This window comes from Mytilus californianus, unplaced genomic scaffold (assembly GCF_021869535.1).
Source record: "Mytilus californianus isolate M0D057914Y unplaced genomic scaffold, xbMytCali1.0.p SCAF_5, whole genome shotgun sequence".
Lineage (NCBI taxonomy): Eukaryota > Metazoa > Mollusca > Bivalvia > Mytilida > Mytilidae > Mytilus > Mytilus californianus.
Window position 1 is genome coordinate 81,998,191 of NW_026262701.1, and position 144,179 is coordinate 82,142,369.

General features: G+C 32.5%; 3 protein-coding genes across 3 annotated transcripts; 2 read left to right on the forward strand and 1 right to left on the reverse strand.

Annotated features, from left to right (window-relative positions):
* Positions 1 to 4,122: 4,122 nt before the first annotated feature.
* On the forward strand, positions 4,123 to 44,610 carry LOC127703168 (sacsin-like). Its single transcript, XM_052207694.1, has 8 exons — positions 4,123 to 4,167; positions 5,833 to 5,873; positions 29,262 to 29,417; positions 30,915 to 31,019; positions 32,785 to 32,932; positions 33,917 to 35,401; positions 36,074 to 41,901; positions 42,733 to 44,610. The coding sequence occupies exons 3-8, from the start codon at positions 29,283 to 29,285 to the stop codon at positions 43,009 to 43,011; spliced, it is 7,980 nt and encodes a 2,659-aa protein (XP_052063654.1). The 5' UTR covers positions 4,123 to 4,167; positions 5,833 to 5,873; positions 29,262 to 29,282; the 3' UTR covers positions 43,012 to 44,610.
* A 2,626-nt stretch (positions 44,611 to 47,236) lies between these two features.
* On the forward strand, positions 47,237 to 48,541 carry LOC127702784 (leucine-rich repeat protein soc-2 homolog; the record flags this gene model as incomplete). Its single annotated transcript, XM_052207087.1, has 1 exon — positions 47,237 to 48,541. A coding segment is annotated over one exon (1,305 nt), but the record flags the coding sequence as incomplete, so codon positions are not given.
* A 9,480-nt stretch (positions 48,542 to 58,021) lies between these two features.
* LOC127702785 (scavenger receptor cysteine-rich domain superfamily protein-like) lies at positions 58,022 to 84,533 on the reverse strand. Its single transcript, XM_052207088.1, has 7 exons — positions 84,524 to 84,533; positions 81,258 to 81,396; positions 74,783 to 74,949; positions 72,503 to 72,529; positions 71,542 to 71,680; positions 60,133 to 60,188; positions 58,022 to 58,173 (listed from the first exon to the last, which is right to left on the reverse strand). The coding sequence occupies exons 1-7, from the start codon at positions 84,531 to 84,533 to the stop codon at positions 58,022 to 58,024; spliced, it is 690 nt and encodes a 229-aa protein (XP_052063048.1).
* Positions 84,534 to 144,179: the final 59,646 nt, after the last annotated feature.

Here is a 144,179-nt window from a genome sequence, read left to right on the forward strand (position 1 = left end):
GGCATCTAGTATACTATCAACCAGCATGACCCCTGTGGGTAAAAATAGAAGATAAGGTTCAAATGCATTTATTGTCTTAAATAGTTAAAATAATTAATAAAAAAAGAAAATCGGACATTGGCTGAAATGCTCAGAATGTCAAGATTTACATACTTTCTATTTCCATCTAATTTATCAGGACACACTTAATATAAGTTATTGCCCTTAAATGACGATTTTTTTCTAGTTTTCGTGCATGTGTTTATAAAATAAGAAAATCTGTATGATGAGACAAAAGAGAGGCGAAAGATACCGAAGAGATATTCAAAGTAACATAAGTCGATAACAAACTGAAATTGCCATGGTCAAAAAAGGAAAACTCTCCATCAGATACCAAATGATGTAGAAGGAAGCAGCTATAGGTCACCGTGCGGCCTTCAACAATGAGCAAAAACCATATCAAATAGCAAGCTTTGAAAGGCATCGAGTTGTAAAACCTATGTTTGCCTATTAGAATGTATCTTCAACAGTTAAAAAGAAACCGAGATCACAAACATCATCAGCAAATATGGATCTACAAAAATTCTTATATGACTGATACCATCGAATGACTCTTTTTAGGAGTTGTTCTCTTTAGATAACGATTTTTAAATAATTTTTCAGTTTTTGTCTATTGACTTGAAAACTATATAAGTTTGGTAGAAATTGTAAACTGTTAAAGTGATCAACAATTCAAGAGCTACATCGGGCCAGTTAGATTTTATTACATGTGGTATACAATGAAGGCTTATAATTGTCAAAAGGTGTATGATGACCTGAAGATGTCGTGTCTGGTATCATTTAGTTTCTTTGACACTCTTTTATTTACATAATGTAACTGTTAGTTCGATCAAGAACGTTAAGTTAAATTTGATTCCAAAGGCAAATTAAACGTAATGCATAGATTTACAAAATCTGAAATTTCATTGGGTCAAGAAAGTATCACATATATACAATAGTTGCATGTACTTCCCTCAAAAGAGAGAGAGAGAGAGAGAGAGAGAGAGAGAGCTTTCCAGGACAAGACAAGAGATTTGTTTTTGAATGATATCATTTGTTACCTTTGACTTCCTTTTTGCATTTCCATGTAAAGCTAACACTCATTCAATCAGAGAAATAATGCAAATAGTTTTCGGTACTAAAAAATAAGGTCCTTACGTATTATTTTTTGGTATGCCAATTGTGCATTTCTTTATGCTGGCTTTAATTATTTGTTAGCTTGTCTAAAGTAAATAGGAACTATATAGTTAAAGTAAACCATAGGAACTCTTTGCTGATTTTAATGTTCAAATTACACAACTATCATAGTTACAATGCATTTCAATTTTATTGAAAGTGTTATTCAAAACATATCAAATTCTGTATGTATCGTATGTTTTTAATTTGTTTCCTTTTATATCTGATCACGAAAAAAAAATCCATCAGCCCTCGAGCCTGAGACTCCTTCCAGAACTTCAAGAAGAAAAAAAACCATTTTAATTGATTGTGCAGGAACTACATATGACATATAGGGAAAGACGCAATGTTCGGAGAATGCCATTACTGTTTATGAGGGCATGTTGTCAAAAGTGTTCAATTGTTTTTTCTTTTCTTTTCTGAATGATACTAATAGGGTATTCTAGGGAGGTATATATCCATATGCAAGTAACATTTTGCTTCGAAGGACAACACAATTTGATTTCATAAATTAACTTTTATACATTTAGCAAACTATAGATTTTGCTTTACTTTGACAAGCGAAAGCTCTCACTTCAATGTTTTCTTTATACATGACTCTCGATCGATTTTTGTTTTTGGTAAGTAATGTCCAAATTATTAATTTCTTGGTAAACTTTTCAAATTTTTTCAAAATCTTTAAAAACATTCTATTCTTGCACTATAAACCAAATATCTGTTCAATATTAGATTAATTTGTACATTTGTTTGAATGTTTGAGTCATTTGTGTTGTATGTCTTTGAGGTATATTTACACGCTTTTGGCTGCTGGATCCCAATTATTGTCAGACTAACCTATTATGTCTGTTTGGGTTGCTCAATATAACGGAACTATAGACAACTGTCATACATGTGGGATGTTTAGCTAGTTAAAAAAAACTAGGTTTAACACACCATTTACGTCGGAAAATGTTTGTATAAAGTCAGGAATATGGCAGTTATTTTTATCTTATTTCGTAGATTGATATTGTTTGATTTTGTCAGTTTTTATGGATTTCCGCTTTTTTGAATTTGCCTTGGAGCTATGTTTGTTATACTTTGTCGCATGGAGTTGACAATGAGAAAGGAGAATAAAAGTGAGCATGGAAATGGTGAATATGTCAAAGAGACAACAACCCGAACAAAGAGCACACAACAGCCGAAGGCCACCAATGGGTCTTCAACGAAGCGAGAAAATCCCGCACCCGGAGGTGGTCCTCAGCTGGCCCCTAAATAAAATTGTGTACTAGTTCAGTGAAAATGGACGTCACCCTAAACTCCAAAGCATATAAATGAACTAAAATTTAAAAACATACAAGACTAACAAAGGCCAGAGGCTCCTGACTTGGGACAGGCGCAAAAATGCGGCGGGGTTAAATATGTTTTGTGAGATATCAACCCTCCCCCTATACCTCTAGCCAATGTAGAATTAAAAACGTTATTTCTATGATTTTTTTTTAAATCCAGTTAGGTCAAACGAAAGTAAAGTATGGTGTACCAGATATCACCTCAATATATACAAAGAAATCCGTTCATTAAAATGAAACGGTATAAACCAAATGCATATTATCTTTTTAAGACATTTGTATAGCGATTAAAAAATCACTTCCTCTCACTTTTCGAATGACTCTTAACAATAACAGTAAGTATTTAATTTTTTTAGCAATATTTTCACAATAAAGATGAAGTGGAATCAAAGTCTTATAAGAGTGTAAGTATGCTGTATGCTTATCTTATCACATTACATTTTTTCTCTGAGATTCAATATATCAAGCACAGCATAGTGCCTAGGTAATTTGAAGGCCACTTGAAGTACATTTTTGCTTATTTGAAGTTTTGCTTTAAAACGCTGAGATCGTTTTGTATCCCATCCATGAAAAAAAGAAACTTTTATGCAGGAGTTACACATGTGATCTGAGGCATTCATTTAACATGAACACAAATAATAAAACAAACAAAATAATGCAAAACGTACAACCTAATGGTTTTTTTTTATGTTACTTCTTCTTATTGACCATTATTGAGTTTATTGCAAATTACAAAGCAGGCCCCATTAATTAGGGTTCAAAGTTTGCCAACTCCGATGAAATCAGTTTCAATATGTATTGATTATTACACAATTAAATATAATTATTTAAAAAAGGAGACCAACTAGAAAATTTTAATAGTTTCTGTTATCATTAAACAGTTATATATATATAAAATGTCAGAATAGTAGACTTGCTACATACATATATATATAAATATACCATACTGATCGAACTGTTTACAATCTGTACTTCAAAATGTTTTGCTTATTAATTGAAGCATTTGTCTTACATTAACATGATTAACTGGTGTTGCGCATAAATTTTCGTTCCTCGAATTTTTATCGTACCAAGTTGGATAATCAGTTAGGACGAAGTTTTAAATAACTGTACTTTTATTCAGAAGTTGTTAACATGCAAAACCTTATTTTATAATGTTTTAATGCTTGTTAGATACCCAAGCAACACCATTCTCGAATATAAGGAAATAAATACGTGAACAAGATCAATTTTTACAAAAATTATGGAAAATTTGCAGGGTTCTAAAGCTCTTCCTCGATCCGTTAAACGAATAAACGAATAAACAATTGTAGATTATAAGACATTCTGAGTCTACCAATAATTGAATGAAGTATTGAGAAAATCATCAAACTGTACTTATATATGCGTTCGGCAAATACTTTAAGTTAACTGACAATATTCCCAAGAATATCAGATTGACGTAAAACATATCCACACTTAGTATTTATCGTCATATAGTCATGAACATTTTAGAAAGATTGCAATCTATTGTAGTAAACGTTTTGTTTGTTTAAATACTTGTTTACAAGTTTAATGACATGCGCAATGCCTCTTCTCATATTTATATTAATAAAAGGCAAAGGAAAAGCATGGGTACGGAACAAAAGTTATTTCCGCCAGTTTCTATGTAAGTTTTATGTATTTTTAATAAACCAACTTATATATTTTAGCAATTTAAAAATGCGCTTTTGACTGATTTGATCATTCCAATCAGAAATTAATTTCGTCTTAAATTGTTCTTATGAAACCGTTTATATGGTTTAATTGGTAATTTCTTCCTGTTATATCAAATTCGTTTTATTTTTTATAACATATTGGGTTAACTGTAAATGATACTGGTTAAGGGTTTGAAAATAAGCTCAGAAATAATCTATGCGAATACTTCTCTTTTCGTATATGTTCAAATGTGTGGTAATCCTTGTGATATTTTTGACTGTCAGGGTCTTGTATCATACATATGGCTTTGTTCGTGTTTTTTTTTTTTTTTTTTGCTAGCTTTACATCAATTAAGCAATGAAAATCGATTCATGTTTTGATTGTATGCATGTTATAATTATAAAGTCCTGTGACATGCGATTAAGGATGCAATTGTAATTTCGTTATTAATTCCAATGACACTTATTAATCTTGTGCCAAAACAGAAGCATGTCGGCGTATTAAAGTTATAAGCCTGTTTTGTTTTTCCATCGATTTGTCTCCAGCTTAATTTATAAAGATTGTTTAGGATCGTACTAATTTAAATCAGTGTCCTACTTTTTATTTAGAAATTATGTTCATTTACACAAAAAAAAGCTATATTTTAATTGAAAAACTACTCCCATCAATTGTCTTTTTATTTTTAGCCATAACGTTGTCAGTTTATTTTCAATCTATGAGTTTGACTGTCCCTCTGGTATCTTTCGTCCCTCTTTTGCTAGATGTTCACAATATTTATCTAGTACCTGTTTATGTATCGTTTGCAATACCCCTCAATGTTCCTTTTCCAATAAAGGTTATATTTTATACCGGGATCACTGCATTATTGTTAGTATGGCATCAATATCATCATTTTAAGTGCATCATACTTAAAATGAAACAAAGGGATATGTGTGTTACGAATTAATTAGTGTTATTAGTGTCAAGCAACAAAGCTTTTTGGTTTAAAAACTTTTAAAAGACATTGTGTATATGCCTTTGTTATAATTATTTTAGTGATTCTAAATCCTTGGTGGTTTAATGATAGTTTGTCTTACATTTCAATATATATACATACAACTTCATGCACAATCTTTGTAAGCGCAAAGTAGATATGATCGAATTTGAATTCAAATATTCAAATGACATTTGAACAAAAACCTCGTCATTTTCACAAGGAAAATCATCTTGAATTTATTCCTTGATACAGGATTTTAAACATTGACAATTTTATTAAAATCATTATATTTGCCATGGCGTTACCTGTTTTCTTTTGACTTCTGCGTTTTACATTTATGTCCCCTTGGTATATATTGCTTTTTTTAACACTAAGGTTGATTTTTTTCAGACAACACCATGTCTGCAACAAATTATAACATGTCTATGATATGCATAATCTGCTCTTTCTTGTGTGTATTTACGGTGTTTTTTTTCTCCACCTTGCCTATCCTTTAATTTGTCCCCAATATTAACTTTTTGATAACATTTATTTCATTGCTTTTCTAAGTAATCCATGTATCATATGCTTTTTTCCACAACGACAATAAACGACAAAATACCGCATCTTATAAAGTTTGTCTTTATTAATGATTTATTGAGAATATGTTTTATATAACAGGTCAGAAGCAATGGAATTATCATGAAAAATGGCTTTTGAAGGTAAATGTATATAATTTCTCTCTACTAATACATCGTTGGCCTTTAAATGATCGCTTTTAGACTTCTGTTAAAGGCACATTAAATTTATAAAGTGTCATTTTCATTTAACAGTTAAAAATCTTGAATGAGTGAACATACCCTTTTAACCCTGTCTTTCCTACTTTTACATCATCATAGTTTTTGTATATTACCTTTTTCTATTTCATCTGAATAGTTGGTTGCAAATTAAACTTAATCTATAAAATTCCATAAGTATTATAAAGCTATTATAAATGCTTTAACTTAACCAAGGAGCATTGCTAATACTTTTAATTGATTTTTTACCAAATTGTAGTATATGTTTGGTTGGAAAACTAAACTTCCTTGTGAGTTTAAACCATGCAGTTTTTAAAACATTTATTAGATCTTTTGTTACAAACATAGTTTAAATTAGTGCGGTTACTGAGGGCAGATATTTTGGAGTTTAATCTCCCCACCGAACACACACCTATCATGCCTATATTATATATCGTTCGAAAGAAGAAACCTTGTACTTTAACAATATGCCTATCGGAAGGACCGGATATGGTCACATTTTTTTAAAATTGAGGTCAAAGGTCATCTTTACACACACTGAAAATTTTGAAGGATTTCAGTTTTGACATTTTTTTTCTATTTCTAACTTCTACTTAAATACAAACGATACTGTTTTGGCTTTAGTAATGTTTTATAAATAAACCTTAATCATAGATATTTTTCTCCAAAAATTTCCCAAAACGACGTTTTTATAAACAAAACTTAAGTTTTCAACCCATAACATGTTTATAGCACCTTACCCTTATAAATTATATTAATTTCACGTAACAATCAAGTGTCATGAAAGACAATACTTCAAAATTATTTTTTAAACTAGCATATTGGAGAGGTATCAAGACAGATGCAATAGAACACTACAGTCAAATATGACCTTATATTGAATTTGCGGATACTTTTGTTTTTTATAGACGACTCGTTGCTTCTGTTTTTTCACCGATTATTGCTGCTTCCATAGCATGATCTATGTTGTGTGTTTTACTCTGGTTTAACTCTCATAACCCCCTTTTTTTCCTTGCAACGTACCACAGACTTGAAAAGGTACTCAAGACTGATCTCCAGCATCTTCATTTCCACCAACCATCACAAGAAGCGTATTAATATTTCCACACATTTCACTTGCCCGACATGGACACAGGTCTGTACATGAAAGGTTTTGCTCAAAGCAAACATATTCTTTTGAGCACACAGACTTTCCTTTACAAGTTCAGACAAGGTCTTGTAGGAAGTCCGAAGACATTTGACCTCGAAAAATACCGGCTTCTAACCATCCTTACAAATCCATTCAAACTATAACAGAGATCTTAAAGGTAGTTTAGGAAGATGTGATGTCATCCATATACTTGTCTGCAAAGATGCTCGAATCAAATGTTGCCTAAATATTGATTTACAAGGGGGAAGCTTGGCAATAGGCGCATTTTTAGTAGTCGCAAGATTTACACGTAATTTATTGAGGTCACTGTGCACGCTTTTGAATTTACTCTTTTGATCATAAAGCAAATCCACGAGCTTTCTTGCAACTGAAAGATATTCATCAACATCACAGTTTGTCAGGTTAACTAAATCGGAAACATCACTACACACCTATTTCAGGACTTTGAAAACCGTTTTTTACCTATGCCAAACATTGCTGTTGTGGAGTCACATCCTGTAATTGCATTCATGGCAGGCAAGCATTGACTAACGATGGAATTCAAAGAATTACATAGTTTATGTATAGGTATAAAACGTCTTGCGTCTTGTGTTGTGGTTACAGTTCCTGTTTGCAGACCAAAGTACTTCTTTGTTTTTCTGGGAAGAAAAATAGTGGACAAAAAGAACTAAAACATCCGTGTCAGCGGATTCCACTATGATCCCTCATTTACAGCAACTTCCAAACTGTTTATCGGCATATATGGCGTGCAAAATCATACGCGTATCAGCTTCCTCATCCGTATTGTAAAGGTCGACGCTGTGATTGGAAGTTTTTGCACAAATGCGTTTTACGATTTCCGGATCGGAAAAAGTTCTAGCTCAAGTTAGTTCACTTTTATTTGCTAATGCATTATGGTTGTTTTTTGTGGTAACAAGCAATAAAATTTCCAAGAAACTGGAGCAATGCTTGCTTATTTTCATTGGAAGATAAACAAAACTTTTTCAAGTCTCGAAGGGAGCGACCTGCAATTACTTGAAAGACCTTTGGTGTAAAGTTTGATCTTCGGTCCCGTTCTGCTGCCTTGATAGAAAGTTTGACGTCATATCTGTCAAAGATATCAACAACAAAAGTAGCCCTTGAAAAACAGCAGAGATGAGATTGGACGATCTCTATCCCCAGGTCACCAAAAGTTTCAAATTGTTAGCATTGGTACACCGGATAAGAGACATACCATCCCTAATCAAAACGGTAAGCGATTTATCGAACTCGGGGAGGGAGTGAAAATACGATGTCTCGTTCTCGAGATTAATGCAATAGAGAGGCGAAGGATACCAAAGGGACATTCAAACTCATAATTCGAAAATAAACTGGCAACGCCATGGCTAAAAAAGAAAAAGACAAACAGACAAAAAATAGTACACAAAACACAACATAGAAAACCAAAGACTGAGCAACACGAACCTCACATAAAAAAAGTGGGGTAATCTCAGGTACTCCGGAAGGATAAGCAGATCCTGCTCCACATGTGGCACCCGTCGTGTCGCTCATGTAAGTACAAAGCCGATACAATGTGGAACTCGGTTGGTCAAATTCGGTGGAAAGGGAACGGGACTGTATTAGACGACAATTGGAACATGTCCGTCGTCATCTGTGAAACAGATATTCCATAAGGGTCAACCAACTCGTGATGGCGTTCGTAAAATTTACAAACGGATGATTTCAACTTCACCACTTGAAACTCTTGGTTTAATAGCTTCCTTGTGAGCAGCAACCCTCTATCAAGGAAATCATGATAGGGAACAAAAGCCCTGGAATATCGTATTAACTGGGAAATATATACTCCGTATGCGGACAATGCTAGAATGTTGCTACATAGAAATGGAAAGTTCACAATTGGGAAGCTGAAATTATCTCTTTTGTCGTAAAGTTTTGTTTTCAACCGACCCTCATTGTTAATTTCTAGATGTAAGTCAAGATATGAGGCAGACTTAACTGTATCTGTTGTATCCTTTATTTTAAATTATTTGGTGAGAAAACATCATCTATATAGCGGAAAGTGAAGTTAAGATAGGCTTTACATGATTTTATCATGGTTCTATCATCATGAAAAAAGAGATCAGACCCATCGGAAATGACAAAACCTCTTTCAACAGTGACGTCGCTAATACCAATGCTCGACGAAGCACGAGTTCAGGATTGATGTGAAGATTCAAAATTTCTACTGTTCTACATTTTAATTTGTTAACTTGGTTAGATCCACAAATGTTTTAATAACTTTGACCGAGGGATAAAAGCAAAAAACTACGAGTCTTGCCTTCTGCAAATGTCACGTCAATCTATGATCTAGCCATTGTGTTACCTTCACCAACAGCTGACGCCAAAGAGGTCTGTATGTTATTCGAAGCGTGCATTCTAGTTGAAATGTTTATTAGTGATGGTGGATGGAGTTCTGTGGCGAACGTGCAGTCATTCATTCAAGAACATGGTCTACAATTTCCTATACTTGTTTTTCGTCTCGGGTCAAAGCTGTTAGCTTTACTTCATCAAAAACTCACCTCGCTGAATTGTTAATTCTACATTCAGTGGTAAAGCTAGCATATCTAGCAGGTAGACAGGTAGCCATCCTGAGTAGTTAATCCTATTTGTAACATATATATAGGATATAGGGCAACATGACAGCAGTGGAGCTCAAGTAAAGAGATCAATTACCCTCTCTTTTTGATCTAATGTTCTGAAGAAGTATTTAAATGGCTTGCAAAAACATGTCCCAGAATTTAGATATGGGAGACTTTTCACAACCTCATCCCAAGAACTCTTCAGTCAAAGGCAAAATGTGTATTGAAAAAAAACAAGCGTCATCATAGCAAAATGTTTGGTATTGGCATTTTTCCCTGTTTGAAACGATGACATGAACGCGGAAAAAAGGATCCATGTATTTTCCGGAAGTTTATTTTGATTTTATACAATTAGACTTTTCTGACAAAGTGATATTTGACGGATTATAGCAAAAAAGGAAAAAAATTAAACATACACAAACAAACTTTATACATATATAAGTTCGATTAATTGAAAATATCTGTATATAATAGCGAAAAAGGTAGTCATTTCATATATTAGTTAGGTGCAAATTATTATCCGTAAAGTATAGCAATGCGCAAAATGTGATGAAAGGGAAGTGATCAAGTTCCGTGATGAATTTGCAGTTTTTTTACTTTATTTTTTTTCATTGATATCTTAAGGCTTTTTAATATTTTAGTTCTGAAATCTTTATTAGTAACAAGTTTTATGAAGTACTATATGCTTAAAACATTATTAAGTAGTAATGACTACTACTATGAAGAAGTAATTAAAGTTTGTGTCTGAATTTGCAACAAACATTACTTCACTTTTAAACAGTCAGAACTTTGCAAATTTTATAGATATTGTAAAGTATCTATCTATTGCAGAGTTTAAAAGCAAAGGCAAAAATTATGTCATTTAAGGACAAAAACTCCAGCACGAGCTCGTCTCAGACTGACAGTTTTGACGTAAATAGATGGTAGGGAGATCTCAACATTTTGAAAATTCCTGCCCCTGTCAGATTTTCTCTATCTAAAGCAGTTTTCAATATAATGAACAAAACTTGCATTTTACCCCGGAAGTTTTATTTTTAGCCGTGTCGGCCATGTTGGTTAGAAAAAAAAAGGGGGGTGGTCATCGCACACAATTTCTAAAACTCGATACCCCAATGGTGATTGAGGCCAAGTTTGATTAAATTTATCCCAATAGTTTCAGAGGAGAATATTTTTGTAAAAGTTAACGGACGATCACAACGGACGATTGACGCCAATTGATGGGAAAATCTCACACTGGCCCTTTGTTCTTAAATTGTACTTTGAAAATAATTTCAGAGACTGTATTTTTATAGTTGGGCACTCTATTCCATTAGATAAAAAGCTGGTGTTTACAAAAATAACTAGGCATGATTCTTAGACTGTCAAAATGTAGTCAAACGTAGAATTCAACTGCTAGACTTGAATGTACAGTTCATGCTGGATCCAAGGACCAATCAATCAAGAAAATCATTTTACTACCACATTGTGATGCAACAGATGCATATCATAATACATTCATAAATATTTCTGTTATATAAACACATATATTAGACTGAAGAAGAAGCAACCATTTCTCGTTATAATGTCCTTAACTGATATTGAGTTCAATGTATTCAATAGTTGACAGTAGTACTTCATTGAAGTCTGAATCATGTACTACAACTGCTTCATCAGTTGTTTCCACTTTATTAGAATTGTCCACCAATTCATTTGTTTTCTTTAAGGTAAAGTTTCCAAATAAGCTTCTGATCTAATTTGATGATAACCATTCTTTTGGAGGAAACATTTCATATGCAGTTTGTTTTTTTAAGGCGATCGCAAATGCCTTCATAACGAGGTTTTTTTCAAGTTTATTTTCTCCTTGCTCAAAAAAGCATACAATATAAAAATAAGAAGATGTGGTATAATAATAAGTTCTCTTTCAATTTTGGGGAGTTTCGAAGGACGAATGATGTTTGTTATAAAAATCAATTCAAATATCAGCTAAACATAACCATATCTAGCATATTCAGAGTAACAAAATTGTGACTTTTTTATGGAAATTTTGGAAAATTAAGCCTTTTCCAATAGATGGCGCTGCAAAATCTAAAAATAGCCTAAAATCAAATTTTAAAGTTAGAATTTTTTTTCTCTTGACTATCATAACATATGTGCAAAATTTCATTACATTTGGGTGACATGTCATGTGGGCCCACTTATAAGCCTTTTGCATGGTTTTATCAAAGACTCGGTGTTAAGAATTTTTGGTTAATTTGGTTAATTTGGCGATCCAGTGAAATCTTATAGGAGTAATCTACCTTTACCAAATACATTTGTCGGTATGTTTTTGTAACTCATAAACCGTAAGCAGTATAAACAGTATCAAACAGTCTTTTTATTTGGGTCCTAACTTAGAAAATGAGGTCAAGGTCAAAGGTCAAGGTCATGTTCCCAATTTTGACTTTTCCCTTTTTGCATTTTCTCTGACACTTTTGAAGATATCTATATAAAATTATAAGTGCAAAATGTTTACTTTATTGTGATGAAAAAATGATGGCTTTGGTCTGAAATAATCCAATGACATCTTGTAGGAGTTATTGCCCCTGAAATGTTTTAATCCAAGGTTAATTGATAACTTCTGAATCAACTTGGTTCATAATAAAGTCATAGGGTCTTTTGCAAAATGTTAGGTGACATATGACCTTGGAAAATGTCAACCGATAGTAGCCTCGAGTAAACCGGAAGTAGCCATTTTTGCACTAAGAAACCATATATTTTCTCAATAGGCATACATAAACCTATCATTTGAGACCAGAAATGACCTTCCGTGAACCGGAAGTAGCTGATTATCTCCCATATTATAGGCAAAAGTATATAGAAACCATATATTTTTGGAATCAGTGTAAATACAGCTATCATATGAGACCGGAAGTGACATTTTCTAAACTGGAACTTGCAAATCGTCTCCCTTTTCCAGACAAAAGTATATAAAAACCATATATTTTTGGAATCTGTGTGAATAAAACTATCATATGAGACCGAAATTGACATTTTCTTAACCGGAAGTAGCAAATTATCTTCCTAATTTCAAACAAAAGTATAAAGAAATCATATATTTTTTTACCCAGTATGAAGAAACCTATCATTAGACGCCAATGTTAACTTTGAGTAAACCGGAAGTAAGTTCTTATCAATTACTTCGAAAATTGATGTGGAAAGACCTTAAATTGTTCAGAGAACAATTGGTTTTTAATTACTATTGATTATTCTTAAATATTCTAATCTTTTTAAGTATTATCAATTCATTTGGATTTTAAATATATCAAGTCAAGTTATTTATTTAACCTTATCTGTCCTTAGAAAAAAGATTCCCAGCGGCCAAGGACTTAAAAATTTACTCATTATTGCTTGTCTTCATTTTCAGGGAGCGATAAACATTTTACTCACGGTATTCGCTAAATCTTGAAGATGTTTGTGTGTGAAAAAGTAGAGTCAGGCTAAGAGAAGCAGAGGTTTCTTTTTACAGCAGGGCATGATACCAGAAAAATTTTTCTCAACGTTCGACGCCAACTCATAAAAATGGGGTTTTTTTTTTCTTGTGTATTCAAATGGTTTAAGTTGAATATTTCTTTGGAAAGCATAAAAGCAAAGTATTATTTGATGTTCTACAGTCCAAATGTAAAACAATGACTGTGAAAGTGTGTTGAACTTTTGAACATCCCATTCATTGGAGGTGCAAATGAAATCTGTTCACGCGTAAGACCACTCTATCGATATTCAATGACATCCAAGATTATAACTTCAGTTACCATTCAACGTCGTCCTCCAAGGACAGTACTCTTTACTATAAAAACATCCAATCATTTTCTGATTTTTTTTAGTTCAATATTTTTTACAATATAACCTATAAAATCGTGTTCTTTTTAATATCTGATAAACTCAATTTCATGGTTTTATGTAGTATAGTCTTGAAATAATAAAATTTCGTTGTGATAATTATCCATATTATCCCCAAAAATACATGAACCACTATCCCTTTTTTACCTTGATCATTAGAACAAGCTTTCTACGCTGTACCGAAGTTGTCCCTTCTGCTTTGTAACCGTGAACTATGGTAGTTGCAAGAGTAGACTACAGAACATGAGCGACACTTTTATTTTAATCAAAAATGGCGTTCATCTAAAGGCTTCCAATCTAAATATATCATATATAAGCTTTTCGACAAATATCTCAGAGTATTGAGGGTCTGGATGGGGTTTACAGAAAAGAGAATAATGTGGGAAATGTGCAGAATAAAGAGCAAAATAATAAAGAACAGAGAAAAATAGGTCCCAACAAATATAAAGAATAGAGAACAATGGGTGCTGAATTAAAGGGAATAAAAAAAAGGTGTAAAAAATTAAAGAATTAAGAAATGAATGACCTGATAACCAAACCCTCAGGACTGTTATACCACAATCGATAAAGCCCAGTCAAAATTCAATAACTAGTACTATGACCAAACAAAATCAAATTAAAACGCTGGTATAGTATCATTAGCAACTGCATATGTTAACAATTAATCTTATCAGACACATACGATTTCAAGAAAGTGCCAATATGTTACAATAGGCAAACAATTTTTTTAAAGATATGATACAGTAAAGACAGTAGAAATTTAAATTCAATTTGAGTTTCTATGTCATTGAATAGTGTTTCATATTTGGAGTACATTGTATACGTAGTTGCACATCTTTTTCCATGGACATGTAGTTTCAGAAGAAAATTGCATTTATTTCTCTAAGGAAAGAGTTTGTAAAAAATCATAGAATTTTGGTCTGCAAACTTAAATTGACACAAAAATAGTTACTACAAAAGTGTCTTTATCGTTACATGCTGAGATAATGATATATAAAAATAAGGAGATGCGGTATAATTGCCAATGAGACAACTATCCACCAAAGTTCAAATGAAATGAATATCAGCAACTATAATAGGCAACCGTACGGCCTTCAACAATGAGAAAAACCCATGTATGTTTGAAAAGTTGAGTGATATTTCCTCCTAGGGACTCTTTTCAGTTGAAAGAGCAGTTTATGCATGGTAAATAATCCATACTTAGCCCGCTAAAATTAATGATTGCTTGTTATTTACTTAACGCCCAGTGGCAAATATTTCATGACTTGAGAGATGATATAAATATGTAAATGCCAAAACAAGTTCAAAGATCCAACATTTTGTTTGACCCAACCAGGAATTTGTATGTGTCATTATATCACAAACAGATACTATTTGACAGGACAAGGTTCAATCAATTATTCAACATTTAAAAAAAAAAAAAGATAAAACATGTCCGGGATTTTAATAGTAATCTACTGTAATCCTTATGTATATTTACATAGGTCAACGTTTTTTGAATTTTGTATTGTCAGTTCTGTCAATAGATAATGATATTGATGTTTCTACATGCGCTTACAAAATGTAGGTCAAAACAAAACAAATATCAAAGCCAACTATCAAACTGAAAAATTGGCACTTTTTTAACACTTTAATTTGATAAATAATTATATTCAACATGATTATAAAAAGAGGGGAAACAAGAGTACACGGAAAATGTTTACAGCTCGGTAGAAATAATCTTTAAAAATTGGAAGTCTGAAATGATAGTATTACATTAAAATCATGGAAGAATGAAAAAGGTTCGTGTGCGTGTCTGATAGATACCATTGTTAAATTTTAATAAACTTATATAAAATTAAAACTTTTGGCGAGAAAAGCACATATGTATTACTCGCATGAAATATATTTGGAAAATTTTAATGTGGCAGCAATAACAAGAACTGAAAGTATTTTGTAAGATTTGCATTCGGGACGAGGATTTTTACAATTATTAGAAAAAACTAGAACATGTTTCCCTTTTGCGCTGTCTTATTTGTATTTTCAGTTAACAGCGAAGTCTGATTTTAAATCCTAGTTTGCATATATTTTGAAATGTTTACATTATGTTTTGATGCATTTTATATCTATGACGTAATAATAATAAGAAGAACATTTAAAGCTAAAAGTAGTAGTAGTAGTGTTTGTGTAATAATTTATATTTTTGTACGATTTTATAGTATACTGTGTAATGTTGTTGTAATTCTACAGTTAATTGCATACGTTTATGACGGTAGATCACGACGAGTAAAGGCATCAGTCATCGGTGACCTATTAAGAAGATATACAAACAAAATACATAACAGTCTTCTTTATTACACAGTTTTTACTTTTATCGCATTTTATGTAATAAAAAAAGGACTGTTGTTTGACAAATGACAACCTGATTACATGTTATTGAATAATTTATAATTTATAGTTGATTACTGCATGCTTAACGTCTAGTGGCAGTTATTTTATGTACATTCATGACTAAAACAAATAAACAATTAATAAAATGATAGGTTCTGTAAAGTAGGCAGACCGGGTGAAGGCGGGAACTGTTAAATGCCACTGTAAAGGAGGGAATACACTATGTTAGGTAGAGACATACATTTTACTTTGCAACAGGCCATCTACAGACGCCCTCAGAGAGTTATTGCAAGAGTTCTGTAATGTGAGTTTTTCCTAAAGGAGAAGTTCGATATAACGTCCCCATTTCGATCGGACGTGGCAAAGAATTAATGATATATACCGCACGGCTATATGGACTTCCCACTTACGCAATTGTCTGTAACCGAAGGTTTAACGGCCAGAACGGAAAAACATATGGATGACTCTATTTCTTTAAATTTACATCAGTCAACCATTGAATAAAATTGAGAATGGAAATGGGGAATGTGTAAAAGAGACAACAACCCGACCAAAGAGCAGATAAACAGCCGAAGGCCACCAATGGGTCTTCAACACAGCGAGTTTGTAATTGAATAAACATTTACATTCTATTCATAAATAGAGTAGATAGTGGAAACGAAATAAACGCTACACTAAACTCCAAGCGTTCAAATGAACAAAAATCTAAAACACAAACAAGACTAACAAAGGCAAACATCCGGTGATTAAGGCGATTAAAGAGAAAGAAAATACCCCTTGGAAGTTTTTTTTTTGGACAATCAATACAAATATCCATTAAAAAAGTATATATCGGGGTTTTTTGTGGAGAAAAAGATAATAATTGTTTGATTTGATTCAGTCAATCTTAAATTTTTTTTTTCTCCAGCAAACGGCAATTGTTTTACACATATGCAGGTGTACAGATACAACAAAGTGATGTACGTATAGTATACAGTTCGTACTCACATGTAGTCTCACAGAAGCCTGCGTCCGTTGCGTGGAAACGGTTACTTTCGAATTACCATTTACGTCATTGTTTAAATTCTATGGTTGTGAATACATGCTCAAAAACAACTGTACGTTTAAGATTAAATTTTACAGACGCCATCACGAGTTGGTTGACCATTATGAAGTATCTGTTTTACAGGTGACGACGGATATGTTCAAATTGTCGTAACAATAATAGTCCTCTTTGTGACATCATTATCATTAGAACTAAACTTATCACTGATTTCGCACTTATATGGACACCATGACGGGTGCTACAGGTGCAGGATTTGTTTACCCTTCCGGACCACCAGAAATAACCTCCGATCTTAATGGGGTTCGTGTTGCTCAGTCTTTAGTTTTTTATGTTGTGTTTTGAAGACATTTATTTGTCGTTTTGTCGTTTTTCCTATTTTGCAATGGTGTTGTCAGTTTGTCAGCGACTGATGAGTTAAAGTTAGAATGTTCCGCCTCTCTGGAAATACCAGGACAAAAGCAATATCCAACGTACGAAAATTGCATATTTATACTGCAGCTAGAACACTTCCTGTTGTCTTCATTTATTGAATATAGTAACAAATTGATAATATTAAGTGCAATGTCAATTTATTTTGTGATAGCATTTGAATAAAAGTTATCACATTAAGTTATTTTAAGCTGCAGTATAATACAATATTATATAGATCAAGGTTAGGAAATATCAATATGTTTGCATTCGGCATGACACTGATATAAGGCTCGGCTAACCTCGCACCTCCTTAATTCCTAGTCTCATACTAAAAAAGTTAACACTTTCCCGAATACATAGCTCTTTGAAAAGATATTCAGTAAATATTTTGTTATGATTGCTATTTGATTAATGTACAGTGACAAATATTTTATCAGAACACATTGAGGGTGTTTGAATCGACTATAAGAAAAGTGTTTGTATTGACCGAGAAAATTTTCCGTATGGTATGTATATTCTAAGCGAATCCTGATATAACAAATTGTGTTATAACCCTGTGATACATTTTGTACCCTATCTTGTCAAAAATGTTTAAAAAGTCAATATTCAATAAATATGAACTCTGCATACTTTTAAATTGATAACATTCACTGGGTATAGAGTGTGCATTGTCATATGTCATTATATCTTGGGTTTAAAGAGCAGGGGAGATTTTCTGAAAACAGAAAACGTAGATCGTAGCTAAGATAAAAAGATCAGCTAGGAGTGTGCATTGTCATATGTCATTATATCTTGGGTTTAAAGAGCAGGGGAGATTTTCTGAAAACAGAAAACGTAGATCGTAGCTAAGATAAAAAGATCAGCTAGGATATAAAAGTTGAAAAATTCCCAACAAACCAAAATCTTTGCAAGAATATACCAAGGTAAGATAATGAATTTTATAAAAAATATTTCTATAGGTACAGGAGATATTTTATATTCGATTTGTTTTTCTTTTATGAAAGTTTACTTACAGTTTTAAAAAAGATGCTATCTTTTCAATTTACTTTCCTTTTTGAAAAAAATAATAAACATAATTTGCATCACACAAATAACTAATAAAATATACTTATATGTTACGAGGATTTTGGATTGTATTGAATTCCTATAAGAATCCAACATATTTCTAAACATTAACATAGTTAGTATACTAATTTCGGATTCCACTGGATGATTCATTTTTTTAAACTTGCTTTTACTGGTGCACTTTATGAGTCGGAAATCAAGATGAATGATCATAATAACATACCCTTATCGATATTTATTACAAACGAAATATCGTAAAATACATAAATTTTCGTGAATTTCTATTAAAATGGTATATTTCTATGCATTGTGCAACTCCTATTTTGTTTGTTTTGATTTTGTTTTTTTTTTAAGGGGCGACACAGGTAGTTGTCTCTGAATAGTTTTTACTTATATATTTTGATATGACACTTATTAAAGTATAAAGGTAACAAAAATCAGAGACAACTGCCTGTGGGGCGGGGGATGTTTCCATAACAAGTCATGGAGTTTTATTTTGTGAGATTTACTCGCAATCCCGCTTGATTAGTACGCATACATCGTCTCTAAAATAGATGTAAATGGAATTTTTGAATTATAAGTTCAATTTCATAGCAAAAGAAAAAAAGGGTTGAATAAGATCTTATTGCAGCTTATCATTCGGTCATTCTTCCGTGTTTCACTCACGTTGTAAGACCAGAAAGTTATTTAAGGAATGACTGTAATATTTTTTCTGTCTATGAAGAAATAACATCAAAAATGTGGTGCACACTGAATAACCCGCGTAGCGGGTTATTTTAAAGTGTGCACCACATTTTTTATGTTATTTCGAATAGACAGAAAAAATAGTACAGTCATTTCTTATAATTTAATTCTTAATTCCATTTTAAACCGGAGTAAATCATGAAAAAACGTTGATGACGTCAAGGTCACATGACAAAATTATGTCTATGAGCTGATAAACAAAACAACGTCAACCAATCGGAAGACGCGTTACATCCAAAATTAAATCATTAAAAATTAAAGGAATTTAATAATAAAAAGTATTAGCCTATAGGTATAGAACCACCAATTCGGGCCCGGTAAGAAAGAACATACAAGAAAGTTACGTAAAGACGGAGACTGTGACCATATAATTTTACATTATTTTTTAAAGAAAAATCTATGGATTTGACATTGGAGATTTGAGGATTGTAAGACAAATTTTAGAACGTTTTTTTTTTGCCGATTGTTTGTGTTTTCTTTAGATTTTATACAAACATGTCTCTGTGTCAACTATTTATTAAATATCAAATGATCTCTTTTGTATATTGTACAACAGCTTCTACATATCATTTGAAATTTTGACTGCATTTAAATAAAAAGTTAAATGATATGCTATTTATTAAGAAACTGTCATATTTAAATAACTCGCACACGTCTTTCTGTTCATTGTATTCAAACATATAATATGGCTACTTTAATTAAAAAAAAACATATTTAATTAAAAAAAATATTTGACAAGTTAAACCGTCACGAAATAACTCAGACATATCTATTGACAATACACAATAATAGTTTTTTTCTCATTACACACAGTCAACAGAATAATTTACCATTCAATTAACGACTAGTGAGGACAAGCAAATTATTTAAGCATGTCTATGAGGATCTGAATTGGGAGTCCTTCATTTCTTCTTTTTATGCCATTTTTCTCTATACTTTATTTATTTGGCCCATTATACTCTATCCTTTATGTCAGCACCCCATTATCTTCTATTCTTCATTTTATGGATCTATTTTTGTCTATTATTTGAGTTTGTTTTTTTTTGCCATTGATTCTACACTATTTGCCCATTGTTCTCTAATCTGTAAACCCCATCCAGACCCCCTTGCCATTAGTTAATTCTGGTTTGATTTGTTAATACTGTCTGGGTTAATTGAAGGGAACCAGGTATACATGTAGATGTACCTACGAAACGAAAGCTAATTTTATCTAAAATAGCTAGAAGGGGGATTAAGGAGTCTGCGCAATGCTAGGCTGTGTTGCCGTAGAAGTGAGAAGATAACATAACAGGTTACAGCCCCGCCGGGAAGGTAGAATCAGATCTACTCTTACATTGTTAGATTAATTTTCTAGCTACTTTATACGTCTAAATATGTGACAACTTTACGACAGGCGTTCTCCATCGTATAAGCTGTCACGTGGTTATACAGGGCTAATACCATAATCTATATATAGTTCGTCTCAAATTTAGCCCAACAATATTGAATGACTTTATAAAATACCTGTTGTTGCAGCAGTGACCTTGAACTTTGACCAATTGACCCAAAATCATTTTTCTGCCTGAAGGACGAACAGACAAAGCGACGACTATATGCCCCTGAATTTGTTTTTCGGAGAGCAATATAAAGATATCAATTTACTTGAAGTATGTCCAGTGCACGATGTTTTGTCGATATTGTCAACATCGCAATGTCTACTTTATCGTGTCATTATTGTGTTTACATTGTATCCTATCTATATATATGTTCTGTACCTTTGTGTTTACATCGTTCACATCGTATACCTCGTGATGTTGACAATTAGTCAACATCGTGTTTATGTTGTATATATAGTCGATACCTTTATGTTTACATCGTTCACATCGTATACATCGCAATGTTTACAATACCGTGTCAATATCGTGTTTATATTGTATACAAAGTCTATACCTGTGTGTTTACATCGTTCACATCGTATACATCGTGATGATGACAATATCGTGTCAACATTGTGTTTATGTTGTATATAACGTCTATACCTTTCTGTTTACATCGTTCACAACGTATAAACCCTAACCTGGGAATGTCACATTATATACCCTGTCTGAAACAAGAATCACACATATATTACTGATTATCCCTGCCTATTTCTTTTTACCAATACCAGGTATTTGTTAAACATTCACCACGCAGTATATATATTCAGTACATGTTTATTATTTCTTAATATTTTGTGTAATTCTTTTAAATACAAGTTTTCCATCTTCTCAATTATTTTTTTTTCTTCATTAATATTTTTCTATAAAGTTTTTAGATTTCATGTATACCGTTTGTATTTTTATGATTTTTTTTCAACAACAACAAATACTGAAAAAAACAACTTGATATTTTCCGCATGTGTAAAGGATTTTATAATTTGCTGTGAAAATACTTCTATCATATATGCAATAATTTGTAATAGCACTTTAAGACATTACTTAAGTATTGAATGTGTAAATAGTGTGGTTTTAAATTAAAAACATATTATTGAAGGATACACGTCATTATTTTCCCTCTGAGAGCCTCTTACATTCTTTAAGTGTTCTAAGACTACGTCACATAGTAACGTTTGCTATGATGACGTTGTTGATGTTCCAATTGGGGTAAAAAATGTAGTATATACCCCCGCAGGTTCCTGAATATATACTGACATCTCCGTGTTGTTATCGAATTACAAAAATTGACACATTTGTAATCCATAATATATCGTTAATAAATTGTAATATATCGATGTAAACGATGAAAACATTTTATTATATTTCAAACATTGTAAATAATGTTGACACCATATCGTGCAAACTACAATGCAAACGATGTAAACACAATATTGATAATACATTATATACATCGCGATGTTAACGATGTCAACGATGTAAACAGTATATAAGAATTGTTACAATGTAAACGATGTTGACAATATATCTTGTTAACATTGTAAATATCGCAATGTAAACTATGTAAACACTACATCGTTACTACATCGTATACATCCTGATGTATACGATGTAAACGATGTAAACAGTATAAAACAGCTGTTACAATGTAAACGATGTTGACACAATATAGTGTTAACATTGTTGATATCGCGATTTAAACAATGTAAACACGATATCTTTACAACATTGTATACATCGCGATGTTAACTATGTCAACGCTGTAAACAATATTTAAGAGTTCATACAATGCAAACGATGTTGACACGATATCGATATCGTGTTAACATTGTAAATATCGCGATGTCGACAAAATTGTTTTAACATTGTGCACTGGACATGGATGTGTTTGCATTATTTGTAAATCGACCTTATTTTATTTTTTTTTAAGTTACCTCTATCACTACCGAATTATGAATGATAGGATTATTACAAGTAGTTCAAATAAAGTGTGTTATCTACATTGCATGTCAAGTTTTTCGTTATGTATAAAAATTCCAGATCACCAAAAAGTTTGATACGAATCAAAAAGTACACAATAGAATGTATCCTTCTGTCTCTGAGAACACTTATTCAAAGACCGTTATTTCATATTTCAAAACAGAATAAACTTATTAAATTTTTGAGCACAAAATACATATTTAATTTTATAAATTGTAATGATTTCGGATGAAACTTTATAGACTAATTTGTTTTTTTACTCTCTGTCTACTGGTATTTGAATCAAAGAAAGGTCACATCACATAGTGTGTTGCTTTAAAAATCAGGGCCCGTATGGATAAAGCTACTTAAGTTAAGATTTGTTCCGAACGGACGGATTTTTCTACATGTCCTACGATAAATTAGTACAATGATTGGATATCTTAACTTAAGTGGTTTTATGCATATCACCCCAGGCATGTTATCAAAATATCTGCCATTATTGGCTAGATTTTGAGCAGGGTTGTTTCCAATAATGTGAACCAGATGATTCATTAAGTATATCATTTTACAAGGAAACCACCAAAAAATTTACTCCAAACATATGGTGCTCATGGCTAATGTGTTTACAGAACAAATGGTCAAGAAAGATATTTTGTCCAGATAGATATAAGAAGATGTGGTATGAGTGCCAATGAGACAACTCTCCATCCAAGTCACAATTTGTAAAAAGTAAACCATCATAGGTCAAAGTACGGCCTTCAACACGGAGCCTTGGCTCACACCGAACAGCAAGCTATAAAGGGCCCCAAAAATGACTAGACAAGTGTAAAACCATTCAAACAGGAAAACCAACGGTCTAATCTATATAAAAAACGAGAAACACTTATGAACCACATCAACAAACGACAACCACTGAACATCAGGTTCCTGACTTGGGACAGGTGCAAACAAATGCAAATTTTCTAATTTAACTTTAAGGAATAGGTGATTGGTTACATCATACAGTACATTTATGGCAATATTATGGTAATGTTTGAGAGGGAACAGAAATTTCATTGAGCTATGCGGAAGACACAACATATACCAGTGGCAATAATTTATATTGATCGTTTGAGTAGTTCGATATTGAAAAGCTATTTCAAGATTTAGCTGTAAGATTGATTGATAAGTAAGTTAGTTGATTTGTAGATTGATTGATTGGTAGATTGATTGATTGATTGATTGAATGGTTGATTGATTGGTTGATTGATCGATTGGTTGGTTGGTTGGTTGGTTGATTGATTGATTGATTGATTGATTGATTGATTGATTGATTGATTGATTGATTGATTGATTGATTAACACGATTGCATTACAATTTTGAAATATACTTTTACAAGACAGATACACTGACATAAATAAGAAAATAGATTAATGTAAAAAAGAGGAGATGTGGTATGATTGCAAATGAGACAACTATCCACCAAAGTTCAAATGAAGTGGATGTAAGCAATTATAGGCAACCGTACGGCCTTCAACAATAAAAAAACCCATATTGTATCGTCGGCTATAAAAGGCCCCGACATGAAAAATATGAAACAATTCAATTGAGAAAACTAACGACCTGATTTATAACAAAACAATTTACGAAAAACAAATATGACAGACATGAACCAACGACAACCACTGAACTACAGGCTCCTGAATTGGGACAGGCACATAAAGAATGTGGCGGGGTTAAACATGTTTGTGAGCGCTCAACCCTCCCCTAACCTGGGACAGTGGTGTAACAGCACAACATAAGAACAAACTATAAAAATCAGTTGAAAAAGGATTAACTCATCAGATAGATACAAACAAAAACACAGACAGGACGTGGCAGGGTATATATCCATCTCTCATCCCTAACAACAAAAAAAGACACTAAGTACAGATCTGAGAGTACTCGCAGTTACTACATGTAACAGATAGTTTAAAGCCAATAACAACTAAACATGATTATGTATATTCGACTAAAATATCAATCGGTACACATCCAGTCGGAAAGCAGGTCACGGTTTGACCCCAAGTCTATCAGCAACAATAGAGTCACGTGACCGTGAAAATTTAGTAAAACTACGGATGAGACAAACCTCACTTTCACTCACTAAAATACCACTGTCATAGTAAAAACTTATTGATCAAAATAATCTTGAATATACATTGTTTTAACTCGTCAAAACTTACACATCAACTCAAAGTCCTTTACTCTTTATTTTATCTTCAAACTTGAAGTTTGTGTGAAAATTGTCAAGGCTCCTGATCGAAAAATCTAAATATTTTCGAGGAAACTAAAAATGATGGGCTGAATTTAAATTTGATAAAGCATCTCATTGAGACAAACACTCGATATGAATATCTAGGCAATACAGTTTTGGATACGCAAACGTCAAGTTATGTTCAACACGAAGCGGTGGTTTTTTTGCCGATTTGTGCAAATGGTTATCTCCCCTTGATATCACCAGTCAAAAATAAAAACCCACCAAAATGAATAAAAAGGAGTTTATTTTACAAAAATCAAGAAGGAAATAAAAGAAACTCGATTAACAACTATGTTATTATAATAATAAGAAGAGATACTTCCCTACTTTTCAGAGAAGGATTACAGGTAAAAATTAAAAGAAACAAAATTGGTAAAAATTAGATCTAGAAACCTAGCTGAATTGATATAAATTAGCCCTGGCTGATGAAATTTACTTTCAGTTTGTAATTTTTTATAATGGGATATGGAATCACCCCTAATGTAACTACTTCTAACAATGTTTAATTCAATAAAACAGACTGTATACAATTTAAATAATCTTTCTGAAAAAAAATAGTACTGACCATTTATATTTTATATTTTAATAAAGTGTGATCAAGAGTCACAATTTAGTTTCTTCAAAGTAAAAAAGCCTTTTAACTCAAGCCTATGTTTCTTAGTTGAACAGTACAGTACTGCCTAGAAAATATCATACAGAAAAAGGATAAGTTTACCAAAAAAATGACAAAAATTCTGTAAAAAAATAATGCTTAAAATTATAAGTGAAAGTGACATAATTTTGAATTTTAAAATCATTATTATGTAAAATTCAACTATTAGATTAGCTAGCACAGTAGCCCTTGTCCAATTTCTCAAGGTATTTTATAGTCCAAATAATTATGACGTCTTGGAAGGCTATTATAAACTTTTGCATTTTATAGATTATGAAAGTAAACATTTTGAAAAAAAATTGGGGCTTCTTCTCTTCAGGTTGCTGTATCTGCTGCTTTACATATTTATAAACAAAGTATTGTATATTTTACCTGAATAATTGGATATTAATCTCAGAAATGAAAGTTGGTATGACAAATCTTGTGCATTTTACTTTAATAATGATCAATGATGATTAAATATGACAGGATTTTGCCATTTGAATAAATTCAATTTTGTAAGCACACATCTCTATGAATTAATTCTTGTTAGACTTGAAAAGCTAGTGTTTGCTCTTATTAATGTAGCTTACTTAGTAAAGAGATAATTGATAAGCAAGGTTTTTAACTTATAAAACATAAATATAATTAACTGACCTTCATTTCCTTTTTTCATATGTTTTTTCCTCCAGAAATTTTCTTTGCAATGCATTTTCTATTGCTATTTTTGTGCTTTTGTTTATCCATAGGCCATCATTAATTTGTCATATTTGCTTCCAGCATAAATGAAATTTTCTTAGACCTATAGTTTCAAACGCCATAAAGAAGAACTTTGTTTGTTGTTTCACTTGTCCAATGTGTAAATTTTCACTATGCACATGACCCTGACACATATTTTGAAAACGTTATATATGACGTATGTTGAAAAAGAAAACAATGTCACCGTCAATTTGTGTAGGGGATCAAAAAGGGGTTTAATTACTTTAAAATGGAGATATCGTATGGAATTGTGAAAAACAACAATTTTTAATCACAATTTCATTCCTATCTATAATAAAATCGGTATTTTAAAGTACTTTGGAAACAGGTACAATGAAAAGAAGTTGAACTTTACTGTTTTGAAGTAGAAACGCAGCCCAAACCAGGTACAAATTGACATGACTGGTGGTCACCAAAATTGATGTATAATAGTAAAAAATGATGGCTTTATAATTGTGTAGAAATTTGAAATAGGTTACCCGGTTTCATTTAAGATTTTTAACGTTCTATTCCGTATTTGGATACGCAAACGTCAAGTTATATAAATTCGATGTTTTTGGCGAACAAAAAAGATGGCTGATCATTTTTAGAACGGACAGGATAAAGTAATAGTAAATAAAAGTTATTTTCGACAATGATTCAATGTCGTATTGAAACTATATTGTTCTCAAAATCTACAAACTTTAAAAATCAATTATAATAAAAGCATGACAAGTTGAAAAAAATAGTTTAAACGTCGATTTTTTAGCCGATTTATTTCGCGGACTTTTTGACGTCACCGACGACTGTAGCGCCACCTAATTAATTCCCCCTTCTATTGTTGCTGATAGAACTTGACGACAACGGACGTTTCCAAGGACTTGCTTTCCAACTGATCCAGCATCCAATGGACTTATTGTAAAGACGTCATTAACAGTCAGAGAAAAGCTTGACCTTGTGCAATGCCAAAATATAGGTATCGACAGATTGTAGTACCGTGAAAGTACATATGTGTAATATTTAGTATGGTTTCAATTTACTAATAACAAAATCAATATTTATGCCAATAAAAACAACAATCAATTATTTAATTACAGTGTGCTGTTTATCATATTTGTTTTTCGTTCATTATTTTGAACATAAACCAGGCCGTTAGTTTTCTCGTTTGAATTGTTTAACATTTATCATTTCTGGGCCTTTTATAGCTCACTATGCGGTATTGGTTTTACTCATTGTTGAAGGCCGTACGGTGACCTATAGTTGTTAATTTCTGTGTCATTTGGTCTCTTGTGGATAGTTGTCTCATTGGCAATCATACCACATTTTCTTATTTTTATATTGAATAGGTAACCCTTGAGAATAAGTTTGTTTAAAGGATTGATAAGTTTACCAGGATCGTATCTAAATTTCCGGGCGCATTTAACAGCATCACCGTAAAATTTAGGACGACATATTCCGTTTAAAATAAGTCATACTAGCAGACCAAATTTTTGTATCAATGGAAGAATTAAGTAAAGGTTTTACGTAATTTGTGGTAACGAAATCCCTGACTTAATAATTTACTAGTAATACATAGATTACGCTCATTGAAATCCAAAATGTCACTACAGACACGAGCATAGCGAACGAGTTGGGATATATAAACACCGTAAGACGTAGCCAAATGAACACCACCGTCCAAAAAAGGAAAGCTAACAATAGGGAAAGAAAAATCATCCCTTTTGTCTTAAATGTTTGTGTATAATTCCACCTTATGTAATAATGCAGATTCTTGGGTCAAGTGTCAAGTGTGGCTGATTTCCAAATAGCGATAAGGTCTATACAAATTTGCTACTAGGCTATTTACAGTTTAGTTTAGGAACATGATTATTGGACAGTGAGGAACAGCTGATTACCATTACACATACAAAAATTATACAGTCAAGCAGAAACTCCATAGGATACCTGATTACAATAAAAATTCTGATGTAAAGATAGATACAAAGAGCATTTGGGGGAATTAAACAATTATATCATGCTTACAAGGGGTATTTGCCAAAAATACCTGTTGAGAGGTAAAAAAATTTCCCTCGCCTAACGGCTTTGGAAATTTGTTTACTTTCAACCGGTATTTTTCGCAAATACCCCTTGTAAGCATGATATATTTTTATAGAGTTTCCGGTGTAAAACTGAAATATCTAAATCTAGGAAAGTACCGACTGAGTTTATTGCTGTTAATGTTTGATTTATTTAAAGTAGTTCTTTTGGGTAAATTTCAGCAGTAAATTTAGAGAACTAAGTATAGTTTTCAACCCGATTGCTGTCGGCAATTAAGACAGGTCACCATACCTGAACAAACTTTAAGACGACAAGTCCTTGCTTACTTCTAAAATCCACGTGCTTATAGGAAAACACCATATACACATTTAAATTCTTCCTTTTAACTAGTTCGGAGATCTTACAAACCAATCCGGCACTGCATGTGGGCATAATACCAACGACATCTGCCTATATTTTTCTTTTGTCAGCTGAAAGCAGCTGTGACATTATCATGCATAAACTTTTAAGCCATTGTTAAATATGCGTAGTCATTTCGAATAAGAAGTTTGACTGTATGTGATATGAAAAAAAAATGATATTTATCTAGTATAGATTAAATTATTTAGTAACTAGTATTTATGGATTTTTATTAGCCTAACACCTGCCATGACGGGAGGTTTTTGTGTGAAGTATGGTAAAATCAGAACAAGGAATAGTAGAGCAGGAATGTTTAGCCGTATCACTTTTTTGAAACCTGTGAGTTACTGACTTTACTGAAATTGTGGAATTTCTTAAGAGCGATGCAATATGGTTTACAACCAGGACATACACGTTTTAACTTGTAACCTCACCTCCACATACAACACCAACCCTTTGAAGCACTCTAACTAACAAATGTGTACTTATAGGGCAGATTTTGTAGCTAAGCACCTGGCTAATACAATGTAACAACAGGCAATTGTGCTATTTTTGAAGGACGTGCAAATGTATCATAATTTAATCTGTCTTTGAATTTTCAACTATTTATAATTTCAGATTGTTAGGGTAAAACCTATTATGGCTTCCATGACCAGCATGGACGACCAGGAAACAAAACTAGGAGGAAAATGGGTTGAAATGGATCAACCACCATTACTCAAACTTTTACAGAATATTCTTAGAGAGTACCCAAAAGATGCTCAAATATTTCACGTAAGCTAAATCTTTACAGAAGTTATCCAATCTTATGTCTTCATGATTCTGTGCAACAATTCATTTCCGGTAAGTTGCATTCAGCTTTCTAAATCAATTCAGAGATACAAAACCAATAGATATTAAGACAATTCATAGATATATACGTCACACACACTGACTATTAATTTAACATGTAGGTCTACCAGAACTTTCTTCGTTTAAAATGGTTCCTTTTTTGTATTAAAGTTTCGGTACAGTTTTCGGTACTAATGTAGAAGTTATAATCAGGAACCCATAGATTTGAAAATCAAGAGGTATAGACCACTTTCGAGTTATGTCCTTCACCGGAAAAGTTCGTCAATTATACGCGTCTTTATGACGTCATTTACCAGATAGAGGGAATCGCCTGTATCCCTGCACTATCAAAGTTCATCAAGCGTCTTCGCGATCGTCATTATGCAGGATAAACCAGAAATAATATTTGTTCCGTAGGTACTTAATCACAATTCCCCAATGACAGCAGTGCTGATTATTAATTGGATTCGCGAATAATTCGTTCAATATAGAATCATACTTTTTTAACCGCTCGCTCAATATTGAAAGAAAGTGAAGATGCCCCTAAATACACGAATGATGTTCACTAAAATCAAAATTTTTGACGGAATTGTAACGAACTCGAATGTGGTCTATTATAAATTTATTAAATAATAATCGTCATGTGTGCACACGAAAATAGGTCTGTCAGATATTGGTATCCTTTATAGGTTAAAGACCCTTAACTTCGCACAATAAAAAAAAAAACGTAAAAACTGCCAAACTATCTTTATTTTGAGATTCTACAATTGGTTTTTAGATATGAGTAATAGCCTTACCACAAATAAAAATGTTAATTTTGCTGCAACATGTCCAAAGCAGAACTATGTATATTTGATTTTTATGGGTAAGGCTACCGTTTATACTAAATCATCTAAACATATATGGGAGATTTTAGGTTTAACATGTTTTTAATGTCATACCTAAATAGTTTGTACTAAGTAGACCAGTCTATGTCATCCAACCAATTTCATTTTAATTCGATTTAGCCAGAGTTTATCTATAAAATGTTATTCTTCAGATTTACAACTAATTTCGGTAGATCGTGTTATTCTGAAGCATGTAAAATTTCTACAATAATTAAGTTTGATAAACAATATTTTCCTTTTCTCTCTTTTGAAATTTCTCACTTTAATCAAAACTAATTTTTGTACCGATTGAGGTTTAAACAATCACAATACTCTAGGATGTAGAGGGTGTTCATTTCTGTATTTGTTATTTTTATGCCATATTTTCTATAGTCGTTTATTTAATTCTTTTTATGTTATTTTTTTGCGATGTATTATTCTTTACATTAAAGAACCCCATTATTCTTCATTGTTTTGCCTATTTTTCTTTATTGATTATGAGTGGCACTTTATTCTCTATTCTTTTAACCCCAATCCAGACCCTCATTTTCAAACTTTTTAAAAAAATTTACAGGAACTTGTGCAGAATGCAGAAGATGCTGAAGCCTCAGTCATAAAGATTTTGTTTGTACCAGAAACATCTACTTCATCCCCGCCAGAGTTCGAAAAGTATTTTCAGGTATTTGTGTTTTTTTAGAGATATTATACATGTATTCATGTATCTTTACTTTTTGGTTGATAAGACTGATATTTGACTTCAACAGCTAGTATCGTACGAAATCACACAGTTTGATTTTCATTTGATGTACTTTAATGCAAATACAAAATATAATACGGTCCATTTATATCTGATACGACTGGTGTTTAACTGAAACAGCTAGTTTCCGATTAAATCGCGATTTTGTTTTCATAAAACATATTTCAATGTAAATACAAAATTCTAACGTTAGAGATTTTTTTAACATCAGAATTTTTTTTATCATTTGAGTGAGAAATGACCCGCTTTGATTTGTTTTGACGGACAGTGCAGTAGTTTTATTTGTTAGAATATGAAGGGGTAAACCTAATTAATTTGGTTACCGTAGTACTTTTGTTATAATGATATGATTATAATTATACTATGATTATTTAATTCATAATTAATCAGGGAACATGTGAACGAAAACATTTAAATTCAACAATGCCCAATACTACTATTGAAGCTGCTCGAGGATCATCTCCGGATGTGTATTCATTTATATTTGGAACGGGGACCCAGTTATTTGCCCCATTGAAACGCATTGAAAATCATAGTAAATAAATAGTGTGCTGTCCAATAAATAATTTTGATAGCCACCTTGGGACTTCTGTTTCATGTTGGGCATTTGTTTCGAAGTTTCTAAGTACAATCTCAGTGCCTCATGACCGGCATTCCGTTGCAAAATTTTGTTTTGATTGACAACAGGGTAGGTCTGTCTACTTCCGGGGAAGAATAAAGGCTAGAATTTAGGCAATTTACTCTATGTACCGACGCCTGATTACATTTAAATCAATCAAATTTTTTACAGAAATTCAAGCTAGAAAGCCTACCCTTTCAAATAAATCTACATTCAGTTACAGAACTTGTGTAATAATAAAACTACACCATTTTAAATAAAAGTTATATATTTTTTTAAGAACTACATTCGTGGTTACCGGAATGGTTGCCGTAACTGGGATCCTATTCCATTTAATGCGCTACATATGTTTAGCAGAGTGCTTTGCTCCTAGAATGAAACAAATGTTCCCGTATCATTTATTAAGAGTTAACTCATGTTCCCCTCTGAAAATCGAGACAATCTCTTGCGACTTTACTTTAATGGACATAAGGTTAGTACCGTCATTATTGTGTTCAAAATTATGTTAGACGTGAAAACAAAACAATAAAACACTTGTCATAAAATAAATAATTTTAACTTTTGATCGGTACTGTTTATCAATGTTTATGTCGTGTTTAGTTATAAAAGCAAGCGGATAGGAAAACTTGTATATCATGTATGTGAATTGATTTTTTATGTTCAGGAAGTAATAAAAGTATACATGTAAGCATTGGAATAAAACATTCATTTCCCCTTGGCTTAGGGAGATATGAAGATTTGTTCATCCCAAACAAATCATAATTCCTTCGGTCAATGGCCCCGGGGGATATGATTTTCTTGGGTGAACAAATCTTCATATCTCACTCAGGCAAGGGAAATAAATGTATATTGTCTACACCATGAACATTATCTCCAAAAAGCATTTCTTAAAGGTAATTTTTCAAAAAGCTGAGGCTGACTCCGACTGCTCGTATCGATACTTGGTCTTCTACATGTATCACATAATTGAAAGGATAAAGTGGTCCATGATGGTCGACCAACTTCAGAAACCATTCGGTCGCAAGGTTCTTGAAGATTGTGTATTTATGCTTTTATATTATTTTTCAGTCTCCAGGAGTATGTGTTTACAATGATGCCCTTTTCAATGAAGTGGATTGGAAAAATATTAGATCAGTGTGTATAAGTCACAAAGAGACAGAGGAAAACAAAATTGGAAAATATGGACAAGGATTCAAATCCATTTTTCATCTGACAGGTACACAAATATATGTTTCATCTGACAGGTACACAAATCCTTTTTGTACATATTATGTCTGCTTCAATTAAATTACTTTCTTCACAGATTAAGCGAAATAGAAAAAAAAATTCTATTAAGTGAGATAAGGATACTTTAGCTTAGTTATTTGAAACACAGACTAGTTGAACATTTATTTCAGTTGTACATGTGAACCTTCATGCTAATATGGAATTGTTTGAGCAATATATTTATTTCTGGACTTGGTAACTTGGTAATTTTTCTATCAAAACTTTTATTTTTAACCCGGCTATTTATCTTTAATCTATTTGTAATTTCAGTTGAACAATTTCTCCCCATGATAGACAAGGTGATCGATTTCCCGTTGCTCCCTTATTATATACCCGGTCAAAGTTGTTGACAAAACATGACAAAAATTTCATATATGATCATACCAATTAAAAGATATCATTTTTTTTTACAAACAGCAGTAGATATCGAAGATACTGTAAACATGTAACGTTGTATGACATAACCGGATGAAACATGTTGCAATATAAACAAAAGCTATGACTTTCAGTTACTGCAGCTGAAACTTTCCAAAAATAACGGACACACGGACGCACATTCCGACCGACTAGGGTTACAAGTAAACAACCTTACTAGATGCTTTTTTTTTTTTGGTTTATTTTAAGCAATGTTTATCTGTTGCACGCCTAGTTATCCACACATTTTCTTGTTAAAAAAGCAATAGCTCTTAATCGTTAGGTACGATATCTTTGTTTATTCTTATTCAAGGCGACTGATGGAAAACATAATTACTTATGTATTGCAAGGATCGCAGTGTCAAAAAAACAATTTCATGAATAAACACTTTGATACTTGTTGAAACAGATATGACTGTAACATGATTGTCATTCTTTGCTTATATTCATCCCTTAGTGTTAAAAAAATGCATGTTATTATAATAACATCTTTATTTTGATATTATGTTTTTTCTTATAGACCACCCTCTTATAGTTAGCGGAGATACAGTTCTACTCATAGATCCATTTAGACATGATTCATGCGGCTACTTCGACCTAAAGGGCATATTCTCTACGATATTGACTTCAACACAAATTAAGTCATGTTTTGATTCATTCGGTTTAACAGAACAGGCAATACAAAACAATTTTTATGATGGAACTTTGTTTTGGTTTCCATTTCGCAAGCTGGAAAGTGAATTGTCGAAAAATGTTTTTACAGAAAATAAAGTAGAACAACTGTTAAACAACTTTGCAGACGATGCGTCGATTATCTTGCTTTTCCTTAATCATCTACAGAAAATTCAAATGTACAATCACAGAGACCACACTACGCCCTACCTTCAAGTTGAACGAACATGTGTTCAGCTTTTATCAGAAACAAACTTTCAAGAAAATATGATTGATTTTGAAAATACTCCAGAGAAGTGTCTTAATATGAAAGAAATTGAAATTAAGACAGCAAGATCAGAAACTCCTGGTCAGACAGATAAGTGGGTAATTGTTAATCAGACCGATAGAACGTCTAATAATGAAAGAGACGAGTTCGATATAGGACCACCTTGTATACCAAACATTAGTTTAGCATATCATCATGCAAGCAGTGAAGATAAACCAATGGTTAGTGGTCGAATTTTTAATTACCTACCTTTGCCGGTTACATGCATCACTGGACTTCCCGTATGTGTGCAAGGACCGTTTGCCATTAGTCAGAATAGACGCGAGCTTAAACTTCCCGACAAGCGTTCAACAGATAGATTTGTTCTATGGAATGAAAAACTTTTTCAACTAATTCCGACTACATACAAATTATTAGTCAACTATTTAATATCAACCAGTGAAAGAAATGGTAATTCCGACCAGTTAGTTTCTATTGTTTACAACTGCATTCCAGACATTGATAAAGTAGAGACATTCTGGAAACCACATACAGAATCTGTCTATGGAGAGCTTCTGAACTTGCCTATTTTCTTCACAAAACTTAAAGATAACCATTGGGTTACCAAAGAGGTAGCATTAATTCAATCAATAGATAATGCAGTAGTTAGTACTCGAGTCACGACATTTTTACTTGATCACGAAATACCTGTTATCAAAATAGCAGGAAACATTCCATCAATATTAAGCCGTTCAAAAATTCAAATGATTACTCCTGGCTTCATAGTAAATTTACTAAAACATACAGTTCTACCTGAAACATATGATCATGAGATGAGACTATGCCTACTTGAATACATTTTGCAGGATCCCACATTAGACATTGAAGGTATTAAACTAATTCCTGTTGAGAATGGAGATTACATGTGTTTTTGTTCATATGAGTACGATGCTGAACCTGAGGAAGAACTGTTGTTGTTATCAGCTGATCAGCGAAGAGTATTCCAAGGGCTCGAGCACAAAATTGTCAAGACTGATGACCTTTCTGAACCAGCCTATCAAAAGTTAAAAGAAATTGCAACTAGTGGTAATTATGAAAAAAATGGTAGATAACCATGACAAATTATTGTTTTTGTTCAGTTATGCCGGTTTTATAGAGTTAATTGCTTTTTAGGATTGACTTTTATTGCAATGTTTTCAACGTTCCTTTTGTTATTTCATTGATCAAAATTGAAAGGGGGAAAGTTGATATGCTAACAAAATCTTTTTTAAATTTGACACTTGTTCAAGTGCTTGTCCAAAGTGAGGAACCTTGTAATTTTGTATTTATTATATTTCAATGTGTGTTACAACAATGTGAATTTGGTATTGTTTTTATTTTTTCTTAAAATCTCCTGTACCAAGTCAGGAATATGACAGTTGCTATCAAATAGTTCGTTTCTATGTATGTTAGCGGTTTTTTTTTGTTCACTTCAGTGTTCCTGTTGTTCGTTTGTTTTCTTCTTATAGTTGATGTGTTTCCCTCAGTTTTAGTTTGTAGCCCGGATTTGTTTTCTCTCAATCGATTTATGACCATTGAACACCAGTATACTACTGTTGCCTTTATTTATCTGTTTTTACTTTTTGTTTTTGTGACAAACCAACTTTTTATATTTTTCAGTGGTGTATAAAGTTTAATGATTGAACTCAGATAGGACAATGAACGTTTTTTTTTTAAATCTTTTTTTATATTATAATGGTATTTTATCATTTGTTTCAGAAAAATATCAACTATATTGTTTACATTTGGATGATCTGCCCATGTTGTTACAATCAGTAATAAAGCAGCATTGCTATCCTATTGATACAGACGGAGAAGCTGAGATCATTGAAGATTCTCCACTGACCATAGACTGGATAACACGAGTATGGACATTGATAAATTCGTTTGATCCGAATGATTTGGAACCCTTTGAAGATATCCACTTGATACCAAGGAAAAAACCAGCAGCGAACAACTTGTCCACTATTACACATTTACTTACTATGAAAAAGTCGTATTTGTTTTCTAGTTACGAAGGTTGTCCTCACATTTCTAGCAATATACAGACTATATTAGAGTCCGTAGGGGTAGAAGTGATACCACACCCATGCGATGTACTTCAACCATGTGAACATCTTCTTATTGGAAACTATATAAAGATTCCAACTTTTGATTCGTTGATTCAGTTGTGCAAGAACAATAAAGATCTTCAAAATAAGATTCAAAGAATTCTTGGGTTCAAACGCACTTTGGATTTACCGAATTCAGAAATTACTAGTGCTACATCATTTGGACAGAAAGAAGACCTTACTACACGGATAAAAGGGATACTTCGTGACCATCCCATTGATCATTCATTTATAAATGAACTTTTACAAAATGCAGATGACGCAGGAGCAACCGAAGTACATTTTGTGTACGACAAGCGACATCACAGCAATAGCAGAGACGGGATATTTGATGAAAGATGGAAACCACTTTTAGGACCCGCCCTTTGTGTGTTCAACAATGCTTGTTTCACAGAAACAGATATTAAAGGAATACAAGAATTGGGAATTGGTGGAAAATGTGGAGACAAATCAAAGGCTGGACAATTTGGGTTCGGTTTTAACGCCGTTTACCACATAACTGATGTTCCATCGTTTATTACAAAAGGACCAGATTCACCGGGAGGAGGGGTTTTCTGTGCTTTCGATCCTCATTGCAAATATGCTCCATATGCACATTACGACGCCCCAGGAATGAGAATGAACTTGGATGAACTCACAGAAAAGTATTCATCAGTTTACCGTTCTCATATCGGCGATGTACTTACATCCGAAACTGGTACATGGTTCCGGTTTCCTCTTAGGAACCATTTTATGATAAAATCATCAGAACTGCTAATAACCAAAAATGTAGACCCAGAAAAAGAAACGTTACGGTTGGTTGAATGTATGAAAGAGAACATAGTAGAAAGTCTAATTTTTCTTATGAATGTTAACTGCATTAAAATTTCACAAATACACGAAAATACTGATAATTTGGAATTGATCAAGAAGGCTGAAGTAGACCTAACACAGTCTGATGCTAACAAAAGAACCAGATTTAAGGATTCTGTTGGACGAAACGTCCAACTTCTCAATTCATCATCCACTTATCAGTGTACTGCGATTGAAGAATATCGATATCGCATGACAATAAACGAGGAAAATCAGCATTACAAGACATATTTAGTTGTTCAAGGTATTGGTCTTCAAAGTGTTGATCAAACAACAAGGAACGTTGTAAATGACGTAAAACGACTCCCAGTTGGAGGTGTCGCTATTCTGGCAGACTCGTCCGAAAACATCATAGAGGACAAACAACCAAAAACCAAATACAGGGTGTTTAGTACGCTACCACTTCCATCAACAACGGGTCTCACTGTTCATATCAATGGCCATTTTGAGCTTGATTCGTCTAGAAAACAGTTATTTGAATCTAGCCACTCAAGAAAACAAAACGATAACAGATATCAATGGAATAAAATTCTTTTACAACAAAATGTGTCTCATGTTTATGTGAGTTGCATAGAAGAATTGAAGTCATTTTTATTTCAAGACTGCAAAGACAATGAGTTTAACATATTGGGAACTTTTTTGGCTCACTTTCCTGTTGATAATACCCAACACACATATTGGCAAGAATTGCTATTATATTTCTATCAAAGTATAAAGACACGAAGAGCAAGTTTGTTTCCTGTAAGTCCGGAATACACTTCACTCATTATTGAAGATACGCAAGGATCGTCCAATCATATAAATAAAGGCAATCTAAATATAAACATTAAATGGGTATATGAAGAAGAGTCAAATGATGTATTCTTTGATAATTTGGATTCTCAAATTACTGGCAGTGACTGGCGAGATAGTGCAACTAATGACACAGTGCAGGAAAAAGCAGGAAGATTACGACAGTTTTTTGTCAACATGGGCATTAAACTATCATGTGGTTCCCAAGATTTAGAAAAAAGCTTTTCAAAAACCTGTAAATACCACAATGGTAGAAAGAAACACCATGTTTACCCTTCTTTATCCTCACTTGACTTTGTTTGTGTTTGTAAAGAAAACATCTTACCAAAATATGTAAGTGTGTTCATGGAAAAGAAATTTAAAACACTTTGCCGTAGTGAATGGGAAACAGCAAATAAAACCTTAGCAATTGGGGACATAAAGCTTTGCTTGGACTACCTTCTTAAGGCACTAAATTGGAGAGATATCATAGGTCTTCCACTTCTGTTGGCAGATGATGGTTTAGTTCATCCAATACAGTACAAGAATGAATTCTTTTTATCTGAATATCAAACCCTATTGGCTGGTTTGCAAGGAAGCTTTGTTCACAGAAGTTTGGTACCATCTCTTATAAAATATACAAAAGAATGTAAATCTACTGATTTATTCAAAAGATTAGATTTAGAGAATTTTGCTACAATTTTGCAAAAGTCTCAAGATAAAGTTCGACTAAAAAGCGCAAATATTATAGATTGGAATCAAAAGGAAACTCCAGTTGCAGAAAAATGGATAGACGAATTTTGGACATTCCTTAAGTCCCTACAAGAAGATGATGATAATTTGAGTATTCCATACTCGTTACACAATTGGTGCTTAATTCCAGCTCTCTTTGGAACACAAAAATATCTTGTTCCACTGGGAAAGGGACACTGTGTGGTAGATGGGAGAACATTCGAAGGTGACAAGAGTTTTGCAATGATAATAAAAAAATTGAAAATTCCAAAATCTCTAATAAAACATGATTTGAAAGGAAACTTATCTTTACTTGCTACTTACTCAGATACAAATAAGACATTTGACTGTATGAAGTACTGGATTACTCAACACAAAATTAAGTTGACCTGCCATGAATGTGCAGTTACACTTGGTTATTTCGGGCAAAATGCTGACAACATCTCCCAGGACCGCCTACGAGACATCAGAAAATTCTGTATTTTTGAAACAATAAATGGTAGAATAGAGCCCTTAGTTCATTCAAACATCGTTGCAACCGCAGTCGATTTTAGAATGCCTGTACTCGGATTACAGAACTTGTTCAACTCCATGAACATGACAGTCCTCAAATACAACCCCAATGCTGATAGACTATATAAAGCTATAAATTGCTGGGTTCCATCGGACAATGCAATGGTTCCTCCAATATCATATCTATATGCTAGTTGGATCTTACCAAATATTCACTTGCTTAATACATCTGATCGTATGGTCCATTTGGAATATATACGAGATCACTTGTTACACGACATTAGAATTAAAAAAAAACTAAAGGAAGCAAAGTTTATTCCCCAAAATAATGAAATAAAAAAGGCTTCTGAATTCTTTGACAGAAACAATAAACTGTTCCAAGAAATATGTGAAGAGTCGGAATTCCCAACAACACATTTCCATGATCCTATTTGGCACGGATTACTTAAAGAAGCAGGAATGAAAACGAAGAAATCTAAAGAAATTTTAATCGACTTTGCCAAAAGAATGACCAATATATCTTTAACCAAAATGTGTTATAAGCAAAAAACTATGAAGTCCAAAACTCTTGTTGAAGAGATATTTAATTTCATAAAAAAGGAACACAGTAACACTGATATTAGGGGTTTCATAGCAGAAATAAGAACAATATCTTTCATTTTCCCTCAGGAAATAGGCGATGAATTTACATCAATACACGCAGGAATAGCCGGAGATACCTTAATGCGATTTCAAGGGTCCCTGTCGGCCAACCGATTTCATATTGTGTGGAGCGTTGAGCCAACTTTACCAACCTATGCTATGGACGATGAACTAATGAATCGACTACATGTTGAACTAAGGCCTATCGAAGAAAGTGTTTTAAAACATACAGAAAATATATGTGCTGTTCTCAGTCTTTCTTTGAAGGAAAATCAAAATGATTTTGTAGAAAGTATAATGGAAGAAATATATGAGTATTTTAATACAACATCTCAGTCTGAGTTTGAGATCCTCAGAAAATTGTCATGTGTACATGTTAAGAAACACAATACGTTTGTTAGAGCTAAATACATCGTGAAAAATGTAACAAATGAAGAAGAAATAGTTCCTTATCTTATCCAAGCACCAGAGGAATATGCACCATACTACAAATTATTTCGTTTTCTTGGAATGACAGATACACCAACAACACAAACATATTCTAAAGTATTGTCATATTTTTATAAGGACTTTGGTAAAGAAAGATTAGATATCGAGCAAATTGAACAGGTAGAGAAAGCGATCAAAGGTCTTGTTCAGATGCTTCAAACAACAATGGTCGATGAAAGTCAGATTGATATTGATAACCTGATTTTAATGACAACAGATTATCGTTTGGTTCCATCTTCAGAAATATTTCTGGAAACTAGAGATGACGAAAGACAAAGAATAATGAAGAATGGAACTCTTAACCTGATGGCAGACTTGACTATGTTTTCTCTCAGTAAAATTCAGATAGAGGAAATATTCATGAAACTTCCAGAAAAGTTTCGACCTATTTTTGCAAGTACTTCCATTCATGAAGAAGTTCTTTCACCTGATGAATTCCTGAATAGTGATATTGCAGATAAACTTAAGGATTATTTAACCAGTGAACACTTTATAGATGGAATTTTGCGTCTTGCAAAGTACAACGCCTCGTCCAGAAATATGCAAATGGATGAAAGTTCACTTCTAGCCATTGAATCAAATTTGAAAACAATTCAAGTTTGCAGTGTTACAAATTTGCAAACTAGATTAAGTCTGAACAACAGAACGTTAAATGAAACGGACGTTTCAAAACGATGTTACCTAGATAAGCACAGGAATGTCCTATATTTTACATCTTTCGATGTAGATGCAGTTAAATGGCTCTCAGTATATGATTGGGATTTCGCCGCTGCAATACAACCGCTGTTGAATGGAAAAATTGAAAGGGATAAAGTTTTAACAATATTATCAAAAATTGACCTAAGTCCATTGGAATTTTCAAAACGCCTGGACGATATCGGAATACCACCAAAGAACGAAGATGGAAATGTTTCTTTTGTTCCACTTCCAGGTTCACTTGTTCCAAAAGATCTCGCTGAGTTTTTAGTCCCACTAGAGACTACAGTACCACGGAAGAGTTTTGTAGTTTTTAGCGATTGGAAATATGTTGATACAAAAAATCAAATCTATCAACCAAATACACATCGCTATAAATACGGAGTAGTTATAGATGTCATGTTGTCACACGAACAAAATGCAGAATATTATATTCTAAATGTTGGTGATTCGTCACCTAGAAATATGCCTATTTCAGAATTATTTATTATAAAAGAAATGTCAGAAATAAACTCTGTAACTTTCCAGATAAGTGACGATGAATACAGCCATAGACGCGATTTGACTCTAAATGCTGCTGTTAGGTTCAGAATGAATCAAAACCCAAATCCACAACCTGATGAGGGAAAACGTTGGCTTCAGCAAGCAAAATACGACTTTGAAGTAGCAAAGTTGACGAAAACAATGATTGATGCAGAGCTGTCAAAAGGCTACAACTGGATATGTATAATTTGTCAGCAGGTAATGTTTATTTATAGAATAATTATTTTAAGTACAGTAGGATTCCCCTTTACACAAACACGTGGTTTTTGAATAATCTTTTTTATGTCAAATTTTGAAAGCAAAATTTTTAAAACGTAGGAACGCACTCAAAAAGCAAAACAGCCTTAAAAAAACACCCAAACTCGTCCAAGGTGAACTTTATTATGGTAACCTAAGCTTTAGAAAAAACTTGATTTTATGAACTGAAAATTTATAGAAAAATGTATCCTTTGAATTATGCAGATACCGCAATTTATCCATACCATGAAACAGTAAATAACAAGGTTTTGATAACTGTTATATGATTTCTGTGGTTTAAGGGTTTCTCATTGGAGCATACGCCTACTTCTTTGGATTATCGAACCGCCGCTCTGGTCTCGTGGTAATGTGCTTGCGTCGAGTGCGAAAGGTCATGTGGTATGTCCCCTATCTAACCTAAGACTTGACAGTTAGTAATTACTGCTTTTCCGATAAGCACGGGCATCTATGCTCTTAATTAAATACCGATGATACATATGATGATGTGATTATTAATTTTTCTTCTATAGTCAACCGCATGGAAAACAAACAAATCGTCAGTGATGCATTTCAATTTTTGCACCATCTTTTACATACAAATTGATTCGAAATTATGGTTTCTAAATGAAGAAATTATATGAATAAATCAGTGTTATCTATCTATTTCAAATTTTGTACTTTTAGTATCATTTTCATCACTGTTTTTCTTTTGTTTTCGAAAACTGTTTTTAGTTTTAATTCGAATGAAAAGTAAAATGCTTACAACTGCTCTAAAAAATCACTATTTTACAGGCAGCAGAAAAGGCATTAAAGGGAGCGATGTATACCATTAATGCTGATGAAGTTCATCGTGTCCATAGTCTGACAGCGCATATACCGGAAGGAGATACAAAATTACTTCCCATAGCTAGACTACTTGAAAACACTATTGAAAGCATTGAGAAGATGAGATATCCTATTTATCGTGCTTTACCGGCAGATTTATACGACAAAGAAGATGCACAGAAAGCTTTAGACTTTACCGAACAATTAATCAATGAAGTACAAAAAAAATACATTAACAGTCTTTGAGCTGTAAATCAAATGTTTAGTTTCGCCTCGTCTTAGGGTAAAAATCTACTCAATTACCCAATCATTTTGAAAATGAAAACATCCTTTATGGGTGGATTTTACATAGGTAAATAAAATCGTATAATATAAGCAAAATGAGGATGTTAAATTTGGTGTATGCCTTTATGTGCTTCTTCGTTACATTATTTTGTTTTTATAGTGATTAAGATGATAACACAATGTTGACTTCTGTACCCTTATTTTTGACATTTTTACCTATTGTGTCTGTTTGTTTTGTTCACGCATCGTTGGCAATATAATGGAATTTGATGCGACTGTCATACAAGTGAGAGGTTTAGCTAGCTATAAAACCAGGTTCAATCCACCATTTTCTACATAAGAAAATGCCTGTACCAAGTCAGGAATATGACAGTTGTTATTCATTCGTTTGATGTGTTTGAACTTTTGATTTTGCCATTTGATTGGGGACTTTCCTTTTTGAAGTTTCCTTGGAGTTCAGTATTTTTGTGATTTTACTTCTTCTATATTTTCATTTCAAATGAAGTATTTATTTACATTTTATGAGTTTTGAACTAAAAAAAGCATATTTTGTACCAAACAGGTTAGAACCTTAATTACACAAAGCACTAACAATTTACATAGTTATGCAATAGTATATCCTATTAGGATATCGTTTCATAGCTGCTAAATTTATTTATTACAAACCAATATAGGCCATAGATTTAATAGTTCCATATAAATACATCCTTTTATTACAGTTCATATCATAATTTATTTTTCTGGGGAAAATTTCTATCACAAATCTAGTGGATGGTAGCCAAGATATAATTGATTAGTAGGTTACAAATAAGCTATTGTTGATTTAAAATACCACAATATAGTTTTACAAAAGTTTTTGATTGACAGCGTTTGTTTCATTTGTTTTTTGGTTTGGTTTTTTTTTTGCTGTTCTTGTACATTTATCAGGTTGTTATTTTACTCAATCGTTTGTTATTGAACAACACATCAGACGACATAAATCAATGTTTCCATTTTTGTTTAAACTCAGATAATGTATTATTTTTGTTTTTGTTTTGTTAAGACACTTTTTTATTTCTGTGTTCAATACATTTTCAAACAGATAATAAATATTTGAAAGATGTATTTTCCTAGTAATACAGAACGAAAGCAGCCAAGGTCACTGTTATCAAGGATAAATTGGGAATTTACATTAATTCAAGTGAGAAATAATTTTGGAGATTTCTCCCTCATTTTCCTTACACAAGAATAATTGTAATACTTTTAATTTATTTTTGTTTTGTTTCTTGTTACATAATGAGTTTTGCGTCCTTTTCTTTCTTTCTAGTGTGACTGCGGTTTTTTTCTCACTTTGTTATATATACATTAACACATTTGTACTTTTCTTAATATTTAAAAAAAAACATCTAACGCTGGAAACATGGATGAATTATTATGAATGGTTCACATAAAAAGCCAGATATTTTAAAGACCAAATTACATAACAGTCAGAAAAAGAATTGATTTAGATACCTACATGTGTTTACAACAGTTTTGATTAAAAATGTGGTAGAAATGAAAAATAAAAAGAATTTATCCATACATATCAGCTTATCTTTTTTTTATTTTAGTCCAAATTGCGTCTTCCTAGTGTAAACATCACGTGAAGTTAGTTGGAAATGTGTATGATGTTAACATACCAGGATATTTAGGAAGCAGAAAAATGTTTCACTAAACATACTTTGAGCTTTTATTATCTTTGACATAATCGTTTTTGCGTTGTACTATATGCATTAGTCTCGGCTATTCAATTTTATCTTTTTTGTCATTCTATAACTTGTATAGTGTGTTTTAACATGGATTTAATCATTTCAATAATTACTGTAAGTCATTTGTGTTCATTAATTATATCATAATTATACATGATTATTAGGAATGAGTCCGGTTTAGGTTTGGGGTAGTCATTGACCATAATTAATCTTATGGTGTCTAACTTATAATTATACCCCGCTTTAAAAAAGTGGGGGTAAACTGTTTTACCACTGTCTGTCCGTCCTTTCGTCCGTCCATCTGTCAGTCGTCCATCCGTCCCATGAATATTTTTCGTCGCATCTTTCTCAGGAACTACATCATAAGGATTTCTGAAATTTGGTTTCAGGGTTTATATAAGTCAGCTATTCCGTGTGATGCGTTTTCAGATTCATCACTCAACAACTTCCTGTTTACCGAACACTTACATATTTTTACACTATTAAAATTATCCAGTTGCGGCGGGGTATCATCAGTGAGCAGTAGCTCTCAGTTTCACTTGTTGTTTCTGGAAGTCTAACTAAGTTGTTGTCAATTGAATGGTAAAACACGGTAGACAAAATATAACTTTTTAAAGCTGTACATATACATTGATATTTTAGGTTATAAAGATAAACAACATGGACAGTATGTCGCAGAAATCAGGCAACAATGGACGAACAGACTGCAAACCACAACACAAAATAAAACTAGCACCACGAACCTTTATACCGATCGTCCTGGTAAAATTCGGTTCGTGTGCACTGGCATATGTTTCATCTGCTTAAAATGTTATTCTATTGAAGTTTGTATTCAACATTGTCGGAGATTGCGTGGCTTTAAGATTGTCTGAATGAGAAGGATATGCAACCGTTCCATTTGATATTTAAATGAAATACACAGTTGTTTGTTTTCTTTAACTCTAACGATCAATTTGATCTAAGTGTTTAAGTACATTTTCATAATCAATGCACTAAGAATGTTGTCTGCTCTATGGTCGGGTTGTTGTCTCTTTGACACATTCCCCATTTCCATTCTCAATTTTACTAAGACATTTACCATTAGCATTCTGGACTAGTGCACGAGTGCAAACATTGGTTTATTGTTGTTGGTATAGATTCCATTGGCAGATATTTGATAGTGATATAGCTACATGAATGTATCACCGAATGATAAAGAGAAACAGACTAACAGTACCCCTTCATGTTTAACCATGTAGTGGGTGATATATGGTTGGAAGGCTCAAATTGTATAGCTTGTACAATTTTACAATGCCTATATTACATCAATTCTCAAGTCAGTTAGTAGTATTCATTTTTTAATAATAAAAAGGGACATTGGACGGATGGACAATGATGTTATCAGTATTAAAGCAAGGAAGTATGGTATGAATGTGAATGAGACAAGTATCCGCAAAAACCTATAGGACAAAGATGGGAACAATTGCAGGTCATCTTTGTGGCTTTCAACAAAGAGTAAAATGCATACCATATTTTATGCTTTTTAAAAAGGTCTCCGGTTGAAAATGTCTGAAACAATTTAAACAAAACCAATGCAATTATGACTGACAGCAACTAATGCCCTAGATTTGGTGACTAGTCGCTTGAGAATGTGGAGGAGTTAAACAATCATATTTGTGAGCAATAGATCCTCCTAATCTGTGATGGTGGTATAATATAGGAACAAACTATCAAATTATTATTTTTGTTAGTCGTGACTTTATAAGCCCGAAACAAATAACAAAACGACTAATGACCATAATACCTATCTAAGATTAGAGTACATGTACTCGCAATTATTAAAATCTTGATAAAAGCCCAATTTCAACTACATGTATTAAACAATGTTTTCCAGTCTAAATATCAATCGGTACACCTCCAAATGATTAAATGTAAAGACGTCTGAATCAGTCTTACAAAAGCATGACCTTTTGCAATAATAAAATATAAATAATGACGGATGTAGGATCATAAGTGTCAATATCTGGGTAGCAATCATGTTTAATAATGTATCAAACTATCGACAAAATTTATATTAGTAAAAGTAAAGAAAATATTCAGACTTCGCTACAATAATAAATCGATAAATTTTAAGAATTATTTTATCCAAAGGACCAACAGTTTTATATGGGCAGTATCCTTATTAATAAGGTATAATATTTACAACATCATAATAAAACCAAGATGTGTTTTGCAGTTTGTAACAAGATTTCTAGAGCAACAGTCAACTTAAACGTCCAAGCCAATTCTGATATAATTGTAATGAATAAAAAGAGATGTGACGAAGGTTGTGTAACAAGCAAGTAAAATTCATAGCAAGATAATTCTGTTATTTAAAAAGAACTAAAAAAAACGATTAAAGACATCTACGTATAATTGTTTAAATTTACTTATTTTGTTGTTTGTTTTTCTAGCAAATGATAATCCAGATTTCATGGTAATCGTTTATATTGTGCGATGGATGTCCAGCTTCGCCACCCTGCAAATGTCAATCTATAGCCATATTCTGTGCCAACTTGAATCTTACTTCCGTTCCGGACTTTACAAATCCCATTGGCAATGATTCGGGGTGGGATCTTGAACTACACGATAATGAAATAACACAAATACGTTATGGTGACTTAAAAAATTTGAAACTACGCAGGTTATTTCTCTCAAACAACAAAATCAATGTGATCGAGAATGGAGCATTAACCGGAAGTGAAGACTTTCTACTCGTTCTTCATTTGAGCAATAACAAACTGACATCTATTCCATCAGATGTTGGCAGACTAAAACATCTAACTGATTTAGATATACATGACAATCCTATGGAGAATATGAATGAAGAAATTATTAGAAACATATCAGGTTCTTTGTTGTCCTTAAGTTTAGGTAACGATATAATGACATCTTGGCCACAATGTCTTGAACGCCTCACAAATCTAACTTCAATGTCAATCTTCAGCTTGAATATTCCCAAAATATATGATGACGTATTTGACAATTATAGCCACTTGAATATTCTTGAAATAATTTCAACGAATCTATCAAGTATTCCTACATCTATTGGAAAGCTTCTAAACCTACAAAATGTCAACTTATACAATAACCTAATTCTGGCGGAAGAGAGTTTTCCTCTACATATTTTCCGGGATTTACACAATCTTTCGAGTATAAGCATCGTAAACTGTAGTTTGAGATCACTTCCTTTAACTTTTTCCGAAATTTCTAGTTTGTCATTCTTGGTCATTGAAAATAATCCGATTTCGTATGTTGAAGACGGTGTGTTTGAAAGGAATGTTTCTTCTAAAGTTTGGTTTATGGCTCTTAAGACTACAAAGCTAACGAGCATTCCAAGGACAATATCAAATTTAACAGGTCTGCAATTTCTAAATTTGAAGAATGGTCTTATCGAAGAAATAAAGACAGAGGATTTCCAAAATTTAAAGAAGCTTGAAAGATTGTTCCTATCTGGAAATCCCATAAGGAGTATATCTGAGGAAGCGTTGATGGACCTGGAATCCCTTGAATCGTTAATACTTGATAATACCAATCTAACTACAGTACCAACAGTAGTATTGAATCTTCCGTCCATAATGGGTCTGAGTTTAGAAAATAATGGAATTATGTGTACATGCAAAACTTTAAGATGGATGAAAGACTGGCCTCGTTTGGCTAAAGTCTTAATTGTAGGAAGCTGTGTCAATATTAGAATAACAATCACAGATTATATAAAACAAGAACTTCCTAAATGTGAGTTATAGCACCTCCTGGAAACATATATTCATACAGATTGACATTGAGATTTTCCTTGTTATGATATAGAGTATGTGATGAAAAGTTGTGCTGTAATGTTGACTTATATCAAAAAATTTAACAATTGATTGAAATATTTCGTTGATCATTTGACTTGTCTCATTAATGAAACAGATATTTATCAAACATTTTCTTATACTTTTTGAAAAATGTTAGAAGTTATGTAGCCAAATTGAATGTCAAAGTGACTTACTTGCTGGAAAAAAGGTATTTTGATCTATCTAAATAAAGCGTATTCTTTGAAATTTTATTTACCTTGTAGTAATGTTATTTGTTTAACTGTGTTTCATTTTCCATTTAACCGATGCCATCTTTAAATTAAGTATATTTTCTATTATTGAATAGTCTGGGTTTTTGTTACAAAGTTTTCCAGAAAAGATCGGTAATACAACTTCAAACAAACTATAGTTTGATTCCGCAATATGCTATATACATTGTTCAGAGACTGGGATGCATTATTTTGAATGGAAATATTTCTAAAATTCTCAAATCGATTTACTAGTATACTTTTCTCGAGCGGTTGATATATTTTTTCATACTCAACGAATAGTTCGTTTGATCTCAGTCGGTCAAAATTTCCCTGCTTTCCATAGATTTTGCTATTGGGAGATCAATTTCAAGTTATATCTGTGTGCAGGAGTTAGACAAGTTGACCAGTGGTCAATCTGCATAAATGACGCGATTAAACTATCAACTGTTACTTTAACTGTTACGTTTTAACATAAGCACTGTGACATTCGAAATGTACGAGAATATACACCATTACTAAAGTCGTCTTTTGTTAAAGATAAGTAAAAGTTTCCCTACATATCGAAATAATTTAATTTTGGATGTATCACGTATTCTAACTGGATAAAAGTTTTCTGGGTATCAGCTCATACAGACATATTTTGTCATGTAACCGTGACGTTATCAACGTTTTTTCATGATTTACTTCTTAAAAATGGAATTTAGAATTAAATATAAGGAAGGCACGTCACATGTGTCAGTGTGCACCACATTTTTTAGGTTATTTCGATTAGACAGATAAATATTACAGTGATTCCTTAAATAGATACCACTACAGCATCTCATGCCATACGATATTTTTTTTAACTCTCGAGAGTTAAATTTTAAAAATTCAATTGACTGGAGAGGTGAAATATGTTATCACACTGTAATAGTAGAAACCATATTTGGAGATTAAACAATTATTTCAGATTTATGGCTGTTTCTTTAATAAAGTATGTATTTGTGTAACTCTGGGTGTAGTTTGAATGCTTCATATATACTGTCAAAACAAAACATTAGAGACCGAACACTAGTAACAACGACAGTCTGTAAATTCTACATAATCATAAATGATTATAAATATACGAGGACGTTAGTGAAAACAATTTTAACGTTACGCGCAAATGGCTAAACACCATTGTACCTTGGTATTTTCTGACGCCCTGGAAAATTATACAAACACAATTACAAGTCTAATGGTTATCAATTTATGAACTTCACTAGTAAGTGATCCTTCTGCCGTAATTTCGTCAATTTCGGAGACAGGCCCGTTTTTAACACTTCGTGGCCCTACTCCTTGTCTTTCATGTTGAAATATGTTTTATAACAATTTGTACAAACTTGTACAATTTCCGTTTGCAAAACGTCCGTTCAATATTTCCAATACATCCGAAAGCTCTCTAATTTAAAACGATTTTTTGTGATTGATTTGATTTTTTTTTTGTGATTTCTTACATTTTTAATTACAACACTAGCTTCTACAATATAAGTTATAACATACATAAAGACTAAATCACTTTTAGGCATTCACACTTTAAAATTGTTCAAATGAATAAATTATAAACTCTTTCTGGCAATAATGTTTTATCAATTTGTGTACTTATTATTAATTATTATTTTTTTTGACAATACCGGTATCAATTGCGAAAAGATATGAAGTGGGGTGTTGATTTTTTTTTTTCAATATTTAGATGATGTGCTTTTTCAACATGCAAAGGTTCAAAGATAATCTTTAAATCAACAATACTAAGCAGCTAAAAATAAATGATTATATTTATAAACAGACTGATGATCTGTGATATACCATGTCATACGCCATATACAAATCTTATGACAAACGTAACTCAATATTCATATCTGTTGCATCTAGTATTTACACATCAAAGTTGTTTGTACACTACAGCTCATTAAAGTATATTCTCTTAGTCTATAAAACTGCTCAGTTCATGGTTATTTTCTGACTACTCTGATATAAAAGTACCAAAACTTTACAATCGCTCTTCTCTTGTGGTCAATGAGACAGTTATCCACCAGAGACCAAATAACGAGAATATAAGCATTTATGTGTCACGGTACGGCCTTCAACAGTAATTGAAACCCAAAATGTACGGTAAGATGTAAAATACCCGACATGATACACAGTCATGTAAAACAATATGAACGTGTAAACCAATGGCCTGATTTATGCTGAACCAATAAAAGACAAACAAATATAACAGCTGCAACCAACAAAAATCACCTGACTTGGTTAAGGCACATACAGAGTGTGGCAGGGTGAAACACAAACGGTGATTTTGAGGTGAAGAACAGAAATAAAATCACTGTTCCTTTACTTTCGGTGTTTTGTCGATGGCGTGAGGAAATAATGATGATCTTAACTAGATTTGGACTTTTTTTTTTACATTTTTGGTTTTCATCAGACTCAGCTTCACTATAACTTTGACCGAGGCTTTCCAATTCTTTCGATTTCGGTCATGAACGCAAAACGCACGACCTATGTCATAAATTATAAGCCCAGGGCCCGTATGCATAAAACATCTTAACTTAAGTGTTCCTTAAACTTAGATTTCACTAAGAATTCTCTTAGTTAAGTAAAATTCTTAAGTCGTATGCATAAAATTACTTAAGTCTTCACTTAACTAGGGAATACTTAAATCGGAACCTTTCTCTAATTACCGTATGATATATGTTAGCTCATCGCATGTACTCATCCGTGTACAAGTGTGTTTTGATTATTTACATTGATTGAACAATACATAATTGTATAAAGCACCGGGGTTAAATTGATGTTGCTGTGTAAAACAATTAACAAATACGTAACCAAATTAAATAACCAAACAAATTGGCGCATAAGAGAAAAGGTAGACGAGCGTGGGAAGAACAAAATATTTATAATGCAAAGCTTTCTCCTACTGTTACTATAGGGGATTGGAAGGAAATTGATTGATTTATCGATGTTTGCTTAAAGTCCAGTGGCAAATATGTCATGCATGTTCAGGACGAGAACACATTCACAATAGATAAAATAAGTGGATCTTGTTATAGACGCTTTCCGGGATGAAGGTCAAGAAAATGTGTACTACCACCGGAAAATGAAGGTATATCGGATAGGAACAGAATTCTTCCCTGCAACGGCTCACCTACGGACCCCAATCAGTTGGTGTAGGTGTTCTTAACGTTCAGCGTGTGTGGCACACTCTCTCTACACACGAGGCATAGGATTTAACTCCCTATTCTGACCGGACGTGGTTGCGTACTTATACATCCAGCACAGTCAAACGAACGTCCCGTTTTGGCAAGAGTTTTACTGCTGGTCTGAAATAGACCAAATACCGTATTTCTGGTCGCCACTCACCCTTATGGTGAAAAAAATAATAAATATATAACAATATAATAAGTAGAAAAACAAATCCCTCAGGAGAGATTCTTAAGAGATACAAAAGATGTGGGACAACTTATGTATGGCGTGATAAATGTAGAATATCAAAAGATTCCGAGTTATCATCTTGCAATTTATTCTTTTTGGAAAACAAAACTTCAATTACCCGAGGAGTCGCTGAATGAAAACTCAACGTTATCTTGTATCAAACCATCCAGCCTAATTATGGTATATGCTAATTAAATCTTAATTAAAAGATAAATCCACGCCATCATATCTATAAAACAGATTTGTACCATCCCTAAGGCACCGACCATTCATCTTTCATGGGAGATGCTGGATGGAAGGGCAATATGTCTATTTTCTAGAGACAACAATATAATTTTAACTCTAACAATACATGATAAAGATTTTTTTTTTAATTTTGATTTAAAATAAACTGTTTTATCATTTCCCTTTTACAACAATAAAACAGGGGGTATGTTAATTTTCCATGAATTCATATCAAAACAGGAGCATTTTTCAAAAGTCCTTCAATCTTTTACTAAAACACACATTATTAGATTCATATGTTTACTGTAAGGTATTATCAACATCTTTGCGTATTTCCGAATATTTCGCTTGACAGTTATCACGACGAAAGATGACTCAAAACTGTATGTATTTATGGTAGGTTTTAGAAAAAATTTAACAATTATCCATTATCATATAAATAGACTTCGAATTCCACGGAGTAGGTCTTAAAACGTTTTGATTTTGTCCCAGTTAGTGAATCAAAACAAATTCAGGGGAAATTTGTCCAATATATGTTGAAAAAAACCCAATATAATTGAAAATTAAACCGATGTCCCCCCACCTCATCGCTTCCTTCCTTCATACAGTTTTGTACTTATCTAAAAGTTACAATCGATACCTGGCGGTTTATTTCATAATACATGTGTAAGCAGGCACGAACAAATCAAAAGAAATATAATTGCATGAATTCCATGCGTGTAAAAACTGTGAGTACTTTTCGGAAAACACACTAACGAGATTGAGAAATAAGGGTAGAATGAAATTATAGAACTACCCTCTGTTATCTCTTGATTTTGTAAATTATAGGTCAATTTACGAAAATTACAATGACCGTTAATATTTAGCAATAAACAAACGAAATATTACTGAATATAATTATTATTCAATTAAATGGGAGCTAATCTATCCATGTTCTGCGAAAAACGCATACATTCGACTGATTTTATGTATGTTAGAAAAGTTAAGGTAGCTCCATAGGTACCTTATACTTAAGTATAATCTTATGCCTTTTCTTAGTTTAAGGGGTTTTATGCATGCCACTTAAGATTTGTGGGCGTGACTTAAACCAACTAAGATTTTACTAAGGAAATACTTAGTTTAAGATTTTGTATGCATACCACTTAGGTAAAAAGGGCGGAGTTTCCTTAACTTAAGTCTTTACTAAGGAAAATCTTAACTGAAGTAGTTTTATGCATACGGGCCCTGACTTGGGACAGGCGCATAAATGCGGCGGGGTTAAACATGTTTTTTGAGATCTCAACCCTCCACCTATACCTCTAGCCAATGTACAGTTACTTTGTCTAAGGTAGTCTTTATGAACAAATGTAGAAGCAACGTGTACATTAACCAGACAGCAACCATACGACACATATACCACATAACATCAAGATGTCAACATAGCATTTATATCTTAGCGGGGTTTTTTTTTTCTTTTCTTTAAAGAATACATTGAATTTTGCAGATCTTAATAATAAAAAAATGAGAAACTGACTTGCTATGGTAGCTATTCAGCTAAATATCCACCAGAGACCAACGGAATAAGATTTACAGAAGTATAGCAATTTCAATACTGCATATAAAACTATAAATGGCCCCTTCGCAAAAAATAAACGAAAAACAAATTATGGCAAACAACATCCAATAATAACCATTAAATTACAGGCTCCTGACTTAGTCCATCGAAATAAAATGAATACTTTTGATTATCAATATGTTTTCATCTTTAAATTTTTATGATATGTATAAGACATAAATCAATATTCTAATATTCATAATACAACAATAAATTGAAATAATAAATTACCAGATATTTTCTGTTTATGTGTCAAAGATAATGCATCAAAATTACTTTACTCCTCGTGGTCAAAGTGCTTTATAGATAAAACTTTATTAGAATCGCCTCAACGCATGCCATAAGCTAAAAAGTTTAAGATGTATAAATACACGGAGAACTGTAAGAATAAAAGAGTCCTAATGCAACTTTATCAGAGGGACATTTCTGATAATAGTAACAAAAGTATGGGAGTTATAATTTGCAAAGTCGTCCGACCGATACAAATGTACCAAAGTCGGCCAAAAAAACCAGAATTTTCACATTACCATCTAGAAAACGGCAACTACTCAAAAAAGAGGAAAGTGTCTTTCTTCGGAAAAAGGTGGACAGTGCAGAAATGTTGATTTAAGAAACAAATTATTTAAAGTCTTTTTCGGGTACTATGTTGTTAATATTTGTTATAACACATGCTTTACATTAATTTTGTTTTGTTTAAATCAACCAAGATTTCAGTTTAAGTATTATAATATTGTATGTTAATGTCAGTTCGCTATTACTGTGACTACATATGTTACATGTATGATAGTATATGTCTAATAGGAAAGGAGCACCTTTTTGGGCATTTTTGTAAATATAAGGCAACTAATTAAAATTACTTTAATATATTTGGAAATAACTGTATGATAACTGGGTACAGGCTTTATGATTTCGAAAATAAAAAAGTAATTCAAATTCACATTTCAGAATATACATTATGTGCTGTTTTGCATCCAGTTTTTACGGTACTATTATTGATATTTGTAAATAAATCAAGTTTTGGAATAATCCTATAAATTTTGTTTTAATTTTGTTTTGTATTGTTTTTTTTATTTATATTATGATAACGCAATTTAGGTTCGCTCATTGTCATTGGTATTTTCACTTTTTTTTCTATTTTGGATTCACATTATTTCGCTTATTTTATGCATTTAAACAAGACTTGTTTCTGCAATGAAAGCCTGTACAGAGTTTCTCCGGTCATTTCACAATACTGTGCTTTCGTGTATCCTATGAATTTGCTCTCTGATATCAATTCCAACGTACAGCCGCCAAAAATGCAGTGCAGAAAGGCATAATTTCCAATCCACAGCGACTACATAATAGCATTGCTTTTATCTATTTTAATATCAGTATTGTTGTTTTGTTTGTATCTTGAATATGCATTGATTATTTAATAAACTTTTTTACCCAGCCACATACCCAGGTACCTATTCAATATGTCTCACCTTTGTCAGTTATTGTCTTCAGTAATATCTTGAGGGGGTTGTTTTTTTCCGAAAATTTTGTTTTAATTACAGATCTGTAATTGTCTCTAGTAGATTAATTCACAACTTTAAAAAAAAAAAATACTCGAGCGGCACTGTAGAGTTTTTTTTACCTCCAAGCATTAATGACTGAGTTATTAATTTGACCATCCCTCTGCTTTGAATCGAGTACCACTGATGTGTCATTTAAGACAAAGCACGCGTCTGACGGACTCCGCAATGAGTTTTGTTTCTGTCTTAAAAAGAGAAAAACAAGTTCAGTTGAAAGATTCATCATTTATTTAAGACTTAGATCAACCAATTGCAGCGACACTATCTAAAAAAGAATTGATCAAACAATTAAAATCCAAATGTTAAAAAAAAACAATTGCGGATTTTTCTTCTTTTAAATTCCTACCTGTTCATGATTGAAGTATGAATGAATAAAAAATATGAGGAAGATATGTTGAACATTGCACATTTTGCATTGAAACATCAGAGAAATATTGAGAGTTAAAATCCGATAACTATATCACAACGCTAACGCAATATACAAAGGGGCAATCAAAATGCACAAATAGTAGAAAAACATATCCTCGTCTCATGGGTTTTCCTGCTATTAAGAATGCATTGTGACGTCACAATTTCCATTGAAAAAGCATGCATAGTACGAATTCATATGACGTACGAAAACATATGATCTGACCATACATTACTATGAAAAACGACATAAAGACAAAAACAATCTACAAAACATTACATACGGTAGTCAAGATATGGCAACACGAAGGTTTTCTTTGAGGTTAAGCAGTTTCTGCTTTATTGGAGGAATCCGTCGACTTACTCATGGAAAAATATTTAAAAAAAAAAATAATAACTGATTGCATTTGTTTTATGAAGAAATTATAAAATGATAAGTTTCACAAGATTGATTTGGAAGATTTTTCGAATGGAATGATGTAGTTTTAGTGATTTTCTTTTATCATTGTCGAAGGCTATACGGTGACCTTAAATTTCCTACAGCTACTTCATTTGGTCTCTGGCAATTATACGGCATCTCCGTATTTTTATTTTGTTTTCTATTTTTTTCTAATTGTAAGTTAGCTTATTAAACTATAAACGTCATTTATGAACTGACTCACCGAGACACGAAACACCAACGTCTTCATTGTGTGCACAGTTATGATTATACCATCCTGTCGATGTACAGTTCTCTATATTGGTCTCAAACCCTTGGCATTGAAGGTTATTTAACAATATGTCCCCTTTACCATGACCAAAATGATTGTTAACAAACGCCTGTATGTGCCTAAATTTGTGTAAAGATATCATTTAGAAATGATGCTAAGATATTATAATTATTAATTCCATTCAATTAAAACAAATTAAAGGTTCAATGATTTCCGTACGCTGGAGTAAAGAGATTACTGTATTTTATTTGAAGCCTTGTGGACGTCCATCGGTAGTTTTATTGTCGAAAATTGTGGTTACCTGACGACACGTAATGCAAAATAAACAAATCATTCAATTTTAGTCATTATTTTGGTGAACAATTGTTCTAACGAAAATTCCGCGAAATAATTTTATCTTCTTTTGCACCTTAAGGTAGATAGGGTGTCTTCCTCCATCTTCGATTTTGTAATACCTGAAAACAATCGGTCTAGATCTTTAATAGAATGTGCAAATTTTGAGAGTAGTGGGTAATTCATGTGTAAGAATTTTCATTTCAATATAGAAAATGACATGTTTTATCATATTTATGGTTGTATTTTACAAAAAACAGAAAACTTTTGTTTGATTCAATTTTTTCCAACTTTGCCACATAAGGGGAGGCAACTCAAATGTAAGGGCAGATAATTCAGATAAAGGTACTTTTACAATAGAATGTGTTAGGAATTTACCTATTTTATTATGTAGCAAGAAAACGAGTCCGGTGACCCCTTTTTTTCTTTTTCTTATCTGAAAGCATAATATTAAAGCTATCTTCTCATATTTTATCTCAAAATTCTATTGTGTAGTTTTCGTTTTATGGCAGAAAATTGGGTTTTCCATGCATAATCTATACAAAATCTGTTAATTTTGAACAACCTGTAGCGTGAAAATAAGCCCCGTGACCCATTCTTTTTATCTTTTTTTTTTAAAAAGCTTGATATAAACTACATTTTGGCAAATTATCAAAAAATTCTATGGATTATAATTTAGACACCCCATCTACCTTAACAAGGTGGCGTCATAGGAATGCTTCCGGTGTCAAACGTAAATACCCGGCGATTTCTTGCTTCTCGTCCGCCTTAGAATGTTTTAAAATTAAAAAACCATATCAAAGACTTGAAAAATCTGAATATTACCTGAATCATTTATCATGGTTCTTTTGAGGTCAAATTAAATTTTCATTTTACTATTTTAATTTCAAATCGTGTAGAAATGGTTAATACCCTGTAGGTGAATATCCTGCCATAGTACAAATTACTTTAGCATCATTTACGTCGAAATTGTCATTGCATATAGTACCCCATTTTCCATTCACCAATAATTCAACACGTCCTTCCCATGGCCAGGCACCTCCGACAAATTTTACGCCTGTAAAACAGATATATGTTTGGATTACATAAAGTCATATCTTTCTTGAACATTTGTTATATTTTACACTTAAGGTAACAGGTACGTAAATGGGCAATTTCACGGATTTTTATAAAATTTTTATACCAATTTGAGTATGTGGAACTATATATGAATATCGAAAAATTGTATAAGTAACTTTTATACTTTCGGATATATAGCAAATTGAATATTCCGTAGAAAGGAGTGCAAATGTATAGGATGCACGTAAATATTGAAAAAGATATTGAAACATTTGACTTTAAAATGCCTTTTCTAAAACCGTGTTCTACGAATTTTCTTTAAAATTGATATGCTATTGCCACTAAAATTCCGTTGTATTAATATGAAAATATTGAGGGGTCAACGAATTCGTTTTTGCTGTATAAATCATTCAAGTCTCTCTGTAATATCTAAAAACGTCGAAAAATAACATTTCTAGCGACGACGTCACGATTATTTTTGCCTTTTCCTCGCCTTTTATCCATACTAAAACAACGAATTCAGTGACCCCTATAAATTCAATATCAATAGAACGGAAATTTCAGTAGCAATAACATATCATTTTTTAAGAAAATTCGTAGGACAGGACTTTGAGAAAAATTAGTTTCAAGTCAAAATTGTTGTATTCTATACATTTGCACTACTATTTTCCGCAAAAATTATTTGCTATATCTCAGAAAGTATAAATTTAAAGTAATATATATATATATATATATATATATATATATATACAATTGTTTCGATGTTCATGTGCAGTCCCTCGTGCTCTAGTTGTATGCAAAATTCCATAAATTCCGCGAGAGCACCCGGTAACGTACATACATGTATAACCTTTAATTCGTTCGAAAAAAACCAAAATATTTCTAAGAATTATACGGAGACTTAAAGTTTGTTATTTGATGGCTGTCAATGTCTTCGTCTTTGTGTTATATTCATTGTTCGTTTTAGTTTAATGTTTAGTTTTCGGTTTAGATATTTGTAGACTTTTGTTAGTTTTTTTTTTCTTTGTTCTTTGGTCATGGTTTTGTCTGTACTTCTTTCAAATATGATTTTATTGTACCCTTGGAATTTTCAATCTTATTTAAGGTGTCCCATTTAAAGTTTTTTCTTAGTTTGGTCACCGGTAGCCTAAAAGTACTGCAAACACTGGTTTAACCTTCAACATGTTGATGTCGAAGTAAGATTTGATTTTTGGTGATTTAACGCCACATTTAAGCACCGCTTTTGGGCTATTTCGTGACGGCCAGTTTTTATTGGTGGAGGAAGCCGGAGTGCCCGGAGAAAACCACCGACCTTCGATAGGAAATGTTGAAGTAAGAAGTTAATCGCCTCTGTTTGTCTGTATTTAAACATGAGTACTTGTTTTCATCTCTGAAAGAATTTAACGTTTTTTGCTGATCATTGGTAGTCTCAGGCTTTTTTTTTCTACAATGGTGTAGAGTAAATGTATGATAATCGAATTCAATGCGCATGACCTGTGTTTCTGGTACCCCTTCATATGACACGCTCTCAATACTAAAGGTTAGAGAAAATTACGGGGCGATTAAAAGTCTAATATATTATAAAGACACTTTTCTACTGTTAACAAAATGTTCCAATAGTAAAACAGGTACAGTGTAGTCTTCGGGATTCCATATGTTCACCACCGGTTTTTAGTGGGTTTCAGGTAGCTCAATCATACGTTTTCTTTGTAGTGTTTTGTTGACTCTTGTTTTGTCCAGTACCAGTACTTAGTGAATGCAAACTATAAGCAAGCTGCTTTTATAGAAAAATGAAAAATGACTACACAAATTAAAATTTTTGAGAATGTAGATGTAGGTGATACGCATTTTATACCTTACTACGTCGACATAAGATTAAAACATATTATAACGACCTTTTCTCCAGAACTTGATGATATTTTATGTTGAAAGAAAGAAAACAAATTATTACATGTACCTTCTACTATATGGCTTCTGTTACTTCCTGTAAAATACAATGTAATGCTGTATTCTCTGACCATAAAAAACAATAAAAATAGTTTTGTCCATTATGTATACTTTAGTTAGTTTTTCATTACATTTGTTCTGTATGTTTTATAAGTAAATGTTCTTTTCTCTTTGTACTACTGTTTTATCAGATTTTCTATTATCTTTTTTTTTTCCTTTTTGTGCAATTTTAACTTATAAAGAAGATATGTTCAACATAATGTTTACAGCTGAAAAAAGTGTTTGGATAACAGTTGAAAATCAGGTGAACATTTGAAGTTGATTTTTAACTACAGTTGTCAATAGGGCCGGCGATTACAGTGGCAATTAAAGCCATCCGGCATTTATGTTCATAGGCAAGCTTCTTCTAATTGCCATGAGATTAGCTGTATTCGATGAAATATCGTGTTTAATAAAAAGATGGCTTTCTTATGACCTAATTAGTATGTTGTTGGTCAGATGTGTATTTCTTTCTTTTTTTTGTGCTTTACATTAAGGAACAAAACAGATTCCTCAGAGTGATTTGATTTATAAGAATAAAACAAACCAACAGATGGGATTTAAATAACTATGATATCCGTATTTTTTTTCTCTCAAAAACATCATGTTTTGATACATGTATCTCACTTTTTATTTGTGTTTATCTTATATAACGGCATATCAGTTTTACACATTGTTTTCATTTATCATGACGTCACGATGTGAATTTTGCACTTCGACTATCATAGAAGCTCAGATTTTGCTGTGCTCTATTATGTAAATGCAAAAGTCGTTCCGTAATGAAACTATTTCCCTCAGTTCAGTCCATTCGTAAAAACTTGGAATCGGGTATGTTCCACTTACCTAATAGTACAGTCAGAAAGCTTAGGACCTATAATTACGGGTAGTCCTCAATCAAAATTAAATTAAACAGTCTGTTTATGTAATTAAGCGCAAGAGAAGTTTTCTTGAACTTATTAAGTAACAACATTGTAATTTTTTATTTGGGGAAACGGCAGTTCACATTTCCAATCTGTCGCTAATCAATATAGGTCCTGAAAGAATGATAATCTTTCTAGTTACGTTAACTGTAATTATATAAATGTTCAATCAGTTCGAAAAAGAGGCTTTAAACTCAATTCTGTGACGTATACAAAAATAGAAAAAATCAACACTGTTACAGATTGTGTATTCGCATGGCAGGTGATTCCTGCATAGCAGAAGACGCTTACGCCGTTGACACTCCTGGTCTCCCTCTTTTGGAATACGAGCGACTTCCTCAGTTTTCAGTTGTTACCATGATTTTATCTTCTTAATCGATTAATGAGATTTGAACATCGGTAAACTGCTCTTGCCTTTATTTTCCCACGTGTTGCGTATGACTAGTGTTTGCAAACTTGGGGAGACGGTTTTAATGTAATAAAGTCCTGATTAAACTGTGAATGACAACATTGTAAACAACGACATCGGATCGTTCTGTCTAACGTGTTGCGTAGTGTCGATACATAGAAAAAAATGGAGGCTGAAATTCCGATTTACTGGTTGAAACAAACACTAGGGATATCACATGCCTTCCTCAGAGTCTGTTACAGAGACGTAGATATGATCGTGGTGACCTGAATGGCATTTCAAAGCAGTACTGCTCTTCATCAGGAATCCTTCCATCTCCAGAACATGTCCATACCTGTAAATAACTTCCTTAACTGACCAAGATTGTGTCCGCCATAAGTATTTGTTAAAACAAAATAACCGCCAGTCGATGTAAATCTACACATGATAAAAATTGGAACTATGGAACAGCTAACAAAAAAATCATACCTTTATACTTTGTTATCCTTCCTAATTACTCGTAAATACCTCCATGTAATGCTGTTAACGACTTAATGTTAATCACAGGTAATTTTGTCAAATATCAAAAATTTTGAGTTTGTTTTGCAATTCCCTTTTGAACAGCCATGGACAATTCTCATAATATTGATGTAAGGACTCTGAACCGAACAGTTAATGCTTTTTAAACCTGTTTCCCTTAGAAACCCCATGCATATCATACCCGACGGATAAGGCATTGTCATCTTGAAAAGTAATCATCATTGGGAAAATGACGAACAACCACTGGCCATACATTATTGTTAATTTGGGAATTTGGGATATCTGCAGTACAGTGCATAAATATCATGCCTACTTCTACCTCAAGTATTATGGCCGAATTCATTTAAGAGATTCTCGATGAAGTCAGCCGGCAATTTTCAAAGTTAAGCTTTATACATATGCCACGGAAACTCTTTTTTATGTTACCAGAGCGGTAAGGGTTTATGGCATCGATGGTGCATTGCATATTTGATGCCATGTCTTTCTCTACCTCTGACACCATGGCACAATGGATACTCTCTTGAATAAAGCTAACCAACAATATTGAGATGAACTGTTTTTTAATTTTTTATTTAATTTTTTTTATTTAATGTAAAGCGGTAAGAGATTTGAAAAAAAATTTTTTTTTTTTAAATAAAAAGGAGATACATAGCAATCAAATCAACATAAAATTTCTTGTCGTCGTACTAAACTTCGGCATTAAAAATATTTTCACCTGGAAACTCTAAATGGAGAAAATTAATTATCTATTGCAGATGATTTGTTATTCAAGATTTAAGATTAAATGTAAATCGATCATTACCTAAGCATTCAACTCCGGCATCTTCCGAATGGTCGCAATTATTTATGTACCACCCTGCTGAATTACAACTCTCCAAACTATCTTCAAACCCACTGCAGTCTAAATTACTTAACATAATAGAATCTTTTCCTCGACCAAAGTAAGCTTGTCCAAATGTATGTATTGCTCTGAAACGTAAACAAATTATACATGTTATAGAAATAGTATGTATCGTAAAATATACAAAACGGAAAACCTTGCACCTGAAATTTCAGTTTTATTCATTGTCGATGGGTTGTGTTAAAAATAATAAAGTCATACATTTCTGACATCACCCAATTTTCCATCAAAATCTCAAAAGGTTGTAACAAAATTGATTTCAGTTTGAGTACCATAAAGGTCTACTGAGGCGACAGTAGTTTAGTCTCTAGATTATGAAGAGAAACGTCAAGGTAACAAACAAAAACTGATGGAATCGCATAAACTCGAAACGGATCAAGACCGAATGCGTCGGCAGGGTAAATGTCTCCTTCTAAAATGCATCATCTGCCATGCGAATCCACACTCAAAATGTCAAAATTGGGAATATGACACATTCTGTAAAATTACAGATCAAACGACCGCAAAACATGTTGATAGTGAGTTGAGACACTGACACATCGTATCAGCCAACTAAGTCGTGATGGTGACAGTAAATCTCATGTAGTGTCGATTTCAGTCGTTCTTCCTTATAATTCTGATGAAGCTGTTTTTTTTGTAAGATGTACACCCCTGTTGATGAAGTCCGTAAAGTGTGAATCTGCACTAGCGTAACGTATTAAATGAGATATGTAAACGCCATAAGATGGAGCAATTGGTATGTTAGAACTGATAATTTGGAAGTTGAAAATTTGAAAGTTGAAATCATCACGTTTGGCATAGACTAGTTAGAAGTCGTCCATCTGTGTCAATACAGAGAAAATAATAATGAGAATATGCAAGTTGTCGTGTTTCTAGGCATGGTGTCAATACCATGCCAACATTTTCCTATCAATATCATACACTATACTTTTTCTAATCAATATAAATGATATGAATGAAGGTATAAACAATGAAATAAAGTTGGTCGCAAATGGTACTACATTGCTTAGATCGATTGGTAATTAATACTCAAAACATGAATATTTAAATAAACATTAAACGTTGATCTGTTATTTAGCCATTTTACCTTACATTTCAACCATCTTGTTGAACTAAGCTCACCGGGCGTGTGGGAGGTCGTTGGTTCGATTCGTGACCGATTTAAAGTATAAAATACAAAAGTACTGCTTCTTCGCCGAACAATTGACATTTATTAGAAGGACTGAACGGCAGCCGCTAATGCTAATATGGCTTAGTACATGTAGTTGGGTACCATATCATGTCTTGCTGTGGACTGCTACATTATAAGCCCGAGGTATATCATTAAACTCTATACTTCAAAAGGCATAACAAACTGAGAGAATGGATTATTGAGACAGTATTGTTTGAAATATTCCATCTATATAACACTTAGAGAATTACCATTGAGCAAACTATTCACCAGATATGTAGATGTAAGCAACTACAGGATGACGCATGACCTGCAACAATGAACAAAACACAAACAGTATGATAGGCTACAAAATGGCTTGACATGACAAAATGTAAAACAATACAAACGCGAAAATCAACAGGCTAATTTAAAAAAAAACAATCAACGAAATACAACTATGACAGACACTAATCAAAGACAACCATATGGTATTACATACTCCTGACTTTGGACAGGCACACACATACTGTTGTGGGGATAAGCATGTTTGCGAGTGCTCGATCTTCCTACTAACATAGCCTGGTTATGCTCATTGTTGAAGGGCCGTATAGTGATCTTATGCAGCTTAAAGAAACGCCATTTGGACTTTGGTGCAATGTTGTCTCATTGGTCATTATACAACATCTCCGTATGCACGGCTGTCATTCGGTATATCGAGAAAAATGACTGTGAAAGAACAAACAACGGTGGTCAAGTATTGTGATTGGATCGTGAAAGATCTGGTATAGGATCGTGAATGAAATTTTATCGAGAAGACACATACAAAGTCAGTAAATAATCTAATATTTATGAATTATAATGACAAAAAATGGAAAAAATAAAACTGTCTGCCAAAATGGTTCAACAATATGATCAGTGTCCGAGAAAAATTCCAGGTTTAAGAGTACAAAAAAAAAAACAAAATGCAGATAGCTCCTCGAAATTTCAAAGAAATAAAAATGTAAACGAACATGATTTTTTCAAATTTTTAATGCATAAATTATTTTTCTCTTTGAAATATCGTTCATTTTTACTGTTTAGTTCTTAATACAACAGCGACTAGTTGCCTTATAACAATATCAGTTCGTCTGTCCGTCGTGCATAAGTTTTATGTCGTATGAAAAGTTAAGATTGTCTCATCTGATTTCTATTAACTTTTATGTACAGTCATATCTATAAAACGAAGATCCTTTTTGATTTTTATAAGATCATTGTTTAAAAATAAACGCAAGAAAACACCTGTAAAATTCCTGACTTGGCACAGACATTTTCCTAAGAAATTTGTAAGCTTAACCTGGTTTTCGAGCTAGCTGAAACGCCCATTTGTATGACAGTTGTTTTATGTTTCGTAATATTGCCAAATTGGGTGAGCAACCCAAACCGACATAATTGGTTAACGTGGCCATAACTTGGATCCAAAAGTCAAAACTGTTTAAACATACATCACAGACATACAATACAACAGAATTAAAACTTCAACCACACCTACAATTAAATCAAAGAAAGACGCCAACAACAAAAATTGTAGTTGATAATACAGTCAGTATAGTAAAGCATAATGACATATACACTTTCCGGATAAAATACAAAACAAGTAAAATATAAATACAATGGTATAAAAAATGAAAACAACACTATAAAAACTTCATGTGTCCGAATCGCATATCTGGACTCACCCGCATTATAAGGAACGCCAAAAACCTGAAAGCTGGATGCACATATACCGAACCACGTCAAGAGTCATACGACCAAATGGAACATAATAGTACAAAAACAAATAAAATGTTAAACTGTAAAGTAGATAAAATTCTACACAGATTCATCACCTAGAATCTTTAAATCAAGACCATCCTGTGTTATTTGATAAGAAGACACTAAATATTTATCAATTAAGTCTTGCTACTTTGTAATAATTTTGTTGAGACGAGACTTTCTTTCACAAAACCCTGGCTCATTATTTTTTTCTTCAAACACGGATGACGTTTTACAAACTTTGAGTAGCAGCTGCAAGAGTTGAAAAATGTATGCTCCATACGCGGATGAAGTAAGTAAATTGCTGCCAACCTGAGGAAAATTTACAATTTCAAAAATGAAATCATCTCTTTTTTTCATAGACTCTGGTATTGAGATGACCGCACTAATCAATTTTGGGATATATGTCTAAGAGTGAGGCTGATGAAGCTGTATATGTGGTGTCTATAATCTCTTGTTCAGGAATAGTAATGGGACCAAAATCAGAAAAGTTTTTATTGTTTATGGAAAGAACATTTTTAATGCACCTGTATGTAAAATTAAATGATGTAGCTTCTTTGGTCAAACCTAACATAAACGTACACATTAAGATACTTCCACGGGAAGACCACCAGACCATCTCTTGCTTCACTTGGTTAGGCATATTATAGTATACTAATGTAGCTTTACTAATATATCGAGTTGTTTTAGTATTCTGTTTTTGTGTTCTGAATTAATCATCATTCGTGGATGCATTTAGCATTTTATATATAGAAAGATATTTACTTTTCGACAATTCACGCTCCTGGAGGTCTTAATGTCTTGCCTAGTTACATGTAGCATTGCCTCTCAAATGAAAACTGGTCTAAATTACTCGTTCGTTATGCCCGTGTGTATTAATGTCATAGATTTTAATGAACGTAACCAATGCATCACTGGTAAATTATAAAGTCAGGGATTTCGTTACCATAAAATACTTAAAACATTACTTAATTCTTTCATAGATACAAAGATTTGATTAGTAAATTTGGCTGTAACTGTAGAAAACTTATTAAAAACGGTATTTCACATCCTACATTTTACGGTAATATTATACAAAAAGCGCGGAAATCACTATGTGATCCGTGTAAACTTATCGAACCTTTAAACAAACTTTTTAGTAAAGGTTATCTTATTAATGTTGTAATAAGATCTTTGAATATTCTTTACATTGGCACTAACATTGCCTTTTCATCAACAAATTAAAACATAACTAAATTTGTATTCTTTTCGAACGGTATTTTGGGATGTATTAATACACATCCACGTTTATTTTCTATTTAGAGATTGCTTAATCCATATATAACATGATACATATCTATTATAAGGTTAAATCCTAACTATCCTACTGCCTGTCGATACTTTTATTTTGGCATTGCACAAGTCATGTCTTGTGTGACTGTCCATGGCGTAAAACAATAAATCCCTGGGATGTGTTTTAATTGATTTAAGTCTCTGATGCATGATTTTTTATTAATAATTGTTTTTTGCTTTTAACTATCTTTCAATAACTGCGAGTACTCTCAAATCGTACTTCCGTGTTAATTTGACCTGTTAACACAATTTGTTATGCATTTCTGTTATTCAATGTTTACTTATTTTGTGCTATATCTCGTCTCAGTATTTTTTAATATGTACCACCTTTGATAAGTATTTAGTATAATGATAAATTTTCACTCCTATACTCGTACTGTGAGCAAGAAATTTATGAAATGGTCTCGACCAAGGCTCGACCTGTCTCGACCAGTCTTGACCAGTCTCGACCTGTCTCCACCAGTCTCGACTAAATCTACAAAATGTATACACACTGATATATAGTTCCCTATCATTTTCATGTCTATGTAGACATGCACTGTGAAAAATTTGGGTTGTATCTTTGGAGCAGTTCATTCAAGTGTGTATGTCTTTAGTTTTGTCAATTTGCAGGCTAGTTTTGACATTTTAATTAGGTAAGAGTAATGATACATTGCCAGTATGATTGACAACTGCCATAATCACCATATAATCAGAGACAAGGTGGGGCCTTCATTAGAATGTCCAATTATATTGACCAAATTGCCAATCAACCTCAGTCATACATAATTAAGCAGATCCTTAATTATACATCTCAATACACAAATACTTGACCTCATTATTGAATACTCAAATATATATATTAGATGTTTGGTATATAGAAATGATAGATTTATTCATTGCCTATTACTTTTGATCTGCACTACATAGCATTATTCAATAAATTATGTCTGAAAGATTAATAATTAAGGATTAACAAGACCTTTTTTTTAAAAGAAAAGACAAAATCTTAAATTTCAATATAAAAAAAGGTATTCAAATATTTTACTTGATAGATCTGTGCAATAATCATCTAGTGTAATGAATCAATAATTTAGGTTACACTTATCAGTGATTGGCTTAAAACAGTAAGTAAAATTTCAACTCTTTAGCTGATCAAACCAATATTATTTTTTAATTTATTCCCCATCAAATTTCTTTGAATAATATGAGTCATTTGAATACAGGAAGTGTACTTTTTCAATGAAAGTTGAATCCCCATTTCAATAGAATAAAGTTTTGGAATTTGTTTACGTTGAAAAGGTACATTTTCAATGCCTTTTTCTGGAAAATATTAAATTACAAATTGAATATAATACATCCTACAACTTTTAATCTTCAGTGTCATATAATCATAATTGTTTTCAAAATCAATAAGGAATTCTTAAGAGGAGAAAAATAGTATACCTATGTTTCAACTAACAAAAAGCCCCCAAAACAACCTTTTTAGATTATATTTTAGAGACTTTGTAATAAAGATCTTATTTTCAAGTTTATCTGTTGTTCTGTAGTAAATGCAATTGTCTGCAATAATGCTTTATCATTAATGCTTTTTTTTGTCCACACCATTCCTAGATATAATTTCAAAATACTTCAATCTTTCCATGAGTGATTTCAATCACTTTGATTTTATAACTTTTTCAAATCAGTATGGATTTTCATCAAACTTTTCAGCTATCTTTATTATATATTTATCTTACAGAATGCCAGGTTGTTTTGTATTTTAGTGTATTGCTCTCAAATTTAAGGACTTAGGTAATAGGTAAAAAAGGCTGAAATTGACTAAATTCAGACAGATACTTATAATTTAAATATTTAAATTTGACAGTAATAAACCATATTAACAAATAACCTGGTATTTTTTTAAGATAATTATATAATGGAGATAGCTGTAGATTTTGATGAAAACCCAAGTTGCTTTGAAATAGTTATAAAAAAATTTAAAGATAACTATCTGAATTTAGTCCAATCTTAAAATTCTAGCTTTTTTTACCTTGATTAATTAAATCCTTAAATTTGACAGCAATATGCCAAACAACATAACAACCTGAGAGTTAGTAAGATCAATATACAACAGATATAGCTGTATAGTTTTATGAAAATCCAAGTTAATTTGAAAAAGAAATAAACAAATTTAAAGTTAAATATCTAAAGCAGTCCGACTGAAAATTCTAGCTTTTTTTTTTACCTATTAATTAAATCCTTAAATTTGACAGCAATGCACCAAACTACATAATGACCTTGGATTCAGTAAGATCAATGTTTAATTGAGATAGCTGCAGAGTTTTGTAAAAATCCAAGTTGATTTGAAAAAGTTATAGAAATAATTAAAGATGACTAGCTGAATTTAATCAAAACTGAAAATTCTTGCTTTTTTATACCTATCAATTAATTCCTTAAATTTAACAGCAATACACCAAACTACATAACAACCTGGGATTCAGTAAGATCAATGTATAATTCAGATAGCTGTATAGTTTTATGAAAATCCAAGTTGATTTGAAAAAGTTATAGAAATAATTAAAGATGACAGCTGAATTTAATCAAAACTGAAAACTCTTGCTTTTTTTTACCTATTAATTAAATTCTTTAATTTCACAGCAATGAGCCAACTACCAAATAACCTGGAATTTTGTAAGATCAATATTTAATTTAGTTAGATGGGCTTATTCATACCAGTCAAGAATAAATTTGAAGGTCAAGAATAGTTGAAACAAGTCGAGACTGGTCGAGACTGAGTCAAGACTGGTCGAGACAGGGTAAGACTGGTCGAGACAGGTCGAGACTGGTCGAGCCTTAGCCGAGACCATTTCAGACTACACCAAGATCATCAAGTACTGAATCGGACTTATTAAGTAAAGTCGAGACCAAAGTCGAGTACAGTTAAGTACAGTTAAGTACTGTCGAGACAATGTCGAGTCTAGTCGAGTAAAATCTGTGCTCGACTTTACTAGTCGAGCACAAAAACTGGTCTTTTCAGACTCTGAGCAGTTTGTAGTGTTATTTAACGCCATTTTGTCCCAGGTTAAAGTTGTCTTTTTGACATTGTTCTACATCTTTTTGTTTATATTTTATTAATTTTATATTGTGTCATAGATCAAACGTTCAGTGTATGTTTACTTGTTATTGGTAATATGTCTTTTTGATCGAGTTAAGCCATTTCAATTGATATGTTATAGTGTGTCTTTTTATGTTGTAATATTACACTACTGTTTCAGGTTAGGGTGAAGGTTGGCGCCTGTCAAAACGTTTAAACCCGCTGCATTTGTATGCACCTGTCCTTGGTCAGGATTGTCAGTGGTTGTCGTTTGTTGGTGTGGTTCATAAGTGTTTCTCGTTTTTTATATAGATTAGACTGTTGGTTTCCCTGTTTGAATTGTTTTACACTAGTAATTTTGGGGTCCTTTATAGCTTGATGTTCGATGTGAGCAAAGGCTCCGTGTTAAAGGCCGTACTTTGACCTATAATTGTTTACTTTTTACACATTGTGACTTGGATGGAGAGTTGTCTCATTGGCACTCATACCACATCTTCTTATTTATAAATATGGGTCTATATGTATATATCATAAAAAAAAAATGAAAGCATTAATTTACGTTCTTAGTAAGTAATTACACGCTTCAACCAATTACAAGTATATCGATTGGTAGAATAAATATTTTTTTCTTATCATAAAGTCTGGTCACGCCTTGTCTTTTACGATCAAAATAATGCGTTGCCTGATCTTTCACGGTCAATTTTGATTAAAAATCAACAACATTTTATTTTTTCAAAAATAATATGAACTTTTTCAAGTAATAACATACTTTTATTGCAGGACTATCTGACACACTTAAGATCGAGTTTTGAATGTATTATGCTAATAATATTGGAATGTGACCATTATAGATACAATACGCGATTTTTTTCTTAATGATTCTCAAAGGATTTGTTTCGTCTTTTGTGTTTTCTTAATAAGTACTGAACTTTTTCTATAACTTAGTGCACAGTATTATTGAGAAGGTTAAATAATTTTGACAGGCATATTTCTTTTTTCTGATTTGTTCCACCTTTTGAAAATACAGCAGATTTGTCACATATTTTGAAGAAGAATTACACTGATTTAGATCCACGATCCGATCGCAATGCTTGACCACTGTTAGTTATTCTTTCATCATGATTTTTCTGATATACCGAATGACACCCGTGGTATTTGAATTTTATTCATCAACAAGCTATCCCTACAGGCAAAGGTGTATGAAAAAAAAATGCAAGTTAAATGGTGTCCACACTAGGGACTATATAGACAACAAAAACCAAAGGGCTACAATGTTGGTCTTGGGCCATCATGATAGTACCTTGGATATCCTGCCATACGACATATAACATTTCCATCATTTATATCAAAATCGTCGTCACACACTGTACCCCATACACCATTTATATTCAATTCTATGGTTCCTTCATATGGTCCATTGCCTCCTACAAGTCTTACATCTAAATAATGGAATGAAATGCAAATAAAAGTGACAGTGTTATACAAGTTCAGAAATAAGAAAACGAATATGAATCTACGGTCATTCCGATGAAAAAACTGTTATTATTTTATTAATTACTTATACATTGTATTTGTATGACATCTTACTTAACAATATGTTTTACATTGTACAAAAGCTACAAAAGATATATTAATGACATGAATTATACTCTTCTTGAATCAAGCATTTTCGTATCAACTAAGATTTCATCTACAAAATGTAAAGTCTACTTCACATTGTTAAAGGAACTGTTTTAGTCCGTTAAACTCCCTCAGGCAAAATTGACCTTAGATGGATTTGGCTATTATTTTAGGTCCTTTTTGGTTATATAGCTCTTCAACTGTTTCGGTTCTTATACATCCTTGGCTTTCAAATATTCGACTTTGAGCGTTCCTGATGAGGGTAAATCCAGAAAAGCGCTTCGGACGTATGAAATTTATAACGTGTTATTTTCATTGTGTAAAGTTATATTTCCAATTAATAGCAAATAAAAGTATTTACATCAAGCAAAACCTCTAATTAAAAAACGGCAAAATAACCAATCTATCATAGGAAAAAACGGTCACATTTTTTTTTTCGATCTATTTTTGCTCGAAGCATTCATTGTAAAGGTTGATCAAGAAATGCAGTTGACCCGGTATGCTTAATTTTGGTTTCATACGCATGATAATTGGCATCACGAAGAAAACCAGTAACGGATATATGTGTTAAGTTCGGATCTTCTTAAAGTAACTAGGCTATCCGTTAACTTGTTAAATACCTGCAATTTTGTAAACATTACCTTGTACTGTTCCTTCCCTTTGATTTCCTTTAAAAGAAAGGTTAAAATATGCCCTGACATGATAAACAGCTTAGTAGTCTTAATTGTCAATATCTTTGGATGTGAGGAAAACATCAGCAAGTGCAGATGAATACCAAAAGTTACCAAAGTACTGCACTTAAGAATCAACATGCGGTCTTTAATGCCAAACAAGCATCCGCGCTCTCTGCATCAACATTGGTGAGATTCTTGAATCGACACAGACACATACACATGCGGTATGGTTAAACTAAGTTTTGTGAATTCTCCACTCCTCCTGTTATCATCATCAGTAAGTACAAGTGATAAACTTAAAATTCGTCAAAGATTTCATTTACCAATTTTAGAAATTTTTCTTTATACACAACGAAGAGCAATTTTCCCTATTAAATATTTGCAAAACCCCAAACACATTGATAATGATTAAAATTTTAAATATTCAATTAATCAATATGTATCCCTAAACATACAAGTTATATATGATAGCACGCCGTTTGTAAACTAACTCATTTAATGCAGAAAACAGCAAATTTGTGTGCCTTAAATATAAAATTCAGTTAAGGTTTTGATTGAAATGTTCTTATATATTTTTTTGATAAATACTCAAAATTTTCCTAAATCAGTTGAAATTGCGGTTTTGAGTTATCTTCTGGCCTTAATAATTATGTTATCATTTTATAAATCAGCCAAAATATTGTTTAAACGTTGAAGTACAGACATAAGGCTGTGACAATGAGAATTTGAGAAAAGATTGAAAGGATTTTTTGAAAATGGCCCTGTTGGAAAGAAATTCAACACGGTTCTCTTGTTCATGACTTAAGCATAATAACAAAGGTGTGAAATACTTTGCATTATCAAACTGACAAAAGTTAAACTTGACACAACTTTACGCAATTGCTGTGGTCAATCATGACTTTAACATGAATTAAAACTCATATGGAAACATGACAATTTTTAAACTCATAATTGAGGTTAATTAAAGATGTTGGGTATGATTAGCTAATGAGACAGCAACCCAAAGAAACAACACTACAAAGGTTGCCAACAGTAAAGAAATATGGTAATTACTGGACTGTCCGGTAGTAAAACCCTTGCTTAAGTGTACTAAGTGCATGAGCAACACGACGGATGCAACATATGATAAAGGAACTGCTTACCCGGTTTTTTTTGGTGTTGTTGCTGCGCAGTTTTTAGTTTTCTAGGAACTGTTTTCCGGACTTATTCGTCTTTTGTCCATTTTCGTTTTTTGTCATGGATTTTAATCTTTGACAAACTAGTTTTGAATGTCCCCTTGTTATCTTCGGCCTGTTTTAAAGAATACTATATTTTCTAATCAAACCAGGTCTGAACACCTCATTTTTAACAGCATGTTACAATCTCCTAAGATTATAAATGAAAAAGGGTTCCAAAAATAAAACGTTTGGCTAAATTCATGAAGACTATTATCGCTCCCAGTCAATGTATTTGTTTACGTTTATATTTTGGATTAATGGGCATGAAGTGACGTCATCATCTGTCGAAACCCTAAAAAAATAACTAGAAAACCGTGGCCAACAAAAATCGATTTGAAGCAGTTATTTAAGCACTTTAACACTGAACAATTATTAGTAGTGCTCGTGGTCTTCATCGTAAATTACAAATAGCTGCAGTTGTAAATGTTTCTGACCAACCCAAAGTCTAAAATTGTCCGTTTATAATTTTTTTAAATTATAAAGAAACGAATGTTTCAACTCCCTTGACCTTAGATGGACTGGCTATTTTTTTAGGTTCTTTTTATTCATTTAGCTCTTCAACAGTTTTGGTTCTTTCATTCGTGGCTTTCAAATATTTGGCTTTTAGCGTTCCTGGAGAAGGTACATCCAGAAACGCGCTCTTCGGACGCATGCAGTTTATAAAGTGTTGTTTCCATTTTATAAAACAAATTTCAGGAAGCTCTGATTTGTAGCTACTGTGAAAAATGAGACAGAATTTCATGGCAAAGACGGACATACGGACAGACAGAGGTTAAACAGTATTCCCTCTCATTCGGAGCCAACAACAAAATTCGTTTTTCTTAAAACTTTCAAATACGATTTAAAATTTTAAAAATTTAATACTAAATTAACAGCAGAAAAATGTTTGTCCAGGTTTTTTTGTGTCATAATCAAACATTTTCAGGGGTATTTTCAGTTTTATGTATACTTCCCTTCTATCACACCTCATATTATTGAGTAGACGTCAAAATGAAATATTACTGGAATTTGATAAGATTTGTAATATTACCTAAGCAGGCTACCCCGGCATCCTCTCTATGATCACAGTTATGTTTGTACCACCCTTCTGATCCACAGTTGTCAACACTCTTCTCATGACCAGTGCAATGTAAACGACTCAACATAATAGAACCATTTCCCTGTCCGAAATGAGACTGCTGAAATACCTGCAACGCACTGAAATAAATTATAGTAAGAGGTTATTTATGTTGTTTTTAAACGAGATACAATTTCTAATCCTCATATCATCGAAAGATGATAGCCCCGAGCTTTGAATGAGATATTGTGTCTATTTGAAAAAAACTTCCCTTTGTTATTGTATTTTGTATATTTGAATGTTTAAAAAAAGAGAACTGCAAAAGGAAAAACAATATTTATCACAGTTAAAAATATTTTTATCAAAAATGGATGTTCTTAATTTTGACTATATTTTAAGCTACTCTGACGTCATAAGCTTTACCTCGGTTAAAATTTTGTTAAAAAAGAGTAGACAAGGCGTTCCCTTCAAGGTGTAGAACATTGTCAATTATTTGATTACGTTGAGGTTTTTTTTCAGCATGTTTAAAATAAAATGGAATACTAGTCCAATACTTGTAAGTCAAACTACTAGTATCGCACTGTTTTTTTTTTTTTTTACATTTCTATGCAAATAATTAGGTTCAAGCTGTAAGCTTGTGTATACCATTCCATTTCATCATCATAATTTTAAGGCCATGCATTTCATATCATGATTCCAGAAATAGAGAGCTACTGCTCACAGGAAAGCTATTAAACCAAGAGTTCCAAGTGGTTAAGTTTAAACCATCCCTTCGAAAATTTTACGGACGCCATCACGAGTTAGTTGACCGTTATGGAATATCTATTTCACAGATGACGACGGATATGTTCCAATTGTCGTAACCACAATCCCGTCCTCTTTTCACCGAACGTGACCTACCAAATTATACAGGATTTGTACTAACATGAACCACACGACGAATGCCATGTGTAGAGCAGGATCTGCTTACCCTTCCAGAGCACCTAAGATCACCCCCGGTTTATGGTGGGGTTTGTGTTGCTCAGTCTTTAGTTTTCTTTTTTGGGGTTTGTATACTTTTGTTTGTCTTTTGGTCTTTTTCGTTTTTTGCCCTGGCGTTGTCAGTGTAGTTCCGAATTAGGATTTTGCATGTCCCTTTGGTATCTTTCGCCTCTCTTTTTAAACACTTTGCTGCGTAGAATTCTTTTCTTTTAGAATCTGATCACGGATGGATGTTTTTTTAATTTTTGCACATGACACTCATGTCTTAATTAACTTTCGATTTACATTTTTTATGGCTTCCTAACCATCACAAATTAGTTGTCTAAAAACAATTCCTCAGTGTCGCAACTCACAAAAGACATGTTTTCATCGTGGTATCATCGGCTCAGTTGTCAGTGTTGGGGAAATGACATTATTTATAGCATATATTTCCTAAATTCGTCGTGGATAAATTGATGAATTATTCAGAAACTAAGGTTTCAACTCTCTCGGGCAAATTTATTAAGCTATTCTTTTAAGATTTCATTTTGTCATGAGCTCCTCAATAAATTACGTAATTGTGCATCCTTTTTTTTTAATTTTTTTGGGTTTGAGCATTCCTGTTAAATCTATAAAAAAAAAAAGGCTTGGGTCGATACCGCTGCTGATGGACTGCTAGCCCCGAGTTATTCATTTGCTCAGTAGTCAAGTTCTGAGGAACTGAGATGCTTTTCTTAATTTGTCGATGAAATCAATAATCAGGAAACTAAGAATTCTACTCCATCCTGCAAAGTTTACCTCCGTGGATTAAGCTGTACATTTGTTTAGTTTAGTTATAAGCTCCTCACGAATTCATGTTTTTAGTTTTAATGTTCCTGATGAGTGCTAATTTAAAGAAGTGCTTCGGACACACCAAAATAATAGTGTTATTTTTATTCTCTTAGATCTCAAGACACTAGAACACTCGTTTTGGGCTTTGTTTGCAATATAATGCTAATCATGATATGTATTTTATCACAGACTTTATCTTTACATAAGAAACTTCTTAGACAGTTGATCAAATCTGTTTTTAAAATGTCCGAATCAGAGGGACTGAAAATATGGCAGACAGAGACCAACGACAATTACTGAATTACAAGCTCCTGACATGGGACAGGCACATAAAGAATGTGGCGGAGTTAAACATATTTATCAGTGTACAGCCTTCCCCAATCCGGGACAGTTAGATAAAAGTCTGATCTTTGCAAAAAAGCAAAATTAGACGTATTGACAGAATGGAGAACCATAAATGGTCATAATCGTATAACAATACATGCTCACCTATGTTTTGATTTTTAATTTAATGTTAGGTAATGCATTGACTTTGTGAAAAAGAACTCCGGTTTACGACATAGCGAACTCCATCACATGTCAATATGTTTCTCTATATTATACTGACTGTCAATTTCTAACCAAACCAGTTTAAACTTCGTTGCCATGACAAAATTTCAAACAATACAAACAAGAAAACCAACTGCCTTGTATACGATAACAAATATGACAAACAACAACAAACGACAACCACGGATTTAAAGCTCATGACTTGGGAGAGGCACTCATAGAATTTGGCCGGGATAAACATGTTTGCGAGTGCCAATCTTACTACTAACCTAGGCTGGTTTTGCTCATTGTTGACGGGCCGTACAGTGACATATGATTGCTTACATCCACGTGATTTGAACTCTGTTGGATAGTTGTTTTATTCATCTATTTTATGCATAAGCAGGGTAGCACTACAGACAAAACGTTCACATCTCACAATATGTAATTAATAAAATATCACAAAGAAGAACTTGAAGACATTAGAAGGAAAAAATTAAGAGGGAGTTTACTAAGATCCACGGCAATATGGATCTCAGAAGGTGAAAAACCTAGTAAATATTTTTGTAATTTGGAATCTAGAAACTTTACGAATAAAATTATCCCTAAAGTACAAAACGATGATAGAGAAATGATTAATAATCAAAAAGATATTCTCAAAGAGGCTAAATTTTTTTATCAAGAGTTGTACTAAAAAAAAATTGTTACGGATAAGATTAAGAATTTTGATACTGTTTTTGATAAATGCAATCTTAACAAATAAACAAATGAGGAGTCGGATAAACTAGAGGGTCCAATCTGTCAACATGAGGCATCAAATGTTTTAAAAGCAATGAAAAATGATAAAAGTCTAGGATCATCAGGTTTTACAGCTGAATTTTTCAATGTTTTCTGGGGAAAAATAGGTCCATTTGTTGCAAGATACATAAATTATGGTTTTTAAAAAGGTCAACTCTCTGTTACGCAGAGACAAGTTATAATTACATGTCTACCTAAAGGTGACAAACCACGACAGTTTCTAAAAAAACTGGAGGCCAATCACTCTCCTAAATACTCCTTACAAAATTGCATGAGGGGTTATTGCTAATCGATTTAAACAAGTATTGGGAAATTTGATTGATCCTGATCAAACTGGTTTTGTTCTAGGTTGATTTATAGGAGAAAACACAAGATAGTTATATGACTTGGTGCAAATTGCAGAAGAAAAAAACCTACCAGGACTTCTCCTATTTGTCGACTTCGAAAAAGCTTTCGATTCATTATCATGGGAACTTCTACAAGAAGTATTAAAATTTTCAATTTTGGACAATCTATTCGAAATTGGGTGAGAATTTTCTACTCTAATATTAATTCAGCTGTAAACCAAGGGGGTAATTTATCAGATTTTTCAAACATTGAACGGGGTTGTAGACAAGGTGATACGCTTTCTCCTTATTTGTTTATATTGTGTGTTGAAATACTAGCTATTAAGCTTCGCAACAATAAGAAAATAAGAGGCTTAAAACCTGTTAGTATTGAAAATAAATTGTCTCAATTTGCTGATGATACTGCTATTATTTTAGATGAATCTGAAGAATCTCTAATGGAAACCATGAAAGACCTTATTTATTTTTGGGAAATCTCAGGTTTAAAAATTAACTACAGTAAAACACAGGTTGTATGGATTGGCAGTATGAAATACAGGCAGAATGAACTTTGTACTAGCTTAAACTTATCATGGGGTAAACATAATTTTTCGTACCTTGGAATAGACTTTGATGTTTGATGTACGATTAAATTATGATAAAAAAATATTGGAGATTGAATCTCTTTTAAAGCAATGGAGCAAGAGAAACTTAACTCCAAATGAGCGTATTACAGTGGTTAAAACATTGGCATTACCAAAGCTTATCCATCTGTTTTCATCATTGCTACATCCGGACAACAGAATTATTCAAAAACTTGATAACTTGTTTTATAGTTTTGTTTGGCAAAAACCAGTTGGTAAAGTTAAGAGAGAAACATTAGTGAAAGATTATTTTGAAGGGGGTCTAAAAATGATTAGTTTGAAACCTTTCATAAAATCACTGAAATCGACATGGGTTAGAAGGTTGATCAATAATAAAAAATTACAGGATATTCTTGCTTTCTATGGGATTGATTTTGATTTACTAGAAAATACAGGTGTCAAAAACATAGAAAAAAGTATGAATGTATGCACAAATCTATTTTGGAAAGATGTTTTGAGTGCCTGGAAAGAAATTATTGCTTTAAATATTGAATATACATGGGAATATTTTTTTAATATGCCTTTATAGTTTAATGAGAAAATTAAAATAGAAAATGATGTTGTTTTTTACAGAGACTGGTATGACAAAGGTGTATACATTGTAAATGATTTATTAGATGAAGTTGGAGAATATTTTTCCCTGACGAAATTCCAGGAAGTGTATCACTTACGTACAGACTTTCTGAAATATTAGTGCTTAATAAATTGTGTTAAACGGTATTCCCAACATTTTGTTAAAAATGCTGAATCTCCGAAAAAGAATTGTTACCCAAGCATTCCTAACAATATCAAGATTTTTTTTTAAACATAAAAAAGGTTCTAAAGATATGTACTTCATATTGAGAAAAAATCTTACTCAACCAACAAATAAAAAGAAAATTATGGAAAAGTTTGGTGTCACTAATGATGAAATGAAACTCATTTATACACTACCATTTGAAATTACTACAAATAGTAGAGCACAGTGGTTCCAATACAGGATAAACCATTTAGTTTTGACTACTAATTATTTCCTAGAAAAGATAAAACTTGTACAAAGCCCTCTTTGTACTTTTTGTAATATACAACCAGAAACCATTATACACTTATTGTGGGAATGTGAAGAAGTACAAATTTTGTTAGAAAATTTTGATACATGGACTTCATCTACAGCACACATAACACTTAACTATAATTGTAAGACTTTTGTTTTGGTATTTTTGATGTTAGAAACTGTATTGTACAAAATAAGATATTGCTTTGTATTAAATATTATATTTATTCAAGTCGATGTTTGAAAAAAGTTCTATCACTTCAGGCACTCAAACAAAAGTTAAATGATCCGTACTGTACTGAAAAAACTGTAGCTATTTATAAACAAAAATAAGGACAGTTTGAGAGAGAATGGAATAGCTGGCACTTTCTGTGTTTATACTGAGAACAATTACACAAATACATGAGACTTTTGTTTTTTAAATTTGCTAATGAAACCTATAAATCTGGCTCTTTACTTTCCATCTGTCTTGAATCAAATACCATATAAATGCAGTGATATATAGAGCAAACCACGGATGACCAATTCTTCTTTTTTTCCCTAAAATTTCAAATTTGTTTTTGGTTTTTTTTTTGACAAATTTTTGGGGTTTTTTTTCTTTTAATTTCCTCTCCCATTTTTTTCCTTCTTCAAAATTTTACTATAGAAATAAAACAAAACATAGACCAATTAGTTTGCAGCAGAAAACTCAAACTTAAGAATTAGTAATTGATTGTAAGAATTGTTAAAATTAACTGAATTATAATTATCTGACATTGTATTATCTGCACTGTAAAGAATAATTTATATACCTTTGTATATTATCATGATTATGCATCATGTATTTTGAAAAAATAAAATAAATATAAAAAAAAATAAATAAATAAAAAAAAAAAAAATTAATAAAATATCAATTCAATTTACCGGTGAAATACTTTTATAGAGCATAAATATACATAGCAGGCCCGAGAACACAATTAATATGTAGTGCATTTCGTTAGAACATTAAAGTTTTAAACATTAAATTTTAAAAATCCTTACTACCGTAGAAACAACTCAAATTTAAGAAACTGTCATAGTTCTAACTCAATCTATGAAATTTTTTATGTTTATTTGGTCTTCAACAACTTAATTTAACAGCCTCAGACGTACTCTTTCTTTTGCATCTGGACCAAATCACTGCTTTACCTTAAAATTCATGACCTTTACAGTGTATATTTATCCCTCATCTTGGTATCGTGTGCATAACAAATGAAGAAATCAATTGGGAAGGTGTATGAAAAAAAATCGCAAGTAATGCACTGTAATCAAAGGGCTATAATTGTGGTCTATGGCCATCATGATAGTACCTTGGATATCCTGCCATACGACATATAACATTTCCATCATTTATATCAAAATCGTCATCACACACTGTACCCCATACACCATTTATATTCAATTCTATGGTTCCTTCATATGGACCACTGCCGCCTACAAGTCTTACATCTAATGCAAAATGCAAATACAAATTACAGTGTTTTCAAGTTAAAGATTAAAAAAACAAAAAATCTACGGTCATTACGATGAAAAAATCCATAACTATTTTATTAATTGCTTGTAAATGTATAAAACCTTACATTGCACATAAGCTACAAAAAGATTGAGGAATGACATTAATTATATTGTTGTTTTTCATGTATTTTCGGTTCAATTCAGGTTACAACTACAATACTTAGAGTTTACCTAATATCGTTTAAGGAACTCTTTAATCCGTAGTTATATTTCCCATTCGTAGGAAAAGACAGTGTTTACATGAAGCAAAACCTTGTATCGCATCACTGCAAAATAACAAATATATCAAAGAAACAAACGGTAACACTTTTTTAGTTTTAGATCTATTTTTGCTCGACGCATTCGTGGTACTGGTTGATCTAGAAAAGCGTCCAAATGCAGTTGATTCGGTATGCTTAGTTTTGGTTTCATACGCATGAGAATTAGTATAATCATGATAATGAAGACATCCCGAACTTACAATGTTTTTTTATTTGCCTAACGTCACGGATATTTGTGTTCAGTTCGAATCTTCTAAAAGTTAGTTTATCTATACCTGTGATCTTGTAAACATTACCTTGTACTGTTTGCTCCCTTTGATTTCCTGTAAAAGAAAGAGTAAACACGTCCTGACATGATAAATAGCTTAGTAGTCTTTGTTGCCAATATCTTTGAATGTGGAGAAAACATCAAGTAAAGCATTGTTGAATCAACATACGGCCTTCAATGCTAAACAAGCAACCGTGCTCTCTGCATCAAACGTTGCTTTGAGTCTAATGATACTCATGATAATATTAATAAAAAATATTATAATGATAATAATAATGATAATGATAATGATAATAGTAATGATAATAATAATTATACTGGGGAGGAGAAGGAGAAGGATGCAAAGTCACAGCGAAAACACTAGAGAGGCTCTTGGCTTAACACAGACACATTAACATGAAGCATCGTTAGACAGGTTATCAACATCAATAATTAGAACAAGTGATAACTTAAATTTCGTATGAGTATAGTGCATGTGTTTTCAGAAGGAATTTCTATTTCAAATGCATGTTAATGAATTTTTGCCGTAATGTTTTCAATGCAGTTTACAAACGGCGTTTGCATGCTATTTAATAGTGCTCCCTTTACGACAACTAGTGCCAGGTAGCTTCCAGGTCTTCAATTGGCGTAAATACCAAGTAGCCTGCTTGCATAGCCAATGGAAAAGGTATAAATTTTCTTCTTCCCCAACAAAAGAGAAAAGTTTGAATATTTGACTGATTGGTGATTTCGAAACGTCAAGTTCCAAATATTTAAAACATACTCACTTAACCTCCTTGGAGATCAAAGGAAAAGTCCCCATTCATGTTAAAGCACGTTATCATTTAACATTAAACCTCAAAGTTAATGCAAAGTTTACGTAATTAAGCATTTTTAAGATTTCGGAAACAATATTTTACTTCGAACTTATGATATGAAAATATTAGAATGGAAACATTTTTAGACCTTTATCACTAATAAGTACAGCTTTATTTTTTTCACTCGCAAGGTCGAACATTTTAAGTTTTTAAATCGTACTGAAAACTAAATATTAAAGAGTCTATATCATACACTTTAAATGTTTTTTTTTCAACAATTCATATATTCCATAAATTCAAAACGATATTGAGCGCTACATGCTATTGAGGGCATTTTATTACAGAATTGCAAATTTTTCTTGTTTTTTTGTCAAAATTGCATCGAATGATCTGGCTTACCGAAATTAATTAATTTGTATCCAAATACAATACACAACTTTTTTTAAAAAAAGTTGAAAAATCTGGTTTTTGTTGACCTTATATATTTTTGGAGTTAATACTAAAATTTTCAAATCTGCTAAAATCATGAAAATTGCGGTTTTGAAATAATATGGTTAATACGGGTAACCTTAACATGCAAACATTGTATGTGAATTTACGGTAAGATTTAACAACTTTTATGAAAACGTCCCTCGGGTGAAACAAAAGGAAAAAATTGTCCTTCCTCATTTTTTAAATATATGTTAAACGTATCTCTGAAAATGTAAATGCTAAATATATCATTTTTTGTATATTCAGGTGGCATTAAACGACTTCAACATGTAAATGCATACAAAATTTCAACAAAATCCGAGATATGGCATTATCACCTATACTTGCGTTAATCTTTTAGCAAAATAAAACAATTTACGAATTAAGAGTAAAAACAAAGGTGCAAAATTTTATACATTATCAAACTGAAAAGCTAAACTTAACACAATTTCACGGAATTGCTGCCTTCATTCATGAGTAATATAAAAGGGACCAAAATATATTGGCTTAATTCATGAAAACAAGTATCGCTAATATTGTTAACAAATAATGAAATTGTGAATTGTTAAAAATTTTCAAATTGCTGCCTTTGATTGATAAACCTACTTTAGTGTTTAGAATATCAAAAATAAAAAGTGTTGCAATCAACAATATTCTATATTCTTGAAACTTTCAAACATACTCTCAAAATGTAATACTAAACTAAAAGCAAAGAATGTTTGTTCAGATTTTAGAGTCATGATCAAGTTTTTGGGGTGTATTTTCGGTTTATGTACATTTCCCCTCGATCACGCCTCATATTATTGTTTGGATTTCAAAAATTGAACGTTAAAGTGCTGGAATTTGATAAGATTTGCGTTCTCACCTAAGCAGGCTACCCCGGCATCCTCCCTGTGATCACAGGTATGTTTGTACCACCCTCCTGATCCACAATTGTCAACATTCGTCTCATAACCAGTGCAGTGTAAATTACTTAACAGAATAGAACCATTTCCCTGTCCAAAGTGAGACCCTGCAAATGCCTGTAACGCCCTGAAATTAATGTTATTAAATGATTTGAATGTGTTTTAAAGGAGAAAACATTTTCTCATCCTCATTTCATCGAAAGACAATACCCCTAAATTTTAATGAGGAACTGATTCTAGTTTTTAAAAAACATTCCATGTGTTACTGTTTTGTGTAATTGTTTATATTAAAAAAAAAGCGAACTGCAAAACATAAATTTAGTATAATAAACAATATTTTATTAGAATGCACTTTCTTACTTTGGACCATCTTTAACTACCGTATTATTTTTACATGTTTATGCATTACAATTTCTTACCTGACAGTAATATTGTAAGTTTATTTGGGATTTTTTTTTTATCGATTCTTTAACATTAAGAATTAGTTGACCACAGCAGTGGTGTTGAAATCAAAACAGTTGATTTTATTTTAGCAAGACAAAGGTAAAATTTCAACTAAATATTGTACTGCAATAATTTCGTATACAAAAACGCTTTCAGGATACAGACACCAACTTCAATTATTCCTATAACAAATATTGTGACGACTATCGAAATAGTATAGTACGTTTTTCCCGGAAAAATCTATTCTAACTCTTAACCGAAATAATTTATTTTAATTAGGCAGAAGCATTCTTTCAGAAACTTTAAAATGAGGTAAATAACAAAGAAGGCATATTTGTGTCCCTGTATATTTGAAAGTACTTTTTAAAAGCTGTCCAACCAATGTAACTAACACATTAATATCTGGCACTGCTGAAATGAAAAATTAATGCAAACATGGAAATATTTGACATCGCTTTTTATCATCAGGTTCTCTTTGGTTGTGTATATGTTTGCGTGCGTATGTGTGTGCAAGAATTAATCTTGTTTGTATGTCATCATTTTGTTGGGGCCTACTAGATTTTAAGCAACCAACAATAAGCAATATTTCTTTTAAACCATTGCTATCATATAGACATTTTGCCATACATTTCAACCATCTCGAAGGTTTCGTGAAACTAGGCTTACCTCGAGTGCTGGAGGTCATTAGTTCGATCCGTGACCGGATAAAACCATATATTTCAAAAGAGCTGCTTTTTCGCCAAACAAGCGGTATTTAAAAAAAGACTTAACGACTGCTTATTAGGATAACGTGGCTTAGTAGAGTATTGGTGTCATATTTTGCTACTACCTTGTGAGCACGGTATGTATCACTTAACGCTTTTGAGTATTATTAACTTCTAAAAGCACAGCAAACTAAGGGAAGGGATTCTTTAGAAAGTACTGTTTAAAATATTCTTGCTATATACAAATTAATAGACAAACAACGAAAACACTATTCACCAGAGACCAACCAACTAGGATGTAAGCAACTATATGACACCGTATGACCTTCAACAAGGAACAAACCCTAATCAAATAGCAAGTTATAATACGCTGACATGACAAAATTTAAAACAAAACAAACAAGAAAACTAACAACCTGATTTATGATAAAACAATAAATAAAAAATATGACAGACAGCAAGAAACGCGGAATAACAGTCTCCTGACTTCGGAGAGGCACACACAGAATGTTGTGGGAAAAAAACATGTGTGCGAGTGATCAATCATCCTACAAATCTAGGTTTTTTTTTCAACGTAATTTCATCACTTTTCTTGCTATTTTGTGCATAACACATGACGAAAATAATTGGGAAAGTGTATGAAAAATTTATGCAAGTAAAACAATGTCAATAGTAAAAACTATATAGACAATGCAAATTAAAAAGTCTGTACAGTAGTGGGTTCTCGGGCCATCATGATAGTACCTAGGATATCCTGCCATACGACACATAACATTGCCATCATTTATATCAAAATCGTCGTCACATACTGTACCCCATACACCATTTATATTTAATTCTATAGTTCCTTCATATGGACCACTTCCTCCAACAAGTCTTACATCTAAATAATGTAATGAAATGCAAATAAAAGTGATGTTGTTATTTAAGTTAAAACAGATAAAAAAAAACATATAAATCTACGGTCAATACAATGAAAAAGCCGTTTCTATTGTATTAAATACTTAAAAACAATGACTTTTTAATGAGATTAATATGTTATATATGGACCTGATTTAAAGATATGAACCGAGACGAAGTCGAGATCGATATCACTGTATCAGGTCCATATATAACATATTGAGCGAGTTAAAAGTCCTTTATTGTTATATTACATATGTCATGTATGTAGTGATTTTTCTTATTTGTTATTTGTTTTTTTTTTAGAAGTAAATGTTCGGATTTCGTTTTTTTTTTTAAGTTTTTAAGTTTGAAAATGATATTTACTCGATGTTACTATTTTTAGAACTGATATTGTCCCGATGTTACTATTTTTAGTAACATGGAGTCAATATCATTAAAAAAATAGTAAAGTCGAGTCAATATGTCAAAATAGTGAAATTAATACATACTATATATTTGGAAACACGTGACCAAAGAAACCAATGAGAAACAAGATAAATCAAAACAAATATAATATTTATAATTTCATAACACATTATTTAATGATATGTTTTACATTGTACACAAGATAGAAAAGATTGATCGATGGCATCAATTATGCTTTTCTTGCCTAAGGCATTTCCGTATAAACTAAATTACAATTACAATATTCAGTTTACCTAAAATGGTTTTATTTACGGTCCGTTTGGATCAAATATCCTATTCATTGGAAAAGACAGTATTAAAAGAAGCAAAACCTCTAATTAAAAAACTACGAAATAATTAATCTATCAAAGTATCAAACTGTCACATATTTTTGGTTTGCGATCTATTTTTGCTCGCGGCATTCATGGTAAAGGTCGATATAGAAAAGCGTTCAAATGCAATTGATTCAGTAAGCCTTATTTTAGTTTTATAAACATGGTTATTGGCATTACGAAGACAACCCGAACTGACAATGTGTTTCGTTTGACTAACGTCACGGATATTTGTGTTCAGTTCGGATCTTCATAAAATTACTAGTTCATCCTTTTCCTTGACAACTGATATCTTGTAAACATTACCTTGTACTGTTTGCTCCCTTTGATTTCCTTTAAAAGAAAGGTTATAACATGTCATGACGTGATTATTAGCGAAGTATTTTTTATTATATTTGGATATGGGGAATAATAATAATAATAATAATAATAATAATAATAATAATAATAAAAATAATAACAATAAATACAATGATAATGATGATAATAATAATAATAATGATAATAATATAATGAGAAGGAGCAGGATGTTAAAACATAAAATCATGTTGCTTTTGAAGGCAATTTGATATCCTTTCTTGTATTCATTGAATAAATACTCAAAATTTGCCAAAATCTGCTAAAATTGCGTATTGAACTATCTTGTTGCCTGAATAATTATGTGATCTGTTTATAAAAGCCATAAAATTGTTAAACCCTTTAAAAAGTACACACATAGAGCTATGATACTGTGAATTTTAGCAAAGATTTCACGACTTTTTTAAAGGTCTTTTAATTGACTGTATCTCTGAAAGTATAAATACTACATTTATCATTTTTTTTTTCATATACAAGTGGAATTCAACGACTTCTACTTGTAAATGCATACAGAATTTCAGAGATATCGCCAAGTTACGTTTACTTTGCGAATCATTTAGCCAAATAAATCAATTCAAATTTATCTTTAACATGGTTCCTTGTTTTACGATTAAAGACCAAAAAAAAAAAAAAAAACGTGTAAAATTCTATACGCTATCAAACAGAGAAAAATTAAACTTGACACAACTTTACGCAACTGCTGCCTTCAATCATGAGTGTAACTTGAACTCCATGTGAAAATCTTGTTCAACTCAAAAGAAAAAGGTATGATGAGACCACTTTTTTTACTCCTTGAATTCTAAAATCAAATAATAAAAATAAATCTACCAAATATCATCTGTCAGCATCACTGATGAGTCCTTTGTAGACGAAAGGCGCGTCTGGCGTAAAAATTATAAGCCTGTTATCTTTAATTCGGTTTTTTAGATCTTCATAAGACAGTTGGTTGACATCAATATTTATATTTTGGATTTTCTTTTTAGGATTGGCATTAGGGCTTCAAACTTCTTACATTTAGTGCAAAACAGCAAAAACAGCCAAAATCACCACATGTTGATATATTGTCATTAATATTTAGATATGAGCTCCAGTTTTGCTTAAAACGATGTGTTGCTACAAAATGATTTAACAAGGATGTTAATGTGCGTAAAAAATATTTTTGGGTAAAGCTGTTTTCCCGTATATATTTTTACCAAAAATATGTTTGAAATGACCATTTTAGGTCAAATACATAATTTTTTGCATGTTTATGACGTCAAATGACACCGCAAGTAACCTTTCTTCATTAAAATTTCCAGATTATATTAAACTGTTCATTTACCAATATAATTAAAATGAATTTTAAGGGTTGGCATAAGTTTACTTTTTTTTGCAATTTCAGGGACCAAATAGTAACTCTTTTCATACCAACTCCTTTACGGGGTTTGTGTTGCTCAGTCTTTAGTTTTCTATATCATGCTATGTGAATTGGTTTGTCTTTAAAATCGATAAAGCATTTAGAGCACTTTAACGTTACGACACATTCAAATTAGTTTCCATGTTTTCCATCGTAAATCACGAATAGCTGCAGGTGTAAATGTTATTGACTAAATTATTCGTAATCGTTTACGTGATGTAAATTTGAAATCAAGGTAACATAAGAGTCATCTAAAGTTTCGTTCGGGGAAATGCCGTCAACATATGTGGTGGAATGCACGTCAATTGGGTAACGTTTGCTTCTTAGATAAGTCAATAATATTCATTCTTAAATTTAATGATGGTCGCATCCGTATTTATCGTCTTCGTTATTTCGAAGTAAACATAGGGGAACTAAAGTTTGATCGAGGACTTGTCATGATTTAGACAGAAGAACCCATCTTTACAAACGGTAGTTTGATCTCACAGCGATACATTGATGTGATTTTGATGCTGCGTGTTTTTTCAATTTTACAACGGATTGGTCAGAGATCAATATTTCAAGTAAATAAAACAAGACGTCATCGAGCAGGGATTGTGAACGACTTTATTAGATCTTACAATATGAATAAAATAGAATGTTCGGGAATTTCTCCCGATCCTGACCCTATCGAACATTTATTTTACGAAAAAGGCCGTAGAACATATCATGATAACACACAATGACCTCTACAAGATAATACTAATCGCTTTATAGAGAAACGACAAAGCATTAAACAGGAAGATATCGATGATGTATTCGCAGTATGAGAAAAAGTCAAAAGTACTATTGCTACATGTAGGTGTGTAGATACTGAATATTGGTTGTATAAACAAATTGTTTAGCAGATGTTGTGAAACGTACATTTGGCCTAAGTGCGGTTCTGAATACAAATGTAACACAGCGAAATTTACCAAATTGAAAATGAGGAACCACACTCTTCTTCATTATTCTGTTTTGTTTACCTCGTTAAATAGTATCAGTTCGTTGTAGTCAAATTCAAAATATGTATTGCTTAACTACCTTAAGTAGTATACTAAATATACTAAGATCCTACAAATAACGACATCATGTCCACAGGGTGTCCGCTTGTAGAAATTGTTCATTGATAAACCGGCTATAGAGTTAAGAATCAGGAAGTAAAACTGTAAGCTTTAAATGATACCCCTGCTTAATAATTTTGTTAAAAGTATTATAATGAGCGATGAATCTGAACACGCATCACACGGTAAGGCATGTTCACACGAAAATATGGTACGAAGTTGAAGAGCATTGCGGACCCACAATTCCGAAACGTATGCGATTAATCTTAACACGCATCATACGGAGAAGCATGCTGACATGACACCTGATAACAAAATTCAGGAAGATCTTATTTTTAGTTCCATAGAAACATGCAAAGAAAAATTCATACATGGCAGAACAAATTATGTGTTAGAATATATAAGTATGATAAGTTGATGATCGATGAATTTCAAACTGCATTACTCGGTATATCATACTGGTCCGTGTATATTTGCGTCTATTCGTTTTTCATTTTGAAATATCAAAAACAAAAAACAATCAAAGCGCGAAAGCGCTGTAAAGGCAGTTAATTACAGGTTGTGTGTATTTTAAGTCCAGTTACATCATTATCTTGCATAGTACAGTGTACTTATCAGAGGTGGCTTTCAGTATTTAAGATTTAGAGTTCTCTAATGATATTGAACAAGTTTTATGAATGTCATATTCTGAGCACTATATGAAGGCGATTGTTCTCACTTGTTTATGAACTAGTGAAGTATGTCCAGTTTGTACCTTTTTTATCTATGTTTATAGTCAAATACTGTTTAAAATAGTTAGGCATTTTCATTTTAGTAATAAGTAAATGTTATCAACTGTATTTTATTCAACTTTGCAAATGTGGTTTGTTACTGGTAAGTATGGATGATAGTTGTTTCACTGGCAATCATAACACATCTCCTTATTTATATAATGATCTATATTCAACGACCTCAGGTACAAAAAAAATGTATGTAACTAAACTATGATGGGAAATCTTTGACTTCTTTCTTTTATATAAACTTTTGATTTGGTACCATAGAACTATGTAGAATAAATGTACATTGCAACATGTCAACTCTTTCAATGACAATACTTTTTTTAGAAACTATAACTCCAAGCAAAATTATATTTCCAAGTATAAAGTAATTTATGAATGAAAAAAGGAGTTCTTAATTAAGAAATAAACTGATTCGCTGAGCGCAGCTGGATACACCCGCAGAGGTCCGACCCTGAACAGTTGGGGCAAAAATGGACACAATATTCAAGCTTGATACAGGTCTGAATTTGGATTGTAATTAAATATTTGACATATTATAGTTTCTGAATAAATGTAGTCTAAGGACTTGAAATCGGTTATATGAATTGAATTTATATTCAATTATAGATTTCTTGCTGTTGTGCAATACACTGTGCTGTTGCGCAATACTTAATAATCTGTTGCCAGACTATAAATAAACAAAAAATGTTCAGTTTCTTCTCAATGTCATATTTGAAATTTATGAAAATCAATAGGGAGATTACATCAAAAGCGATAAATAATTCACCAAAGTTTCATGCGAACTGCTTAAAGCATTTTTGAGTTGTTGTCCAAAAACTGGAAAATCCCCCCTTTTTTAATGAATAAAACCCCATAACTCAGAAATGTAAAATCTAAAATTCATAAAATTCTAAAGGGAGCTTACGGATTGATAATTTAGTCTTAGATGCAAGATTTTTTTATCAGTTGTAAGTGGCTTTGAACTAGCTGTCAGTAACTGCGAGTACTCTCAGATCTGTACTTAGTGTCTTTTTGTTGTTTGGATGTACAACTACCCGGCCACGTCCACTTGTATTTGTATTTATCCATCTGATGAGTTAAGCCTCTTTCAACTGATTTTTATAGTTCGTTCTTATATTATACTGTTACACCACTGTCCCAGGTTAGGGGGAGGATTGGGATCCCGCTAACATGTTTAACCCCGCCACATTCTGTATGTACATGAATGTGCCTGTCCCAAGTCAGGGGCCTGTAATTCAGTGGTTGTCGTTTGTTTATGTGTTGCATATTTGTTATTCGTTCATTTTTTGTACATAAATTAGGCCGTTAGTTTTCTTGTTTGAATTGTTTTAAATTGTCATTTCGGGGCCTTTTATAGCTCACTGTGCGGTATGGGCTTTGCTCATTGTTGAAGGCCGTACTGTGACCTATAGTTGTTAATTTCTGTGTCATTTGGTCTCTTGTGGAGAGTTGTCTCATTGGCAATCATACCACATCTTCTTTTTTATATTTACATCAACAGATATAAACAATTCACCAAAGTCAAGGTGAGACAACAAAACTTAGTTGTAAGATATCTGAAATTTTTTACATGGTACGAGTTTTTCTCATTGTTGGAGATTGTACGGTGACAGTAACACCTGTAACTGCTTAAACCTATTTCTTATGCACTTTGGTTCGATAAACGCACTGAATATCATACCACATCTCCTTATTTTTATATGCATTACAATTTGCATGTAATTGTAAATATATATATATCAGAACAAAATTCATTGCGTCACTTTTATTTATGCATCCTTTGGCACAATACAAGTTCTAAAATTACACATCATAAAATAACTAAATGTTATTTCAGATGAAAGTTTTGTTTCAGTTCCATTCATAGGATTTATTAGAAGTCCAATAATTCGCTCTATGAGCACATGTTAATTGGAGACTTTTCTATCCCTTATAAGAGTTTTGGAACTAATTTTGTTTCTTTTTTTTGAAAAAAGATAGCAAACAAATCTTGCACATTTAAACCTTTGTCTGCCATCACACTGTCACCTGGATCACATAATTGAACTATTCTACATCTTTCAACTATTCCACAGTCACTGGTACAACCAACATATGCATTAGAGACATAGTTGACTAAACCACCAGGTGTCGAACATACAAGTATTTTCAGTGTTTCTGTTTTTATATGATGAAAACGTTGCCTGAGCTCTAGGAGCTTAAGTTTTATCACGGGATATTCTGTGCTGTTAATAATAATCCAAGTTGAAGGAAACTTTAATTTGAAGTTGGATGGCGAAAAATACCTGACTAAACCACTAGATGGCCAAGTGTTAGCCTCACGCCACTGTTTAGACATAAAAACAATCCATGTATACACAATATTCTTAACACTAGATTCAATCTAGAATCTATACAGTTCAAAGTTGGTTGTATAATGCCTCAATTTCATCAAAGTCAAAAAATAACTGATTTTCAACTGACACCCTATCAATTTGAAAATATATATATCTCAAACAATGTGCTGCTGGACCAAGTGTGGTCAAAACAAATAAAAATTTAGTATACAACTCTAAACCGGTATAAAAATGCATGGCTGTGTCACGTGTCTTCATTTCAAAATTCTCTGCTGAAAACATAGGCATTGATGGTGTTTGCGTAATTCCATCTGTGAAGCTCAGCATTAGCTCGGCAGTTGGTGGTGGACAGTCATAAATCCTTTCTGCAGTATTAATGACTTCTTCGGACAAACCAACTTTACAATCAAAACTTTCCTCTAGATTTCTACTACAATATTCATCAAGTTTAGTTCTTTTGATTTCACAGGAAACTGCCCTGATTTTTCTTTTTGCAGACGATTCAGTCTCTTGCTTGGTCCAGGAAAATAGGCTGGGAATGGCAGTAGACTGAAGTCTCTGTATGGAGGGTTTGAGCCCTGAAGAAGGTTATAACCATTAGTTTTTTGATAATTTAATGAACTTCCGTTAGCAATGTATACTTTGTACTACCTGGCAAAATATTAACTAGATTTATTCATTACAAAAACTGGATAAAACTATGTTTGCCTGATTCAATGTATGTTATGCAAATCCAAAGGACAAACAATGAGAGACTTATGCAACAAACGTACATTGTTTGTACCTAAATAACTATAATATTGATGAGAGCATGTCATTGTTTTGTTCCTGTTAACATTGTCATTGATATTTTTCAAGAAAGTCTATGAGGCATAGCTTTATGCATTTCTGCCATTACTACATTAGCATAATTACTGCTAAAAAAATTCTCAGTATGATATACCTCTTGTAAGAAATCATTATAATTGTAGCAATCACCAAAAAATATCAAACAGATCACATTGAATCGTATTCCAAAAAATTATGACGTCTTGAATTAACCACCCCCTTTTATTCTAAAACGATAATTGCGGTTGTAAACAGACTTTGGTTTATTCGCATGGCGATTACATATATAACTATATATTTTAAAAAGAAAATAGAGTTTTACCATGAATAGTTTCCTGCACGTAGTCTTTTTCAGTAAAATGTGCCTTGCAAACAACAGCTGATTGAGATGGACTCCACGATTTCGTCGTGTTCTCGTCCAATCTGCGTATGGGCCATGGCGTTGATCCAACTTTTCCTTCTTTTTAAGTCATTTGGAAATGCATGTCCTCCTCTTAAATGACATCCAGGTACACAACAACAAGTACTTGGCATCGTTAATTAAAAATGTAACTGTAATAGTTGGCAGTATAGTTGCACAGTGCAGAAACCGGAAGTTGAGGAACAGGATCAGCTACACCAACTCAGGAACGATAATTTGCTACTTTATATAACTGCGAAATAACAATAACGTTAGACGGGTTCACGTGCATAAACAGAAATGCGCTTTAAATTGTATAATATAATTCATATTCAGTCGACCTTTAATTATTATATCAACGACTAAAATGATTTATAAACATCTAGATTGCAGATAACACTCGAAATTAACCCGACCTCTTTCCACACGGAATTCAAATAATTCTAGTTTGTCAATCGGTTGACTGCTTATAATGCAAAATACAAATATATCAAAAGTTTTTAAAACTAACAAAACACAATGATCGTTTCTCTATTTCCCAATGTAAATGAAATGAAACAAAAAACATATATCACAATAAGAAGAGGAGAGAATTCAACATTTTCCGGAACTACTTGGAGCCTAAAGACCCCCCACGTAGATAAAATGGATATCGCGGAAGGAAAGATTAACCCGGCAACCAGAAAGGCATTAAAGCACTGCCTTTAAAAAACGAGAGTGTTTTCATTTTTCGTTTTTGATTTCTCAAAAACCAAAACGAAAAACAAACGTGCTTTCATTTTTCGTTTTTGATTTCTCTAAAACCAAAACGGAAAACGAAAGTGTTTTAATTTTTTGTTTTTGATTTCTCTTAAACCAAAATGAAAATCAAAAGTGTTTCCGTTTTTCGTTTTTGATTTCACTAAACAAGAATTTTGTATTTAATTTTAATTATTTCTCGTTTTATAATGTACAATTTTTTCCTTTCTTGTTTCACAGTCATTGATAGTAAATAATGCCAATGTAGACACCCCGGTGTTCTTTCAACATAATGTAGACAAAATAGACTTATGAATAGAACTACGGTGATAAATGAATCAAAGCCTTTCAAATTACCTTGTTTATATCTTTAATACAAAATAAATTATTATATCTAAATATTAAACGAATCATAAATTTAAATTGTACAATATAATATTATATAAAGATGGTACAAATAAATAGATTGATTACAACATCACATTAACAAGGGAGGTTACTACTTTTAAAAACTTATAAGAAAACTACCCCGGTCGTTAAAGTATACATGCACAGTCACTGTGGTTATCAGATCTTTAATCGAAGATAATGTCGACGGATGCAAAAGACTTTATCCATCTGAACAATAAGGGTGCGTGATCTTTACTTTTAAATTTAGAAAGGTTGATCTCAGACGATTAGAATTCATAATCAAAGTCCATTATACGAACATTCAGGACGATAATGTGTTTTGCTTGATCAGTTGATTGAAAAACAAATTTCCGCAATTTCACAATTCAAACCGGAATTAGCATTCAATCATTTTGCCATTCGGAGCCTACTCGGTATTAGTTTTGCTTATTTTTGAAAGCTATATGGTGACCTTAACTAGAGCCTAGGTGTGGATGGAGGTTTACGGAATAGAGAATAGTGGTTAAAAAAATATGAAAAATAGAGACAATGGACCAAGAAATAAAAAAAAATAGAATAATGAGGTGTTAACATATAAAAAGAATAGAATAATTGGCAAAAAGTATAAAGAAATAAACATGATAAAGAATAGAGAAAAATGGCCTGAAACACTGATTAAAGAATAGAGAAAAATGGAATAGAATATCAAAGAATACAGAAATGAAGAAATACGCATCCAGACCATCATACTAGTTGTCTAAACCAACGTTATTTTATCTCCGGTAGAATGTTATTGGTTTTCATAAATAAAGGCAACAGTAGTATACCGCTGTTCGAAACTCATAAATCGATAGAGATTAAAACAAATCCGGGTTACAAACAAAATCTGAGGGAAACGCATCAAATATAAGAGGAGAACAACGACACAACAAAAACACAACATTAAAATGTAACACACACAGAAACGAACTATAATATAACAATGGCCATTTTCCTGACTTGGTACAGGACATTTTAAGAAAAAAATGGTGGGTTGAACCTGGTTTTGTGGCATGCCAAACCTCCCGCTTTTATGGCAACGTCAAACACAACACCAAAACGACAACATCACATGACAGGACCACAATACAAATAAATAGGAGAACTTATAGGACAAAGAAACACACGAATAATAGCTAGCAGAAGGTACTAGGCTCATACGTTTTCTTTTTATTTCTTTTCCTATCAATTAAGACATGAGCTTTCATAATTTGCCAGCTTATTACATTATAAAAAAAGACTAAGCCGAACATCACTGGATTTTTTTCTCAAGTAGACCTCAGCTACCCACCCTACCACACCATTACCGAAAAGTTAATAAAAAAAATCTACGGCAATACTTTTGTCCGCACTAAGTGCAAAGGGAAGCTGGGTACCTGAGGTCTTCTGGAGGAAAAATCCAGGGCGTAGGATAAAGCAAAACATTGTAATCCACATAGCCAAGTGTGTGGCTGTTGTTTTCAGGGTATGAATGGTTCTTTTCCTCGTTGAAGACCCTCCAGCTACTTTCAAGATGAAAAACAGGAATAAAAGCCCTGTTCATTGATAGTTTGTATTTTTTCTATGTATTGTGTGCGATTTTGTCCCATGCACATCTCTTTATTTTCTATTTTAGGGCCTAAACACGGCTCAATGCAAGTTTAGCCCTTCAATATTAAAGGTCATATGTTTCATTATTGTTTCGGATAAGAGTGAATTTGGTACCTATTAAAACGTTTAAACCCGCTGCATTTGTTTGCACCTGTTCTAAGTCAGGAACCTGATGTTCAGTAGTTGCCGTTTGTTGATGTGGTTCATAAGTGTTTTCGTTTCTTGTTTATTATATAGATTATACCGTTGCATAGTTTTCCCGTTTGAATGGTTTTGCACTGGTCATTTTGGGGCCCTTTGTAGCTTGCTGTTCGGTGTGAGCCAAGGCTCCGTGTTGAAGATCGTACTTTGACCTACAATGGTTTTTCTTTTACAAATTGTGACTTGGATGGAGAAATGTCTCATTGGCACTCATACCACATCTTCTTATATCTATATATGGTCTATTTAAGTGAATTGGGAGATTGGGATTTCTAGCTTTAATCTCACCCTTGTCAGCTTTTTATTTGTATTTACAGAATAGAGAGCTAGTTTTGTATTTTTTAATATACTGTAACAGTTTAATTTTCCATGAAAAAAGGACAGTTTTTTTCTATGTCCGGTATCATATCTGGACATCGGCTGTTGTCTGCTTTTTGGTCGGGTTGTTGTCTCTTTGACATATTCCCCATTTCCATTGTCAATTTTATTATCGGTAGGCATGTAAAATTGCCAAACCATACACGACCGTTCATTAGTCATCGTAGATCTATTCCAAGTCTTAATAAGTCTACACAAAGCAGAAAAGGAACTTTTACAACAAGGAATATTACACAACTGAAGCCATAGTCATAAAGATCGATTGACTGATTGGTGTTCCTTTAACGTCGCCGCAGAACATAAAATTTTTTTTTATTATTAATTATTACCTGATCTTCATTCTCAACACCTTCAATCTCTATTGTTCCCAAGGAAGCAACTATTTGAATCTCTGGGGTGGGGCAGGGATTTGTACCCGAAGTCAATAATTTTTTTTTAACCCAGACTGAAAAACATGCCTTTATCCATGGCCACACACAAACACAATAATATTTTCAAGATTTATTAAAAAAAATTTTTTTTTACACTTTTATATTTTTATGTTGTTTTGAAATATTAATTTGACTTGAATTCATACGAATTTACTAAATAAACATGTTTATACCAAGCCAAGTCCGTTTATATCTTGATTCTCGCCTGACTATACAAAAGGCCAGGAGAGCTTTGGCCATCATTTGTCGTCTTTGATAGATATGGTTGACTGATAAGCTGTCTATATAAAGTAATGGGACAATGGCATGAATACATCACCAAATCATCATATACAATACACAAAAAGACACCTAGAGCTAACCATATGGTCTTCAACTACCCGCAACAGGCAGTAAGCTCTGGTTGGCTTTAAACACAAATCCAAGGGCACAGCAAAATGAGAAAATATCCAATTAAAACTGGGTGACCTGGGAGGAAAACATTGGAACTTTCCTAAGAAATACAAATTTCACCCCCTCAACATTTTAATAAGGAGATGTGGTATGAATGCCAATGTGACAACTATCCCCAAAGTTCAAATGAAGTGGATGTAAGCAATTATATATAGGCAACCGTACCACCTTCAACAATGAGAAAAAAACCAGTAGGGTATAGTCGGCTATGAAAGGCTCTGACATGAAAAATATGAAACAGTTCAGTTGAGAAAAAACGGCTTAATTTATAACACAATAAAACGAAAAACAAATATGACAGACATCAACAAACGACAACCATTGAACTACAGGCTCTTAACTTGGGACAGGCACATACAGTATGTGGCGGGGTTAAACATGCAAGTGAGCGCTCAACCCTCCCGTTAACCTGGAACGAGTTTTGTTACAGAACAACATAAGAACAAACTATAAAAAATCAGTTGAAAAGTGCTTAACATATCAGATCGATACAAAACAGAAAAAAACATCTAACAAAAGCACAGACCGGACGTGGCAGGGTATTTATACATCCTTAACAATCAAAAAAGGACACAAAGTACAGATCTGAGAGTAATCGCAGTACTGACAGCTAGTTTAAAGCCAATAACAACTAATACAAAAATCATGTATCTAAGACTAAAATATCAATCAGTAGACATCCAACATCCAATGGATTTAGTGTAAAGACGTCATTAACAGTCAGAGAAAAACATGACCTTGTACAATGCCACATCATAGGTATCAACAGATTGTAGTACCTTGATGTGTATAACAATAATATGTAGTATAATTTTAAGTTACTGGTAACAAAATTAATATTTATACCAATAAAAACAATATTCAAAGATCTATTTACAGTGTTCAATTGGTAACCTCTTAAAATAACTTTGTTTAAAGGATTGATAAGTTTACCCTGATCGTTTTTAATTTACATAAAATTAAGAATGGAAATGGGGAATGTGTCAAAGAGACAACAACCCGACCATAGAGCAGACAACAACCGAAGGCCACCAATGGGTCCTCAATGCAGCGAGAAACTCCCGCACCCGGAGGCGTCCTTCAGCTGGCCCCTTAACAAATAAGTATACTAGTTCAGTGATAATGGACGTCATACTAAACTCCAAATTATACACAAGAAACTAAAATTAAAAATGATACAAGACTAACAAAGGCCACAGGCTCCTGACTTGGGACAGGCGCAAAAATGCGGCGGGGTTAAATGCATACAATTTCTATTTATATTATTATTGATAAATACAATATTGGAGAAGTAGTGGAAATAGATCTACAAGTGAGGGAAGTTGTTTTTGACTTCAGGGAACTTTATTTGGATATGCCTGTTATGGTCTAATTGAGATTTACAAGACCTTCATTCAATTTCATCACATGTGAATGTATGTCCCATTTATAGTCATTATGTTTTTCGGTCTGTGCGTCCGTTTGTTCTTCCGTTCATTCGTCTGTTCCGCTTCAGGTTAATGTTTTTGGTCAAAGTAAATTTTGATGAAGCTGAAGTCCAATCAACTTGAAACTCAGTACACATGTTTCATATGATATGATCTTTCTAATTTTAATGCCAAATTAGAGTTCTGACCGCAATTGTCGGTTAACTGTACATAGGAAATGATAGTGCGAGTGGGGCATTCATGTACTATGGACACAGTCTTGTTCAAATCCTTTATTAAAGAAGTTAGTAAATTTACTTCAGATAAAAATACTAAATTACACGAACCAATCTAATTAAAAGATATATCTCTGATTTCGTTATACTTATATAAATTTTTTGTATGAATTTTAATAAGATTAATGGACAAACGCGTTCAATCTTCGGACTTAATTCTTAACCATTTTACCGAGCGGAGCGAGGCGAAAAAATAACGTCTTTCAAGCCAAATTTTATATGTATGCTATACACACAAATTTATTGTTTAAACTTCGTAATCAATTAATCTAAAATACAGTCCTAGACAATCAAATAAAATACACCTGTGACGTAAATCTTATGTTCAAACTCTCCAATTTTTTTCAGGAATGGAGAGTTATTTTCTATTGTTCGTCTTCATTCATATGGACGTTTTGCCCTTTGGATATTTCCATGAGCACTTTCTTAAAAAGTGTTCACCCATGGGAATAATTCTAGAGGACGTAATGCGATATTGAATGAAGATGAAATCTTACTAAAACGACTGAGAATGGATTTTTTAAATTGAGATCGTAGTAATACAATGAACACTAAATATCTCTTTATTAACAAACAGCTTTTATTTGCGAGTCGTAATTCCATCTTGTAAAATATAGTATCGTATTCACTAAAATTCAACAATATAATCCACAATTTGTTTTCCGATGCAAATCTTGGCTGAATTTTTGTCACGGATAGTATCCAAGTGGGTAAAAACGAATATTTTCCATTGAGTCCCATTCCTCTTCTGTGCATCTACAAAATACCAAATGTATTAACTGTGTGTGAGTCAGTGAATTCTATTGTAATATTGAACACATTCACATTATTCAATAATGAAAGTGAGAGAAAATATATTTCACATAAAGATTTGATTTTAATTTTACCGTTTAAGATATCATTTCCTTTAAATATTTTGATCTTGTACAGCATTTTTATATATATATATATAAATTAAAAACGCAAAAATTACTCGGATTGTTTCTACAATAAAATTGTGGTTTAATAGAATAAAAAGTCCAAGAACTGAAATAGTCAAAATGGTGTATTCGGTATTTTATTTAATTGTTCGTTGTTATAATTCAAGTATTATACTAATGAATAAAATTTGAGGGGTATGGATAACATTTGAATAAGGCTTGTGTTAAATATTGAGCGGGGTTTTTAATCAATTTTCAACAGAAACGTGTAACATAATGGAATTCATTCACTGTTTTTATATGTCCAGTGGCAAATATAACAGTTATATCGGCAGTGCAAATAAACGGCGTTAATCTTGAAATAAATGTTTAAATGAAATCAAAAGGTAAACTGTTGTCCACTTAAGTTAAATACATACAAAACGGAATCCATAAATGTTATTAATCATGCGGATTTTTGTTTCTAAAACGTTTTTGCTTCCTTTCTGATAATAGGGAAAAATGAAACATACTTTCAGTTTGCTTGTATTGCTTTTTAAAAAAATGCATACAAGTTTTGTTCGTTGTAATTAGCAAAGGGAACGACAAAATGTTGTGTTGTGCATGAAATACTGTTTTTTTGTTTCATTTTATTTCATCGAATAAAATGGTTTGAAATATAGAATCACATTTTGTTTTCGATATGACTTTAAATCGAGCACACCGTTATTAGTTAAATAACCTATACTAGAGTGTTACATACCTGGAAATTCATTCTAGTTGTACCATTTCACTTTTCTCAGACAATTCTACATCCAATATTTATCAAACGAAAAACACATATAATCCATTAACATGTATGCATACATCCTAGTTTTTTTTTACTCCCCCGAAATACCACTTAAAGACACAAATAAATATTCTTTCAATCCCACTACAAGAAAGACGTGCGTATCCAATGACTTTAAACATAAATCTGAATGAACTTTATTCAAGATATTTTTATAGTAATTATTCTACTGTTCATAAATACTTCGTTAAGTGAGTAGATGGTCAGCTTGATCTTAAATTTTGCCTGCGGATTCTTGGGTACAACACGGGAAAAATGAAAAGAAAACCATTACAAAATTAAATAAAATTCTTCAAAATGTTATCATCTGAAGATTCGTTTTTAATATTTAAGGTGTATTTTAAGTTAGCGAAAGTCCAAATAACTGTCCATTCCTGGGAAATAATGGGCGTCGGCCCTACGGGCCTCCGCTCCATTATTTCCCAGGAATGGACAGTTATTTAGACTTTCTCTATAACATAATCATGAAATATTTGGTCTAGTAATCAAATAATCACTTAAAAAACGGCCAAGTAATCACATAATCAAAAACCCCATGAGGAATCATTAAAGATGACATATTTTTGTATCAATATTGATTCACTTATAAGGTCTTTGCATCGGAAATAAACTAATTAATTCTAAAACCAGTTGTTGGCAAAATACGGGTCATTTTCTTCACATTGACATTATTTACTAAACGTTTATTGAAACCTGTAATGTGAAGACGTGAATGAAAATGCGGAGTTTGTGAGACCAGGTTCAAGCAAGCAGCCACTCGCTAGCAGCCACTTCGCTAGCAGCCAGTTTTCAGATGTTTATATAAACCCAGATGTTGCATAAGATTCAAACGTACTTCAAATGTTTTTATTAATATATAACCACTATATTATCAGTTTTTGATATATAATTAAGCAGTCAAAGACACTATTCAATGAATTTCAAAATTTCATTTCTTGTTCATTAATTATATAAATACAATAGAAATCGCTTTCAATACATTTCAAATAGTCAACACTTTTAAGTGTATATAGAATCGTAAATAATTATGAAATTATTTTAAATGTTGGCTAAATTGCACTATTGTGTGAAATAGCTTTCCATATTCTCGGCATCCTGTCAAATAGTTTATGAAAAGTAACAATTGTTCTGCATTAGAAGAAAAAAAAGTTGCACTCGTGCTTTAACTTTTTTTTTTTGCAACACAAAACTGTTTTGACAAAACATTCTACTTCTGAAACAGTGGATTTCGCTTACTTATGATTGGACGATAGGTTTATTTTTTGTACTCAAAGTATGGTGGGCAAGGAAATTATTTATTAGCTTTAAAAAATAATCCGTGCTATACCCAAATTGGGAATTTTGATCAAGTAGGCGCTAGGTCTCTCTAGCTTACGTTTGCACCTAGTACGGAAAAAAGTATTGCCATAGAATTTTTGTTTGTTAACTTTTCGGTAAGGGTTGTGTAGGGTATCTGACCTCAACTTTGGACCTACTTTAGAAAAAAAAACTAAGCCGAAAACTACCCTGTGTTTTTTCTACTGTAGACCCCAGCTACTAAGCTTCCCTTTGTCTTAGTGCGGACAAAAGTATTGCCTTAGATTTTTTTTTTTATTAAATTTTCGGTAAGGGTGGGGTTAGGTGTCCGCGGACCCCAACTTTGGACCTACTTAAAAAAACACTAAGACGAATAACACCCTGGATTTTTTTCTCCAGTAGACCTCAGCTACCCAACTTCCCTTTGCACCTAGTATTGCCGTAGATTTTTTTTTATTAACTTTTCGGTAATGGTGTAGTAGGGTAGGGAGCTGAGGTCCACTAGAGAAAAAATCCAGAGTGATGTTCGGCTTAGTCTTTTTTTATAATGTAATAAGCTGGCAAATTATGAAAGCTCATGTCTTAATTGATAGGCATAGAAATAAAAAGAAAACGTATGATAACCAATAACAATCTACCGGAGACAAAATAACGTTGGTTTAGGCAACTAGGATGATGGTCTGGATACGGGGTTCTTCATTTCTGAATTCTTTGATATTCTATGTCGATTTTCTCTATTCTTTAATCAGTGTTTCAGGCCATTTTTCTCTATTCTTTATTTCTTTATACTTTTTGCCAATTATTCTGTTCTCTTTAATTTGAACACCTCATTATTCTATTTTTTTTTTTTTTTTTTTTTTGTATTTCTTGGTCCATTGTCTCTATTATTCATATTTTTTGCCCTATATTCTCTATTCCGTAAACCCCCGTCCACACCCAGGCTCTAGTTAAGGTCACCATATAGCTTTCAAAAATAAGCAAAACTAATACCGAGTAGGCTCCGAATGGCAAAATGATTGAATGCTAATCCCGGTTTGAATTGTGAAATTGCGGAAATTTGTTTTTCAATCAATTGATCAAGCAAAGCACATTATCGTCCTGAATGTTCGTATAATGGACCTTGGTCATGAATTCTAATCATCTGAGATCAACCTTTCTAAATTTAAAAGTAAAGATCACGCACCCTTATTGTTCAGATTGATAAAGTCTTTTGCATCCGTCGACATTATCTTCGATTAAAGATCTGATAACCACAGTGACTGTGAATGTATACTTTAACGACCGGGGTAGTTTTCTTATAAGTTTTTAAAAGTAGTAACCTCCCTTGTTAATGTGATGTTGTAATCAATCTATTTATTTGTACCATCTTTATTTAATATTGTATTGTACAATTTAAATTTATGATTCGTTTAATATTTAAATATAATAATTTATTTTTTATTAAAGATATAAACAAGGTAATTTGAAAGGCTTTGATTCATTTATCACCGTAGTTCAATTCATAAGTCAGGCGGTCTATTTTGTCTACATTATGTTTAAAGAACACCGGGGTGTTTACATTGGCATTATTTACTATCAATGACTGTGAAACAAGAAAGGAAAACATTGTACATTATAAAACGAGAAATAATTAAATTAAATACAAAATTCTTGTTAAGTGAAATCAAAAACGAAAAATGAAAACACTTTCGTTTTCCGTTTTGGTTTTAGAGAAATCAAAAACGAAAAATGACAACACTTTAGTGATTTGTTTTTGATATTTCAAAATGAAAAACGAATGGACGCAAATATACATGGATCCATACTCACATGACGACTGACTACAAATTTTAGGATGCTGGAAAAGTAATTCTTGAGAAAAATTCGACGGAATTTCATGGGACGGACGAAAATACGGCTGGACGGACATTTGGACAAACAGACCTAAAAGAGTATCCACCCCTCCCTTCGGAGCGGGGATATACAATAAGAAATTTTGAAAATAACAATATTCTATTTATTGAAACTTTCAAACACGCTCTAAAAATTTAATACTAAACTAAAAGCAAATAATGTATATCCATTCCTTAATGCCAGGATCCAGCTTTTTAGGGGGTATTTTCCGTTAGTCATTTTATGTACACTTCCCTACGATCACAACTCATATTATTAATTATTCTAAGTACTTGAATTGATTAGATTTGTATTCTTACCTAAGCATGCTACCCCTGAATCCTCCCTGTGATCACAGTTATGTTTGTACCACCCTCCTGATCCACAGTAGTCAACATTCGTCTCATGACCAGTGCAGTGTAAATTACTTAACAGAATAGAACCATTTCCCTGTCCAAAGTAAGACCCTGCAAATGCCTGTAACGCCCTGAAATTAATGTTATTTAAGGATTATGTATGTATTTTTAAACGAGTTACTATTTCTCCTCCTCATCTCACCGATTCGACAGCCCTGAACTTTGAATAAGAAACCGTACTGTATTATGTGGTTTTTTTTAACTACAAAAAAAAATGCATTTAATATAATAAACAATATTTATATTTAGAATGCATATTTTTTTTTTTACTTTGAACTATTTAAGACGCGACAAATGAATGCAAATCTCACCTAACGTCGCAAGCTTTACGTCATTATAAATTTTGTTTAAGTAAAGTAAACGTGGTGTTACCCTACAAGGAGTATAAAATTGTAAACTCCTTGATTACGTTAAGTTATTTTGCACTTCATCATGCCTAAAATAAAACAAAAAATTGATAAATACCAGTAAATAAAACTGACGTAGTGTTTTTTTTTTTGTTTTTTTTTGTGCAAATAGTATAGGTCCAGGCTGTGAGCATGTGGTATATCTCAAAGCTTATATCATTCTATTTCTTCATCATCATTTAAACACTTTGTTGGTCAAAATCTATTTGGAACCTTATCACGTACTGATTTTTTATTTTCGCATTTCTTTTTTATGGATTCTTACCACTCACGAATTAGTGAACCAATACAGTGCATCTTTTTCTCAACTCACACAAGACATGTTCTCATCATGGTTTTATCAGTATCAGCTCAGTTGTCAGAGCTTCGGTACTGACATTATTTATAACATATCTTTCGTTGTTGATAAATTGATAAATTATTTTGAAGCCACATTTTCAACTCTTCAAAGCAAACTTATTACACTATTCTATGGTTTTCTTTTTTGTCATTCGCTCCTCAATAATTTACGTGATTATGCATCCTTAGTTTTCGTGTTTAGTGTTTGAGTATTCCTGCTGAATGTAAATCTATAAACAGCGCTTTAGACGCACCGCAATTATAAAAAAAAGTTAATTGCATTTGCAAGCTTTTAAACTTGGGTCAATAGCCCTAGGGTTCCATTAGCTCAGCAGGCAGTGCTTCGGATCGAACATGATTTCTGAAATACCTTTCTTATTTCGTCATTGATAAACTTATTAATTATTAAGAAACTTGGAATTCATCGTGCAAAGTTGACCGTATTCATTTTAAGTTTCTTTTTTTATCATTACCTCCTCACGAGTTCCAGTTTTAAACTGGAGTGTTCCTGATAAAGGTTTATCTAGAAAAGAACTTCGGATACACCAAAAATAAATTGTTATTTTAATTTTTTTTTAGATCTCATCTCTATACACAAGAACACTCGTTAGGGCTTTATTTGAAATAGAATGCTTTGTGCTAAAAAAGTTATTCAAAACAAATTTGCCCAAATCATTTGTTTTACAACACGGCAGCCTTCACTGGTGTTAAACTAATCACCGTAACTGCAGGGGTTTTATCTCGAGTCAGATTTTTTTTTATCATGCAAACTGAGCAAGAATATTTTTTTTCAGTCAATCTAAATTAAAGCAAGAATATTTTTTTTTTAAACATTTGTATAATGTATGTATAATGTATGTTTGATTCATAGTTAAATAAAAGGTTAAATTTCCTGGAATATGTGTTCCTTCACAATATGTATAATACATTTGGTGTGTTCTCTGAGTTTTAAAGTCTCAATGTATTGTATTAATTCTGATATGCAATGCTAATGTCCTAAAAATATCAAATTATGTGGACATCATGTAAGAGGTATACGGAGTGTTTTTCCATTTACATGGGAATAATGCAACATACCATTCATTTTAATAAGGCCAAACAAAAAAGTATGTGTGTTTACTGTCACATGCAGAAAAAAAAATAGGGTAGGTAGGTAGGGATTTTTATTATATTATTTTTTTTACATTGATTCTATGGGAGCAACATTGTAACTTTAACAGTGTTTAATAAAAAAAATGGTAAAAAAAAACTTTAGGGTAGGGTATATACAAGTTTGTAACAAAGTACGCGGTTGATTAAAGTTGTACTATTTCAAAAATCTTCTCCTCTAAAACTACTGGGCCAAATACCTTCAAACTTTGAATGAATGTTTATTAGGGTATCTAGTTTATAAATGTATTCAAAGTTTTGATCCATCAACAAACATGGCCGTCATGGCTAAAAATAGAACATAGGGGTCAAATGCAGTTTTTGGCTTATATCTCAAAAACTTAAGCATTTGAGCAAATCTGACATGGGGTTAAAATGTTAAACAGGTCAAGATCTACCAGCCCTGAAGTTTTCAGACAAATTGGTAATTTCGTCGTCTGTCGTCGCAAACTATTTAAACAATCTTCTCCTCTGAAACTACTGGCCCAAATACCTTCGAACTTTAAATGAATGTTCCTTAGGGTATCTAGATTATAAATGTATCCGAAGTTTTGATCCATTAACAAACATGGCCGTCATGCCTAAAAATAGAACACAGGGGTCAAATGCAGATATTGGCTTATATCTCAAAAACTAACACATTCAGAGCAAATCTGACACAGGGTAAACTTGTTACACAGGTCAAAATCTACAAGCCCTGAAATTTTCAGACAAATCAAACAAACCATTGTTGGGTTGCTGCCACTAAATTGGTAATTTGAAGGAAATTGGGTTGCTTCCACTAAATTGATAATTTGAAGGAAATTTTGCAGTTTTTGGTTATTATCTTGAATATTATTGAAGATAAAGATAAACTGCAAACAGCAAAATTCTTCAGCAAAGTAAGATCTACAAAAAAGTAGAAATTACCAAAATTGTCAATTGATCCCTTAAGAAGTTATTGCCTTTTAAATACAATTTAACACAATTTGTTCAACATGTTTGCTTACATTTAAAAATCTTCTCCTCTGAAACTACTAGGCCTAATACTTCTAAACTTTAACTGAATCTTCCTTAGGGTAACTGGTTTATAAATTGTATCTGAAGTTTTGATTTATCAACAACCATGGCCACTGTTGCTAAAATTAGAACATACAAAAAAATTTTAAGAAGCATTTTTAAGCAAACATTGATATACATTATAACTCAAATATATAAATCATGATTGATGAATGAATTGGGCTAAAAAAAATCAGGTGAGCGATTAAGGCTCTTGGGAGCCTCTTGTTATTTCTTTACCTGTAATTCAGTTAACAAGAGTGAGTTCCCACTCCAAAAATATCCTATCATTTCAACTAAAATCAATATTTTTCAAAATAATATTACCAAGTAACTACATGACTGATTTATATCAAATAAATACCATAATCAACATTTTGGTTTGAATAAAACCGCCGTTGTTTATTTCAAGGGCTTACGGGTTTATTATACCCCGATGTCTGAATAAGACACTGCAACTTGGTTTGAGTAAAACCGATATGCTTTATTTCTCAGGGTGATTCTTCGTTACTTTATTGTATCCTGTTTTATCTAAAGTCCCCCTCTAAATATAGAGACTAATTCCACAGCGTGCTCTAGTAATAATTGAGTTAGAGAGTTTTTGTATTTCGGGGTTTTGAATTTAATATTTAATAAGATTACGATAAAGTTAAATAGTTTAGGGTGTTTACGGTAGAATACCGTTTGTTAAGAAGCCGTAAATATTCATCTTACATTTTTGGTAAGAATTTTTACATTATTTCACAATGCAATATTTTGATAGACTTATTTGAGTGCTCTGTTTAATGTGTACGTTGTTGACTTTGGTACTTTTGTTGATATTTTGAGAGACCTTATCAAATTATAAAAAAAAACTTATCTCGATCTCTTCAGCCATGGAGACTCAGGGCCCAGTGGTTCGAACCTTTATACGAGGTTAGCAGACGGTTTACAATTAAAAGTCGGAAATATCAAGTAGATTTGAGTTTCGAATATTATTTTTTTCCGAGCCATAAGATCGATTCCGCTTGATTTAATATAATTGTCCGATTGAAGATTTTCAATTTACAGTTAATTTATAGAGATATTGAAGTCAAGGTCCGTGATCAGTATCAGAGTATACGTATTGTTCGAGTAGATAATATATTTTTACACACGATAAAAAGGAGCTCATCAGTTCAATGTAGAAAATACGTGTAGCTTTAGATACTGAGTTAACATTACGGACTTAAACAAATAAAATACACAGATATTAAAAAAAAGAATATTTGATACATAGAAAATATACTAAGGTCGAATCGTCTCCTGTTACAATATAATTGAATTTCAAACTATAATTAAGTACAGTTTTAACATACGGATGCATTATATTCCTAATATCGTTGACATGTGCTTGTCCCGAATAGTATACCAATATTTGTATAAATGATCATGAAAAATTGCAAACTTAACTTATGTTGAAAAAATATTTCGATCACGAATGTTGTTTACGCGTTTGTTGTTATCTTTACACAACATTTTTAATTATATATTCCGTTAGCAAAGGTTTCTGACTAAATCAGTTACTATGATCATAGACATATTTTATACAGTTACGATTATCTTTCAAGTTATTGGTCCACAAGTTACGACTATCTTCTTTTGGAGTTACGATGATCTTCCGTAAATTTTCAATGGCTATTATTTCGGTAACAAGGTCACATATGATATTAAGAACACACACATACAACAATATCGTACATATCAACCTAGCGGCTGAGTAATTCTTTAAAACAATGCGTGTACACGGAGAAATTACAAAAAAAAAACGAGTTTACGTGTTTTGGGCTCCGCCATGTTTGGATCACCGTAACTGCAGATACGGTGATCAGTTTAACACCAGTGAGCCTTAATCAACAGTGTACTGCTCAAGTTTATTAACACCGTAAGATGGGATCAAAGGAATATGTTGAATTTCTTTTTAATGATTTCCTGAAGGTAATTGTGATTTCGTGATCATAATTCAAGTTATTAAACGAATGTAAAAAAATGTTCATTGGCTTGATACATATATATAGGGAATCTTCTCTTGTAAAACATTGTATTCATCACGTGAAAAATCATTCGAGTTTGATATTAGTTTTAGAACGGCTACTGTGTAGTGTGTACCTACATAATAATTTCCCTAGGCAACGTCAATAATGTAGGTTTTTGACGTCATGCAAATTGTCGTCATTTTCATTTTTTTTTTCAGTAAGTTTTATTGAATATTTCAAAATATAAAATTTAGCAATTTCCTCAGCAGATAATATATTTAGTATAAAAACGTGTGGAGTAGCTACATATTTCTTTTCTTGATAATATGTAATTATAGCTTTTGTATAAGGTGGATTTAAGGGTTACTCGACCTGAAAGAAGTATATCGACAGAAGACGAAGTCTAAGGTCGATATACTTCTTTATATCGATATATAATAGTATCGACCTCATATAAAGGCTACAATTGTAATATTATTATTTTCAATACGCCTGAAATAGAAATTCACTTGATTGGTGGTATTAAATAAAATAACACAAATACCGATTTAACACGGAAAGTCTTTTATAAAATAGCAAAATCAAAAACTCAAACACATCAAACGAATGGAAAACAACTGTCATATTCCTGACTTGGTACAGGCATTTCTTAATGTAGAAAATGGTGGATTAAACCTTGGTTTTTAATAGCTAGCCAAACCTCTCACTTGTATGACAGTAACATATAATTCCATTATATTTACAACAATTTGTGAGCAAACCAAACAGATACAATAGGTAAAAATGTCAAAAATTGGGATACAGCAGTCAACATTGTAATATAATCTTAATCACTATAAAAACAAATAACTATTTCAACAAAGAAAAACAAAATGGCATATAGACAATCTATAGACAAAGTACAAAAGCAAAAATGAAAGACAAGAATACAAAATTGACCATAGCACAATAACACAATGGCGGGATGTATAAGTACCCGGCCACGCCAAAAGAATATTACCAAATTATTTTATAATAATGATTGTGTCACAAAGGTTGAGGTTTTAAGATTTCAATATATAAATATTCTAAAAAATAACTGTGCAATATCACTTCCTATTTAACGTTTTTGGTTCAATTTTAAAAATACAATTTAACTTGACACTCATTCAGAACGAATCAAATTAGTAAGAATATACAAAATGACAATATATCATTGTATCAACCTTATCGAAAGTCAATAATCGTTAATGTTAAAACACTAATAAAATACAGAGTAAATGAAAACTAGACACAGATGAAGCCCATGTGTGTGCATGAATGTAGTTCCGCAAACATTTGATTTAGCAAACAGCGATGTCGAAAAACAACTTGCGTTTGTTGTGTGTAAAATAAATGTGATATAATTGAAACTAAAATCATCTTATGCGTAACTAAAGACCTTTTTTAAGACATTTATTTTGCATTCATAACTGAATATATTATTTAAGGCATAACTTAGCTTGAGATATTTTCATACACTTACAAAATGTAAGGACTGCTATATATCCTTTGACCATCTAAGGGTATGTCAGAGTCATAAGATACCTTGAACCAAGTTTATGTTTAGTTTGATAAATTGTTTTACTGAAACATATATGTAACTATAAACTCCTCTTACTGAAGTACATGTAAAAAGGGGAAGAAATGCACAAATATAAATCTAGCTGCAATGCATTGAACTAAAACTCAGACAATTCAAACCTTAATTGTTACTTTTTTTAAATTGTTAATTATTTAGTAAATATTGCTCATCTTTCAGCGGATCGGTTTTATTTTTAAATGATCCTATCCTTAATTTCACTACTCTTCTTCTTGTTGTTACCCGTTCACTAAGATTTATTTTAGAAATGCTATATATACATTTATACCTCGGGTATCCTGCCATTCTACATATAATTTGTGCGTCGTTGATATCAAAATCATCATCACAAATGGTTCCCCACACTCCATTTATATCTAACTCCACTGTCCCTTCATATGGTCCTGTCCCCCCGATCAATCTTACACCTGTAAAAAAGTTACTTATTTTTATTAGATTGTAAATAAGGACAAATCGTTATGTGAATAACACGCAAAAACATTTATCTCCATTTATGCAAAGGAGACTTTTTGAAAGAAAACCAAAAAACCCTATATGTATAAAAGTTAAAGTAAGAAAAATGGTTTAATGTTTACACACCCCACAGGTGACTTGGGTAGATAAATATAGTCACTTTGGTCTTCTTCCAACCGGCAGTAAAACCTTGCCAAAATTGAGCGTCCGTTTTGCTGTGCGCGATGTAAAAATTCGCAGCCATGTCCAATCCGAATGAAGAGAGTACGTAGGTGTTTTTTAAGGTATTAAATCTACATCCCAAGTGGGAGTGCTCCGATATATAACGGAGGATCATACCTGTATAGAACAGAACGATGGCATGTGGCAAGGCAAAATATCTAACCTATCCAATTTACCAAAAATCTATCGTCTTTTTAATGGATACTTAAACTGCACAAACATTCTTATACAGAACGCTATATAGCTTGGTCGTCAAGATGTTCGACTAAACACCTTTCTAAAGTTCTTATTACCATTCTTTCTGTAGTAAAAGATGGTCTTCAGAAATATTGCGATAAGTTTTATTCAACCAGCGGTGTCAATCAGATGTTGAATTTCTAAAATTCTAAAGATTTACTCCAAAATCTTCAATCACAATCTTTACAATTTTGCAGTAATATCAAGACCTTTAATTTCTCTTACACTTCTATTCGCCGTGCTCATTATATAATCAGGGCCTTTTCTACAAAAATGGGAAACTTAGATACCAATTTCTTGCTTTATAGGATACAACAGATACATTTAAATCTGTCTCATATCTTGACTTACATCTAGAAATTGACAATGAGGATCGGTTGAGAACAAAACTTTACGACAAAAGAGATGATTTCAGCTTCCCAATTGTGAAGTTTCTATTTCTATGTAGCAGCATTCCAGCAGCGCCTGCATATGGAGTATATATCTCCCAGTTGATACGATATTCCAGTGTTTGCGTTTTCTAACATGATTTCCTTGATAGAGAGTTGCTGCTCGCAAGGAATCTATCAAACCAAGAGTTCCAAGTGGTGAAGGTGAAATCATTCCTTCGAAAATTTTACGGACGCCGTACATGTACGTTTACCTGTACTTGCCTAAATACACATAATTTTGACTCTAATGAATAATTATCTCATTGACAATCATGCCATATCTCCTTATATTATATGAACCAAAGACTTACTTTAAACAATATTTTACACACGTTAACATCATTGTAATAACATTAATGGTACACATTTTTCTGCACTAGGTTCGCATTTTGACAATAAATGTCGCTTCAGTGATGCTCTAGGTCAAAATATTTGAAGATCCAAAACTTATTAAAAAATTAAAAGCTTATAAACCAAAAACGACAAAAAGTGTAGCTCAAGCCGGACAAGGAATCAGATCTTTGCATGAGGAAGATATATTCCTTAACTGAAAATAATATCCAAATTTCGTAACAGCAAATTTTAATAACACAATATCAACACAAATTGTAAAATGCATCTAGAAGTTAAATATTTTTTTGGTAAAGCTTTATATCTAAAATAAATGAGAAGATCCCCAAATGAGACTTTTTTGTAGTTTGGGCAGTGTTTCACTAAATGTTAGACGTTTGAAGCCGTTGTGCCAATATGAAAAACAAAATTCTAAAATATAAATACCGATGTCTGACTCACTAATGTCAATATCTGAAGGATTTTATTTTGAAGGTTTATAATACTTTTTTATTTATGAATTCAAAGTACCAAAAAGTTGCCTTATCATACCTTCTTATGGGTGAAATGATGATGTGTTTGTTTTATTTGACAAACCTGCTCTTTTCTTTATTCACTGTAGCAAATGGAGATTAATGCTCAGGTTAGGTGGAAACTATCATTATATTGGCTAGAATCAAAGCTCGTAAATATAAGCAAACATCGCCAAACAACTAACGAGAACATAAAGTTACATTTCATTGTGCTCTACTTTTTTTTCAACCCTTCATATGTTACAAGAATATTTCCAAACGACGTTTCTGTGAAACATTATTCATACAAAAACAGGATTTCTAACGTTAAAAGATATTAGAAGTAGAATATACTTCTATATACACTGAGAAAATTGAATACTAATTAACGTGTATTTTTACATGACTTGTGTTAAAGAGTTTGCAAAAAGTTTTTCATATCCATAATTGTTCTTTCAAATAAAGCTTTTTGTGTTGATAAGAATGACATAGTAATATCCATAATTGCGGCAACATGTGTACATAAAAATATTTATTAAAAATTAAAAATGTAAGTTGTTTATGTAGAGGTTCCCAAATTAACATTGATATAAAAAAAATAATGCGGTTAATGTATGCATAACTTTTCTTCCGTAAGCAATTTTTGATTAGCTGTCCTTTTCGTGTATCGTTTTTCATATACAGTAGTTTATAACCAGCGTTTAAGATTACTAAAGTGTTTAATCGAAATGCATGAAACTAAATTGTTAAAACTGATTCGTAAGCTTGAACATGACCTTATAAAAAATACCTTCGACTGGCTCTGTTCCTTCTCCTACAAAAAGTCAATCATGAATACATTATTCAATCAGTTTAATTGAGGTCTGGATCTGGCATGTCAGTAACTGCTAATACTCCTTTGTTAATTTATGTATCATTGTCACTTTGCTTAGTTTCTGTTGTTACCTATTCTGACATCGGACTCGGACTTCTTTTAAACCGAGTTTTACTGTGCGTATTGCTGTGTGTTTGTTTTTTCTACATTGAATAGAGGTATAGGGGGAGGGTTGAGATCTCACTAAACATGTTTAACCCTGCCGCATTTTTGCGCCTGTCCCAAGTCAGGAGCCTCTGGCCTTTGTTAGTCTTGTATTTTTTTTAATTTTAGTTCATATATATGTTTTGGAGTATAGTATGACGTCCATTTTAACTGAACTAGTACACATTTTTGTTTTAAGGGCCAGCTGAAGCCTGCCTCCGGGTGCGGGATTTTCTCGCTGTGTTGAAGACCCATTGGTGGCCTTCGGCTGATTTCTGCTCTTTGGTCGGGCTGTTTTCTAATTGACACATTCCCCATTTCCATTCTCAATTTTATTATACATATTATTATAAATAACAAAATTTAATGTACACAAAATGTACAAGGTTAACTGCAATCTTTTGTATAAATATGAAATGGTTACAGAAATAGTATATTAGAATAGTGTCGAGGAATTTCGTCAAAAATGAATTAAAGTGGTTAACTTGTTTATATATAGAGAGATACTTGACATCTCTTAAGATATTGAGATAAAGAATAAAGAGTAAAATCTGCCTTTTTTCTTTTTCTCTTTCACATTGAATTCAGCATATAAAAAGTAAACTCAATAAATAGTTCTTTCAATTTGTATATTTCTTAATTCAACGCGCATTAGTTGTCATTTGATCAGCGTTACTTACTGACGCAATTAAGTCCTACATCTTCATTATGCTGACAATTACTTATATACCATTTTTTTGAAGGACAATTTATGATATCATCCTCATGGCCAGTACATTTTATGTTAGTTAGCATTATTTGTCCATCACCACTGTGAAAACGACTTGAACCAAAAACACTTATTTCTCTGAAAGAAACAAATAATGAAATCCCTTATTCATTCACTTTTTGGTTTCTTATCTAAATTCTTCAATATAATATTCAGAAAGGCACTGCGAACGAACCAAATGTATAAAGTGCAATTTTTTTTTGACGAACATTTCATTATCGCAAAATCTTGTAATATTTCTTTCTTAACAACTATAGTTAATTTTTTACTAGTTTTTTTTCTGGTTAGTAAATTCACAATTACAAATGAAATCCACAATACGTTAGTCACATAACCATTAAGCAGCTATGTTTCGTCGCTTTTTGGAATTCTCTATAGGACTTTGTAAAAATTCACTTCTGAAAGCTCGAATCGGATTTTAAAATTACATTCGAATGCTATAGTACGAATTATTTTCCTATATTTGGGAACTCTACTGATATAAATACTGGTTCGCTGCAGTGGATAGAAACGATGAGCAGTAAATATCAAACATATGCTTCTTTAATTCACAAACATTTCCAGCTATATAATCGAGTTTAATTACAAGAATGTTGAAAGGCCAAAACAAAATAGACCATTAATATTTGTTTTTATATTTATATAAACCAAATGTTATTTTCAATCAACAGGGACATACAAACTGCTTATCGTTGACTCTTGATTGATCTTCATTGCCGTGAAGAAATTATTATTCCCGACAACGGAAAAACCCGCTTCAAATTATAATTTTATAGTTAAATTAATGAGTTTCTGGAAGGGGTAATAATTACAAAGTTTATCTTACATTTGTACCATCACACCTCCGTCCCATTTTGTTTCTCGAACTCGGATTGTGACGATTTTGGAACTCGTTGGAAAGATATTTTTGTTCTTCATTAAGTATATACAGGGCTTAGATTTATGCAACAGAAATTCATTACAGAGTGCCAGAGAAAGACAAAAATTCGTTGTTTCCTGATTTTTTTTATTTTTTTTATTTAACACATTTCCAATTGTAATAGAAAAAAAAAAGATAAACTGATATTTCACCTTCATGTGTGTTAGTTTAATGTTTATAAGTATATCGTCGCTGGGCTTCCAACATGTCGTATATGACTTTTTTGGCTAAAGTTACTTTTTCACACAAATAGTTTTGGCGCGAGGCAATCTTTGATACTCCAAAAATAGCATACAGTTAGACCAATCAAAACATTTGAAAAAAGACTTGTGACAAAACTTCCAATCTTAACTGCTTGTAAAATTTACTTCCAAAATGTTGTATGTTGAATTGAAAAGTGTTGTATAATGGCTTCAGGAATCAAATACTAGTACATTTCTTTATTTCTGTTAAAATAAGTTAAGTTTTTAAGTAATCCACAAACGTCATAGTTTTTATTTCACTGCTATTTACAAAAATATTCAGGTTCACTTATGACATTTTGGAAGCATGCATTTCAACCAAATTTTCAAAGCCTGTTTGTGAGATATTTTTTAAATTTGTAATTTACAACATTTTGGAAGCCCAGCAACGATATTATCTAGATGCCTGTTTATCGAAGATGTCTCCTAGAATCTGTTCTAAGACCTTTCTTAGGAATAAATTAGGATAATGTTAGGACCGACTTATATTTATTATTTGTATTTATTCATTTAAGTTAGTTAAGGAAATGTATATTCTTTACATTGTCTCATACGACAAGTTTGTCTGAATATTTGTCTTTTTATTACTGTAAGATGTATATTATATAACACTTTCAAATGTGTCCTTTATCCCAACGTTTCAATTAGGCCCAAAGGTGTCCTATTTGCCTGTACGTGGCCAAAAATGTGTATTCCGCCAAAACGTGTTTTTTTTACTGCATCTTATGCTCATGTCTGCTTTTGAAAGGTACCATAATTTGTATCAAAAGGGGCCTCACAAGAATACAGCCAACCCTGTTAGTTTTATCATACGGAATTGAAACATTATTTTGTGTTAACTTTATCAAGTCAGAATGTATCAAAATATATATTATAACACTAGTATACGGCAATTGCCAAAAGCACTGACTATCATGAGAAAGAATCCGTTGTGAACTAATATAATCAATCTAACAACATTATTTAGGTCTATTGAACATGTAACCAAATTATGAATGCAAAGGATGGTTGAAAACTGCAATTTCGATAGATTTCAAAAAAGTTATCGAGTATTTATCAAACTTCTGACGGACAAACACTGTTTATAACCTTCCATATAGAAAATAATTCATGTTGATATAAGAGGTCCTTCTATGCAAAAAACTCATCATAGATACCAGGATTGAAATTGTGTTCACCAGACGCGCCTGTCTTCTACAGTAGAATAAAGTAAGAAGTTAAAGAGAGACTCAAAACTAGAAGAGAAAAAAACCGCGTAAGATTTGCAATAATGTATCGAAGTTGTTTTCAGCAGCCCTGTATAGTGGATAATAACATTTCGGTTTAATGGATATACAATGTAAATGTACTTCAAATGGTTAATACATCTTTTAAGTTATCATTTAGACTATGTAGCACTCTACTTTCACTTGAAAGGGGAAGGATTTTGAGTAATGATTTTATTTTGCCTAAAATCGTGTTTCAGGAAGAATTTTTATCAAGTTCTTTTTAGCAAGTCACATAAATTAGAAAAATTTAATTGATTTTTATACTAGTGTTTTATTTTCTGTCCGAATTTGCTTCTGTCTAAGTCATTCATTTTTGTGGACGATACTCATTTTATTACTAGATTTATGATGTCTGTGGTAGAGCCGGCAATGTTTTCTTAACCATCTCATGAACTTTTAATGCAAGTGTTTATTTTCAATCTTTGTCAGGCTTATTTTAGTCATTTGAATTAAGTTAGTAGCACTTGCAATGCTAAAAAATCAAATCAACCCTCCAGCCGCCCCAACACCGCCGATTTTTTACGAAGATGTTGTGCCTTTATGGTTCACTTTATGTTACTATAAAAATGTTTGGGCCAAACCTTTATGTAAATTTTCTGAGTAGTTAAGTATAATGTTGGCGTCAATTAGTTTAGATGCATCGCTTTTCATTCAATGACGCCAAGGAAGTTTTCTGTAACATAACGTGTTGCATATTTGATTTCAATTAAGTTAATCAGTCAAACCAGTTATACGGGCACACATAGTGTGAGGTGTTGATGGCACATATTTGCCTACCTCTGTTTTTATTTACTATTAAGTCTTGTCTAGACTTAAAAGTGTATAGGATTCAGATTAAAAAAATAGTTTAACCCTGCCACATATTCTTTAACATGATCCAAATTCATGTAATGGAATGAATGACTGCATGAGTTCATATACGCAGGTTTAAGTACTTCGAGCTATAAAAAGGTTTTTTTCCCATATTTATTGTACCGTCATCATAAGAATTAACGTTTTTCTGTACTTATTTTTATCGTATATTCTGTATGTAATTCTTGTTAGTCCATTGATTGGGTTAAAAAGGGATAGGTTGAGATTTAAAAAAAAAACTAGTTTAACCCTACTTCTTGTTCTGGTGCATGGTCGTACATGTAGTCAAGAATCTCGTTGGGGCTGGTCTTATTTTATATCTAAATGTTTTATGTTATGTGGAGAATTTGATGTTGATGGCATATCATTGATAATTTCTGTTTGCTATTTGTTCATTTATCTCTTTTTGAGACTCGGGACGTTTTAAAACTTGAAATATATTTAAAATTCCCCAGTCTGTAATTGAAGACTGTAAACTGACATATAGACGTCTTTGTGATATTTATTTCGATGTGTTGCTGTCTCATTTGTGTATTTAAACAGTAATCTCACATCTCTTTTTGTTCAAATGAGCGCGACATATGGCATAGATTCTTGCGTATTGTTAATGATTATATATCATCCTGTACACATTTGTGGTTTTGTTGACTTTTGTTGGTTTATGCTGTGTTATTGGCGTTTATCTCACAGTACCGTTTGTTCGTATATAAAAAAATTACATCAAACCCTTAAAAGTATGAATAATGGCATTCTATTAGATTTCAAAGTGATATATTCCGATCTGTTTCATGTATTACTTCTTGAATATGAATATACATGACTTCATAAAGTGATCGAGAAAAGTTGTTCAAATAGATTGAGATGTCTTTCAGATCTCAATTGTCGTCCAAGTACAAGTTGTATTTACTAGTGATCAATGAGAACTGAAAAATAAATATGAATTAAAATGTTCCAGGAATCTTTGAAAAGCCATTACATTTCTGAGTCTAATTATTTGTCCTTTTGTAAAAAAAAACAACAAAGTTTTCCTTGCATCAATTCATGCAACTCGACCCTCGTAACTCGCAACTCGACCCTCGTAACTCGCAACTCGACTTTCCTAACTCGCAACTCGACTTTCTTAACTCGCAACTTGCAACTCGACGATAAAAAACCTTCCAATTCATGCGTGTTCCTTTATTATGTTTACTACATTGTACTACTCTAACATTAAAAATATTAGATATTTCAAGTACCTCTGGTATCCTAACATATGACAAACAACTTTAGCATCATTTAAACTAAATCCATCATCACATACTGTTCCCCAACTACCATTGTGGTATATTTCGAGTCTTCCTTCCCAAGGACCTTGACCTCCGGATAGCCTTACATCTGCCAAAAAAAATTAAAAGACGAGCTATGATAAGATTCTGTATTGGGCCCTATTTTTCATCTGTGTTAAAAGAAATAAAATCCATATTAATTTTATTCTAAAAAAGCTTAATTCTATAGTTGTGTGCAGCTTTGTTTCATGGTGTCACACTGACATCAAAACGTAGCCCGTAATTTCAGTATTCTATGTTGATGGCTTAAAACCTCCTTTAGTTAGTTATAACTGAAATATGATCAAGACATTACATGCCGTTAGTTTCAGAAGGTCATCGGTGCTTGCTTCTATCGTTTTCACTACTATATTGTTTCACATTTTTTATACGCTGCTTTATATAGCTACATGTAACAATACGGTAAGAATTTTGCTCTTTGTTGAAGTCCTTACTATTATCTGTAGTTGTGTTTGGGCTTTTGACGGATACTTGTATAATTAGCAATCATATGATTTATACTTATTCTATATTTGTCTAATTACCGTCAATATCGTTGGAAACTATCGCGAAGAGTCATTGGTTCAACAAATATATCAACAAATTTGAGTAGTCAACGTACTTTTTGGAAGCTATTTGTTAAGGTTTACTGTTTTTTTTTTAATTATAAAAAAAGGAAAATGTGGTATGATTGCCAATGAGACAACTCTTCTCTTGAGACCAAATGACATAGAAGTTAACAACTAAAGGTCACCGTACGGCCTTCAACAATGAGCAAAACCCACACCGCATAGTCAGCTATAAAAGGCCTCGAAATGACAAATGTAAAACAATTCAAACCAGAAAACTAACGGCCTGATTTATGTACAAAACAATAAACGAAAAGCAAATATGATATACAGCAACAAACAAAAACCACTGAATAACAGGCCCCTGCCTTTGTTTATTGGCTATTTTTCACTACTCCGAATCTTTATAAAAAATAAGGAGATGTGGTATGATTGTCAATGAGACCACTTTTCACCAGAGTTCAAATGACGAAGATAAAAGTAATTATAGATCACTGTACGGCCGTCAACCATGAGAAAAACCCATACCGTATAGTCAGCTATAAAAGCTTCACGAAAAACAAGTCTTTACATATATCTCAATTTGAAATTACTTACGACACCAAATTTGTAATTGGGTATCATCATATATATATATAATATACAAAAAAGCGCTAGTTTTGATCCCCGGCCAGATCAAAACGAAGAGTTTGGATTAAATGTTAAAAAGGTGGTTATGCACTGCTTACACTTCCAGTGCACCTAAGTTCACCACCAGTTTTAGCTTTCGGTGGTGTAGATTATTTTTTGTTTTGTGTTATAAAGTCGAGATAGTATTAACATTTATCAATAGATTGTGTATCCCTTTCAATTAGGTGACCTTTGAAAAGTCTATCACTATAATATACTGTTATTTTACAGTGGTCGATTAAAAAGCATAAATCAAGGAGATGTGGTATGATTGCCAATGAGACAACTATTCACCAAAGTTCAAATGAAGTAGATTTTAGCACTATAGGCATCCGTAAGGCCTTCAACAATGAGAAAAACCCAAAGGTCAAGATTTTCACAAGGAAAATTTGAAGAAATTAAATTGAGAAGTTAAAAAGTTGATTATTGTTTGCCTATTTGGCTATAAAGCAATATTTATCTGTGTATCTGCATTTTTGCTATAGTTTGAATAAATGTTATAACGAGTAAAACATATACATGTGTACTTTTGATCTATTTTATGCCTGTCTGACGTCGAAATTCGGACGAACGTAGAAAGAGAAAATATAACCTACATAAAACAGTCTTATGTTGTCGCAAAACTTACTTGTTGAATGTCCTTGAGTAAATAACGCAAGTAAATGTACCATTAAGATCGCTGGTACCATTTTGTATCTGCAGGGAAAAAATGAGACCATGCATATTAATGTACTTTTTTATGATGTAGTTAGTCACATGTGGATTTTTTTCCCGACCTTTGTGAGGTACAACGTTTTCCAAAAAGACTTCTCCTTTCAACTTATTTTAAATTGGTCAGCGAAGACTCGATCCAATAACGATGCTGATCAAAGACCCATTTACAATAATAGTATGTGTACATGAACACACGGTTTTATTCAAGAAAACAAGTACTTATTGTAAGCAGAGTAAGAGTAGGAAAATCTATCATATAATTTTAACATTAAAAGTCTGCAAGAAAATCTTTTTAGTCGGTGTAAAAGTGGCTACGGAACGTATTTTTGAAATGGCAAGATATTAATTTCAATGAAGACAGGAAAACCAAAACCGAAAGACATAAACAAGTTTTATAGTTGCAATAAATGTTTAACTGTTTGTTTTTTTTTAAAGTGGTAATTTAAAGAAATTCACGTTGTTTTAAAAATGTGATAAATTTGACGTTGCATATATATATTTGCAGAGCAAAATATAGTCTCTAAACTATAACTTACTTATTAACCTCCTCCATCCCGTTCCGCCGTCTATGACCAAGAACGTGTCGAGCATAATTCTCATTATATACAGATATTGAAACTATGGTACTGACAAGTGCACTGATACAATTTCTTTTAGGATGTGTAATATTTGTAACTGTGAAACAGTAATTAAGCTAAGAGCAGAACATCTGTCGCGTATAATTTTTCCTATAAAGGTATTGTATTCTAAAGGATATATTACAATCTTTAACTTAAAATATATTTTGACAGGTTTTTCATTAGAATCTACCTCAAACTTTTCCGCAATTTTGTATCGGGCATAAATTTCAAAACGAAACATTAATAATTCTTTATGAAATACTTACATTCGTGGTACCTCACAAAGATAATACAATGCAAATGGTGTAGCCTATCACCTTTTGTTCTGCTTTATCTATGAGCACTTCAAATAAGTATCGTATTGACGTGGTTAATCATCAAGTTTTCTTTATAGGAAATAATGAAAAAATGGGTTTAAACTGATTTGGGACAATATCCCCTGAAAAAATGTCGATTGAAAATTTCAATAATGTTAACTAATTTGTAGGCCTTGATCTCAATTTGTTAATCCTTTTTGTTGTTATTATTGGTCATTTAAGGACAGTAACACCTATGAGGAGTCGCCTGACGATATCGATCAAGCTGATTTATTTGTACGTATAATTTTGCAAATCATTTTTAGTGTTTCTCTCAATTTACTTGTATTTCACACAAAAACGCAACACGGGTAAAAATCGACATCGAAAGGCTATAACTCCTAGATTGACCAAGTTGGCTTAATTCTAGATCGTGCTTTGGCGTTCAGTTTTGCTGTTTTTCTCTACCTATCATACTTTTCAAGATTACAGGAAAATATGCAAACAAAGATAACAATCGACATTTAAGATGAAAAAAAAATAAAAGGAGTCAAACTGACGATTTCGGTTGTTTGACTGAAAAGTTAATCTCTGTTCATGTATGTGCGTGTGTGTTGGGTTTTTTTTTCACTAAGGGCTAGGGTTTTTTTTTGGTGTGTTTACTTTGGTTTTATTTTTTGTTTTTTTGTTTTTGTTGGGTTTTTTTCTGAGGGGGGCTATATATTATAGGGTTTTTTTTTCCATTATTGTTCAAAAATGTGGTTTATAGGCCACCGTACGGCCTTCAACAATGAGAAAAAACCATAGCGTATGGAACATGTATGCTATAAAAGGCCCCAACAGGAAAAATTTGAAACACTTCAAACGAGAAAAACAAACGACTTATTTTATAACAAACAATTTACGAAAAACAAATATAACAGACATAAACCAACGACAACCACTGAACTACAGGCTCCTGACTTTGGACGGGCACATAAAAAATGTAGTAGGTTGATTATTGTTAATTAGTGTGTCTTTACAAATTTGAGAAATGTTATTATGTCATCAACACTTTAGAACACACTGATTGCATTGAAGCTTCTTATCATATTCCTTCAATAAATACCTAAATTTTTTGAAAAGTAAGTAAAAGTTTTGAACATGTTTTGTTATATATATATTCCTTTTTAAAGAAGATGTTACCGTTCCCTGAAATCTTTAGACGGCACTGCAAACTGGAAAATATCGAACCGAGTACTGAGAAATGCGCAAAATCGCATACGAAGGACCCAACCGAACATACTTGGATCATACTGCACCCTATTGAATAACCCTATTACATAAACAGTAAGAAATACAAAGGAAAAAAAATCATAACTGGAAGATATACAGACAACATCATGGCAAAAAGAAAAAAAAGACGAAACGACAAACGATAGACCACAAAAGCCTACATAGAAAACTTAAGATTGAGCTGCATGAATCTTCAATAAAGGGGTACGCCCATGTCAAAACAGTTGGAAGGCTAAATTAAGTACCAAGTTCTAAATCGGATAAAGGATATTATAAAGTAGCGGAACGGCAATGTCCCTTGTCTATTTCTATGGCACATTCTGAGAGAAGAGGGTAGGAGGATTTTCCCGGATTGAATATTCATTTTCGTTTGTTGCTACGTATGCTTATTTTGTGCCGCACGAAATGTTTTTTTCACTTTTGTATATAATTGTGTTCTGCATTTTGTGTTGCAGATGTTCTTTTTCATCCTGTCTTGTACACAGTTATTTATGTAAAGTTCTTTCCCAGGCAAAATTGTTTATTTTCAAAATATTCTTTCATCTCAAAATCAAATGGTCGTCCCCTAAATTTGTAAACAAATAATAACTCTTTTTCATGACTGATGTGAAAGTTTAAGATAAAAGCAATCATCAGTATATCTGACAGTGAAATTCAAATCTTTTGTTGTTTTTATAAAGAACGAAGTTATTCATTTTAACAAATTTTCATATTAGACACGCATAATGAGAGTATACAAAATATATCTTTATGTAAATGTTCCTAGGCTACGCTTACTGGCCACAGACCACAATTAAATTCCCCTATTAGTTCTTTATAACGTTTTGTTTCATTAAAAAAATTGCACCATGCTTTTTTGTCAAATCTTTTGTGTGTGTAATGTATAGTACTAGTCCAAAAATATATCCAAAATTCAGAAAGATTGAACCAATGACTCTTACAAATTTAGCCAATACACATCCATACCCCTATGGACAAGTCAAGAGATGTTCCGAAAACTGTAAATATCACCTTTTTGCACCTGGCCTAATCACTCTTTCCATATCAAAATCAGTTAAAATACAACATCCAAAAGTTTATTTCACCTCTCTTCTTTTATTTCCACCCAAAAAAAACTAAGAAATGAGTGAGGAAGGGAAAGAAAAAAAAATAAGAAAAAATACACTCTAATTAAAAGGAACTATATTCGTCTCCTCGGAGACGGTCTTATAAGTTGAACGATGGACAGTCTTCGGACTGAATGCTTTCTTACTGCCTGATTGGAAGATATTACTGACTCTTTCATTGTAAAAGTCTGTTGATTGATTGGGGCAATTTGAAACCTAGTAAATGTCCTTCAATCCCGCAGAGTGTCGGGTTTGAACTCTTTATTTTAGTTATTTAAAGTTGCATCATGATCAATCATGCATATCGGTACACAGGAACATTATTCTATAAATAGCCGAAACTCCTGCAATTTTGTAATGTATAAAAACGCACACGTGTTCATTCCACATTTTATCCAGTCGCTCGTTGTTATGAATGTTTGGCGTCATTATAGTTGACACGTATACGAAAACATAAGGACACACCGCACATGCTGTTTTTCCTCGGTTATACCAAGGATTTGTATAGTGAGATCCTTGGTTATACATATTAATATTTAGTAAGGTAATTCGAAGGTAACAATTTAATTGAAAAACGAATATAACCAAATCAATTAACATCGATTAATATTGATTACTACTGGAATAATTTAGAGGAGGGTTTGCGCTGGGCTAGAAGACGCCTAGCTATTCTTACCGTGTCAATATAGCAGAATGTGAAGAACATTAGACGAGGGGATAATAATAAGAAGAAAAAAACGACCCTCAAATTATAAAAGCAATTATTTGTGCATATTAATATGTTTTAATTTCTAAATATGATTTAAAGGAGATGTGAAGTATACATAAATAATTAAGACAGGCAACCCAATTAATCGACACACAAAACTCCTTACTTCTAAAGTTCAAACAGCGCATGCCTCTTACAAGTAATAAAGTCTTCTGCAATTGACATATTATGTCATTACTATATTCATGATATTTGTTAGCTTTTAATCCTCCAAAGTATAGCTAGATATAGAAAAATTGTGAATAAATGTTAAAAAAACAATTAGGGCAAAAAATGAATTAATATATAAATACGAACACAATGAACAGAGTCAGAAACAAACGACTTATACTTGTTTTTGAGATTTATTGACTATTTATACTAAACATGCTATACGAAAAAGAGAAAAAAAAAAAATATACATCTAAAAGACGAAAATACTGTTGGCATCTGTTATTTGAAAATGGATGTTTTCTAGAGGAATTTAAAACATGTATAGACATACAAACACTATGATAATAAAACAGAAAGACACCTACATGTCAACATATAAACGCTCTCACACAAAAGAATACGTAAAATCAGCATGTTTAGCTTTGAAGGGTAAGTACGATAAAAGCCTTATTTTTCTCCCAATATCGATCAAGTCCATCAAGCGACAAAGTGAAATAGAACGAATTTTGTCGAACGCTTCGAAAGTTACATTGGAATGTATACCCGAAAAAGGCACCAAAAACAGACTTTGATGATTTTAAAATCTTTTGGATTTCAACGAAATTAAGGCTTGAATGGTATAAAGCGCTGCATTGAAAAACATTATCAAATGTCATCAGCAATGAGACGGCTACCGTTTTAGAAAAGCTATTACTTGTTATTGTTGTCATCATGTGAACTTTCGTATTCACCTCGTAAATGACCAACTGCATTATTCGTTAGATAATAAATGAGATAACAATTTCAAACAGTGACAGTGAGCTATAATGGGAATAGTAAGTTATATTTTAATATTAACACTATGATTAGACGGAGTAGTCGGGCACAAGTTAATTAAACAGCAATCCAACGACAAAAATAACCAAAATGACAAGTTGAAGGCAAAATTAAGTCTTTCAAAAACATACAGGTGTTTATGTGCAAACTATCAGTCGTGTTTGTTATGAGCATTGCACAAGATCATGCCTTCCTGTTTATGACGATGATGTATAGGCCCCCTCCATGTATGCACAGGTATACAATCTTTCTTTTGTGTTTTGTATCGATCTGATGAGTTAAGCCCTTTTCAACTGATTTTTTATAGTTTGTTCTTATGTTTTACTGTTACACCACTGTGCCACTGTAAACCCCGCCACATGTATAAGTTATCTATGATCTGTGGTTTACCTCGAACACGTATTTATTGCTGATGGTTACTAGAGTAGTCGAGAATTAATGGTTATACATTTTAAGAGAATAACATATAGCAGTTCTATATAACTTTGAAATAAACATTTAATAGATACAATTTTTCTAGAAGTAGTACTTTTGCTAATTGATATTCATAATATGTAAATGAGAATTTTACCACGTGATAATAGTTTGAACTGGTCTGGCTTGATATCATTAAAATCTTTAAAGCACGGATATTATAAGTTGCCCGTCACAGAGTCCTTGTTTATAATCACTCTGATATTTCCGTAAACTTTAAGTTGTCAGGCGGTCAAAATCAAAACAATGAACGCGAATTTAGTGAATTTTTCGTGTTTTCGTGAGTTTATTCTTCTTGAAATAGGGGCATTTTAACTTTACGTGGGAACCTAAAGTTCAACGACTACACATACAAGGTTTGGACTTGCTCATTCTTTGGACATTCAAGTTTCTAGTTTCATCCCCGCAACCTGTTTTTGTAATGACCTTGTTAGCCAATTTTCAACACGAAGTTTGCAAATTTCACGTTTCAGCCATTTTAGCCTGTATTTTATACTGCAATGTTAAAAGCCTCTCTCTTCGATTTTTAAAATAGCTCAGGAACCTTGATTTTTGCAACGACAGTCATTATGTTACGTTTAAATGGTGTATATTGTTGTGTATATTTATTTTCTGTCCCTGCAACCTGTCTATCACTTAAATTAAAGTGTAAAACAGACATTTTTTTTCAAAATTCCCTATCATTTCAATATAATTTCCGTGACCCGTATCCGATTTCTTTAGTATAATATTCAAATAACCAAAGTGGCGTTGATTTCTGGATATGGAGGGATAGGGCAGGATGATGGTTTGCAGATTGACTTTTCATTTTCGTTTGTTGCTAAACATTCTCATTTTATTGGACAGATTCACCGCGCGAAAATTTATTTTCACTTTTGTACACAATTGTTTCCTGCATTTTGTCTTACAGAATATTCATTTTCGTGCTGTCTCATACAAGGTTATTTATTTTCAGTTCTTACCAGGCCAAGATATTCATTTGCAAAATCATCCTCCCTCCAAAAAATCAAATGGTTGTCCCTTCATCAGTCGGTTGCTCGATCTTATTGAAATAACATTTCAATGCATATTTAATCTTATATATGAATACAAGTGATATAGGGAATAAGTCAATAAGAAAGCAACCTCACGACACAAAAAACTATATATGAGACATCTAGAAGTCAGCATATAGTCTTCAACAATAAAGGGGGTGGGTGTTCCAACCCCTGAGACATCATAAAATGTTTACATAATAAAAAAAAATCAAAAGGGGGGGGGGGCAATCCCCGGATCCCCCTTTTTATCCTGGGTCCGACAATGAAAATATTTGAATTAATCAAATAGTAACCATCAAAGATATGTTATCAACTTTAATTTCATTATGATAGCAAAAGAAATACACATTGTCAAAAGAACGTACAATTAGTATTAGTAACGGAAAAACACATTTTTATCTCAGAAGTAACGGTACAATAAATAGCAAAAAATTAAATACCAAAACTCTACTTGATCAAAAAATGCTTGCAGTTACTGAAAGCAATCTGAAATGACTAAACCTGTTGATTTAAAATCAATCATGTTATCCTACAATCCAATATCGGTGTGTGTACTTCAAATATAAAAATAAGAAGATATCATGGTATGAGACAAATCTGAAACAGAGACCCAATGACATAGAAGTTAATAATTATAGATCACCGTATGGCCTTCAACAGTGAACAAAACCCATACCGCATAGTAAGCTATAAAAGGCCCCGAAATGACAAAACTTATGATAACATTCAGACGAGCAAACTAACGGCCTGATTTATGTACAAAACAATACTAGTAAACGAAAAACAAATATGATATACAGCAACAAACGACAACCACTGAATTACAGGCTCTTGACTTTGGACAGGCACATATTACTAAAACAAAAATTGCTATAAAAGTAAATTGAGTGCACCTCAGCACTCAGCTCAAGGATCTTTCAGAGCTTACAATGAGATAGGAAAGGATTTAAATGGTAACAAAATAAACAATAAACAACATCATGGAGCTTTAGTTAGTGTTCTAAATCATTTTATCTTTTCCAGCTTATTCTGATACTGTTTTTCTTCCTCCCCTTAATGAAGTGCAACAGCTGTCCTGCTCATCCACAATGCACTTGCCAATATAATTTAATCTACTGTAATTATTTAAATCTGACTGATGTTCCTGAGTATTTGAAACCAGACAACGGGAATATGACATGGGATATTGAACTCCATAATAACAACATAGAAAGAATACAAAATGGCGCTTTTAAAAACCTAAAACTTGAAATGCTTCTTATATTTGCCAATGATATTGAAGTTGTGAGGAGGACGCCTTCAATGGAAGTGAGGACTCTCTGTATGTCCTCCATCTGTATAATAATAAACTGACTACTGTTCCATCTGCTGTTGGTAAAATGAGGAAGCTTATGGGTTTACATATCCATAATAATCCTATCTCTACAATCAGGGAAGATGTTCTTAGAAACGTTTCAAGCACATTGTCCGGAATTATGTTTGGTAGCACTCCACAGTTAGAAAATAAAATTAGAATTGAACCACAAAATGTTTAATCATCTTATATTCCTGGCTTTCTAATACATTAAGCCAACTGTTTGTGCCATACATGTACATATGTATGTAATCAGTATCTTCCATAGATTTAATTTTCAAAAGTTAAAATGGTGAAAAATAATTCCTTTTTTGTGTATCCATGGCAACATTCTGCATTTATTTATCATAAAATATTGCAAAAAGGGTCATGAATATGTCTCATATTCCCCCAAAATTTTGTTTAAACTAGAATTTCAATGCCTATGTGTGATACCTTTTCTGAAACTGTTGACATTAATCTACCAAATGATCAAATAAAAATTGGGTGTCCTTCGCCTCATTTTTTCGTAAAATTTAATCACAAAGTTCGTGCGACAAAAAGTTAGAAAAAAACAATGCAATAATTGCCGGACCGATGTCTGGTATGAATATGAAAAAACGGACTGTCATACAGAAAACAACCCATAATACATGCATTACACAATCTAGATGTTCCTATAAACCCACTACGAAGGCTATATTAATCTTCAGCTATCCAAAAATGAATTTTATTGCACACTAGCTCTCATATTTGAAAAATCCACAGGGACCCAAATGCGAAACTACACACCTAACTGTGGAGTGCTACCTTTGGTGATATGGCAATGAAGTCGTTGCCGAAATCGATAAACGTTTTGTCAAACCTGGATTCAATAATGATTGAAAATTTAAACATCATAAAAATTCCAGACGATGCATTAGCTAATTTTTGCAACCTGAGTAGTTTTGAGATGATTTCAACAAATGTCGGTAGCATACCAACTTCTCTTGGTGACCGCTCATTGTTGGAAGATATCAATTTTATATTAATTTATAATACTAACGTAATTGGAAATTACATTAGGATTATCTCCCCCTAATTAGTATTCGCACAGCCGTTCGCGCTTTATAATATCAATAAAGCGCTCAGGTATATCGACTCCCACCACGCATGCGTGATTCCCCAGTCTTCTTCTTCGGCAAAAAGTGTTCACACGCTTTATTTTTTCCTCTTGGAAAATATTACTTTTTTTTAATTATATACCGTGTATTTTCATAGTTTATAAGTTTTGAAATAGACGCTTTTCATTGTCAACATGGCAGAAGCTTTTATTACGGCCATAAATTCGGCAAGTGAAGAGGCAAACACTCCTAAAGCTACTCCATCTCGCTCTGATAAAAACGAGAAATCGTCAGTCAAACAGACCGGAAGTCGTAAAAAGACGACGAGTAAATCTCGTAAATCTTCTACTGCTAGCAGCACGTGTGCTAAAGACGTATCAGAGGAACCTGAGACAACAGGTTTGTCATTAAATGTAGAAAATTAATTGACAGCAGAAATTTCTAGTGTCAAAGAGACCGTTAATTCGGTGAATTGTCGTATGGACATTTTTCTACCTCTTTTCGAAAAGTTCGTTTCTCAAACTGTCACTTCAGGTGGACATCAAGAAACGGACAGAGAAATTGCCACTTCAGGTGGGCAGAATATTTCTCAGTATTCTAGGGACATTGCCACGTCAGGTGGGCAGAATTCCCTCGGACATGCTAGTGTTGCAAATCATGACATTGATGATGCAATTTCCCTTCAACCGGATAGAGACGAAAGAAGGTGTCTCGATTTAGATATAGATTCTGACAATGAATCCGAACAATCTTCTGTGAAAAACAGTACACACAACCGTTTTCAGAGATATTCGGTAGTTGATAAGGACTCTCTTGAGACTCTCTTGAGACTGAAAATGTCAGTAGAGATATCCTTGGTGATACTTTTGGTGAAGATGCCAAAACTAAACCAGACAAATCGGAAGCTGGTATTGTTCTAGATCAAAGTCAGATTAATATTTTGAATCAAGCATGGCACTGTGTTAATCCTTTATTATTGTCAACATATAAAGAGGAATATAGGGCTAGTTTTCCTGTGAGCGATAAATCGGCTGATATACTAAACTTACCAAAACTAGATGACATTACTCAAACTTTAATTTGTAAACGACATGGTCCTAATGCTGGTAAAGCTCATAATAAACTTTTTTCTAAACCTGAGAAATTTTTTGAAAATATGGCTTTCAAAGGTCAGTCAGCAGCTAGAATGGGTTTAATTATAACTGCATACATGCAACAAGCTTTGGGTTCATTAATGGAAAAACTGAATGATTCTGAACCAAATATTGATTTACTTGTCCAAATGGTCAAAGACATTTTTGCCATGTCAGTGAAATCTATGGATCTAACAGCTAAAACAGGTGCCTTCCATCATTTTATCCGTAGAAAAGCTACCTTGTTAGATACAGGTCTAGAGGACATAACTGAGCTAAATGATAAATTTTTATCCTTAAATTGTCAAGTGATGGTGTTCTTGGGAAAGATTTTGAAGAGAAACTGAAAAATCGTTCAGATACAAATAATTAAATTAAAGATTTACTGCCAGAATTAACTCGTAAATCGACTGCTTCAACTTCTAGTTTTAAAAGGAAGAGTGCTGTCATTCATACTAGTCAAGACACCAATGGTCCTTAAGTGGCAAAAAATTACTTTTCAAATTTTTGCATTCCAAAGATAGCAGCTAAGCCTAGTGAAAACAAAGGTGGATTTAAGCCTAATTTCAGACGTTTTGGTTCTGGTAGAAAAGTGCTGATGGTGAAAAGAAAGGTTCTTTTCGTGGCAATGGTAGATCAAAATGACTACAAAAAGCAGGTAAATATTTTATGTCAGAACCCGGAGATACCTGTAGGAGGTCGTTTAAAACTTTTTTGGCAAAATTGGGCAAAAATAACAAACAACAGTTTGGTTTTAAAAATAATAAAAGAGAGTTACAAATTGGAATTTTCGGGAAAAATCCCACAAACAAGAATAAAGAAAACAAATGTTCCTGCGAAAGATTTACCTATTCTGCTAACAGAAATAGATCAACTTTTTGGAAAAACGCTATAGAAAATGTACCTGTAAAAGAAAAAAAACTACCGTTTTAACAGTACGTTTTTTCTAGTACCAAAAAACGACAGGCGATTTGAGACCTGTTATAAATTTAAAACCTCTGAACAAGTGTCTCCAGAAAAAAACACTTCAAGATGGATTCTCTAAACAGTGTTTTAAACTTAGTACAAAAAGGAGATTGGGCAATTTTTCTCGACTTAAAAGATGCATATTTCCACATACCAATTCACGAAACACACAAAAAGTATCTAAGATTTTGTGTCAACAATCAGTGTTACTAATTTCAGGTGCTGTGCTTCGGTCCAACATCAGCACCTCGAATTTTCACAAAAGTGTGTTCTGTAGTGGCAGCTCATTTACGAGCCCAAAATATTCGTCTAGCAGCTTATCTAGACGATTGGTTTTTGATAAATCAGGCCAAACAAATGCTGATTTCAGATCGAGAGAAAACACTCAACCTTCTTACAAATTTACGGTTTGTAGTAAATCTAGAAAAGTCGAGCCTAATTCCAACACAATCAATAACATATATAGGGGCAGTGTTTTCTCTGAAAGAAGGAATAGTTCGTCCTACATCAGAAAGAGTGTCAAAACTCCTTTCTGCAGTAGAACTTATCTTAAACAAGCAAAAGCAAGCAACAGCAAGAGATTTTCTACATTTATTAGGTATTATGGCTTCATGCATAGAATTAATTAAATAGAAAATTTGGTTATGCGCACATCAATAACACCTTGGGAAACGTCAATAACAGTAACAACAGACGCAGCAAAATCAGGGTACGGAGGTCACATCAACAATAGTCTCCTAGTTCAGGATGGTTCATGGTCAGTAGACGAAAAACTTCTCCACATAAATTCTTTAGAAATGGAGGCAGTTTTCTAACTGTTAAACATTTTCTCCCAAAAGTGATAGGCAAAAATGTTCTTATTCGTTCAGACAATGCAGCGATTGTTCGTTATATAAACAAACAAGGAGGCACTCGTTCTCCCCAGCTTTGTATGAGAACTTGGAAACTGTGGCAATTAGCACTAAAAAATCAAATTTTTCTGAAAGCTGCACAAATTGCAGGAAAAAAGAACATACTAGCAGACCATTTAAGCAGGGTAAAAATTCAACCAACAGAATGGTCATTAAACAAAGAGGTAATACATGCAATGTTTCAGATTTGGGAGACACCTCACATAGTTTCGCCTCTGCGAAAAATCAACAAACACAGATCTATTGCTCCTGGAACCCAGACCCTCAGGCTTATGCAATAGATGCTCTAACAATTCCTTGGAACAACATGTATGCATATGCATACCCTCCAATTTGTTTAATACCAAAAATACTGCAACACATGACGAGGTACGGTTGTCAGTAAATTCTAATAGCCCCACATTAGCCACGCAGACATTGGTACACAAATCTTCTGAAGTACATAATAGATTATCCAAGGAGCCTGCCAGTCAGGGAGGATCTATTTCACCAGCCAAAAACAAACATATTTCATCCAAATCCAGCAGTATTCAATCTGACTGCAGGGTTTTTATCGACAAACAGTTTAAACTAGAAAATTACTCAGAGCCTCATGGCGCTCTGGGACTCAAAAAGATTACTCTGTCAAATTTCGAAAATTCAATAGCTGGTGTAGTAGATGGGAAATTGATCCCTATAGTGCCTCTCTGATGGAGGCGGCTGAGTTTTTGACATATTTATACTCAGAAGGTCTTCAGTATAGAACCATATGTTATTCTCAGTTCTAGCTCCAATTGGGAAAATTCCAGTAGGACAACATCCTTACATAAATCGTCTTATAAAGGGTGTTTTTAACTAGCGACCTCCAAAAGTAGTGTTTTTACCTGAATGGGACTTACTCTTAGTTTAAAAAAATTTAAAACAAGCACCTTTTGAACCAATGAAACATGCTCATTTGAAATTTGTTTCTTGGAAAACTGCATTTTTAATTGCAATTACTTCTTTCAGGAGATGCAGTGACTTACAATCTCTGTGTATTGGAGAAGAGTCGACGGTTGTGCAGAAGAAAGGGGTGACTTTTGTTCGTCATGGACTATCAAAACAGGATAGACCAAAACATTTTGGCAGCAAGATTTTTATTCCTTCTTATCAATCAGATAAATTATTAGATCCTAAGCGGTCTATATATCATTATTTGAAAAAAACTGCACCTTTCAGGAACTCTGACAGTGAGTTTGAGAACAAGTTGTTTTTATCCTTTATTGAACCGCATAAACCGGTTACATCACAGACTATTTCGTCTTGGATTGTTAATGCAATTAAATGTGCTTACAATGAAAAAGACAAAAATTTCGTGCTCATTCTACAAGAGTCTTGGGCCCATCTTGGGCACTTTTTAACGGGGCATCTGTGAAGTCTATTATGGATACAGCGGACTGGGCAAAGGAATCAACCTTTACTCGTTTTTATTTACGTCACATAGACGTAGACGTTTTAAATTCTGTGTAAATAAGAATTTTGTACAGATGGAAGAAAATTCTGAAAAAAAGGAGAAAATTTATAGAATATGGAAGAAAAAATTTTAACTGTATAGTGTTGTGTTATTTATATCTGAACTGATGTGAAGAAAATACAGTATACAAAGTACAGAAAGATTCTCCAGCTGTGGATAGCTTAGAAATCTCCTAATATAATTTCCAATTACGTAAGTATTATGAATTAATATAAAATTGGGAAATTTGTTCTCAAATTTTAATTTTATAATACAATAATACTTACGTAATTGGCTCCCACCCACCTCCCCTTTCGAAATTCCAAAGGCTTTATCGAACCTAACTAGTCTCACTCGGCTTGATGTTTTTACAAGCTTGATAACGGAAATTCAAGATCACGATTTCCGTAAAATGGATAAACTAGAGAGAATGTATTTCACAAACAGTCCATTGCATACCGTGTCCGACAATGTTTTTTTATGGACTGAAGTCACTGAAGTATCTTACTCTGGATAATACGCATCTAACTACAGTACCGAAAGCAATGATGAATCTGCCATCACTTTCAGAGCTAAGTTTATCAAATACCAAAATCGTTTGTACATGTAATAATTTAGGGTGGATTAAACAATGGCATAGGCACGGTGAAGTGGAGATATACAACATAAGGATGCCAATTGCACTATTTATTTATAAAGAGCTGTCAAAGTGTTAATATATAAACAATATATAACTGTATTTATAAAGGTTAGAATAATACAAAAAAGCTTTTGTTTTACCTTATTATCTTAGTATGATAACATATAAAAGTAAGTAAATGTGGTATGATTGCAAATGTTTTTTTTTTCTCCTGTGAAAACGGTATAACGTAGACAAATAAGAAATCTTTATATAAAACGAAAGAACATTGGATATCTTGCCATAATATGCTTTTGTTAATATATATTTTTTAAAAGATGGTTAAATAAATAAAAGTAAGAATTTACGTAAGCCCACTCATTCATTAGAAAAAGAGAAAAAAAACCAAATACGTACAAAAACTAAAATTTATCAAGAACCCAGGAACTTTTATATTTTTCATGGAACTATTGTCCCAATTCAAATATTGATTTATTGACAAGTATAAAAGACAGCCATTGTGGACAAACTGTCTTGAGACCTCTTCAACACAATTAATTTCATTATCAATGTTTCATTTTGATCCCTCCTGGCTTAATTGATTGATTGATTGATTATTGGTGTTTAACGCCATTTTCCACATTTTTGATTATTTTGGTTTAGAAAGCCTTAGTGCTGCTGGAGAGAACTAATGATCTTCAACAGGAAAAAAGAAAATCATACTCAATTAAGATTAAAGTCAATCGCACATACCACGTGCGGGCTTCGAACTCACAACTTCAGTTTTGACAGGCTAGTGATACAGTAGATGAACTACTTAGACTACTTACACCACTCAGCCAACGAGGATCCTCCTTGCTAAGTGAAAGTAATGTGTTGAAGGACAAATATCTGTTTACCATAACTGACATCAATTAACTTATGTAATGCTACACTTAAAAAAATAGATTTTTTTGACAGTGGTGTTTGGAAAACAAATTTGAGGGAGGGGTGGATAAGAAGTGTACGGTGTGCCCGACTTCACTTTTACATGACTTTTTTCATCATTTTAATAAGATACCTATAGGAGTAGGTATTAATTTGCAACTGTATCGAAAAATTATCATTTTCTATTAAAAGTTGCTAAATCAACAGTTACCATAAAAGTGTAAAAAAAGTATGAGATAATGCAATCTGAGCGAGAGTATATAATTTTTTCATTCAATATTTGTTTTATCTTAAACAATGAATACCGACTAAAGAAGATGGAATCGTTTTGTCAAAATTAGAAAATTCATTAACCGAATTTTAATAAATGTACGTTATAAATCAGGTCAATTCTGATTAACCGATTAGAGTGCAACTGATGTACTTTGAGACTATTTTAGAGTCATGGACTAAAAGTTGACAAGTGGTATCGATCATATTGAAATAAAGAAATAAAGGAAAATCATAACAGACAAGTTTTTAATAAACAATGGAACAACATTTTAATCATGGTGAATATATCGTTCCACCTCTGATAAGTTTCTGATATTTTCCAAAATTGGTTTGATTCTTAATCGAATAGTTCTGATTTGGAACAATTATTTTAAAATAGTACATTATTATGAATTTGAAAAAAATCTGTCGGTGAATTCAAACAAAAAAATTATATGAAATTACAAAAAAACAACAAAATTACAGTAAACTAGCTATTTGAAAGGGACGTTTTACAAGAACCTCGCAAGAAAATAGAATTTTTCCAAACTAGTATACAAGATGAATAGATCTTTACAAACATCTGTTGAAAATTGTATATGTTAAATCTGTATGTACAGTATTTACAGGGATGTTCACAATACATAAAATGCACCAACAGAGATATAAGGAAGAACGAATCAAATCGACCCTACAAAAGTTTTACAATCACCATCACGAATTTGTTTACCGATACGATTTGTCGGTGTCTTAACTCACAAATGACATACTTTTGCAGTCTAATTTTTAGATACTTGTATAGTCGCCTGGTCCTTTATTTTGCCGATTGTGCCACTTTTACAGAGTGTTAATTCGCATGGCGGGTGAATCATATAAAGCAGAATACGCTCACCCTATCGACGCATCCTGTTTCGCTCCTTTTGGGGTTCATGTGATTCCCTCAGTTTCTGTTTGTTCCCATGATGTTCGTCTTCCTTATTGATTTACAAAATTTAAACATTAGTTAAGTATAATTTGTAATTTAAGGGCAATAACTCCTATAAGAAATCGTATATAGACAATTGGTAGAGCTCGACATTTTAAACATGTTTGCTTCTGTCAGATTTTTTCTATTTATAACGGTTTTCAAAATATAGACAAAACTTTTTTTTTACCCAGATGTTCTATTTTCTGCCATATCGGCCATCTTGGTTGGCTGGCGAGGTCATCGGACACATTTTTCAAACTAGATAACCCAATGATGAATAAAGGCAACAGTAGTATACCGCTGTTCGAAACTCATAAATCAATAGAGATAAAAACAAATCCGGGTTACAAACTAAAACTGAGGGAAACGCATCAAATATAAGAGAACAACGACACAACAAAAACACAACATTAAAATGTAACACACACAGAAACGAACTATAATATAACAATGGCCATTTTCCTGACTTGGTACAGGACATTTTAAGAAAAAAATGGTGGGTTGAACCTGGTTTTGTGGCATGCCAAACCTCTCGCTTTTATGGCAACGTCAAACACAACACCAAAACGACAACATCACATGACAGGACCACAATACAAATAAATGGGAGAACATATAGGACAAAGAAACACACAAATAATAGCTAACAAAAGGTACTAGGCTTAAAATTCAATACGCCAGACGTGCGTCTCGTCCACACATGACCGACCAGTGACGCTCAGATGAAAAAACTTTGAAAGCCAAAACAAGTACAAAGCTGAAGAGCACCGAGGACCAAAACTTCCAAAAAGTTGCGCCTAACACGGCCAGGGTTTTCTGCCTGGGACAAGAACATCCTTATTTTTTAGAATAATTTATAATTTTGCAAACAGTAAATTTTATAAAATGACTATATAATAGATATACATGATGAAACCGAAGTGGGGACTAACTGCATTATAAAAACGGAAACATTACATAAAACAACTTAATCCAACACATAAAAATACACAGCCGAGTTAGCCAAAGCCTCAACGCACAAAGTGACGTCACATTTGAAATTCTAAAACAACACACAAAGTGACGTCACATTTGAAATTCTAAAACAACACACAAAGTGACGTCACATTTGAATTTGTAAAAATATTTCCCAAAAATAAGATAGGATTAGGATTGATTCGAGATTAGATTTGTAATACTGACATTACATTTATTAATAACAATGAAAATTACAATACTTATTAATATCAAATTGTGGTAGTAATTAGATAATTAATTGTATTATCTAGCTATGTCGGTGTTTCTTCTGAATCAAACTGTAAACCAAATATATCGTATAAATTTCGTTGAACCAAACTAAAATCTAATAAATGAAGGGCTGATTAATTATCTTTACCATAACACACGAATATAACAGAAAAAACGTTAAGACATTTGACAAAATCCGACGAGAATAACAAATATAACATCAAAATTAAATACATGAATTTGGGATAGAAAAGTACCGTGACACGTCTTATAGCAATGCGGTTTCACACTCAGCAAAACAGTCAGAATCGGGAATAAGTCACGTTCGTTAATTAAAAGATCAGACGACGTAATGACAAACCACAATCTAACGCGTGGTAAAAATGTCCTTAGTTAGTTTGGACAAAGACACATCGTATGGATCAACCAATTCGTGATGGTGTCCGTAAAATTTACGGAGTGTCATTTTTAATCTGTCCTCCTCATAACTTTGTTGGAGCAGTTTCTGCGTAAGGAGCACACTCCTGTATATGAAGTCCGTATAGTGTGAACAAGCACGAGAATAACGTATCAATTGAGATATGTAAACACCATACGAAGGGGCAGAGGGTATGTTACTACTGAGAAATGGGAAATTGATAATTGGAAAGTTGAAATCGTCCCGTTTATCATAGATTTTCGTGTGAAGTCGTCCATCTGTGTCAATATTGAGGAAAAGATCAAGGTATGAAGCAGTCCTTCTAGTATCAGTAGTATCCTTAATTTCAAGTTCACTGGGATATATGAGATGTAAGTATTGGCTGAAATATGGGTTGTTCAATGATAGAACATCATCAATATATCGGAAAGTAAAATTAAAGAATTTCGCAAGGTGCTTTTTCTTTTTGTCTTTTAGAAGGTTCTGAATGAATTCTGCTTCATACGAGTTCCCATTGGAATACCGACTGTCTGTTGAAATATAAATCCTCCAAACTCACTAAATGTATTGTCGATCAAAAAGTGCAGCATTTTGATAATATCATCTTCAGTATATTTTCTGGTAGATTCAGTGTGGTTTTTCACAAAATATGAATTATTGTAACCCAAAACAAGAAATTTGCATCTACGATTCCCATTTTTATAGAAAAAGCTCTGTTTAATGAGATGGTGAAGTCGATCTTTCAACTGAGCATGGGGAATAGTAGTGTAAAGCGTAGAAAAATCAAAAGTCTTTATGTTGCTGCAAAATTGCAAAGATTGTGATCGAAGATTAAGCAGTAGATCTTTCGAATTTTTGAGAATCCACATCTGGTTAACACCACTGGTAGAATATATCTCATCACAATATTTTTGAAGCCCATCTTTAACTGTAGAAAGAATAGTAGTCAGTACTTTAGAAAGATATTTAGTCGAACATTTTGATGACCCAGCTATGTATCGTTCTTTATATGGAGTTTTGTGTAGTTTTGGTATCCAGTATAATAAAGGTAAATTTTCTTCGTTTTCTTTGATGTTGATACCAAAAGAAAAAAGGACAGATTTGTGATTTTGTAAAATTTCGTCCTTGGTAACTGATGTTAAAGAATATGTAGGGTTTCCAGTAGTTCTATTTGTTCCAAGCTCTGTTGTGAGACATTTCAAACAATGGTTTTTACATATGAAGATAATATTATTGGAGGCTTTATCTGCTGGAACAACGACATATTTGTCTTGCAAAGAGGATAAAACATCCACAACATCCTGATTTTTGAAAGGGTTAGTAACTCTTGTGCTCATATTGCATCGTAGTTTTTGAATGCGCTTCTGAATGCATGATCGAATAGCTGTGAGACAAAGTGTCCAGTTCTGGTTTGTCTGGTTCGCGCTTTACACATTTTCTTGCATAGTCCTCAACTGCATCCATCAGTAACTTGAAATTCTTTTTCCAGTTGATGGGCTGGGGAATTCTATATTTTGGTCCCTTGGCTAACAACTCTCTTATTTGTTCATTGGTAACGATTCCAAGGTCACCAGTAATAACATGACCAGCTGGACTATACGTGTATTGTGACGATGCACATCAGCAATCCGGAGGCTTGGATTTCACATCTTTGAGGTTAAAGGCCTCCAAAACTCTCTTGTGGTTGAAAATCTTGGATGCAATAGACTTGGTGTAAGTATAAGAAATAACAGGTATAGTTTTTTGTACTGATTTCTGATGGAAAATATTGCTAATATTTACAGCATCTAAACCTTTATTGGCGAATTCTACCTTAAAAAAATTACGTTTTTCCTCATTTTTGGATGTAGTCGATACGGGATTGAATAGTCTATGGTTAGCAATGTTCATGATTATTGCAACTAATCTATACAAAACAGAACGAGAATCAGTAACGGAAGTATTTTGGGCCTCTTGAAATAGTAAAAAAAGTTTTGACAATGGAATGGAGTATGATTTAATTCTGATATGATGAATTCCTAAAGGTTTTTGAACAGACGTTAACAGACTTTCAATTGTCACGGTGTGCACAGCAGTTAGTATATATTTTCTGTGACCATGACTTCTATTTCGTTGAGCAGAAGTATTAAATAATTGTAATGTATTGACAATACTACACCTGGGACTAGACAAAATACCTACACCATCAATTTTGTCATTACGTCCATAGGGAATGGCTGTTCCCAACTCTCTTATCCAAAAGTCTTCTCTTTGTGTACTCAATATGGGGTCATTTGTTGAATGATATATTTTCTCTATAATACGGACTTTTATTGAAACAATAGAATGGTCAGGCTGATTGAAATGTTTATACAGAAATTGGTTGTTATTAGGATCATTTACATTAGACCGATGATCATTCATTCTAAAATTGAGTCTTTGTCGAGTTTCCCCGACGTAGATCAATCGACAAAGAGTACATTCAATACCGTACACAATATTGGAAGCAGTGCAATTCAGATCCTCATGACTGTGTGTATTGTAACTTTTGGTGGTTAAATTACTTTGAAAGTGGGTATCAGATATTAGTATATCACAGGTTTTACAATTTTTTCGGTTACATTTGGAAATAGACCAATATTGGTAGTTGTCATTGAAATCTAAAATATCTGAAAGTTGAACAGTACAGGGCCGAAAATAAACAAACTTGTCTGAATTTTTATAGTACATTGAGGATTCAGAAGACTGCACATGTGTCATTTTCATTACATCATTTAAGATGATCATAGGGACACCTGATAAAATCAGTGTTATTGTGTCCTTGACAACAACCGATTGACACCTTTTTATTCTGGGCGGCGTGTCATCCAGTATAATATTCTACTAGTTTTCATGCTGTTAGGCTACCGGACTGGTAGAATCCTCGGGGACAGATTGTCCACCAGCAGAAATTCCGGTCCGGTGGTGATAAATAAAGGCAACAGTAGTATACCGCTGTTGAAACTCATAAATCGATAGAGATAAAAACAAATCCGGGTTACATACTAAAACTGAGGGAAACGCATCAAATATAAGAGAACAAGGGCACAACAAAAGCACAACATTAAAATGTAACACACACAAAAACGAACTATAATATAACAATGGCCATTTTCCTGACTTGGTACAGGACATTTTAAGAAAAAAATGGTGGGTTGAACCTGGTTTTGTGGCATGCCAAACCTCCCGCTTTTTTGGCAACGTCATACACAACACCAAAACGACAACATCACATGACAGGACCACAATACAAATAAATGGGAGAACATATAGGACAAAGAAACACACGAATAATAGCTAACAAAATGTACTAGGCTTAAAATTCAATACACCAGACGTGAGTCTCGTCCACACAAGACCAACCAGTGACGCTCAGATGAAAAAAGTTTGAAAGCCAAATTTAGATTAGTAGAGGAGAAGATTTATGTAAAAGTTAACGGACGACGACGACAACGGACAAGGACGATGACGACTGACGACGACGACGGACGACGGACGACGGATGACGAACGACAAGTGATGAGAAAAGCCCACTTAGTCTTTTTGGCCAAGTGAGCTAAAAAATGACCAATGAAGACGTTCGAGAGACTGCCATAATGAAATAACAATGTTGTAAATCTGAAGTTAACTCTTAAACACATTAGTATTCCAAAATCATCTTTATTCATGAATTTTCTACACACATTTGCGTAATGATTCACGCTCGTTGTGTTCGCTCCTGCATTGATATTGTAAAATGCTCTGTACTTGTTGATTTCCTCCTGGATTGGGTCAATTGCAAACTGTCCGCCAAAGTAACATGCATCTC

What these genes read in the sequence shown, in the direction of transcription:
- LOC127702785 (XM_052207088.1), bottom strand. An exon ending in CGTATGGCAGGATATCCAAG is followed by an intron (nt 74,950 to 81,257) that starts GTACTATCATGA and finishes AATTTATTTCAG; the next exon opens with TGCGTTGCAGGTATTTCAGC. An exon ending in CAGAAGCCATATAGTAGAAG is followed by an intron (nt 58,174 to 60,132) that starts GTACATGTAATA and finishes TCTGTTTTACAG; the next exon opens with GCGTAAAATTTGTCGGAGGT.
- LOC127703168 (XM_052207694.1), top strand. Translation starts at nt 29,283, where the DNA reads ATGGCTTCCATGACCAGCATGGACGACCAGGAAACAAAACTAGGAGGA. An exon ending in ATCCATTTTTCATCTGACAG is followed by an intron (nt 32,933 to 33,916) that starts GTACACAAATAT and finishes TTTTTCTTATAG; the next exon opens with ACCACCCTCTTATAGTTAGC. An exon ending in AAAAGAAATTGCAACTAGTG is followed by an intron (nt 35,402 to 36,073) that starts GTAATTATGAAA and finishes CATTTGTTTCAG; the next exon opens with AAAAATATCAACTATATTGT.